Source organism: Aedes aegypti, chromosome 2 (assembly GCF_002204515.2).
Source record: "Aedes aegypti strain LVP_AGWG chromosome 2, AaegL5.0 Primary Assembly, whole genome shotgun sequence".
In the NCBI taxonomy this organism is placed as follows: Eukaryota; Metazoa; Arthropoda; class Insecta; order Diptera; family Culicidae; genus Aedes; species Aedes aegypti.
The window spans coordinates 275,754,048-275,882,634 of NC_035108.1; the positions used below are offsets into that span (position 1 = coordinate 275,754,048).

General features: G+C 38.0%; 3 protein-coding genes across 8 annotated transcripts; 2 read left to right on the forward strand and 1 right to left on the reverse strand.

Moving 5' to 3' along the window:
- Positions 1–550: 550 nt before the first annotated feature.
- Positions 551–2,330, reverse strand: LOC5572654 (glycerate kinase). Of its 2 annotated transcripts, none has more exons than XM_021845131.1 (2): positions 2,220–2,330; positions 551–2,159 (listed from the first exon to the last, which is right to left on the reverse strand). In XM_021845131.1, exon 2 carries the CDS (start codon positions 2,108–2,110, stop codon positions 575–577), a length of 1,536 nt encoding a protein of 511 aa, XP_021700823.1. In that variant the 5' UTR covers positions 2,111–2,159; positions 2,220–2,330; the 3' UTR covers positions 551–574. The 2 variants fall into 2 exon arrangements, with proteins under 2 accessions (XP_021700823.1, XP_001654154.1); XM_001654104.2 differs by having other exon boundaries at positions 551–2,067; positions 2,220–2,329.
- An 18,055-nt stretch (positions 2,331–20,385) lies between these two features.
- LOC5572655 (pancreatic lipase-related protein 2) lies at positions 20,386–38,293 on the forward strand. Its single transcript, XM_021845132.1, has 3 exons — positions 20,386–20,782; positions 27,225–27,989; positions 38,108–38,293. Exons 1-3 carry the CDS (start codon positions 20,649–20,651, stop codon positions 38,202–38,204), a joined length of 996 nt encoding a protein of 331 aa, XP_021700824.1. The 5' UTR covers positions 20,386–20,648; the 3' UTR covers positions 38,205–38,293.
- An 8,217-nt stretch (positions 38,294–46,510) lies between these two features.
- Positions 46,511–114,131, forward strand: LOC5572656 (pancreatic triacylglycerol lipase). 5 transcript variants are annotated; one of them, XM_021845137.1, is made up of 5 exons: positions 46,511–46,571; positions 62,019–62,472; positions 97,936–98,640; positions 113,253–113,421; positions 113,480–114,131. In XM_021845137.1, the coding sequence occupies exons 2-5, from the start codon at positions 62,370–62,372 to the stop codon at positions 113,598–113,600; spliced, it is 1,098 nt and encodes a 365-aa protein (XP_021700829.1). In that variant the 5' UTR covers positions 46,511–46,571; positions 62,019–62,369; the 3' UTR covers positions 113,601–114,131. The 5 variants fall into 5 exon arrangements, with proteins under 5 accessions (XP_021700829.1, XP_021700827.1, XP_021700828.1 ...); XM_021845135.1 differs by having other exon boundaries at positions 46,524–46,571; positions 61,953–62,472; XM_021845136.1 differs by having other exon boundaries at positions 46,537–46,571; positions 61,975–62,472.
- The last annotated feature ends 14,456 nt before the right edge of the window (positions 114,132–128,587 follow it).

Sequence of the window (128,587 nt, forward strand, 5' to 3'; positions counted from 1 at the left end):
GAGGAGAAACAGAAAGAACAGCCTATGATCAAACGAAGGAAAAATCTCTTATGAAAATTTAAGCAAGTGCGATGCAAACAATTTTCATATTAGTCTAACTACAAACAACTGCTGATGATTTAAAGAAGGTAAAATTCCCAATTAAAATATAAGCTAAATTATTTCTCATAGTAACGAAACCAGTATAACTCGAAAGAATAGTCTTTAAGCATAGAAGGAAGAACTTCTAATGAAACCATCAAAAACTGGATCCCTATCATACCGTTGGTAGCCCCAGATGAAACAACCATGATCTTTGAGTCTTGATGCAATGAGTGGAGTTCACAACTTAGTCCTAAATTAACGGGTCAATTTTATCATTATCTTGGAGCATTTATATAGTGACAAACATGACGTCCCGTCACATCATTAAGTCAATTAATTAGGTAATCAATTATTGAGTAACCTAACCTAACTTAAAGAATCTTACACATACTTAAGTGTTGTAGTAATTTGATAATTTTTTTGCTCGTGGCTTCTGGTATGGTTTCAAATTGAAAGGCAGAAAAAGTATATTTACAAAAAAAAATTCAATTTACTTCTTATTCCATGGTATGTACAACATATGCAAATCCATTACGTTCGTGCCGGTATGTCCCGTCACGATATGATACTTTCCATTTCCTACCAATTTGTAGAAAGTGTTCGAATCATTATCTTCGATAAAGCCCAAAACGAACTTTTGACTAGCCATTGCATTAAACTGCTCCACTACTCCGGCTCCTCCAATGGCTCCAGCTGCCTCCGTTGGCCCATCGATTCCATCCGTACCGGCCGAGAGTAGTATCACGTCCTGAAGAGATGGATCCTGCTTCTGCCAGCATTCCAGACTGAATCTTAAGGCGAGTTCCTGATTCCTTCCTCCCGAGCCGTGACCTTGCACCACCACAGTGGGCTCTCCTCCGGCAACAAGTAGCAAGTCCTTTCTAGGGTTGTTCGATATTATTTCGGCCAGTTCTGTAGCTTTTGAACTGTCGTAGTGAAGTGACTTTCCTAACTGAGCTACAGTTTTTATGAAAGCATGTTTTTCTGTAGAGTTGTCCTGGAATTTTCTTATGTTAGCTGCTAATTCTGCGTAGGCTTTGCCTAGAGGTGCAACGTTTCCTTGTACACTGGATGTTAGTGGCAAAGCGACAATTCCAGTCTTTGATGCTTCACTGACGACACACTCGATTGCAATTTTGTTAGAACCAATTAAGTGTATATCGCCTGGGACCTTACTTCTCTTGGGATCCGAATGGTGGATAATTTTTACAACAGAATGTGGCATTTTATCACTCAGATGGTATTTCTCCAAGATATTCAATGCTGCTTTGTTGGTAACGTTAGCTTGAACAGTCGGACCACTTGCAATCAGCGGAATTGGATCACCAACGATGTCGGAAATTATAAAACTGAGTAATTTGTGCGAGTGCTTGGCAGCCAAAGCCAACTTTCCTCCTTTGACGTCTGATAGTAGAATTCTCACAACATTTAGTTCTTCGATAGATGCTCCCGCAGAAGCTAGTAGTTTTATAACAGAAAGTATCTCGTCTAAAGTAACAGGAGTTTTTGGCAGTGGAAGTAAGGCCGAACCTCCTCCGGACACCAGAACGCACAGGATGTCATCGTCTGTCATTCCTTCAGCAAGGCATTTGATTTTTCTGGCAGCTTCTACAGCTTTAACGTCTGGAAGATTATTCCGAGCACCCTCGATGACAACGATGTTTGTGCTTTTGCTTAGTTGAAATTCGAAGTCATCTTTGAACCGTTCAAGGGTTCCTATCGGAATGCTTATACAACCACTGGCCAATCTTTCGCCAAGTATACGGTCAATCTGAACCGCCATTCCCAAAACTGCTTTACCAAAACCCACTACATGGTAGCGTTTACCCGGAATGTGGAGTTGTTCCTTGATGGAGTCATCTCGCAGGAACGATTCAAACAGAGCCTTCGGTTTGACAGAGTTGACGGCTCCGAGGAACAACGCTTTCAGGGTATTGATGTGGGGATCCATAGCACCACTCACGTGCAAACTTCGATATCCAACTGATATCAGTTTTGAACGTTTTCGAAGCAATGATGATAACATGAATATGCGAAGAGGTTGAATAGATTATTAGGCTGTACAAATGAGCAATCTAAAATAGAACAATGCATCTTAAACATCGTATCAATAGTTTGAAAGCTCCGATACTTACCGAAATTCTTGAGATAAGATAGTGACTACTGGTGATGCCTACTTTGAATATAACTAGACTCCAATTGCTGGTAATATAAACACCGATAAGATATTCTAAGCAAAACATTGTATTTCATTTGCGGGTATCGTGAGCCCATGCAGCAAAATCATATCATTCTCAACCGAACGAAGAGAGAAATGAACAAAATTAGCTACAACTTTCGGGCTTTGGCGTAAGCTTGAAAGAGCGCCATCTCTCGTTGATTTTCGATGGACAAATTCGAATTGGAAATTGGGTTTGAAAATCTCATTAGATATTTGTTTTCGGGAAAAGGAGAAGTAATGCAGAACTTTTAACTGAACATGCTTTTAAGGTGAAGATGAATCGAAGCCAAAGTTAAAATTTTCAAGAGCACGGATCTGGAGAATCAAACACCCGTTTGAGCTGAAAACTTAATCGATTGGTCACCACCAGCTAGAGACCAATCGATTAAGTTTTCAGCTTAAACGGATGTTTGGTTCTCCAGATCCGTACTCTTGAAAATTTTAGCTTTGGATTCGATTCATCTACACCTTAAGAATAACTTTTAATTATCAATACTTCCAAAACAATTGGACTAGGAGGAATTTCTTTGAGGACAGCATGTCGCACAGTGCTTCGTGCCTTGGACAAAAGTCAAAAAATCAACTTTCATCTTCGATCGAATCAAGTAGGCCATGATGTTAACACATGTTTTGAGCGTGTAGTACAGATACTAAAGAGTTCGTGCGCTTTTCAAAACAAACCAAAACACCACGTGTTGACAAGTTGTTTTATCATTATATATTATTCATTGTTTTCGTGTCGATCTAATCCCTCTTCAATTCGCTTTATTCTCATTCTAATTATTTTTTTAAAGTGAAAACCGTTATGGACCGTGTTGAAACAAGTAAGTAGGAGTCATTCCATTTAATTGTCTGGGATGTATTCTAACAGTTGTAGAAAAAGATGCTTCTGAGCTATAAGCTCTTTAATACAGAAGAAAATTAAAACACTAAATCTTATTTTTGCCCATACAAAAAAGTACCTCAAAGTACCTTTCTGAAATCCAATTTTACAGGAAAAATCATAAATGAGTTATATTTTGGATTCACACATTAAAAATTTTGGATTTGGTGGTGGATCCGGATTTAGGTCTGAATTTGTTAGGGTAGCTAAAGTATTTCAAAATGAGAATAAAGAGAGAAAAGCAAACAACCTCATCAAAAACTTTCAAAAACCAATGGAACATTGATCTTTTTGATAAAATATATCACGGGTGTATGTTTGGACACTATCGTGGACATTTTGGGAACATGTTCACCGGAAATCGGTTCCGGTAGGGACCCTAATCGAACACTTTCAGAATATCATCCATTGATATCTCTCGAAGATTCAAATTCATGATTTTTCAACTAGAATTGAGTGAATATCATGTCATAAATTATAAAGTCTCGCATAATTTCTGATCCTGCCCTAAAAGCCATTGGTAATCAAGTATGTAGCTCGTTGTTACTGAGCAAACGAATGGATTTACAAGTTATTGCACAATGCTACTATGAAAAGAAGATGCCCATTGGTGATAGTTTGAATTTTGGTCCATTCCTTTGCTTAATAACAACGAGCTACACACATGGTTACCAATGGCTTTGAGGGCGAGATCACAAATTGTGTGAGATGTGGTTCTGACCATTTTCCAACCTAGTGACAGGTTCCGATAAGGCTCTTAATGGCCGATTTAAAAACTTCTTCTACCGGTGTCGTATGATGGCTTGAATTTAATAATTTTTCAGAAGAGAATTGACATCATCTCATATCCTTACCCTTCTTTCTGGCGTAACGTAACAAATCAGAGCCTATTTCTTAGATTACTGTTTCGTGAGCACTTTCCCATTATTGACCTCAGAACTTTCTTCAACAATTGTCATTTTTTTGCATTTGTATACAACACTCTCCTAACTGAAACAAGTAATACATTCCGTCAAATATACAAATTTACAATGAATTTTCAAAATGTTCGATAAAGTTTTTTGCATACCCCCATCATTTCAATTTAGAAGTAGCCTAGGTACCCCAACTAAATCAGACCTAAATTTAAAACCGTCACCGAACTCAAAGTTCTTAATGCATGCTTCAAATATAACTCATTTGTGTTTTCACCAGTGAATAAATTGTCACCCAACACGCAGCAACAAAGACATTGTCATCTCCTATTCTTGTTGCAACAATTTTATTTCGCAACATCAGTTTATCATCACTTGAACAGAATATGACAAAGATCGATCACCACGTGCGCAGCGATTTTCTGGACTTCGCATTGCAATTTTCTAGAACTTTTCCTGTGTTGGTAAACATTGGCACATTATCGAACAGCATGCATACAACAAATTTGGTTTTATGTTTGAAATAACTGATTATTCGCAAGTTGAAAAGGTTGCAACAATGTTGTGCGCTGTGATTTTCATGACAATTTTGCTTTTGATTGTATCCCTATCCGCAAAAGTATGGATAAACAGGTTGTGAGCAAGCTTGCTTTGTTGTTTGTTTTTCGTCTCTTTTGATGACAATTTGATTCACTGGTTTTCACCGAAAATTTCATCAAAATCGATCAAACGACGACTAACTATAAATTTCGAAGTTGGCACCCAGCATTGTAAGGTTTAATTTGATTGGCGATTCTTTCGAGTTTCAGCGTGAATTCAGAATGATCAAATGTTCCATCTTTTTATTGCTCACCGTACTTTCTGGTTCACCACCCTGAAGACATTTCTTGCACCTTTCTGAACTGCATCACCTTTCGGTAAAAAGTGTCATTCGTGGAACTTGCGTATGAAAAAAAGTATCCAAATCAACAAAGTAATGTTACTCATTACATTACATTACATTGGCATTGTGTTGGGGGCCTATTATAATTCGGAATAATACGTGATTACTTTTTTTAAAGTTTGTTTCATCGTCAAATTTAGGGTTTCCAATTATCCTGGAAATGGACTGTAAGGAAAATGAGAAACAATTTCCATTTCGCGGAAATACCCGGCAAACTGGGAAATTGTCAAAAAAGTTATTTAAAAAAATCAAGCAAATCTGATGCATTTTTAATATAAATGAAGTTTCCTTATTGTATTCATTCATTTATTTAGTTAACATCTACACAGATAACACTGAATCAACAATTTCACGCCACAATACTCGGTTCGTGGCCGCATCTCTCCATCCTCGGTTCTGCCCCACGCTCGCCAAATCGATACGCACTTGATCCGCCCACCTAGCTCGCTGCGCTCCACGCCTTCTTGTACCAACCGGATCCGAAGCGAACACCATCTTTGCAGGGTTGCTGTCCGGCATTCTTGCAACATGCCCTGCCCATCGTATCCTTCCAGCTTTGGCCACCTTCTGGATACTGGGTTCGCCGTAGAGTTGGGCGAGCTCGTGGTTCATCCTTCGCCGCCACACACCGTTCTCCTGCACACCGCCGAAGATCGTCCTAAGCACCCGACGTTCGAAGACTCCAAGTGCTTGCAGGTCCTCCTCGAGCATCGTCCACGTTTCATGCCCGTAGAGGACTACCGGCCTTATGAGCGTTTTGTACATGGTACATTTGGTGCGGGCGTGAATCTTCTTTGACCGCAGCTTCTTCTGGAGGGCATAGTAGGCCCGACTTCCACTGATGATGCGCCTCCGTATTTCACGGCTAACGTTATTGTCAGCCGTCAGCAAGGATCCAAGGTAGACGAACTCGTCGACCACCTCGAACGTATCCCCGTCTATCGTAACACTGCTACCTAGGCGAGCCCTGTCGCGCTCGGCCCCACCAGCTAGCATGTACTTTGTCTTGGCCGCATTCACCACCAGTCCAACTTTTGCTGCCTCGCGTTTCAGGTGGGTGTACAGGTCTGCCACCTTTTCAAATGTTCGGCCGACGATGTCCATATCATCCGCGAAGCAAACAAATTGACTGGATCTCGTAAAAATCGTACCCCGGCTGTTAAGCCCGGCTCTCCGCATAACACCTTCTAGCGCAATATTGAACAACAGGCACGAAAGTCCATCACCTTGTCGTAGTCCCCGGTGGAATCCAAACGAACTGGAGTGTTCGCCTGAAACCTTCACACAATTTTGCACACCTTCTATCGTCGCTCTTATCAGTCTCGTGAGCTTCCCGGGAAAGCTGTTCTCGTCCATGATTTTCCATAGCTCTACGCGGTCGATACTGTCGCATGCCGCCTTGAAATCGATGAAAAGGTGATGCGTTGGGACCTGGTATTCACGACATTTTTGGAGGATTTGCCGTACAGTAAAGATCTGGTCCGTTGTCGATCGGCCGTCAACAAAGCTGGCTTGATAACTTCTCACGAACTCGTTTACTACGGGTGACAAACGACGGAAGATGATCTGGGATAGTACTTTGTAGGCCGCATTCAGAATGGTGATCGCTCGAAAGTTCTCAAGTCTAACTTGTCGCCTTTCTTGTAGATGGGGCAGATTACCCCTTCCTTCCACTCCTCCGGTAGCTGTTCTGTTTCCCAGATTGTGCCTATCAGCCGGTGCAGACAAATGGCCAGCCTTTCCGGACCCATCTTTATGAGTTTAGCTCCGATACCATCCTTACCAGCAGCTTTATTGTTCTTGAGCTGGTGAATGGCATCCTTAACCTCCCTCAAAGTGGGGGCTGGTTGGTTTCCATCTTCCGCAGTACTGACGAAGGCATTTCCTCCGTTGTCCCGTCCTTCATTGCCTGTGCTCTCAGCACCATTCAAGTGTTCGTCGAAGTGCTGCTTCCACCTTTCGATCACCTCACGCTCGTCCGTCAGAATGCTCCCATCCTTATCCCTGCACATCTCGGCTCGCGGCACGAAGCCGTTGCGGGATGCGTTGAGCTTCTGATAGAACCTAGGCGTTTCCTGAGACCGGCACAGCTGTTCCATCTCCTCGCACTCCGTCTCCTCCAGGCGGCGTTTTTTCTCCCGAAAGAGGCGGGTCTGCTGTTGCCGTTTCCGTTTATAGCGTTCCACGTTCTGCCGGGTCCCTTGCTGCAGCATGACCGACCGCGCTGCATTCTTCTCCTCCAAAACCTCCTGGCACTCCACGTCGAACCAATCGTTCCGTCGACACCGTCCCACGTACCCAACGTTACTCTCAGTTGCATCGTTGATGGCTGCTTTTACTGTTCTCGAGCAGTTCTCAAGAGGGGCTTCGTCCAGCTCACCCTCTTCCGGTAATGCAGCCTCGAGTTGCTGCGCGTATGCCGCTGCGACATCCGGTTGCTTGAGCCGCTTTAGGTCATACCGGGGCGGCCGTCGGTACCGTACGTTGTTAACGACGGAGAGTTTTGGGCGCAGTTTGACCATCACCAGATAGTGGTCAGAGTCGATGTTAACGCCACGATAGGTCCTGACGTCGATAATGTCGGAGAAGTGCCGACCATCAATCAGAACGTGGTCGATTTGCGATTCTGTTTGCTGTGGTGATCTCCAGGTGTATCGATACGGAAGGCTGTGCTGGAAGTAGGTGCTACGAATGGCCATATTCTTGGAGGCGGCAAAATCAATTAGTCGTAGGCCGTTTTCGTTCGTCAGCCGGTGGGCGCTGAACTTTCCAATCGTCGGTCTGAATTCCTCCTCCTGGCCAACCTGAGCGTTTAGATCTCCTATGATGATTTTGACGTCGTGGCTTGGGCAACTGTCGTACTCGCGTTCAAGCTGCGCGTAAAAAGCGTCTTTATCATCATCAGTGCTTCCGGAGTGAGGGCTGTGCACGTTTATTATGCTGAAGTTGAAGAACCGGCCTTTGATCCTCAACTTGCACATTCTCTCATTGATCGGCCACCACCCGATCACGCGCCTCTGCATATCACCCATCACTATAAAAGCTGTTCCCAGCTCATGTGTATTGCCGCAGCTCTGGTAGATGGTATGGTTACCTCTAAACGTTCGCACCATTGATCCCTTCCAACACACTTCCTGCAACGCTACGATGCCGAATCCACGGTCCTTCAGCACGTCGGCGAGTATGCGTGTGCTCCCGATGAAGTTGAGAGATTTACAGTTCCACGTACCGAGCTTCCAATCGCTAGTCCCTTTACGTCGCTGTGGTCTTCGCCGATTGTCCCGGTTCGTATTCTCTCGTTGATTATTCGTTGCTTGATTTTTTTACGGCTGGCTTGCAGGGCCTGACACCAACCCCCTAGATTTCCGGAGGACCATTCCCCCTAAATGTTCGGAGGACCATAGTGCGCAGTTTAGCTTAGAGTCCTTCTCTGGCACTCGGACGATGATCAGCCGCCCCTGACATGGGGAACAGACGCTGTTGTGAGCCGCTCCTAACATGGAGTACAAACGCTCAAGGTTTGCAGAAGCAAAAGCAAAAGCAAACCCCCCCTTCCCTGTCAGCATACGACCAAAGTTCCCACCGGGGGTTGGTTACCCGATCTTCCCTAAGGTTACTCGTACCCCGGCCAGTACCGCGAGGAGGTAGGGATAGGAGTTGCTGGGCAAGAGGCTAAGGACCTCACAAAGGGGTCTATTTTATTCCTTCAGGTACGCGAGGTACCAATGGTACGCCATGCCCAGCCATTTACCAACCATTCAAACTTTAAAGTCTCCACTAAATCAACGCGATTATTTTCGGCGACAGCTACAAATAATCGCCGTGATTTTGCTGATGCTTTGCTGCATGCACAGTTCGATGAGCGTGACTAAGCCACAGCGACGCGATTCCGCTACGAATTTCGTCGCGACAGTCTAGATGATTCCATTTTAGAGTGCTTGCAGCGACATAACAACAAAACCGCGGAGATTATTTGTTGCTGTCGCTGGAAAAGAAATCGCATTGATTTGGGGGAGCCTTAACTCTTCATTTACCAAGGGAGTGAAAAATTACGCCAACTACCAAGGTCCAAAAAAGTAGGAAGTGCAACTTTGAACATGCATATCTCTGTCGTTTTTCAAGCGATTAAAAAAAAAAATCAACAATGGAACCGGACACTATTCAAAATTGATATTCATTTTTTGAAATAGATGCATCTACCAAAAAATATTAAGCAAAAGGCACTTCCTAGTTTAAAAAACCGCAATTTTTCCACAAATTCGACAATTAAACAAAATTTAAAGCGATGACATGTAGTTTTTTCGACATGACATTGATTGTGAAAGTCAAGTGAACATGCTCGAGTAAAAAAACACAACCACACAAAAAACGTATTTCTTGAGCTTTTTTGTCTGAAAATTAAAATTAAAGGCTATGACACTTAGTTTTTTCGGCATGAATTATTTTTTGGAAGTCAAGTGAACATTTTTGAGCAGAATGAAATTTGTGATAACAGTTAAAATTTCTTTCACCCACAATACTACGAAAAACCCAATTTTTTTGCCCTTTTTGCCTGTTACTCAATATTCAACGTCAAGTGAACATGATTTAGTAAAAAAAAAAATGAAATTCCGATAACACTCAAAATTTATTTTACCCAGAAAACTACACAAAACGTAATTCCTGAGCTTTTTTGTCTGTAAATCCAAACTGAAGACTATGATATGTAGTTTTCTCGGCATAAATCTATTTGCAGAAGTCAAGTAAATGTGTTAGAGTAGAAAAAAAATGTCTTGACTCAAAATTGTTTTTAACCTAGAAAACAACCCAAAATCCTGAGTTTGTTCGTCTGTAATTAAAAACTCAAGGCCTTGACGTGAAGTTTTTTTCGGCAATCAACATCTTTTAGAAGCCACGTGAATATGTTTGAGCAGAAATTGACATTTTTGATTACACTCAAATTTTCCTACAATGTTGATTTACCGTTTTTGTGTTGTTGGGTAAAATAAATTTTGAGTGTAATCGGATATTTATTGTTTTAATCAAACATGTGCGCTTGACTTGACTTGACAATCAATTTAACAGCGAAAAACCTAAATGTCATCACATTGAATTTTTAGTTACAGGCAAACGGCTCCATAAAATAGGGGGTTTCCTTATATTTCAGGTAAAAAATGTTTTGAGTGTAATCAAAAATTTAAATTTCTGCTCAAAAATGTTCACTTGACTTTTACATGTTAATTTATGCCGAGAAAACTACATGTTTTTATTTACAGACGAACAAACTCGGGGAATAAGTTGCCTATGTTGTTTACTGCCCATACTCGCAATACAGTCCCATTTGGAAAATCATCATGTCGAGAAAAACGCATCTGAACCTTATTGCAAAATTTTTCGTAACGCCGCTGGTGGCGACATAAAATTCTGGTGGCATTACTAAGCACATTATCATTACAGTATAAGAAAATGGTCAACGAATAAAATATTGTTGATGCAATGATTTAACTGTATAAATCCAAGATAAAAGCAGGTGGGACTCGTTATCCGAGTACTTTTCTCATCAAATGCAAATATACCCGCATACCAGTCCCATTACTTGGGACTCGCTTACTTTGTTATCGCGCACATTGACACATTTGTTGGCAAGTTTACTACATCTTCCAAAGCACTTTTCCTTTTGCTATAATTAGTGCTATCATCTTTTAATTGCAATATTTCCTTTAAAATAATCAACTATACGGTGGAGGTGGTGACAGTGTTCAGTTCGACCAGTCGACGATACCAGTGGTGATGTGCGTATGCCCATGTAGGCCCAAAAAGCTTTCCCCTCCATGTCGTTTGAAGATTAACCTACCGGAGGCGGAGATTTCGTTACTAATTGACCAGAGGACGAGAGATGTGACAGGTATAGCTTTGACTTGGAGGAAAGCTATTTATTTTATGTTTTGTTTAGACTTTCTTAAGAATTAAAAACTTACAATGTTTCAATCATCAATATCACCAGAAGCATTCTGGAAAAAAATGAAGTCATGTAAAGCAAAAACAAAAACTACATTTTCATGGAATAAAGTTGACTTACAATACTCAAATTAGTAGTATTTCTTTTTCTTTTGAAATGAAAACTACGACGCAAGATTACAGGAATCATAACAGGAAAGAGTTGGCTTGAATTTCATCGTAATCTACTAGTGGGACTGTTATGCGGGTACTTTCAATGTGGGACGCACATAGTTTGGTATTTTTTTCGCATTTTGTCCATACAAAGATACAATTTTAGATATGCTACCAAGAAGTACACTAATAATAAGTACGATTCATGAAGAAAACTGAAAAATGATGAAAATTCAAATGGGACTGTTATGCGAGTATGGGCAGTTTAGTAGGTAAACACAATTTTGAGTGTAGTCAAAAAATTATTTTTTTCTAGTCTACAGATTTCACTTGTGTCGAAAAAACTACATGTCATGCCAGCAATTAAAATTTACGACAAAAAAGCTCAAGAAATACGTTTTTTTGTGTAGTTTTCTGGGTAAAATAAGATCTGAGTGTTATCGGAAATTATTTTATTTCACTCAAACATGTTCACTTGACTTTCACAATCAATTTCATGTTGAAAAAAGTATATGTCATCGCTTTGAATTTTAAGTTACAGGCAAACGGATCAAACAAATTTCGTAATGTTTATTGTTTGATTTGAAGAGTTCTAACTTTGGATTTGATCTAAACAGATGCGAGTTAGTGTCGAGGTAAGATACAAGACTTGCATTTTAAATATTGAGGGCTCAAATCTGGGTCAGGCGGAATCGCTTATTTTAACTTTTTTTTTATTTCATATAAAAACATGCAAATCAAACATGTAGTGCCAATCCAAGTGCAAAACTATTGATAGCATCGTGCTTATTTTTTACCGTGCCAAAATGAACATCAATCTTGAATAGTGTTCGATTCCATTGTTGAAAATTGTTTGAAAATCGCTTCGAAAACTAGAAAGATATGTACGGTCAAAGTTGCACTTCAGACTCTCTGAGGGGGGTTGGGAGTACAGGTGTTAAATGAGCATCGCGAATTAACCATGATTTCATTTGTCAATGAATTTAGAATATAATGGTTTAAGGACAAAAGGTCAAAAGACAAAAGGTCGAGAGGACAAAAGGTCGAAAAGACAAAAGGTCGAAAGTGATTTGCTTGGTGGGAAATTTCTCCTTCTTTGAAAAAAGATTTTCGACCTTTTGTTCCTTCTTATTTGTTCTTCGACCTTTTGTCCTTTCGACCTTTTGTCTTTCGACTTGTTGTCTTTCGACCTATTATCATGGATTCAGATATAATACAACAAAGAATCAAGCAAACATGTAGTCTGCTATTGATTGATGAAATAGAAAAACAAAACAAAAAGGAAGACTAGCTTATTGGGATTCGAATGCGTCATAGAGTGTTTCAATAGGGTAACCACTGTTTATTTTGTTCTCAAACGCTAACAGTTGACGCCAGCGGCAAAAATTACAGACAACAACCTTTCGAACATTCAGTTTCTCTTACCGGCCGCCAAGCGGCGACACTGATGTTTGTATTCTACTCACTGTTCGCGCTACGCTGGATTCTAAAATTTCTCAAACTTTCAGCACAAGCGCATGGAAGAATGGTAGTCGGAGAACTGTCAAAACGTATGGAAAATAATGAAAATCGTTAATTGCTTGCAATTAGGAAACTGAATAAAAAAAGTAGTGATTAGAAATCAAGTGTGAAGTGAATACATAACTTTTTGTGTATAGTTCATCTTCCGTGGTGCTTTCTTTGCTTCAGGATTTTGTTTTTACTACCATTGCAAAAGAGCCATCTATTGCCTTTTCAGTTTTGATTATCGCCCTATTGGACGTGTAATCATAGAGATATGGACAAAACTCTTTTGTATGTTTTTAAGGGGCTGAACTCAAACTTTTGCACGGGAGTGTATATTGCAAAACAAATGTTATTTGGTCAAGTTTGTAACTCTGTTCAGTTCTCGAGTGGCAAACATGAACAAACAAGAGATTGTTGTATGTTTGTCCATCGTGTACTGACTTTTGGCAAATAAATGACAAACGGCAAACATTGACCAAACGTCTGAAACGTCAAATACCCAAATATTTGTACACTTGGCTGATAGATTTAGCAATAGCTTCCAAAGGAAAAAATCAAATAAAACCAATATACCAAAACTTCAATTTTTTAATCCTTATTTTGCATTTAATATTAATATTTATAATGAGCTCCTATACATGCCATAAATTCTTTTGTTCTTTCGACTTTAACTATGTGCCGTGTATTGGTGCTGTCGCGCTAAAAGTCAAACGTTTTATAGCATGCATAGGCTTTTATTCATGTATAGGAGAACTCAGGGTAATTTGCCCAAAATCGCTAAAAACGTATAAAAACGTTAATTATATAATTGGGCCATTCGCAAGCTTTTAGAATATTTACAATACTTAAAGTGAGTAAAATTACTCACGAGTGAGTTAGTGGTAGTCAAAAACTCACTCACGAGTATGAGTTGCAAAGCTAAAACTCACGTTTGAGAGTTCAAGCTGTACAACGCATTCTCGCGAATGAGTTTTCAGAGATTACTCACGAGTTTCCCAACACTGCAGGTGAGTTGACATTTTGAGAAAGCTGATTTCTTACTCTAAGATGCATATCTAGAGGGTGCCAGTTGATTTTTTTTTTGTTTAACCCCTCTACCGGCAGCTTCATTTTTTACTGCAAAAAATATATTCAAATCGCAATAACTTATTTGTTTCTTGATACTTTTGCACCAATTTTTCACAAGTTTTCAAAAAACTCTTCTATTTTGAGAATTCATGTCTATATTGTTCATTGGTGATTTTGTTTTGAAGATATTCCAATGTTCTTTGGGGGACCTACCCTCTCCATACAAAATATCTTTGGCGGCAATTTTGTTGTACGTTAATTTATTAAAATAATAAAATGTGGGCTTTACAATGCCTGGTAATAAGGAGCTTCTCTGAATAAATCATACAAATCGGTTCAGTATTCTTGGAGAAATCTGAAAATTATGATATGAGGTTTTTTGAAGTTTTCAAGATCTTTATTTGGCCAGCGCGGTACCAGAAACATAAATGCTCATTATTCAAAGGCGGCTGCCCCAAATTGCTTCATTTATTCACAACATCCGAATACGATAAAAATCTGTAGTCTGAGAAATTTACATGGGTTATGGCTACGCATCGGTCCCCTAGGATTTTTGGAATATCTCCAGATCCAGATGACTAAAAATCAATAACGACACATATTCTTAAACTAGAGAGTTTTTTTAGAGCTTGTGAAAAATGGTGCAAAAATATCAAGAAACAAAAAAGTTATCGCGATTTGCGGTAAAAAATGAAGCTGCTGGTATACTGCCTATAACTGCAAACGACAAAAGTAGTCATTGAGTAAATGGAATACCAAGTGTGCATTTTATGGCAGTATGGGAGGAAACTAAAATTTCTAGAAATTACCAGGAACTCCAAAGTGCTTATTTGAGACTGATATTTTGTACAACTCATATCGCATACTAGGTGAATAGTCAGAAAATAGTTCTGATAGAAATTTCATTTATACACAAGAGGTTTTTGACATCGAAAACAGCAATCTACACCAGTGTGCTACGTTGGCAACGGTGCACAGTGGCGCATGGCCGGACAAAACCTCAAAAATTCATGTTCTCAAAATCACTCGTCAATATTTTTTATAGACTTCTATACTATTGAGCGACAATTTCTCAAAATTTGAGATTGATCTGTTCTGTTTTCGATTTTTGGCAGCATCGTTAGTGTGGGAAAGTCAGCTAAGTTGGACTGCTCGAAATTCATCAACTATGATTCACCTAGCAAACTTCAAACAGCTGTATCTCAACGAAATCATAACCGTTTGAGGCTCAATAGGTTCCATTTGAAAGCGTAGTTATAAGCCTTAGTTTTGGCTATAATTATATAAATTTTAACATATCAAGTTGTTATTTGTAGCAAAAAAAGTTTCAAACAATCTTTCTCCAAAATTTTGTTAAATTTTCAAAACTTCGTACGTTTTATGTGAAGTGTTTCGGAAAAATGAGTCACTCACTATGAAGCAGCTAATCATCCATACTTTCAAACGTGCAATAGTTTTTCTTGCCCCTCTTTGCCCCTAGAGGTGAAAATTCCATTTTTATTTTATATTATAATTTATCGATTTCATCATTCAAATCTATATTATTTTTCATAATTCGTTTGAAACTTTAGTGGAATTACTAAAAGGAAGTTAAATTTGTATCTCTAGTTTGGGTTTATCCACAAATTTCTGCATTACAACAAAAAAAATTGTAGTAATAGCCTTTTTATACGATTAGATGAAAAAAAAAAATATTTGGACCAATTTCACAAGAAAATCGAATTTTCAATTTGACTGTTATTTCCAACGGGATGACATCAGGTATGCAAGATAATTATTAGATTACCATTATCAAGCATTTTGAGACGTATTTGAGGTTTTGTCCAACCTTTGTATGAAGGACCGCCACTGTGCGGTGGTTAGTCATAAAGTCATTTAGCATAACGGTCGTTTGGCATAATGAGTCTAAAACCAAGGATTACATAAGGTGACACTATTTTTTCATTTCTTTCATCACGTCTATAGAAGTAGCCATTTTTGAATTATATCAAATTTAATGTTAAAAATATTAATTCACAGATAAAATAGGCCATTTTTTATTAGTTATTCGCGATTAATAAATCGATAAATCACGAATTATGGACGTCTAAATATTTCATAGTTTTTCACTATAATTTGTATATACCTTCAAAAGCACAAGAATTACAAACTTGCAATGTTACGCAAAAATGTGTATAATTACTTCCTCTACAACTCTTCTGAAGAACACACTCATGAAAATCTGAAAACAAAAATGTTAGATCAATATATACTTATTTTCTATTGTCCACAATAAGTTACAATTTTCAGAACCATTTACTTAGCTCAAATAAGGAGTTGGATCAAAAGTGGCTTCAACAACTGAAGGTATCGAACGTATAAAATCGACGCTAACATGTCGATTTTTTCCTGCTAACATGTCGATTCGGACCATTGTGCAAGGTTTCAACAAATATGGAAAATGAATATGAAACATAAATTTTAGTCAGTATTCTATTTGAACATAATTTTTATCTGTTACTTTCTTTTTACTAGAGACGAATTGGAAGCATACTAAGCTAATTTACCGTGCCGTCACCATTTCAATATCTTTCTGATGAAAGATTTTCAATCGTCGACGATATGGATAAATTCTTCAAACGCCTTGTCTCGAACATTTGCCTATGTCAAATGATAAAATGGATTTATTCCTAAAGCGTTGGAGTCTTAAACATATTCTAGTGTAAGCGGCTCATTCTTGAGAGGGCTTCATCCCATTACCCCGAACGCCACTACCCCGAATGGGTCACTACTCCGAAAGCCATAACCCCGAATGGGCCATTACTCCGAATGGGCCATTACCCCGAACGCCACTACCCCGAATGAGCCATTACCCCGAATAGTATGAGATACAGCGCAACATCTTGTTTTGCGGGCAAAAATGCGTCTCTAATGAAAATTGGTAATTAATGGCGAGTGAAATTCGTAAGTAATATTTTTTTCTTTATTAACGAGATTTTTAGCCCTGGGCTTGTTCATCTCGGAACCAACGGCTTTACTTCTCTTACGAAGGAAGTCGTCACTACAATTTTTTTGTCAGTGACTATCTAGGGGATGGGATTCGATCCCAGGTCCTCGGCGTGAGAGGCGTGTGTTCTAACCGCTACACCAGGTCCGACCCCTCGTAAGTAAAATGTTCATCATGTATTTTCCCTTCTTTTAAATGTCAGCTATTTTTTTCCACATATCTTGTTGGCAACTATATTCTTCTCATTCTTTCTGTGACAGTGCCTGTTTATCAGCTCAGTGGGTACTTTCGCAGTTCAAGGGTTCATTCACAAACTTCATTACACCAAATATTGCCGTTTTGGACACCTACCCACCCCCTCGTATCATTTTTGTATGGAAATTTTACATATTGTGTATGGGCTATAGCATTTTGAGGACAATCAACAATGTTTGCCCCCTTCAGCGTTACGAAATTTGCGAATGGGCTTTTAATAAAATAAGCCTTTTATTGATTGAGACCTTTCCTTGTCAATTTACCATTCTTGTACATGTGCCTCTAGGCCCAGGGATGTCAAGGAAATGTTCAATGCATAAGTTCCGCCACCGGAAGAATTCGAACCTACAACCCTCAATATGGTCTTGGTGAACAGCTGCGTGATCACCGATATTTGGACTTCTTGCTGGTGTTCATATTTCAATTTTGTTTTTTAACAAATATTTTCCTTACTTTGTCATAGCATCACGTTGTTATAGTGATAATTTACGTCATAGCTGCAAACATTGCACTAGAATTTTGCCCTCCTTTCTTAAATTGGCAGTTCTTTAAGGTTTTCATTGAATAAGCTAATCACTAATACTTCCAAATAGAACAGTTTTTTTTAAAGGAATATATCATGATATATTTACTAAAGTGAATCCTGTTATAATTCTAATAAGAATTTTTTCCTTTCCTTTATCTTCTTGTATTAAAATAGACAGGTCTCTTATGGATTTGCTCACCACACCAAAAATGTGGTTGTATCATTGAAATTCAAATTAATGATCTCTCAATCCAACGAAAGGTTTCACTGTAGCGGTTAGAGGCCGCCGTTTTTCTAGCATGTACAAGTGTATTAACGTTTCCTTGCTATAGCGGAACGGTTGTCTATAAGATTGATCGTTAAGCGGGTTTCATAGAACAACACTTGCAGCAACTACCTCAGGGTGATCTTCCATTACCATCGTCTACGGAACAGGTCCTTACGCACCATTTGTTCATCGATTTCAAGGCGGCATACCATAGTATCGACCGCGTAGAGCTATGGAAAATCATGGACGAGAACAGCTTTCCCGGGAAGCTCACAAGATTGATCAGAGCAACGATGAACGGTGTGCAAAACTGCGTGAAGATCTCGGGCGAACACTCCAGTTCGTTCGAGTCTCGGCGGGGACTACGGCAGGGCGATGGACTTTCGTGCCTGTTGTTCAATATTGCGCTTGAAGGTGTTATGCGCAGAGCCGGACTTAACAGTCGAGGCACGATTTTCACGAGATCCGGACAATTTGTTTGCTTCGCGGACGACATGGATATTATTGGGAGAAAATCTGAAACGGTGGCAGATTTGTTCACCCGCCTAAAACGCGAAGCAACAAGAGTCGGGCTAATGGTGAATGCGTCGAAAACAAAGTACATGCTGGTTGGCGGAACTGAGCGCGACAGGACCCGCCTAGGAAGCAGTGTTACGATAGACGGATATATCTTCGAGGTGGTGGACGAGTTCGTCTACCTCGGATCCTTGTTGACTGCCATACGATACGTGAATGCGAAAATGGCCACTTTGGTAACGAAAGCTCCTAGTTAATAACTGTGGAAATGTTCATAAGACCATTAAGCTGAGAAGCAGGCTCTTTCCCAGTGAGGACGTAATGCCAAGAAGAAGAAGAAGTTGGTATTGATCTAAGTTGTCTCTTACTAAAGAAACCAACTTCTTCTTCAGAATATTCTTATAGATCACTGTGTATATTTTGTATTAAACTTTTACAAGGAAAAAGGAACATACAACTTTTTTAAGATCTCCTCCACCCTCTGATACAAAACAAATTAACACTTTAAACGATTGAAGGGAGAAGAGTATCGTCAGAGTATGCGACGATCAAACGCTTTTTTGTTGACCTTTAGGCAGCAACACCTTTAACTAGTCTTGCTTTAGTACATTATTTAGGCTAGTGAAAATATATATGTTAACAAATTTTTTGCTTTTATGTTTGTGTGGTATGTCATTTTCAGAAAGTGACCCGTTAGCTTTCGTCAATAGGTCCAAGAAAAATCGAAGACAGGGGTCCACACAAGGATCGACATGGTACCAATAAGTTTAAAAGCCGCACTGAGAAGTACTATTCCATTGTTTCAGGTAGCTTCAAAACTTCCATCAGCGTAAAGGATTTGTGGACACACAGCATGAGAGTACGATGCGCACCTTATTGTTTTTATTATTACAGTTAACTTTCCATAAATCGATATTAAAGGGACATTGAGTAAGGAACATATCGAGGTAAAACACAATTTTGGCTCAAGGGTTCATTAAGGTAGCTATGAAAAACAACTTTTACGATTGATCTATAACTCAATTTCAAGATACGGAACATCGATTTTTGAAGAGTTGACTGTTGCATCAAAGGGTTTATAATCTATAAAGCCGAACATTTTTAAGCAGCTTATTATCCTTATCTTTAATTAAATAAATCTCTTCAAAACACATTTTGCGATGGTACCACTATCTCCAACTATCATTGAAACAATTCATCCTCTGCCATGTGTTTGAAGAGCGTGTGGAGGTTTTTTAAAGGAAAATATCACTTTGATAAGAGTAGCCGGCAGAAGACAAAACGGTTCACAAATCGTCCAGATACTTATTCAATTAAACCACCGATAATGACACCGCAAAGCAAACTAGTTCCTGTCCACGATAAATTTTAATTAGAAAATAAAGTAATCAAACTACTGTCACACTTTCAGTACGCAAATAATTAGCATTATTTGACTAAGACATGGAGGGTGGGAGCTGCTCCGAACCAGTTAACTATTCTGATGCCTTACAATATAGTTTGTCTAGCGCATACTATATACTTCTGAACTACCCGGTCAACGACTGCTCCATTGTTTACATAGAGCTGTAGACTAGCAATTATATCCCAACCTGATCCAGGGTAGGGTCAAGTTCAAAGCCCAGATTCAAACCAAATGCCGGCATCAATTCGGTCTCAGCTGACAGCACCTACTGATAATGCCTTTGCCCTAACGGTAGTTATCTTGTTCCTGGCGACAAATTCGCCGGATTACCAGACAACGCCAATATGCTGCTGAAACGGTAAAGATCACTTCAACGAAAAAGGAGGAAGGGTTCGGCAAGTGCTTGCCAAATTATCGCCAGTATTTACGTTCGGCGAGCCTCATTTGCATAAAAAACTAATTAAAGCCCTGCATCGGATCCGATTGGACCGATCCACCCAGCAGAATTCAGCTCCCTCATCGTGCGTTGAGCCACTTGGCAGTACGTGGAGTTCTACGCGGAACTTATTAGCGTCGACGATGGAAAGAAGCTTTTGGCACTTGATCCTCATTATTGTGTTTTCCGACTAACTACCCATGTTCGACACACGCCTTTCGGCCTTTGCGACAGAGTTGATAAGAAAATGAGTTATTGCTTACTTGGGGGTGTACGCTGTAGTGATAGCGCCACTCGGTGGAGACTCCAGAAGAGAGGCTCTTGGCAGTTTGCGTTCGACGGCTTTTCGATATATAAGACTGCTCGATGGTGGAAAGTGGTTTTCAGAATGTTCTAAATACTTTTCTTGGAGGTTTACTTTCAAGATTCGCGTACCAAACCAACCGATATCGCGAAATGAAGTACTTCGATAAGATGAAATTTAAACGGTTATGACGAATTGACTTTGGCAACTTCAAGGTGGATTGTGATAAGTGCTGAGAGCAAGATGATGAAAAACTGGATACTAGGAATACTTACCGGAATAATTTCGCTTAGTGTTGCAGATTGGAACTTCTTCAAATGTTTTGAAACGGAAAAGAGATGTCCAAACGAAAATGTTACTTTTTGGCTTTACACCAGGTGCGTTAAAAGAACAACAGGAAGAACTTGTGTAGCAAAAATATATACCGGAATAGTGAGATTTTTGTGTTTCGGATTGGCCTGTATTTAGACTTTTCATGTTCAGTGGTTCTGGCGAAGAAAAGCAAAACAAATTGCTAATTTGGTTTTTAGTGACCTGATAAATGCATAATGAAGGCGTAAAAAATCCAAGGTGTTCAAAATCTACTAGTTTTTTTTATATGTGACACACAGGAAAACATATAGAATAAACGGAAATGGCTTAGTGCATCGATTTTAAAACAATTGTGAGATTATAATATAATGCTGCAGCAGAAGAAGAATAAAGAAAAAGTATAAAAAAGAAGAAAAAGATGGATACTGTGTATTAAAGTACTACTAGAGACTAGCTCCCGATCCACGACGTACTTTATCTAAAATAAAATAATTCACAATGCCATATTAAAGATTTGTTTCGTTTCCTCCTAATAAAATTCACGTTTTACTGCCATTCGAAGTGCTAACAGTAACTATACAATATTTGCTAGGTATTACCATGATAGTTATTTTTATTTGTTCAAAGTTCGAGCTATTTTATGGTAACCCGTGTTGAAAAGTTGGTTGAAAAATGGGGGTGGTGTAAAATGACCGAATTGGTAGGGTGGGACGCTTTAGTTTGGAGAGCAGGTGTTCAATTCTGAGAAAATTGATAAGATGTCTCACTTACCGCCTCCTGTAACAATCATGATCCGCAACACGTCACGAGAGTCTGCTTATCATCTATTGTAACTGCTCTAATTTGGTTGGTGAGATAACAGTGTACGATAAAACTCATCTAAACAAGCTACAATCTGGGCACTACTGCTATAGGAGGTTTCGGGATTATTTATCACGCCTGTAAAATAAAACCCATACCCCCAATGGTAACTAAGCGAGAGAAATGAGTTTTTCTCATCGCTCTATCCTTGGGGCTTCTTGGGGCCGATCATGGACCGATACAGATGGGATGTTTTTCTTCGTCTGATTAGATCGTGCTTCGAATTTTAATAAGAGCGAATTCTGCAATGCCTGATGGAGAAAAAAGAGTCAGCCACTTAGCTTCTCCATGAGTTTGCTCTATAGCATGGAAACGCTTATTGGTTGAACGAAGCTTAAGCTAGGGCGCTCCTTTAAAAATGAAATTGATCTAAGTCAGTTAAATTGTATCTAAATCAAAACTAAAGTAGATACCAAACCTCTAGCATAAATATCCAGAACACTAGGGGTATAGGATTCCAAAATCAGCGTGCCCAAATGTGCCTCGTTAGAGTTGTTCAAAGTCGGTTCTATGCCATTTCCCGGAAAGATATTTCGCGTAATAACCCATTTCCCCGAAAGATATTCAAGAATAATTAAAATAATCAACGTCAAAGAAAACTTTTAAACAAATGATGTTCCTTAGTTAAGGGTAACATTGGGCCAAAATGGTAACTTTGGACCACTATTTTTACGGCAAAATAATATCAGAATTTTGGAAAAATTGGAAAGTTTCAAGAATCCTTTCCAAAAAAATTCAAAAGTTTCAAGAATCCTTTCCAAAAAATTCCAATTTTAGCGTTACGTAATAAATGGACGCTGCCTTACGAAAAGATCCTGGACCGACCGGGATTCGAACCCAGACACCTTCAGCAAGGCTTTGCTTTGTAGCCGCGGACTCTAACCTAACCTCTTGGCTAGAATAATGATAGTCCTTGAGCTACTGAACAACTTTGCCAAAGATGCCATCTTTCTAAGTGGTCAGGATCCTGAGATATTCGCAAAACAAAAGTTGCATGCACACTGCCTGTGGCATAATTTCACTTAAGCAGTGCTGCCAGATACGACAAAATTTTTAACCCTTAATGAAAAACTGGATTACAGTTGAAGAGTATTGCTATATTGCTAAGCATTCTATTTTTATGTTCCGCTCAAGTGTTATGGATTTGATCTTTTCTTTATTCTTCTTAAACAGTGTTGCCAGCCACATAAACATTTGTGATTCAGCCGACTGTATGGCACGCAACACTTCCTTCAACTTTGGTGAACATTCGGTATCGTTATCCTTGATTATTTTTGGTATTTGCATATCACACCCCCATAAAATCGAGCAGTGTTGCCATCTGTTACCAAAATATTAAAAATTTGAACGGCTATTTTTGAAAGTTCTCAACCCATGCTTCAACTTTGCCGAATATCTCGAAGCAGTATTTCCGCATCTAGACGTTGCATTTTTCAAAAACATAATTAAATTCCTGATTTTTTTACGGCCGATTTATTTTACGACCCCCCGATAACGGTCGTAAAAAGAGGTTGGGGTGTCATTGGTATATTTTACTGAATATGTGAATAAACGTTTTTAGCTCATGCGTTAACTATTGAGGCAATTCAGAACATTACGATAGGTAAGACATTTCTGAGATATTTCAGCCATTATTGCATAATAGAGCGAAAGATTGTTAACCTGTCAACTATACCTCCGTAACAAGTTAGCGGCATGCAATCTTATATTCAGCCGTTCCATGAAAAACCGATCTAGTGGGTCAGCGAATTCCGTGAAAATTTGCTATTTTGTTCCTTATCCAAAATAAGAATACACGTGTTTTTGGATTTTTTGATTAGGGTGACCATTTCCGAAATAGAGTGACCAGAAAAATCGCGATTTTGCAAAATTTTTATTTTTAAAAAAAATTATAACTTTTGAACCGTTCGACCGATTTTCAATCTTTTTGGACGAAATGAAAGCTAAATATTTTGACTTTTCAGGAAACATATGAAACTTTACTAAAATAAAAAAAATCTTATGCATGCATTCTATAAAAAAAGATTGAAAATCGGTTGAACTGTTCAAAAGTTATGATTATTTTGAAAATAAAAAATCTAATGCGCTAAGATCTACAGTGTGTGCCGATGGAAAATGACTGTTTTTTTTTTTATTTTCAAAAAAATATATGTCAATAACTAAAAAATATACATCGCTGAAAATTTGACAGTAAACGTAAAACTTTCTGAACTTTCAAGAAAAAATGAGAACAGCAATAGCCTCTTTGGTCCCGAGGTCTTCAAAACACGAAAAAACGGAAATCAATGATTTTTTTCCATGTAAAAAAAAATTTTTTGTGAAGTTTCTTATTTTTCTTGAAAAGTTAAAATCAATGGCTTTCATTTCGTCCAAAAAGATTAAAAATTGGTCGAACGGTTCAATAGTTATATTTTTTCTTTAAATAAAAATGAAGCTTAATCAAACAAGTAATCAAACAATCCAAAAACACGTGTATCCTTATTTTGGATAAGGAACAAAATAACAAATTTTCACGGAATACGGTGTCCCACTAGATCGGTTTTTCATGGAATGGCTGTATTAGTGTTTTCAGTGGAAAAAAGTTGCGGAAAATAATTTTCTGTACCACTTCTAATTTGTCCCCTCTAACAGTTTCAAACTGCAATAAATAAAGGTTAGGAATAAATTCGAAGTAGACCTAATAATAACTAAATTGAAACACCGTCAATTTTCTAATCACGTGGGGCAAGTGAAAAGATTTTCATTAGAGATTGAATTAGTGTTTTCTCTCTAGGTATCTATAAGTAAACAAGGTTTGCAATTATCATAGTGCAACAGAACGTGCTGATAATTCTAGAAGCACTATACTCAAAGCGTTTGAAACTATTATCATGGCTATATCATGAAGCTTCTCTAAAAGAAGTTGCCAAACTTTACGATATTAATATTTCTACTTCGGACAGTCGAACAAAAGGAATACATTGATTGAAAAGTTTCAATGTAAGAGAACGCACGGATATCTCGTGGAATGTCTATATAAAGCTAGTTCAAAACATTAAAATGGAGTATAGGTCTATCCACATAAAAAAATCTAAATACTTTATAGAAGGATTCCGTTTGATTTCTCTGAAGAGTTATCCGACGTCATATCCGACTTTCTTAAAAAAAAAATAAGGAGCGGTGGAAATTCTACAGAGCAGAAATGTAATTGCTGTCCCTTGATGTAAGAATTAACATTGAAAATGTTGCAGTTATTATGTTCTCGAATCGTTTCAAGTAACATAGCTGAACAGAAGAAAGTTTAAGTTACAAGAATATTTCTTTTTGTTTACATGATACTTTTGTTATTGTTTATTGGGATGCTCTAACAAATGTTTAAGGTAATAGAAATCGTGAATATAACTGTTTGTTTTTGAATTTATTGTTCAAAGCCATAAACTTTAAAAGTAAGAAGACTTGTTTCAAGAACTTTCTCTGTATTTTTTTCTTTAATTTTACCTACATAAAAATTAATTTCAGCATACAGCTTATATTTGGTGGGAGTCAACTATACGAAATTCATTACCCACTTGCCCCACTGTTCCTTATTTCAAGAAGCCCTAAAAGTAGGAACTTTTGAACAGAAAATTATGAAACATTTTGGGTGCAATATTTTTTCCCTTACCAAGTAGAATGTCTGGAATTCGAATCAGAACGGTACTTTTAAAAAGTATGGGATTGGTGTTTAGTTTAGTCCTCACTTTTACCCCAACTTATGGATACATTTTCTTTTCATTTTATTTTTCTAAGATAACTTTTTGATTAAGCTTTACACTCAAAAACATAAAAAAGTGTTCTGCCCATATATCTGTGATTACATGTTCAATTGAAACTCTTTAAGCCGCATTCGAAAGGCAAAGAGTTCTTCGTATGTAGGGGGATTAGGGGCATAATGAACATACGGGGCGAAATGGACACCCTCTCAATATCTGATAATACGCATATTTCATCAAAAGTTCATTCACTGCATGAAATCTGTAATGCATTTGAAATGTTTGACGGAATAAAAGTTTATTTTTTGCTTTAATTGTTCTTCAAAATTTGACTTAAAATGTTTTTCAGTTTCAAATTGGCATATAAGCAAGACCGTGGAAGAATCTAATTTTTGAGCAAAGTAACGAACCCAGAAAGGTTTTTTTAGCTATTATGATTGAGGGAGAGCCCTTTTGCATATCGGAGTGATTGACAGTCATTGAATATATTGGAATAACTAAATTTCATGCAGGTGTTCATTTCGCCCCGATACCTTTTTACCAGCCTTGTTTTCGACCCAATTTTCTATCTCGCTTTTCTGACATATGATATGATTTTTATCACTATGAATGAATGTGGCACGTCGTACTAACATCAAATTTGAAAACTAGCCGGGGGTAAATTAAAAACATTGCCATTTAATGGTCTTAAAACGAACATTTGCTTAACGTGTCCATTATGCCCCTAATTTCCCTATTTTTCCAAAAACATTGTTTGAATTTTGTACACCTAATTTTATCTTAAGGTTGTGACATTTAAAAACAAACACTGAAATCATATCTAATTTCCTCAGCATTGGATCGACCAAAATTTCAAATCAAAGTGTCATTAGAATCGTAATCTTATATTCTTTGAAGAGACCCTACGAATTGGCGGAAAAATCTGAAAAGTATTCCAAATCAATGAAACAGTCAGTCAAGTCATCATGCAAGAGTTTGGGTTCACCCCTCAGTATGATGCGAATCGTGCATAAGTTTGGGTTCACCTGAGCCGCACGCCAAGCATATTTGTCAATATTTCTGCCATTTTTCAACCGATTTTAATAGTTTAAAGCTTTTTCGAACGCAAATAACGGCTCGTACATGATTGGTTTGAGATTTCACAGATTTTTCGTGTTTTAAGTAAGTTCAGGTGAACCCAAACTTTTGCACGATACACTATGCTGAGGAGTGAACCCAAACTTTTGCACGATGACTTGATGACTGTTTCATTGATTTTAAACACTTTACAGATTTTACCGCCAAAATTTCGTGGGGTCTCTTCAAACAATATAAGATTACGATTCTAATAACACCTTGTTTTAAAATTTTGGTCGATCCAAGGCTGAAGAAATTAGCTATGTTTTTCAGTGCGTTTTTTGAAAAATGTCTCAACTTTAAGAAAAAAATTAGTATACAAAGTTCGAAGAATATTTTTGGAAAAATACATACGAAGTAAGAATAACTCTTTGCCTTTCGAATGCGGCTTAGAGAGTTTCACTTGGACGTGTAGTCACAGAGATATGTACAGAACACTTTTGTATGTTTTTCAGGTGTGTGAACCAAAACTTTTGCACGGGAGTGTATATCAGTGTATAAATATCTGAATGAAATATTGCGATTACGTGGTATGATTTGTCTCAATGTATTCTTTGTGCTTGCATTAAATTCGTGATTTTTCTCAATAACACTAACTTTGATATACTATATCATTGCAATTACAAAAGATCTCGTTCTAATATTCCAAGAATATCTTAATGGAGATGTTTACTATGGAATGGTGTACAAGAAAAACCTATCGGAACAAGTCATTTTTTTTTCGATTATTGGCCACGTGATCGCCCATAGTTTCTATAAAGTACACAGAATAAGATCATTTTGTTTTTCACCATTCCAGGGAAACCGAAAACAACCCAACACAGCTTAGCATGTTCACTCCAGATACGATAAGACAAGCTCCATTCGTACCGAACCGCCCCTTAATCGTTTTAATCCATGGTTACACGGGTCACCGTGATTACGCACCCAACACATCGATTCGCCCCGCCTATTTGGCCTACGACGAGTTCAACATTATTTCACTGGACTACAATCCGCTGGTGCTGGAACCCTGCTACTACCAAGGGGTACGGAACCTCCCAACGGTGGCCAACTGTACGGCCCAGCTGCTGGATTTCCTCATTGGCGAGCGAATGTTCTCGTTGGATGACATTCACGTGGTGGGCTTCAGTCTCGGAGGTCAGACTTCCGGCATGATTGCCAATTACCTCAAGTCGGGAAAACTGCGACGCATAACCGGCTTGGACCCAGCGAAACCACTCTTCATCACGGCGCCCAGCCAATTCAAGTTGGACCAAACCGATGCGGAATTTGTTCAGGTGATTCATACGGACGTGTTCGCAAGAGGAATTCTGCATCCCAGTGGACACACGGACTTCTACGTCAACGGCGGAGTGGAGCAGCCAGGATGCAATGCCCAGTCGATGATGACCACCGGAGAGTGCAATCACAACCGGGCGCCGGAATACTATGCGGAATCGATCGCCACGGAAGTCGGCTTCTATGGGTACAGGTGCGCCCATTGGTATCTGTATATGCTGGGCTTGTGCATGGCCAACGAAGACAGCATGGTCGAGATAATGGGAGCACATACGCCGAACACGTAAGTCCGCTGTGCAAACTGCATTTGTATGATGCTTGTTTTCGTTTTTCCTTTTATTGGGCGCAGTCACATTAGCAGTGCTGCAATTGATGATGATGTTAATGTTGCGATGGGTATGGTTGATGCGTTGGAAAATTGTGGCGGTCATTGGCTGAGCCAGAAAAGGCACGTGCAGGGGCTTTCGGTGTTTGTAGTTCATGTTTTGGTGTTTTCGGCAATTACAACATGTTTAAAAAGCTTAGAAAAAATAATTTGTCATCTTGATCTTGACAACTACCTCAAAGACAATGTAGTTGCTTTTTGATGGCAGAATTTAATGAATCGATCACATTGACCTGCGGAAAGCATTTGAAGGTATTTGCTTAATTTGGACGGGTGACAATAATTTTGTTTGTATGCGTTTCCGTAGATTTGCTGACTTTTGAAACGACTATGAAATTATCTTGAAATATTAGAATAAATAACTTGTGGAGCAATAATAATGACTGATTGAAAATCTTTATACCTGCATGAGCCATTGCGATTCTTTTGCTGCTTTATTCCATTAATTCATTATCCATACAAAGACTCATAATAAGGTTCTCCAATTTACAAATAAGTTTAAAATTTAAGTATCTACATAGTCCACAACATTGTAAACTTTCGATTCTTCCCTGAAAGAAGAGACGAACCAGCCAAGGGCTGAAAGTCTCTCTAATAAAGAAAATTCATTCATTCAACTTCCGATTCTTTGATTACCCAGAGCCACAAAAAATGTTCTTTCATAAAGCGCATGCATGTTATAACACTGTTCAATAAAATTTTCAATCACAAAAAGTAGGGGGAGATCCCCCAGTACCGGACACTTAAGCCACTAAATTCATAAGTCGAAAGATATTGGTTTTATGTGCTCGTGTTACCCATTTATGATAAATTTTATCATTTTTATAGTATACAAAAACAAATTCGAAAACATAAATATGAATTTTGACATTCGATTTTGTTGATGTATATTAGTACCAAATTGATCGATCTTGAAAGGTGGCACCCAATACCGGACACGATCTGGAAATGCCTCGAATTCTGTAAATTTGAGCATCATTGAATGTTTTTACTATAGGAATATTATATAATTGCCAATTCAATGCATTTGCAACATTTACAAGAACAATTTGAGTTTTTCTTAATTTGCAAGATGTCCATCAAAAAACTTCTTTCATATATGATGAAAAATTGCACATTTTACGATGTTGTTCTGATTGTTTATTCTTCTTAATTTTATTGCATGTTTGATGCCATGATCGATGAAATCCATGAAAAATGAATGTATTTAGAGACACTGGTGCAATAATTACAAAGATATCATAAAACAAATCAAGCAGTCCGAAACTGGGGGACAGGAGGCGCTTAACAAAAATTTCAATTTGTCCATATTTTGTTCAATTATGGTACAAAATACATTCATACTATCAAATTAGGATTATGTTCGATCATGCTTGCGTGATCCAAAGTATTTTTTCATATTTGAAATAATTACTAAATAGGCTCAAAATTAAGGCGATACGTAATTTTTTTTAAGATTTTCAAACTTTTCTACTTTTCAAAAAAGGCATACATATTTCAAGGTTATGTTATTCTACGCAAACATTAGTCTCAATTATAGCTTTCTTTCCTTCTAATACACCATCTTGATTGGACCATGATTTCTCAATTTTTCGACTTTGTCCGGTATTGGGTGCTGTCCGGTACTGGGGGATCTCCCCCTACGTTAAGCAAATTATCAATATTTTTTTAATTCAATTATTCAACCATTGAATTTGTCAAATCAATATTTTTCAGCTCTGGATGCCTTCAGGGAAACGTGCACCATTTCAGAAGAATATTTGCTTCAATTTCATATTGCTGTGTGCATTTGAAATGCAAATATCAAATGCGGGAACACCAAATGCGGTAAGATCTTTCATAGCTTTTCTTTGCTAGGTTGGCGGTGTTATGGATCACGGTTGCTAGGTATCCTTTGATTAGTTTGTGTTACCGCGTTTGGAACGCATTTGAACAAGATTTGCACGTCAAACGCAAACAGCAATATATGAATTTGAAATGTTAGCGATCATTAAACTAACATGCGAAGATGTGCACCAAATAAAAAAAAACTTTTTATTTATTTCACACATCTGCTTCATTATATAATAATTATTATAGGTTTGAAAAGACGCTTGATAACGATTTGATCCTTTGATCCATCAGAAGCAATTAGAAATATAATCCAGTAACATTTTTCAATGATAAGGATACGACTATGGAAAATTTATGTATCTGTCATGTTTATATGGGTGGGTTGATCTAAAAAAACTCTCAGCAGTAATACAAAATTTCCATAGGTTAGACACTGATATGTAAGTGGTCTTACTTGGGATAGCTGGTTTATCAGAAGGAGATGGCGAAGTATGTAAAAAATGTGATAATATTGTTATTTGCGATTTCTTAATTTATTTATAGGTACCGTAATCTGGGGTATCATTGATCAGCGGGGTAACATTGATCGGAATGACTCAGCTCGTAATAAGTTGGTATCGTCATTTGTTGATGAAACATTTCCAAAGCATAAAATTTAAGATTTTTGCAAAAATTGTGTTAACTTCATGCGTAAATTTGTCAAGTTTGCGAAGCAATGATTTCAATGGTCAAGGATGACACTACCAAAGATTCATGTCTCACATATGTTCTGCAAGCGATATGAGCAAGGAATATGCGGTTCCCACTAAAAATGGCACCGCCAAAACCGATTCCGCTGTCAAAACTTTTATAAGTATGTTCAAATTGGCAACATTAACGAATTACTGTTAAGAATGTAGAATTCCCTTAGGAAATTGTCAACCTCTAGGCGTTCGAGGTGTTTTTAATTTTGAAATAACTCAAAAAGTAAATGAGATGTAAGCGTTTGGACATCATATTTGGCTTCAGGAGCCATGATTTATGTAAGTAACGACATTTTCAATATTACCAAACGTTGTTTACATGGATAATCAATGTTATCCCATATCAGCTAAATGAAAAAATCACAAAAAACATTTTTGTAAACATCCCTAAATCATTCAAAAAACAAAATACAGTATACAGTCACGAGCCGTCGGTGACAGTACTTGTTTTAAAAATATAAAACCCACAACATTTACATTTTTGGATGAAATATTCAAGAAATATCTTATAAAATGATAAATATTACCCCGGATTACGGTACTCTTCAAGAATAGATTACCTTTCGTGAAAACTATTTTTTTAATCAGAATATCCGTAGAAAAATTTCAGACTCACTTGAAATAGCAACAAATAATTCAGTAGGGTCGATGTACCAATAGCCGCATAGTCATTATTTTTTTCATCATCTGAAAGCTTTTTATCTTGGTTTTGTAGGAAAAATATGAAAACTACGAAAACTCAAATATTGGCATTTATTATCGCGTGTGCCACTATAGGAATACATGTGCCTATAGTAGCACTATTTCTAATTTCTGTTCCTATAGTAGCACTAGCATCACGGCGTTGGCGAAATACTTATCAAAACCGTATGTTTACAAAATTTTTATATTTTTCCTACAAAGTGTGGATCAAAAGCTTTCGTTTGATGTAAAAAAAAGTTCTTAATTCATCAATTATTTTGTAAAATAAAAAATAGTTTCTCTCAGTAGTGCTACTATAGGAACAATAGGTTTACTATAGGCGCAAGGGAACTCAAATTTGAAGCAAAACTAATTATTTCGATCATTTTTTGAACAAAATCAAGCTGTGTATCAATGGTACTTAGAAAATAGCTCCTGATCTTCATGTCAAAAAATGTTTTGAAAAGGTTTATAGCAAAACGGCCGTAAAAAGCCACTAGTGCGACTATAGGGGATTGTCCACTAAGGGAACACCGACCCTAATCAATATTTTCACATTTCCAAGTCTGCCACTGTTTCAAATATTCTTCCAATAATATCCATTTCGTCCGCGAAGCAGACAAATTGTCTAGATCTCGCGAAAATCGTGCCTCGACTGTTAAGTCCGGCTCTCCGCATGACACTTTCAATCGCAATATTGAACAACCGACAAGAAAATCCATCACCCTGCCTTAGTCGCCGAAGAGACTCAAACAAACTGGAGTGTTCGCCCGAGGTCTTCACGCAGTTTTACACACTGTCCATCATTGCTCTAATCAATCTTGTGAGCTTCCCAGGAAAGCTGTTCTCGTACATGATGTTCCACAGCTCTACAGGTCAATTCTGGGGTATTTGACGCACGGAAAAAATCTGGTCCGTTGTCGAGCGGCAGTCGATGAAGCCTGCTGGATAACTTCACACGAAGACGTTTGCTTTAGGTGATAGTCGACTGAAAAAAATTTGAGATAGCACTTTGTAGGCGGCGTTCAAGATAGTGATTGTACGATAGATTTCTCTAGAGTTTTCAATTTTCCCGGGATTTGGCTTCCCGAGAAACGGGAAATAAAATTTTCATTTCCCGGGAATTCCCGGGATCCCGGGAAAACCTTAAAAACCTGTAAATTAAGCTAATTTGATGGAGTTCTATGATTATTTTTATATTTAATGTTGTTGTTGTTGTTATTTGATTTGAGAGGGACTTTAACCCGAAGTTCATTCGTCCCTTTTTATATTTAATGTATATAATATTTTATAACAGTAAATTGTCACGATTATTTCTCTTATTTGTGAGTTTATCTAAAAATATCTGTTGGTTTCGTTTTTTTGATAGTTAAAGCCTTCATCAGGTCATGCTGGACAAATCATCTTAAAATCAAATAATACTTGTCAACATTTAGGAGTCTATTTTGTAAATCGAACCATTTTATGTGACTCGTCTGCAGTCACTGCCGAACACAGAAGGAATTCTTATTTCAGAAGTCACCCATCGACTACCATATCAATCCTGTCACATAGAGTGACAACTGTCGAATAATTCGAGTGTCAGAGTCATGTTGAGCTAAATTTTTGGTCGACAGTGACTCCAGTCGAGTCGTTTTTGATCAACTCGACTTATAAAATAGACCCCTTAATCAATCATTTCGAACACTATAATAAAAACCAACTAGAGTGTTTTGTTAAAAATTGTGACTGTTACATTTAATAGAAACCGTAAGCGAGATGGATCAACGAGGTCCGAGCTCGTATAGAAAGCAACAAAAATATAGAACTCATAAAAAGTATATAAACCTACTCAAATCATGGAATAAATCCCTCGAATGTTCCTTTATATTGTATTGCATATGAACTTTCTTGGAAAAACATATCGTCAAAAATATATGCATTCATTAATAACTATTCGATTACAAAAAAAAAACACCAATAAACATCAAACATCAAAATATAATTAGTAATCTAGTGAGGACATTTGTTGGTATGATATGAAATGTAAATTGTGCGATAGTTTACTTGAATATAGATACTCAATTCTTCATTGAGACAGATCTTCCCGGGAAATACGGGAATACCGGGAAACAGAAAATCATTTCCCGGGAAACGGGAATCCCGGGAAATCTCATTTCCCGGGAAATGTTCCCGGGATTGAAAACCCTAGATTTCTCATTCCAGTTTGTCGTTCTTTTTGTAGATAGGGCATATAAAGCCTTGCTTTCACTCGTCCGGTAGTTGTTCCGTCTCCCATATTCTGACCATCAGCCAATGCAAACAAGCGGCCAACCTCTCCGGGCCCGTTACCTGTTAACTTGAACTGTTAAATGGCGTCCTTTTGCTATCTTGACCTTCTATGCTTGTGTTTTTTGCGGCATTCAGGTGTTCATCGTAGTGCTGCTTCCACATTTCGATCATCTCGCGTCCGTCCGTCGAAATGCTCCCATACCTGGGCATGCGGGAATTTCAAAATCATATCTCAAACGAACAAATTTTGATCTCATATCTCAATCTGATATTGAAAAGTTCTTCGAAAATTTGTTAAAACTCAATGCGGTAGCTCAACATCTGAAAATGTGTACACAAGATCAAAATAAGTTGTTTGACATGAAACAAAACATATGTCTCTTAAAAATTGCCGGATTGAACAATTTGACGACCATCGAGAGCAATAAGAGTCTCAGACAGAGAAGAACTTCGGTTTCCAAGGGTTTGGCAAGCATGGTCGTAACCAGAGGGGAGCAGTGTGAGGGCTGTTGCCCCCCTCCCCCCCTGGTCGACAGAAAAATAAATCAACTAGTTCGATACAGAGGTAAATATTCTGTATGACTTTTAAAAATGATATCTTAAATATTCATGTTCATGTAAAAAAATACGTTTTGATACATTGAAAACAAAATCCTTGGAGTACAACTAAAAATTAGACTGCTTCATCTGAACAGGAATTATTTGAAGGTTTTATCAACAGTTCGCAATAGATCTTGCAAGAAACCGGCCAACAATCTGTTATGAAACTCAAAAGATCTTTGCGAAGCATCCGTTAAGTTATCTTCAAAATGAATTCATCTAGGAATTCGTCAAGGAATCAGATAGCGAATAACTTCAGAAATGCCTTTGAAAATCCTTCTGAGATGACTCTTTATTTTCCACTATATACATTTTTTAAGTTCTCGAAGAAATTTATTAATAATTTTTCCAGTATTTTTTCAGAAATCGTTCCTGAGAGTAGCTCGATTTTCACTTGTCTTAAGCAACTTGTACTCAGCAGATGTGCCTCCTAATTTTTTTTCCAGATGTTAGTCCTTGACTTCGTCAGAGAATTTCTATGAATCTTTCAACAAAATTTCACATTGAGTTCGTCTCAAAGCAACTCCAATCGATTAAGTTTTTCTAGCAAAAAACAATATGGAAAGTTAGTAAGAATTCCTTCCAAGTGTTAGCCCAAAATGCCACCTTCGCCAAGTTGTTTTCCTTCGGATATCTTCAGTAATCCCTCAAGTTTTTTTTAAATTAATTCCTTCAACGGTCCCTATAAAAATCTACCTCCTTATAATTTTATTTGGAAATCCTTGTTAAAATACAACCTGTGACTTATCAAAAAGTATGTTGAGAGAAACCTTTAAGAACTCATCCAAAAACTCTTTCAGTAATTCTACCAGAAATTCCATTTCTTGTCTGAAATTAATACACAATTTACACTATTACAATTTTGCTATCATAAACCGCTTTACAATCTATGAACAAGTGATGCGTTGGGACTTGGTATTCACAGCACACAGATAAAAATATTTAAATTTCAATATATTTCGGCTCGCGGCACGAAGCCTTTTCTTTCTGGATGCGTTAAGCTTCTCGTAGAACTCTCGCATTTCTTGTGAACGATGCAGCTGTTCCATTTATTCACATTCCGCTTCTTCCAGGCGGTGCTTTTTGTCCCGGAATAGGCGGGTTTACTGCTTTAGTTTCATTCTTTAACGCTCCACGTTTTGTCGCGTTCCATGCTGCAGCATTGCAGCCCGCGCTGCATCCTTCTCCTCCAAAACATGCTTGCATTCTTCGTCGAACCAATCGTTTCTTGAACTCCATTCCACGTACCTCGGCTACGTTTTTTATGGCCTCTTTTATGTTGCTCTAGTAGTCCTCAAGAGGGGCTTCGTCAAACTCACCCTCTTCCGAAAACGCTACCTCGAGATGCTGCGCGTATGCGGTGGCGACGTTCGGTTGGGCCAGTCGCGCTAAGTTATACCAAGGCGGGCGTCGATACCCGAGCAAAGTCGAATAACAACCGCATAACATAGTGATAACAAGATGTACATCATGATTTCATTCTGTTATTTTTTGTTATCAATACGAAGACTCTTGTTATCAACGGGTTTGAACTGTCAGCTCGAGGATGCCACCGACGGGTGAATGACGTCAAATGTTTGTTATCATAATTCGATCTTTATAACTAATTGATAACATAATGAGTTATCGATGAGGGAAATTGGATGGATAACAAAAGTTGTTATCAATGTGTTTCAAATGATAACATAATGAGATATTTATATGATATCTTTAGTATAAACTTTTGTTATCACGTTTGTTATGTTGCCTGCTTATTCAACCAAAATGAAAACAAACTATGCTATCAAATGCTAGTTATCACAACTTGTTATCATTTTGTTACCCAACTTTGCTCGGGTACCGTTCATTGTTGATGACAGATAGTTTTGAGCGCAGTTTCACCATCACTAGATAGTGATCAGAGTCGATGTTAGCGGCACGATAGGTTCTGACGTCGGTTATATCGGAGAAGTGCCGTCCATCGATCACTTCGTGGTCGATTTGTGATTCCATCTGCTGTGGTGATCTCCAGGTGTACTAGTGGCCTGTGCTGGAAGTAGGTGCTGCGAATGGCCATGTTCTTGGAGGCGGCAAAATCTATTAGTCGTAGGCCGTTCTCGTTCGTCCGCCGGTGGGCGCTGAACTTTCCAATCGTCGGTCTGAGCTCCTCCTCCTGGCCAACCTGAGCGTTCAAGTCTCCTATAATGAGCTTTAAGTCGTGGCTTGGGCAGCGGTCGTACTCGCGTTCGAGCTGCGCGTAAAATGCGTCCTTGTCATCATCAGTGCTTCCGGAGTGAGGGCTATGCACGTTTATGATGCTAAAGTTGAAGAACCGGCCTTTGAGCCTCAACCCAATCACGCGCCTTTGCATATCACCCATCACTATAAAAGCTGTTCCCAGCTCAGGTGTGTTGCCGCAGCTCTGGTAGATGGTATGATTACCTCTAAACGTTCGCACCATCGAACCTGTCCAGCACGGTTGTGCTACTTTTCCCCGAGTGTCAGTTCCCCGAAATCCATTTCCCCCGAATGCCAGTTCCCCGAATATCCCGTTTCCCCGAATAGCTCGAAAAAATTTTGTTACTAATATTTATCATATCTTTATACATTTCAGGGTGGTGAACGTACTGGTCATCTGATATGCACCCTTCTTTATTTGATTGGCGATTCACCGTTCTCAGCATTTTTGGCAACATGTGTATTGTCGAGAATGACCAAATACCTCCTTCTTTTGATTGCTTATCGTTCCTTCTAATTCACCATCTTGCCACTGAAAACTATTCTAGCACATATTTGAACTGCAGCCACTTTTCGGGGAAACGGTTCATTCGGGGAAATGGCATTTGGGGAAACGGGTTATTCGGGGAACTGGTATTCGGGGAAAAGTAGCACAATCGTCCAGAACTCCTCCTGCAGCGCTACGATATCGAAACCGCGGATCTTCAGTACATCGGAGAGTATGCGTGTGCTTCCGCTGAAGTTGAGAGATTTGCAGTTCCACGTACCGAGTTTCCAATCGCTGTGGTCGCTGTGGTCTATGCCGGTTGTTCTGGTCCGTATTCTCTCGTTGACGTTCCTGTGCTGGTGCTCGTACCCCGGCCAGTACCACGAGGAGTAAGGTATATGAGTTGCTGGGCAAGAGGCTAAGGACCACACAATGGGTCTGTTTTATTCTTTGAGATATCAATGGTACGCCATTCCCAGCATTTTGTCTGGATATCCAAAAATATGACCACGTAGTTTATACACAACCCCACACTGGTGAATACTGTATCGCTGTCCAAAACCTGAAATCTGGATTTCCGAAACGGGAAAACCTCCCACCACGGGATTTTTTTATTGGACAATGAAAAATGTTAAAAGTATAATGGTGACACCTGAACATCTTACTCCCCTGTTTACACCGCTGTTTGCATTAGTTCAGGTCTGTAGCATCAGTTTAATACAAACAGTCTCGTTTATATCCATCACATTGTATTCATCACATTAGCCTACAACAGTATTTCCTAGACCCTTTCACATTCATTGAGGAATCAACAGGTAAACGCTGTGCAAGCAGAGCAAATTATGTAACCTAGGAGAGTGACATAGAAGTGAAAAGCCCATCATTAGAATTGCCATGGTGTAATGGAGACTTACGGCCGTTCATGATAATTTCTGCGACTTCATAGGAAAGATTTTCTGAAAGAGACTGTATTTGATTTCCGGTCTGCTAATATCTTTACGTAATGGAAACGTTTTGATTTTGAAAATGACAACTCTGACATAATTGACAGAAATCTGTAAAAGTGCTCATTTAACAGTTAACTACATTATATCGCTTCATCAACAGTTTTCAGCATACATTCAATTTAATTTATCTTTTATTATATATTTTTATCATATTTTTATATTATTCTTCTCTTATAGAACCCGAGGCCTCTACTTCCTGAATGCCAACATGAACCCACCATACGCCCAGGGTAGAAACTTCTCGCTCAGAGATGAATATCCCATTCCAGGGTGAAGACTGCCAGATGATCGCGCGAAAGTATCGAATATATAAAACAATAAAAACCGAGCAAACCTATTCAACCTTCGCAGCTGATGCAACAACCAACGCCTTGTTATTTGCTGATCACACCTCCCGAAGTCGAACTGGTTCGTACTTACCTAGGCTAAACTCTGCCTCTAACTTAAGATATTTCTTTTTCGGAGCTAATGCTTGCTGAATGCAAACATTCGGATGGTCTCTAACTTGAATTGAACCATGAACGTTGTAATGAATGAACGTTTTTTTTCCTTGGCGCTTGATGCGTGTGTTGGGTGCGTTGCAGTACGAGTGTGACCAACGTAATTTTAATTATAGAGTAAGGTGGGGTTAAATTTTTTCTTTTGATTTCTAGCTAAATTCAAAACAAATGTTATGAATTTCATAATGGTCTGATAACTATTCAAGTGAGATAATTTAGAGAAATCTATCTAAATTTGGACAAGTTATGGGTATTTGTTGTTTTTAGACGTGAATAGTAATTTTCGATCGAACAGTCATTGTATGGAACAAAATAAAAATAATATAATGTACGATTTTTTATGTACGGGTGTAGCTAGGCCTATCGCAAAAATAGGTTAATATTTTGTCAAAAAATAGTTCAGCACAATTTCAAACAATATGTCGAAGGTCCACTGATTGGTATTTATTCTATTCAACTGTTATAGTTTTTTTCTGCAAAAAACATGGTGATTGTTCCCTTAAGGTCGAACTTTTGCCCCATCTTACGCTAAGCCACATCCAGCGGAACTTACCGGCGTTGGATGGAACGAGATCAAGGCAAGTGGCTCGGAGCTACGATTAGCTTCATGTTGAAGCTACATTACTTTTTGAGCAAGTGTAAAGTAAAGCTGTCGCATTTTTGTTTTTGCCACTATTCTTGTTCTGTGTCAGGTCAGATGGAAGGTGCTTAACCTCTTCCTTGTTCTATGTGCACTTAGGTGTAATGAGGAAGTTATTTATTTTGACCGACAATCAACTGAATGTTAAAAGTCGTGTTAATGAGGTACAGGTGATGATGAATTTAAGTTGATAATTAAGTTAAGGAGTAAGTGAGTATGATTAGGCCTCACGTGGATGGAAGATTAGAAAGGAAAAGGTAGAATATTTCCTCTTTTACCCACGCTCGCTTGAGGGAAAGTATTACTGACTAAGTATCAAACGTCCACCAAAGGACGAAGCCTGCGTGATATCTATAGTGGATTGCAAAAAAAAGTTTGGATAGTTTTATTTCAAACTTGCAAAAATGGAAGATTTCTCCTAATGCTTCCAAAACTCAACTAATAATATTCCCACATAAACCAAAAGCTCTTTATTTGAAACCTTCAAGTAGACATGTTGTCACGATGAGGGGGGTTCCAATAAATTGGTCAGATGAAGTTAAGTATCTAGGGCTCATGCTAGATAAGAATTTAACTTTCAAAAATCACATTGAGGGCATTCAAGCCAAATGTAACATATATGTTACATGTCTGTAACCACTTATTAACAGAAAATATAAACTTTGTCTTTAGAAGAAGCTTTTGATGATAATAAATCTTCGAGCTGTTTACCTATAAGTAGATGAAAACCTGAACCTTTGACCGATACGCGTATTTCGACCTCAACTGTAAGGCTGTCTTCAGTGTCGTGTACTAGACTCGACTTGAAGAAAACCATCGTACAATCATTATTCCCTATCCATTTTTTAGAAACTTAAAATTTAAGATCTATTAGGTACATCCCTTCCCCCTTTTGTAGACACTTTCAATTTAAGGTGAAGATGAATCGAAGCCAATTTTCAAATTTTCAAGAGCACAAATCTGAAGAACCGAACACCCGTTTGAGCTGAAAACTTAATTGATTGGTCACCACCAGCTAGTGGTTTCCGTGATGTCTGTTGACTAGCGTCGTAGGTACCTGTTTGCAAATTTCTAGACTCTCCGCCACATGCAATTTCCAAGGTGAAGAAACATTTCGCAAAGTTTTGATGTCCGCCGCTGTAATTGTATGGCCCTCTGAAAAGACATGTTCTGCCACCTTAGATTCGAAATCGTATGTCATTCCCTTGTCTATCGTCTTCTGAACTTTTCCTATTTCCGCTAAAGATCTAATCTCGAGAGACCACTTTGTTTGACCAACGTAGACCTTGTTGCAGTGAGGAAAACTGATTTTATAAACACCTATCTTGTTCAGTGTGTTTACCGGATCTTTGGTAGAGTCTTATGAAGTCTTAAGTTGGTTGTACCTGTTGGAAAACATCAAATCGATCCCAAAATTCTTCAATTTTGAGCGGAGCTCTATGGGATGAAGACTCCCTTCATGGTTTCGGTGATAGGGGTGAGTGTCGTCAAAGCACTTCGAATATGCTACTAAAATAGTACTTTTAAGTGCTATTTTTTCTACTATTGATCCCTTTACAATTCTTGTTTGGACCCGTGCCTTCGATTTTTCGTTGGACCCGTTGGCGAAAGCTAGCGGTGGTAATCCTTCTTGGACACCGTCTTGGGAAAAGAACCTCTTAGGAGGTCTCGTCTTCTTTCGTTTATTCACTAAACATGGTTGCAACTACAAACAAAAGGAAGGGTGAATCTCTGAATTCACAACTTCCTTCTAAAAAAGTTGGATTTAAAACTGTCATTCAACGTGGCAAGAATGGAAGAACGGACCTTTCTCCGGAATCCGAACTTTCTTCCAAAGATGCAATGGATAATGTTGATAATTGCATCGAAATGAGCAATCAGTTCGACGCTCTAGACAAATTTTCCGAACACCAAATCGAAGCAGCCTCTAGCCCAGGCTCTTCAATTCAAGTAAGGAAGCATAGCGTGCCGCCTATCGTGGTCAGTTGTTACGAATTTGCGGGATTTAGGCAGGGCATCTTGAACTCCATTAGGGGAATAAAGGTCTCCTTCCAAATAGCAAAGAAAGGAGACTGTCGCGTTTTGCCGGAAACTCGTAAAGATCGCGAACTTCTTCTCAAACATCTTGAAGAGAAGAAGCACATTTTTTTTACCTATGACGACAAAACTGAACGTTTGTTCAAAGTCGTCTTGAAAGGTCTCTCAAGTGACTATATGGCACCTGAAGAGATCGAAAATGGAATAAATGATTTACTTGGATTTTCCCCAGTCCAAGTAATCATTATGAAAAAGAGAACCCAATCTGGCATTATTCGGAAAGAGTTTTCGCAAGAATATTATTTACTTCACTTTAACAAAAAAAAAAAGATTTAAATAATATTTAAGCTTTAGAAAAAGTTAGACTTATTTTCGATGTCCGTGTGACATGGGAACATTTCCAGAAACCTGGAGGAAATTACCAGAACCCCACTCAGTGCCGTCGGTGCCAAAAGTGGGGTCATGGTACAAAAAATTGTCGCATGGATGCTAAATGCATGATTTGCGGAGGTTCTTCTTACGCTAAGGACGTCTGTCCTGTGAAAGAAGATACCAGAAAGTTTGAATGCGCCAATTGCAAGGGCCCTCGTAAAGCTAACTTTTGGGAATGCCCTTCACGCAAGAGAGTCGTTGAGGCTCGTGCCAGGCAGATGAAGGATAATATCCGTTACGATAACGGTCGTTTCCGGAATTTGCCTGGTAGAGTATCGAACAATGCTCATTTTCAGTTAACGATCGCTTGATCATGAATCATACCCATCAGGAAGATCATAATCATGCTCATTCACAAACTAATTTCAATCCGTCAGGTAGCCGTTCGAATCTTTTAATTTCGAATGTATCTACCCAAGGAAAATCCGATATCGTAGCAGGTAATTTGAACTCCTTCCCTTTTCATACTACGAGTACCCGTTCTTGTTGCTTCAAATCAAATGAAAAAAAAACCCTACCGCCACAGGTAACATCTTCGTCTACTAAAAATTATAACGGAAAATCATCAAATATACCCACTTCAAGTGATATATCTGCCTCTGATTTTAGTTTTCTAACTGAACAATTGAATCTAATGATTGATGCAATGTTCAAAGCCACCACTATGACAGAAGCAGTCCAAGTAGGTGTAAAATTTACTAATCAAATTGTTATTGGATTACTTTTTTCTAATGGATCCAATAAATAAAAATTTAAATATTTTAAATTGGAATGCTCGTTCCTTGAATGGTAAAGAGGACGAGCTGTTTAATTTTCTTACAGCTAATTACGTACATATAGCAGTTACTACTGAAACATATTTAAAACCTAGATCCAAACTTAAAAAAGATCCTAACTGGGGGAGTTGTAATCATTGTTCAGTTGAAACACAGCTTGGTAAATATATTTTCATAGCTGCCTATTTGCCTTTTCAATGCTCTGGACAGCAAGATAATGTGCTCCAAACTGACTTGTGAAAATTGACGTCAAAACTAATGATAAACATCGGTCATGGAATAATTCTCAAAGTAATTCCAAAGGCAGAACTTTATTCGATGAATGCTCTTCAGGATATTTCTCAATTCAATACCCTGAGAGCCCTACGTTTTCTTCCTCTTCTAGAAATCCTTCTACTATTGATTTGGTCTTAACCGACTCTAGTCATATATGTAGCCAATTATTTACTCATGCTGATTGTGATTCTGATTATGTCCCAGTTACTATCAGCTCCACTTTAAATTATTTTCGAGCCGACTGGAATACATATGAAACATACCTTGACTCTAATCTTGATGTTAATATTTCTTTACAAACAAAACTTGATATTGACAATGCTCTTGAAACTTCAACAAATTCCATTGTTGAAGCCAGGAGCATTGCTATTCCAAAATGTGAAGTAAAATTTGAATCCGTGATTATAGACGATGATCTTAAACTCTTGATCTGCCATAAAAACGTGAGGAGAAGGCAATTTCAACGCACTCGCGATCCTGCTATAAAAATCATATGGCAGGATTTGCAGAAAGAAATCAAGAATGGTTTTGCACAATTAAGCGAAGTATGCACTTCAACAGAAAAGTAATCGCCTATCTCGATGCGTGGGAAATTTCTTGCAAGAAATGTTCAAGAAAAGCATTTTTCTTCAATCGCAGTACGCAGTTGAAAAGAAATGTCAATTCAAATGGAGCTTACTGTAGGAAATTTCTTGAGCATTTCTCGGGCAAACATTTTTACTTTTCTTGAGCGGAACAGCATACTTAGCTTTAGGAAACAAAAATTTTGAAAATAAAATTTCTCAATTGGACCCTGGCCTTATGCCCTTTTGGAAATTATCTAAAATATTGAATACCTGCATTGAAAGAGGAAAACAAATTATTACTAATTGCGAAAAACTTGCTATGCACTTTAAAAGCGCGCACAATTTTAATTTAGGACCTACTAGTCCAATAGAAAATCAAGTTACTCAGGACTTCGAAAATTTTCTCAATCAAGAGATCGTTTTCGACAATTCTTGGAAGACTGATTTGGAAGTAGAGAGAACTATTATTTAAAAAATCAAAAATATGGAAGCTCCTGGCGATGATGGAATTTTCTACATCCTCATCAAGAAACTTCCAGAAAGTAGCTTACATTCTTAGTTGAGATATTTAACTAATGTTTTCAGTTGACATATTTTCCTGACAAATGGAAAAATGCCAAGGCTGTACCAATTTTAAAACCAGACAAAAATCCTGCAGAAGCTTCTAGCTATCATCCAATCAGTTTGCTTTCCTCCATCAGTATACTTTTTGAAAAGGTCATTTCGAACAGAATGATGGTCCACATCAACGAAAATTCAATTTTTGCCAATGAACAGTTCGGATTCCGCCATGAACATTCGACTACTCATCAACTTTTACGTGTAACAAATTTGATCCGTTCCAACAAATCTGAAGGCTATTCTACTGGACTTGCTCTTCTAGACATAGAAAAAGCATTCGACAGTGTTTGGCATGATTGTAAAATTTAAGAACTTTAATTTTCCAACATACATTGTTAGAATAACTCAAAGTTATCTGTCAAATCGTACACTTCAGGATAATTATCAGAACTCCAGGTCTGAAAGACTTCCTGTAAGAGCTGATGTTCCTCAAGGCAGCATTTTAGGACCAATATTATACACTATTTTCACATCTGACTTACCTGAGTTACCTGAGTCAAAAATCCTTGTTTGCGGATGTCATCTGTAGTAGATTGCAAAAATGTTTGAATGTATTTTCTTCATGCTGGCAAAAATGGAAGATTTCTCCTAATGCTAATAATATTCCCACATAAACTAAAAGCTCTTTACCTAAAACCTTCAAGTAGACATGTTGTCACGATGAGAGGGGTTCCAATAAATTGGTCAGATGAAGATTAGTATCTAGGGCTCATGCTAGATAAGAGTTTAACTTTCAATAATCACATTGAGGGCATTCAAGCCAAATGTTAAATAAAATGCCTCTATTCCCTTCTTGATAGAAAATCAAAACTTTGTCATTTAAGAACAAGCTTTTGATATTCAAACAAATTTTCAGGCCAGCCATGTTTTATGCTGTACCAATATGGACTAGCTGTTGTAATACCAGGAAGAAAGCTCTGCAGAGAATTCAAAATAAATTTTTTTAAATGATTCTGAATCTTTCTCCCTGGTATAGTACCAATGAGTTACATAGAATATTCAATGTTGAAACATTGGAACAAATGTCAAATAAAATAATTAATAATTTCAAGCAAAAATCGTTACAATCTTCTATTGCCCCGAATATTGCGTTATATATTTAGGCTAAGTAAATTGAAAACGTGTTTTTTCTCTTATAAGCAGGTGAATTAAATAACCTGTAAACAATCTGAACTGCTACGGCAAATGAAATGTAATATGTTGTTAACAAAATAAACAAAATCTTAAATTTGCTTTACGAAATTAGGATGAAAGTGTTGTCTAATAACACAGAATACCTAAGTATAAGAAATCAATGTAATGTTTGAAATAATACTAATAGAGAAATTAAAAAAAAGGCATCGAAGTGAAATGTAATCTAATTTTACACTCGTTTCCAACAAAGTCCAACTGCCATTCAATTCACTTTTCGGATTTGTTCCTTGCGGCATAGTTACCTTTCCGAGGGCACCGCAATTTACGGCCGCGTCAATAATGTAGGTACAACAAATCTCGAAACCGCATTCTTTTTGCCGTTTTAGCCCAACTTCCATAGAAAAGCAAATCAAAACAAAACACTGTTTGCAACCATTCATATTGAGCAATGCATCCACAAGGCGTCCGTCGGAGTTCCGTCCGAATGCACAAACCACTCTCACTCTCTATGCTACTGAATTCCCACATCTTCTACCTAGCACAGTGGCACGCCTTCAAGCAAAGGTTGGGCAAAGCCTCACCATAAATCGATTGACATATATGGGCACATTCACAAATTTCATAACGCTGAAGGGGGTGGGTGGGTATCTTTCAGATGTTACTGCTCATAGAAAAATTAAAATATTTTCTTACAAAAAGCGTTACGCTGGAAGTTGTTTTCTAATTGAAATCTTGATTTTGTAGAGAAAATTTTTCCAGGTTGAATAGTGTTTGGTTAATCAATTCTCGCATAATCTGAGATAACGCCCTAAAAGCCCTTGGTAACCACGTGTGTAGCTTGTTGTTTCTAGGCAAATGAATGCTTATTCATTCATACCAACACTACTGGCAGGTAGAGAATGATCCTTTCTTCACCGTAGCGTTGTCAAATAACGTGTAAATTCATTCAAATGCTCAGAAACAACGCGCTACACACATGGTTACCAATCGCTTTTATGGCGAGATCATAAGTTATGCGAGAATTGTGATGCTTGCTCCAGTGGTAGCGAGCGATGGGACCGGAAGCACACTAGTTTGGCATGCAATGCATAATCGAGTCGTATTGGGAATCCGGTAAGGCATGAATGTATCCTGGATCGCATCACCATTATCACCACCTTATTCCACTAACCAAATATCACTTCCATGACAACTGTGGAGATGCAGAGGTATACTCAGTCTCTAGTAACAATGATTGTCTAACTAACTTTCCTTGCCTTCCCCGATGGGCGTGGCCGGCACCATTATTGACTTTGAAACTTCGAAGCTCTTGATTTGCATACTTTAAGAATTGGTAGCTAATTACAAGTCTCATTCAATAAATCTCTGGGCAACCGAAGTTATTATTTTGATCAATCACGGAGTAGCAACTACAAAGCGGTCATCCATGTTTTAACCGATCATGCGCCACTGTGCCTCGCCTCAACGCAACAGCGACGACCAACGACATCAGTCTGCATCATAAGCCGACGACGCCATACGTCTCAGCGAGCAACTCCGACAGCCGACAGCCTCTCACTGCATATCGCGATCACCACGCGGTCCCCAAGCAAAAGCGCGTTGCGTCCGATCAGTTTTTCTTCAACCGTCGTCGCGATCGGAATCACCCAACTCAAAACGGTCAGTTACTCAACTAGTAGTTAGCCAGCGAACTGTGCGCGGTTCGGTTTCTCTCCGAGCTCTGCGAAGTGATCGCGTAACATCAATCACGGAGTCGTCCCCCAGACGTGCAAAACAGTTTACCCCAAATGTAGTTCAGTGATAGCAAGTTTATCGGATCGAGTTTTGTTGTTTGGCTCATTTGCGGGGAGTGAAAGACCTCGCGGAAAATCGAATTCGGCAGCGAAACTTGAAGGCGTATGTGAGGAAGGTCGAAACCTTTCCCAACGGGCGGTCAAATGTGATAAATTATCATTCATTATTCACTGTGAAATACGCGGTATTTCCATTTTTGGGACAATTTCAAAATTGGCGCGTTTTTGGAATTGCAAGCGCGTGAGGAAAAGTGAGCGACAGTCACGCAACGACGGCTTCTTTTTGGGTTCGCTGCAACAGTGTCACGGTGTGTCTGAAACCCGTTATTTATGAAAAAGTGACAATTATTTTGCTCCCACAATTCGAAAACTATGCTATCCTGAAGGAGAATGTTCGTGAGTTCGAAAATGTTTCATCGAGGGAAACGAAAGTTATAGTGATTTGATGTTGAGGGTCACTTATTTTCGGCATATATTTATTTTTGAGAAAATTCTCGTACAATCCTATATATCTTATCTTCTTTACAATTTTTATAATAAAAACAGTGTTCTGTGAAATGTTCAGCATTTTCCTTAATAAAGGGTGACCTTACTTCATTGTTTATATGGAAGTTATAATAAAATACTGATGAAAATTGTTCATATTGTTCTAAAAGCATAATAAACGATGTTGCTGAAGAGAGCAATTGAATCCGTCGAAGGGAGTAAGAGATATCTATCAAATTGATTTGTCTTGATTAGCTATGTATAGATAACATTCATTCACGTTTTTCAGGTTGGGGAAGTAAGGTTCTATAACTTTATTGGCGTCAACAAGGATATGGTAGTTTAACCGGTGCAAGAAGTATTATATTACTTAATTCGTATAAATTTCCTTATAAACCTTCAAAGTCTTTGGGTCACCTTTAAACCTTCTTAAAAATAGCTGAATATTTGACAGACTATTAAATCTACAAAATTGAGAAAAATACATGGGAGAAGGATTTTTTGAAATTTGAACCGTCCTAGTGCATCATTCACCATTTACAAACAAATCAATTAATTACACAACGTAACAAAATTAACACTTTTGCGTGTCTCAAGGATCAGATTAGGTGTCTTATGTGTTTCTCGTAGACTTGAAGTCGCTGAATTTGATGCTGTTTTCAGAAATCTCCCAGCACGTCACAATTTTTAGCTACAGGTCGCAAAAGTTGTATAAAACACTGTTTTCAATGTTGTTTACGTGAAATTTAAAGTATGATTTATCAAACATTTTTGTCATCTAACCCACCAAGCATGCATAATAGGACTTTAACTTTCATTTCAGATATAATTGATGGTTGAAATTGCACGATAAAATTTAGATTAAATCGATTTTTTTAGCATGCTTGCAGTCTCCATACAAAACTCTTCGTTTCTCTTATATGACAAAATACAATACTTTTCTAAATCACCAAAAAATAATTTTTGAGCATCGGAAATATTTTGAACTTAGTTGATATATGTTGTTATACAAATAAAGTTTGAATTCTGTGGCAAATTAAGCAAGTAAATTGCCATACAAGCTGACAAACTTGCATGCAAGTTGACTGTTTCAGCGAATTTTGCATTTTCCACAGCTAATATCTAAAAAACTAGACGTGCTATGATATTTTTGAAAACGGCAATGGATTCAGCAAACCTTAAATAAGTAAATAGCGGTACAGGTCGGACTCTATTATCCGGAGTATCTTTTTTTTTCACTCCGGATAATCGAATCACTAAGAAAAAAATGATATCTTTGATAAAATAACGTAAATATTATCTTTTTTCGTTATTTTATTTATATGATACGGTGGCGTAGCCAGAAATGTTTTCTAGGAACAGTAGGGTATTCACAAAAAAAAAACAAAATTTTTGACCAGTATACACAAAAAAAACTGTTTTAAACCCCCCCTTTTCTTAAATACGTTCTAAACTGCAAAACCATTCATATTTTATATTGCAATACCAAATTATCTCAGATTTATGCATAAAAAATGAAAAACAAGAACATCAAAAAACAAATTCCGGATAATCGAATCCCGGATAATCGAGTCCCCGGATAATCGAGTCTCTGGATAATCGAGTCCGACCTGTATTTTGATGCTTGAGACAAAAACGTGTTCCGCAGTGTTATCAGGTTGATATTCAACATAATGTAAATAATATGATATCCAAGTATCTTTCCGGGGAACTTGAAGGTATCGGCCATATGAAATGCACCAAATCTGTTATCTACTAAAATATGGTCAACTTCAGAGAGCTATATCTCCGCTATATATTATTGAAAACAGCTGTTTGAAAACTATTGATTCAAAAGATACAGATATGTTGAATTTTGTAGATGTTGCAGAAAAACTACGCGTCGAATTATCTAGGTATCTGCGCTGACGCATTTGTTCTTTGAGTGATAAGAATCAAATGTGCTGAAGACACCAAAAATGATATGACGTGTAGCTTATCCTACATCACTTTTTGTCTAGGTGCATTTTTTTTTTCAAAATTCAGCTAACCAAAATAACATTTGTGCGTGTCTCAAGGATCAAATTATGTGTCTTTAGAAGATTTTTTGTTGCTGAATTTAATGCCGTTCTCAGAAATGTTTCAGCACATCACAATTTTTAGTTACAGGTCGCCAAACCCAAGTAGCACAGTTTGTTTCAACTCAAGATCTCTTGAAACTAATCAGAGTTGTCAATTGTTGAAAATATGAATTACAATTGTACTGAATAGTAACACAAAAAGCGCAAGAGGCGGACTCTGTTTGCAATATATTAACGTTATATCGAAATTGCTTACTTGTTGCAAAATACTTAAAAGAAAAAATGAAAACAAAAACATGAACGAGAATCGAACTACCGACCTCAAGATCACCAATCTTCTCCTCTACTCACTACTCCACCAGCTCTTCGAACAATTCGAACAACTATAAAAGCGACCACATGGCCCATTAATCAATGCTTGTTGCTTATAACGTTACTGCACCCTTCGGAATACAAGTTCATTACTTGCGAAATAAGGCCACGCCTGAAATAATCTTAACTTTTCGCAAAAACTTCCCCGCAACACATGTTTTCGTTGTTAGATTATACGTAAGGTGCAACTCAACCATATTGCAACTGGATTGAAACAAACAAACTTCTAGCTGTCATACACGTAGTTTGGTGCAACTTTTTCGCAACTGGGATGAATCTTCTTGAGTTGTGGGTATGGGAACGAAAATTGAATGCAAGTTGCGAATGCTTTGAAAGAAAGTAATTTGAAACATAACATTAAAACCGGCATTTTGGGAGAAGTTTCAAGAGTTTGTTTGAAAAGTTGCTGAAAACATCTTGATAAACTTGACTTCATTGCTATTTGCAAAGGAAATTTACAGTAAATCGTGTCGTTTCAAAAATGTTGAACGTCAAACAAGGAGTGAAATGCATGTTCATTGGAACGGTAATGAAACTTTATTAGCCTTGATTTTGTTATGCAACCGAACAACAACCAGGTAGGTTACAGATGCTTTTATTGATACGCGATTGAAACCATTTTTGAAAAGCATCTCTTTGGAAGATGTTTCGCGTGCTTGGGAAGTTGTATGAAACACTGGTTTAATTGATGTTTACATGAAATTTAAATTATGATTTATCAAACTTTATTGTGATTTAATCCACAAAGCATGCAGAATAGGACTTAAACATTCAATTTAGATATAAATTGATTGTAAGTTTTACGATTAAATTTGGTTTAAATCGATTTTTCCAACATGCTTGCAGCCTTCATATAATTCTTCGTTTCTCTTGTATGGCATAGTACAATACTGTTCAAAACTTCAAAAAAATAACTGTTCACCATTGAAAGTATGATGCACTTTGTTGAAAAGTATTGTTTTACACATGAAGTTTGAGTTATATGGCAAGTTAAGCAAATAAATTGCCATACAAGTTGGAAAACTTGCATGCAAGTTGGCTGAAAAAGTAAAATGTTGCGTTTTCAAAAGACAATGGGCGGTATGAATAAAAAGCGTTGAACTTTACTACATGTAGCATCTACTCAAAAACAAAATCCACAATCCTACTACTTTCGAACATGAGCAGTAACTGATGCTGCACATTAATAAGATTCCATTCAGAGTGACACTTTAAATCAATAAAATCATGCATATATGCCAAATTTATCGCTTATTCACACGACAAATCATGTGAAAATATGAATATTACTACATTCCCGCTATGCATCGCGTAATCGATCATGAACACAAATTAATGTAGGTTATGTAACTTTACAGGATTTGAAGTGTAAATTTGCGATAACTATACCCTTTATGTGCATGTGAGTTTTATAATGATTTGACAAGGATTTTTTTGAGAATTTTGGAATTTTAGCTAGAAATCTGTATCCTATGAAGGAATCTTGAGATTACAGCAATTGTGAAATTATCCAGTTTTTTACGATTTTAATGGCTGCCGCAAATAGGGCGCTTTCTGATAGGGAACATACGATTTGACGTTTGGCTTGGGTCCGTTCAATAGAAAGTGAGCCTGTATGCGGCAGCCATTAGCGCTTTTAAAGACCTGGATAAAGTTCCTAACATTTTCAAGATTCCAATACTGAGAATTTGATGAAATAGCGGTAGAATTTGAGCTTCCTCTGTGAATAAAAAAAACAGTATTTCTGTGGTATTCTCGTTATTCCGGTAGGTTTTCTGTTAGTATCCCTGGAATTCTTAGAAATAAAAATAAATTCTCACAATAGTGGATGATATAAGGATTTTATTTCACATTTTTACATTCAGACATTCAAAGGTTTATACTTTATTTACAAGAATTCCAAAGATTCGGACCAGAGTTTGCAGGAATCTCACTGAAATCTCAGAGATTCTTACAGAAATACCGTTTTGAAGATACCCGAATAATTGGGCTAATTGAGAATTAGGCTCTGTCCCAGTTGGAACGTAACGCTGGAAAGAATACAAGATCTTTCAAATAAATTCAAAATTCATTACCGGAATCTCAAAATACCTTTCGGAACATCAAAGCTGACAACGTTTCCCATGATATTTACTCAAATTATGAATATTCCATTCATTTCAACAATCTCAAAGCATATGTAGCAACCTCTGAAGCTAACTACCAGTAGTTTTGTAGTAAATGCTACCTTTATTCATAGCAACGCGTTGTTTGTAGTATGTTCGAAAGGTGTAGAAAGAGAAATGACACAAACATGTTCCACTCGTGTTCCACATATAGCGTTTACTACCGATAATGTAGTAAACTCAACTTTACTACATTTTATTCATGCTGTCCAATATATCAAAAACTAGACGTGCTATTATATTTTTGAAAACAGCAATGGATTCAGCAAACCCTAATTGAGTAAAGAACGGTGTTTTGGTGCTTGAAACAAAAACGTGTTCCGCAGTGTAACTTTTGAATCAACAGTATTCACACAACTTTTTCTCTACTTATCAAAAATTAAGGTAATTTGTAGTGCGTCACATAAAAACGAAAATAATCGATTCGAAAACGGCGGTGTTATAACTCTCTGAAGTTGATTATTTCTTGTGGGAAAATGGCTTTGGTGCATTTTATATGTCCGTACTATATTTCATTGATGCACTCAATTGACAAAGACACAAATGTCTATTATCATGGAATTTTACGTTCAAAGGATACATAGTATTTGAAAATTTGACAGTATTTAATTGAAAATAAACCAAACATGATATGAAATTTCAAATCTCGTTCATTGTGTTTTTTTGGCTACATTTTTGAAAATTTAAATTTTGTTTTTTTTTTTTATCATGTGATCCCGGCATCGTCTTGCTATCAAATGGGCTGTTGAAAAATGTCATGTCGAGTGAAACAGTTATATAAATATTCAACTTCAGGAAATTTTCAAGGGAATTTTTCTGGTTTAAGAGATAAAACCGATTTTGAGCAGTTCCAGGATTTAGGTGGCCACATGCACTTGATTTTCGATCCATGAGACAAGTTGATCCTGGAAATGGTACTCCGTAGGGCCAAAACTGGCCGGGAGTTGCAGATATACATTTTTGAACTATATGAATCAGACGTGTTGAATCTACCAGAGATTGAGCAAACAGTCATGCTGAAGAATGTCTCATTATAATATTTAAAAAATCCTCTATTTTTGACGTGCTTTCACAAACCTGCTGTTTGAAATTGAAGGAATCTTTAGAGAAGCCATTGTGCAAAAATGTGACATCATCTTCACGTGGTTTGCCATTTTCATAGGTTGTGCACATGACATCGATGTCATCGGAACATTTCTATCATTTTTCTGAGTAATTTCTACAACGATTTTTCTGGAATATACAAAATTTTCTTATAATAGCTCTTTCCAAGGTATCGCCAGTAGTTTTATCAAAAACATAAGTATTTAGAGATGGTTCTACAATTTTTCTTACATTTATTTTATTTTATTTGGTTTACTGAAGCATTTCTTCTTTATTGATTTCTCTAGAAAGAATCTCTGATGAGATTTTTTTTTGAAATTACTTCGAACCCTCGAGGTATTTTTCAACGAATTTTTCCCTTTCAGCAAGAGAAATGATTGCTCTAATACTACAAGATTTCATTTGTTTTTTTTGGAAGAAATAAGAAAAAAATCCTGTGATAACTGCGCATTTATCGCTACGGCTAGATCAGTGTTTCTCAAGCTTTTTTAGCTTTCGCCCCCCTTGAGGCATTTTTTTTCTTTTGGAATTGCCCCCCCCTGATATGTGATTCAAACGGTTTCAGGTCATTTGGCCGAATGCCGTTTGGTCGAAAAAAAAACTACAATAATGAAAAACTATGCTGCCGTTGTACACATAATTGTCCCATGTTCCAAAATATAAAGCCGAGAAAAATGCGATCAAAGATTTTGGCACATTTATGCTCCGTATTGATAGAGGTTATGATAAATTTGAAAAATTTCTTCACAATACCATGAGGAAATGGGTGTTCTTCAGAGTCAAGAGTTGGTTTTAACGAAAAAATATGAATTTTGCTATGAAATTAAAAATGGGACGGTTATACCTGGAAAAAGCGAGTTTTGAGGGAATATTTACTCATAAGAGTCCCACTAACTGTAGCAGACCGATTTTGACCGACGGTAACTTTGACATGATTTTACCAAATAGTGGAAGACGTGTATTGTGAAGCATTTAGCAAAGTGGAGCTGTATGAGGGTATGTATATGAATGTGGTTAGAACGGCGCTTGAATGCTAAGTTGTGGAAAATTCGTATGTAACAAGGAGAAAAAGTGCGAATATGGATCGAGTGAATTCAATAGTTTTACGTTTGAGCGGTGCTAAATTCACTCAAGAGAAAAGGGTCTGATGTCAAGGGTAATGGCTGTGCAATGCACCACTTACAGTACATGGGCTTGTTTTAGAGGTGGTGCAGCCTCTTTAGCCAGCATAACTGGAACCTACTATAGAATGAAGTGCATTTAATGGTTCTCCTGGAAGCATATTCTTAAAGTATGCTGCTCAATAACTATGGTTTCGGATGATATATACATGATTAATGGCCTTCCTTAGCCGAGTGGATAGAGTCCGCGGCTACAAAGCAAAGCCATGCTGAAGGTGTCTGGGTTCGAATCTCGGTCGGTCCAGGATCTTTTCGTAAATAAAATTTCCTTGACTTCCTCGAGCATAGAGTATAATCGTACCTGCCGCACGATATACGAATGCGAAAATGGCAACTTAGGCAAAGAAAGCTCTCAGTTAATAACTGTGGAAGTGCTCAGAAGAACACTAAGCTGAGAAGCAGGCTCTGTCCCAGTGAGGACGTAACGCCAAGAAAAAGATACATGATTAAATTTGGAAAAACAAACGTGACTGATCATATTTTCCGAATCCGTTTTACGGAAATAGCATTATTTCGGAAGATTTCAAGCGAACCTTAGTGCATCCACCGGCATTCAATTTTCAATAAGTTTAAGTTTCTAGGAAAATCGTCAACATGAAGACACCGATACTTCACACCGCATAAAAATACAAGTGACAGGAGTAATGTGATTTAGGCATAAACTCGGAAACCCGGAGCATGGCAAGTATGTTATCAAATAATGCTTTCGGATGCATTCAATTTAATAAATTTTAAAGAAAAAGTTATAAAATTCGAATTTATTCAAAAATTTGCCTATCTTATTGATTTTGCATATCCTCTGAATAGTACCATGGTGTTCTTTATGGTGGGAAACAGCCTAATAAAGCTTATGAATTTCACTCCTTATTTGAAATTGAAGCAGAAAAACACATAGTGGGACATGTATGCGTAGAAGTTCAATAGCGAGACAGTTATGCGTAGATAATCAACAGTGGGACAAATTGACTTCGTATGCGTTTCATAGAGTCTTCGAACAAAGTATATTTTTTGAAATTGTTTTCTAATAATATATGTTTAAATAGACTATTTGGCTACAAAAACTCGAAAATGACCAAAAGTAACATGGGACAATTATGCGTAAAACGGGGAATACTTGCGTAGAATATGATAATATTTTCATCCGAGACTTTTCTTTTTCTTTTACTGAAAAGGGCATTCTTTCAATTTATGCACTATCAGCACTGATTATTTTTGATTATTTATTGACTTCAATGACAGAACTTATATTTATTCATGGCTCTAGATGAACGTATTACAATTTTTCAATGTCAACAATTATGAGAAAACTCAGATTTAAAAGAACAGCCTCTGGTAAAAAGAAGTAAAAATCGCTTATGAAAATGTAGTCAAGTGCAATAAAAAGTAATGGTTACCGTAATTTCGGGTGAAATTGTTCATTTTTCACGGTTCTTCTAGTCTGTTTTCTATAATGTTAACAATGCCAAGCAACTAAATGCAGGAAAACAAGTACGAAGGTGAGCCTCATCGACTTATGTACCGAAATTTTCTAACAAATGTCATTTTAGTATTAACAAATACCTCTAAAATAAAAAATCAGAGGAACTCATTTCGGGGTGAAATTGATCACTTGCAATACCATTATTTTTAGTTTCCAAAGCAACTCTATATGATAAACTTGAGCTCCCTGGATCCGAATATGCTTATAAAATTCTTAACAATGCAATATTTATGTATATAACGAATAGTTAAATTTCTAGAATAACGCGAAAAACGCCTAAATGTATGCAATTTCCTAAGGAATTCAATGCTATCTAACAGAAATTCAATTATTTCAACCATATGAGCAAATTGGTACGAGTTTTGGTGATGAAATCTGGTTTGGGGATATATCTCAAGCATCCTCACAAACTTTCAGGTTTATACCATGTTCAAATCCTTGCTTATTAATAGAAGTTCATAGGTGTTTGTCAATACTGCGCCGTGCATGATTTTGAAATTTTACGTTATTTTCATAGTAATAAACATTCTTTAACGCAGAAAACTTCACAACACACAATTCGACAATAGTTACGACGAGCAACGTTCATTTACTGCAACTTACATTGATATTTGTGCTCCATTACGAATAAATAAAATCGTTGGATACAATGATCAATTTCACCCGATTTTACGGTACATCAGTATACTCAGTATAATGGTTACATCAGTATAGCTACAAAGAGCTGTCAATAACTTAAAGAAGATAATATACCTAATTGAAATATAAGCGAGATTTTGTCAATATCTAGTAATTGAACCAGTGAAACTCGAAAGAATAGCCTAAGATTAAAAGAAGGAAAAATTTCTGTTGAAATCATTGAGCATCAACTTCAGCACAAAGTTGATAACCCAAAAATGAACCTGTCATCAGCTAAGAATCTCGAAACCATGTGCGGAATTCAAAGATTCATCTCAAATTAACAAATTGGTTTATTCTTTCTCTTAAAGCTCTATACAGTGACAAACATGACGTCCAGTAACATAATAAAAATCTACAAACTTTAAAGCTGATAAGTCATTGGGCCGCACTCATAAATACACATTTCATTAATTTTTAGTTCCTAATTCGGCCAAACGACCCTTTCGGCTATATGGGGTTCGACCAAACGGCATTCAGCCAAATAGCCGGACACCGATTCAACATTTGAAGTGAGCGTCATAATGTGCTCCAAATGTTTATGTTGTTTTATATCAAGTTGATTGATTTGACTTTATTAACGAGATTTTTAGCCCTGGGCTAGTTTATCTCGGGACCAACGGCTTTACTTCCCTTCCGAAGGAAGTCGTCACTATAACTTTTTACGTCATAAGTGACTATGTCGGGGATGGGATTCGATCCCAGGTCCTTGGCGTGAGAGGCGAGTGTTCTAACCACTACACCAGGTCCGTCCCCGTATATCAAGTTATAATTGTTGGAAATATCAAATATATGTGCATTTGAAACACATATGTCAGAGTCTGTACACAGAGAGATGTGCGAAGAGACTTCTTTGAATGATTGTTGTTCTTCGTCTTAGAAAATAGCCCCTATCTGTTTGTCAGTTCGATAGGTACATTTAGTTTCACTCTTCGCGCAACTCTTTATTTACAAACTCCAACATTTGTGTGTGTGTGTGTGTGTGTGTGTACAATCCATCTCCCACTGACCGGCAGTGCTTTTATGGAAGAAAATTGTATGCATGTATTTTTGATACCCTTCGATATCTTTATATCTGCAGACAATTTTAGCCCGGGAGATGAAAGGTGATAGCTCTACTGAAATTCCAACGACCCATTTCAAGAATGGCAGTAAATACACACACATTCTGAGGTCATTTTCATATACAGTAAGCCCCGCATAAAAACACCCAGATATCAAATGGATATATGAAATGTTTTTACACTTCCCGAATCGAAAATTAAATTTTCGACCCTGGCACGTATTTAGTTTCAAATGGTAATAGGTGAGTAAATAATAATAATGAACGATTTTACCTGGATGTAATGCTCTTTTTTTTCGTCGCCACACTGAGCTATACACTAATGCTATACGCCAAATACTATACACTTTTTCACTGCACTGCGCGCATAACATGATCGCTTCACCCCCTGCAGGAGCAAGCGTCACGGTCAAAGGATCACACACTACTCTATTTACAAACTCCAACATTTGTATGCCAAAAATTATCCTCGATTTGCAATCCTTAAATGTCAATTATCTACAATGGTTATAAAACGATTTACTGGACAGTATTTCATATAATCGACTCTCCACATCTCGATAATTCTTCGATCCTTTCATTCTGCGTATAATTTTCCTCTCTATACCTCGATATCTCCATGTATCTATGTGGTCTTGTACATTTTTCATTCCCGATTTTCTTCCTGTATGTCGATATGCCAATTATCAAATGATACTAGATTGAATTTTCGTGATTCAAAATCTGATTGTTTATTATATTCCTTACCATCGAGCTGGTTAATATTCATTAAAGATATGTTCTTTACCTCGATCTTTCCTTATCTCGATATTTCCTTCGTTATGGAATCGAAAAGACTCGACTGTAATAGTAATTTAAATATCACTGTAGTTTTTTTTTCCTTTCAAATCCGGATGCCCGCCAAAGAAATATCAGCTATCTAATCTTAAAGTTCACATGAAAAAAGTTGCTGATGTACAATATTGAGCAAAACTAAACATTACATATATTTTGCAATTGGATTAAATGAACAAATTGATGTGATGTTTTGCGAAAAAGTTAAACGTCTTCTCGGTGAGAATCGAACTCACAACTCCCTGATCTCTAGTTAGAGATTCTGTTTATACAACCTTTTTTCATCTGAATAAGCTGTTATTCAGCTTACTGGATAAAAATCAGATCCCCAAATTGGTTAAGTCACAAATCATAATTCCAGTAGTGTGTAATCATGATTCCTCATAAGCGTAACATCGAGTGTGACAACACTAAGCGGCGCACTTTGCTTCAATCGATCACTCTTAATTCATGATGACGAAGTGGTTGAGTGGTAGAGCGCGTGGCTTACAATCGGAAGGTTCTTGGGTCGAATATCAGTGTATGCTATTTTAAAGTTTTTTTTTTATTTTGTCGATCATAAACGGATGCGCGACTCTGCATTTTTGGCATTTGAATCATGATTCCGAGAAATCAGCATCAAAAACCTAACGCGTGTGTTGCGTTACGGCAATCTGATTCATGATATCATGAGTCCGAATCATGGTGTATTTTCATAAGATGAAAACACACTGGAATTATGAAATAATGAGTCTACTCTTGTTTTTGGATTCTGATTTCTACCCGTGTACCAAATTTCCATTACGAAAAGATCCTGGACCGACCAGGAATCGAACCCAGACACCTTCAGCATGGCTTTGCTTTGTAGCCGCGGACTCTCACCATTCGGCTAAGGATGGCCCCATATACTAGGATATCATATCTTTCAAATAGTGGATGCTGAGTTGATTTTCATTTTTTCGATTAATAACGAATTCAGACACATCGTGCGTGTAACTTCTGCAAACTATGTAACCGGTCACGTCGAAGACCTAAACAAACGCCGCACTCTTCTAGATCCTACTCATAGTGAGACCACTCAATCAGGAGAAGGCAACGCATGGAAGTGATCCGTGTCGCCTCATCGTCGTCTTTGCAAAGACAGTGATTGCGATGAAGTAATAAGTGAGGAGCGTGAACAGGAAAAACGAAACGATAGCCTAATGCCAGTCTTTTTGGATTCGCTGGTCGGTCGAGTGCAGACAAAGAGTGCGCGAAAAACCTTTTGTTTTCAATTCGGTTTAGGAGCAAGGCAATAATACTAATTGTGTGTGCGACCGAACGCGAGTAGTGAATGCACCCCGACTATGTTGCGCTGTTACATGAATGGATGAATAATAGTCGGTTTATGAACTTATATGAATGTGCTCGACGGTGAACGTGAGCTGCGTTTTGGGCCGGCAAAAATAAACGGTGGTTTGTGAATGTTAGTTTTTTTTCTGTAATAGCATAACTATCACACCGCTATACTGTTGGTCATGCATCATTTGAATATCAAAAGAAGGTTTTATTAATAGGACGTCCAACTAACAAATCTTTGATTGACTGCAACTAACCTAAAAATTACTATTAGAGCCATGTACATTCATATATGTTTATATAATGAGCTATAAACAGAACAAATCGTTGTTGAAGTTTAGGGTATTTAATGCACATGAAGAAAAAAATTTTCCACAAGTAATCTAAAACAAAATTTTGTGTATAAAATACCCTAGGGTAAGTGGGACATTCCGTCATAGTTCATATAAGAAAAGTTATTCAAGGGGGTATTCTTCTAGAAAGTTGAAGTTACAATGATATGGAATGAATTTGGACCAACAATTAATGTAATTTTTATTAATATGCGCTCCATGTAACAGTTGCCAATTCAGCGTCATTTTCAACTTGCACGATAAATTGTGACATGTTTCCCGTCTTGCATTGGCTTGCAAAAAATAATTGTGTTATTAATCAAATAACCATCAGTAAGCTACAGTTTTAGGTATAATTACAAGCTGTTTAAATTTGCTATGGTCTAATTTACCCCAAAATATCGTTATACCCGGGGTAAATGGGACCTACCAAACAAGCACCAGAATCACAACTTTGTCTACACGTTCTTCTTCTTCTTGGCATTCAAGTCCCCACTGGGACAGAGCAGGCTACTCAGCGTAGTGTTCTTATGAGCACTTCCACAGTTCTTAACTGAGAGCTTCCTTTGCCAAAATTGCCATTTTCGCATTCGTATATCGTGTGGCAGGTACGATGATACTCTATGCCCAGGGAATTTAAGGAAATTTCCATTACGAAAAGATCCTGGACCGACCGGGAATCGAATCCAGACACCTCCAGCATGGCTTTGCTTTGTAGCCGCGGACTCTAACCAGTCGGCTAAGGAAGGCCCCATTGATGAAATCATATTTTGGATTAATTGACGTCGGTGTCCGGGATTCGAAGCTTCGGAAAATTCGAATCAATTCAGCATGTACATTTTTTGACGACAATAAAACTAAATAACCAAATTAATATATTTCCACCCATTATAAACGTATTATATCGATTCTGGGGAATGTTGTTCTGGGGTTTGACTTTCTGGGAAATATCTTACAACCCTTTTTGGCATCTTTCTTCTCGTCCTTAGCCTAATGAAATCATGCATTTTGCTGTGAAACTGTTACGAAAACAACTAATGATTCTATAATTCAAACATATAATTTCGTGATGTAAAATAAAATATATTTTCAGTAGATGAAAAAACCGAATTTAGTACTATACCATTTAATTCCACTAGAGTTTGTATCCCTTGACAGATACGCGTATTTCGACCTCAACTGTAAGGCCGTCTTCAGTGTCGTGTACTAGAATTAAATGGTATAGTACTAAATTTGGTTTTTTCATCTACTTATAGGTATTCTATTAAACAGCTCGATGATTTATTATCATATTCTCAGTGTTGAATTAAAATAAAATTATTGCATCAATCATTCTATGTTCACCAAAAGAGAGGACAATAGTGTTCATTCTGAAGGTTTAAACAATATCTGTTAGCTGCCAGTTCTAAAAAAAAAAACAAATGTATAAAACAACAAAACTGCCTTTTATTTGATTTTCAAATTGCAAAACGTTGCACACGAATGCCTGAATTAACAACGAATTCAGAGTGACAAACCACCGTTCATATCTTGTGCACTAAATCCACCTTGCAGAGCACTCGAAATCAACTGGCTGCCTAATCAAACTTGAGTGATTTACTCCTTACCACTGATTATGCGCGCTTTGATAGGCTTAAAGCAGTGTTGTAAACATTTGACATTTCTCGTGACGTTCGTTTCGTTCCCATGATCAGCAATCAGTTGATTATTCTACATTAATTCACAACCGTCATCTCTTACACAAACGTGATCGGTAGAATGAAAATCGAAAAACGTAAAAACACGTGAAAAGAGTGTCGTTTGACACGATAACAATTTCATATATCATAAATTTCGTATAGATTTCAAAGATGTGTGATAATAAATAACAAAATTAGATTATTCTTGTTCGTTATGTTTAATGTGACACTTATACAGTTGATATATCGTACCACAATAAAAGATAAAAACAAACTAAATTATATCGTGATTCGTACGTTCGTATAATTGCTCGTGTAGTGAATATTAAAGGCAAGGGCTGCCGAACATCAACGAACAAGTCGCGATTGACGTGATTGCTTACAACACTGGACTAAAATCACAAAATCAGGTTACTCATCAGTTGCACCAGGGGGACGACCTGAACGATTGCTGCCTTTCCTACCAACCTCGAACCAAAAATCGTCGCGAGTGAAGTGTGCTTTTGCGCGTTTTGTAGATCGGCCGAAGAGCTGGTGACACATTGTACCTACCTATCTGTAGTTCCAACGAAAGTGAAAGACTGTGCGAAGACCTGTTTCTGGTCTGTGGTGGCCCCCTTTTTCGTGACTGCCAATCACGGCTACTACGAAGACGTCGACGACGACGGTTCAGAAGGTATTACTCAACCGAGTTGTGATATTGGGTGTTTTAGGAGTGGCGTCGACGATGACTGAACGGGTTTGACTTCCGAGGCTGCTTGCTGGACTGTAATCACCCCGGGTGTTTATTTTGAATCAAGTGGCACATATCGACTGAGGAGTAGGAAATCGAGTTGAGAGACTCATTTCCTCGAAAATTAAACAGGTGTAACACGATACGTCATAATTGCTGCTCGAGAGGACCCGGTACAAGATGAGGCTTCCTGGCGTGGCATCCGCCCTATCATGTGCACCGGCGGCGATCGTAATTGGATTGATTTGCCTCACCCTGGGACTGTTTGTGGAACCAATTCAAGGTAAGTGTGTCGGACGGTGGATGGAGATTTTTTTCGTTAGGTGATCGGTTGGAAATTTTTGGATGCTGGTGGACGTGACTTTGAAATTCGAGAAAACAAAATTAGGAAGGTTGTTGGGTTGATTTTGACAGTTTAGCACGGTCATGACATTGCATCTTGAAACATGTGTGATCATAGTGATTTAGTGTGCGTTAAGATGGACCAGTTTTAAGTTAAAACGGTGGGCATGTCTAGTAAAACTCTAAATTTCAAAGTTATTTTACATGTTCATCACTTCCTACACCCAACCACGGACTGCAATATTTTAATACCATTTTGCATGAAAACCATATATATATATTATAACTGTAATATCGTTGCAATTGCAGAAATTCCAAAGCTCTAATACAATATTTGCATTAAAATGTTACATGTTATAAAAAAAACTTGCATTTGCTGTATTTGCAATGACATTATACCGTTTTTGTATTAGGTCTTAGCTGCCCTTATACGCATATTTGTCCCATGTTACTTTTTGTCAGCCAAATAGTATATTTTAACTATTTGAAAACAATTGAAAAAAACATACCTTGTTCAAAGACTCCATGAAAGACATACAAAGTCAATATGTCCAACTTAGTGAATTTGTTTTAGCATATCTATCCAACTATGTATCACTCTACCTACACCAATATCAAATAAAGTACAAAATTTATAGGATTAATAAGGCTGCGTAAAATTGTTTTAAAAATTCTTGGGCTGAGTGAATTCAGTTTACCGGTGGATAAGACCAATGCATAAGTTCATTAATTTGACGTTTGAGCAGTGCGATGCCAAGTCCACTTGTTTCCATGGACACGTAAGTGACACGGCACCGCTAAAATTTCAATGAATGAACTCGGTGCATAGCAAAATGCTAAATGAAGAACTTTGAAATAGTCTTTTCCTTTCCCCGTTTTCTCTCTCGCTCTCTTCCTACTTCCTACTTTTTCTCCTTCTTACGCACGACTTTTCTCACAATTTTGCACCTGTACTTTCTTTCTAATCAAATTCATAGACATACTCTTATACGGATCCACTTTGCTAAATGCCACATGAGCCTTCGTACGGACCCTTTACATAGGCTTTACATTGCACATTTTCCACTTTCGGTATAAAAGTCAAAGCTACCATCAAGAGCAGTGTGCTTGGCCAAATCGTCTGCTGGGGTCAAATTGACCCCAAAATCAAATCGTAATAAATTAGTCAAATTTGAACGGATTGACGATTTTTCTGCAGTTTTGGTGTGAGGGGTTATTGTAAAAAAGGTATAACCCTGGGTTTGAAACTTTGGACGCTTATGTATCAGAAGAAGTTCTATATAAAATTATATTTTCTTCAGGGAGAGGGTTAATTGGGAATTTCACCGCATGATGGCGCTAGTCTGATTCCCCTTATCGACTATGAAATTATGTAACTTGATCTTAAGAAAGCAATTCTCGCTGAAACCAGGCCGCCATCGGACGCCAGCTAGCTACGAAGCATTCATGTTTTACGTAACGCTAAAATTGAAATATTTTTATCCCCACCCGCTATCCGTTACGCTTTTTGTATAAAAAATTTAAAAATTTTGTATGAGCCGTACACTTGAACACACTACCCTCATTCACCTAGACGTAATTTAGGGAAGATTGCTAAACGGTTTGCAAAAAAGCCCTTTTTTATAAATCTTAGGTGTTTCTTCGCGCGATATGTCTCATATTTCCCTTGTAACACATGGCAAACTGAGTGGCATCCTAAAGAAAAAAACATATGGTATTCATTTGAAACAAAAAAACTAATTGGCAGCCATCTTGCATTCTATTCCGTTAGAAAAATCGTTTTTTCACTAGAAGCGTATTGAATTCTGAGATCACCATCAGAAAACTGGGAAAAAACTGAGTGAGAAAGGCTACAAAAACAAGGTGAGCAATGGTATTTACCCTATGAAATGAACGATTTTCCGAATCATGTTCTACGATGTTGACGTATATGGCGAGTGCAATCAATACAAACATCATTTTTTTGTACAACAAAGAAACAAGTTTCAATTGTTGGTGTTTTAGTCGAGTCAAGTAAAGAATATGAGTATTATTTGAGTAAAAATCTGACGGATATCTTGAACTTTGACGCCACTTTGGGTTTAAGTAGTATGTTTTTTACCTTGTTAGCACTCAACATGTTGAACTTTACTGCTCCCGTTACGTTTACTCTTCTTCTTGTTCTTCTTTTCCCTGGCGCTACGTCTCAACTGGAACAGAGCCTGCCTGATAGAAATGAACAATCAGTTTTACATCTGAGATAAAAAAGAAAGAATTTATGAGGCATTTAATATGATAAGCGCTGAGATGATAAAAAAATTCATTCAACTGCCATTCATTCAAACCATGATGGCATTACGTACACATTAAGACAAAACCTGTTTCTTATCTGTTCAATTTCACTATTTTTCGCATGTATGTTGGGCGATAGTTTAAACGATACTTTAGGGCTCAAGAAATCAAGGACTTGTTTTGGCCAAAAAGTTAAAATTTCCGCTCTAAATAAATGTGGAGCCCAGATAGCCGTAGCGGTAAACGCACATCTATTCAGCATGACCAAGCTGAGGGTCGTGGGTTCGAATCCCACCGGTCGAGGATCTTTTCGGGTTGGAAATTTTCTCGACTTCCCAGGGCATAGAGTATCTTCGTACCTGCCACACGATATACGCATGCAAAATGGTCATTGGCATAGTAAGCTCTCAGTGAATAACTGTGGAAGTGCTCATAAGAACACTAAGTGAGAAGCAGGCTCTGTCCCAGTGGGGACGTAACGCCAGAGAGAAGAAGAAATAAATGTACTTTAGGAAATATTTTTCATCAAAACTTCAGATACCAGCACAAGACATACCAATGTCCTAACGCGAAATCTGTAAACTTCATTCAATGCACAACAATGCTTGTTGTTAAACAAATGTTTGTTTATTACAATCAATGATTTTAGACGGTTTTTATTAATGAGTTGCTTTATTTATCATTCCTGAATGATTCCTGATAGTTGGCGTTTTTGGCAAAGTTACTTGTTAGATTTATGACCATGTGCTGCATGTTTGGTAGGTTCGAAATTCTATAACTAGGAGGCGCTAGTGAGCATTGGAAATTTAAAATTTAAATATTGGTCCATGTCATTGGCTTTTGTTTTTTGGTAAAGTTGTACGTTAGATCAACGGCTATATACTGCATGTTTAAAATGTTAAACATTCTACCGCTAGGAGGTGCTAGTGAGTAGAATTGTTTGTTTGGTTCAGAACTATTTGTTATTACTAATAACAAATAGTTCTGAACCAGGGATTGAATCCTGAGAAAATTGAGAGAATCTCTCACGTATCGCTCTCTGTAACTATCATAACATGCTGCACATTATGAGAGACTGTTTATCGTATACTGCTACAACTTTGATCAGATTGAGGGGATAGTAGTGCATGATAAACCCCTCTAAACATGCTTCAAGCCTGGGGGACACTATTACTATTGGAAGTTCGTGGATTGTTTATCGTGCCAGTAAAGAAAAACTCCTATCCCCAACGGTAAACAAGCGAGAAAAAAGGATTTTATCATCGCTCTCTCTTTGGGGCTCTCGCTCGCTGCATCCATTTATCAGACTTGTTACACCTTGCGATACAATAACGATCGTGGACCGAAACAGATGGGATGTTTTTCTTTGCTTGCTTTGATCGTGCTTCATACTCAAAAGAGAACGAATTCTGCAATGCCTGGTTATTACGTTATTCTGTCACATAGTCCTGAACCCAACAAGGTATGAGTGCTAGTGAGCATTACAATCAGAAAAAAAATCTCAATCAAATCTGGTTCAATGTTGGTTTGTGTAGTGATTTGTTACTTCTAGGTGGAGTTTTGAATGAGAACATTAGCAGAATATGGAGTTACTCCCTTTTCGAAGTGTAACCATTAAAAACACTAATTTGTAAAAAAATTATGCATTATAATTCCGTGAAGCTTGTTTTTCAATGATACATTCCCAAGTAGCACGCGAAACATCTTTCATAACGATGCTTTCTAAAAATGGTTTCAAAGATATTGATACATCTTGTATCTTGTAATTATTCTAGTTCTGGTTCCGTAGCATATTAATATCAAAAACATATATTTTCATTATCGTTCCAATAAACTTGCATTTCACCCCGTGTTCGACGTGATTTGCTGAAAATGTTCTCTGAATGCAGCAATGAAGTCAAGTTTATCAAGATGTAATCAGTAACTTTTCAAACAAACTCTTGCAACTTCTTACAAATGCCTATTTTAATGTTATGTTTCAAATTATTTTCATGTAAGGCATCCGCAACTTCTGTTCATTGCATTCAAGTTGTGTTTCGAAGCCCACCACTCAAGAAGATTCATCCCAGTTGCGCGAATCTACGTGTTTGACAGATTAAAATTTGTTGCAACAACAAAAACATGTTCTATGAACAGTTTGTCTGTTTAAATCAGTGATTCCCAAACTTTTTAAATTTCGCCCCCTTGAGACCAATAGTTATCTGAAATCGCCCACCTGAAATGTGAATTCAATATTTTAATTTAAATTAAATTAAATATGTACATTTTAAAATACTTTCTTCAGTGGCGATAATCCCCAATCATTAGGAATAATTTACTGGACTGCAATTTATAATAGCAATTTTCGCAATATTTTGCGTGCATTACAGGCTACTGAATCAGTTTTCGATACAAGTTCGGCCCAGTTTAAACAATTTTAATGTAATACATGCAAATGCACCAACTTGTGGCGTAGTTGGGGGATGATTCGTTAATTGTGATTTCATACTGATTCATCCGCTATTCCTAAAATTACTGCTATAATGTTTGATACTTCTGGGAACGCTGTTTTAAGTAATCAAAAAAGTACTTAAAAAGTATATGGAAATCCAGATTGTTTTTCAACTTATTAAAATGATGTTTTTTTTTTTAACACATAGAAAACTCGTTTTTTTTGGACATAGGAAAAGTGTACCTGTTATGGCCATAGTGGTTCCCTATTCAATATTTGGATAACTTTTACATTTTTAACCTTTTTGAATGTTTAAACATCAAGATTTATCCTTTATTTTACTGGTAAAACACAAAAAAAATTCAAAATGTGAAGGCATTCAAGATATCAGGTATGGCGAAATAGGGAACCACTATGGTCATAACTGGTACACCTACCCTACTGAAGGTTCAAATCAAACGCATCTTTGATATTTTTTCAAATTTATTTTTAAATAGAGTGTTTTTCGCCTTCTTTATCAAACGGTTTTGTCGTTGGAACCCGGTTTTTGTCTGCTAAATTTTTCAAAATTTGTCTCTAAAATGATTTGTACCATAAGAAATGATAAGAATTAGTGCAACCGAAACTTCAAAAGGGGTACTGTAGATTTTATTTTCCGGTGAAAGATGGATGCCAATAAAAGATATATTAGCTCCTTAACCTCAAAGTTCTCACACAAAAAAAAATACTTGTATGAAAAATTGGGCATTTGCAAAAAGTTCTAAAAATTCTCAGATATATGTTTTGTACATCTAAAATTGTGTTTTTAATGTTATCTGTGACTTATCATCCGACCTTGTGAAAATCTCAAATACCGACCATCCGAAAATTCACATGATATTATAAAACATAGATATTTGTGTTTGACAATTATCAAATGTTGCCTATCATAATTTTAAAATGATTATTATTAGAGATATATCGATCTAAGGTAAAATATTCCTGGAATAAGTTAGGTTTGGAATTGATTAACCTTCAAATGTGTGTCCTTCAAAGGTTATGCGTAATTATTTTCAAATGATCCAGTGTTAGCTTTTTCGCCCCTTTCTGGATTTTTCGATCCGCATCCGCAAGATCCGCATTATAAGTTTATGTTCTCACTTGTCAATATATGTGACTACGTCTTTCAGCTTTTGATGTGATAATTATGTTGTTATTGGCTTGCATTTGCTGAAAAATTGAAAAACCTTCTACGCTTTCACCGTTTTTACAATGAATACGGAATGTAGAAACTGTGCCGCAAACATCGACATGATGAAAGAACTATACACCGTTTGCGAAGGAAGATGTGCGAGAAGATTCCATGCATCGTGTGTTGGTGATAGTGAGGCCGATTTGTGTGCACTCTCCAAAACATTATTTGGATTTGTGATGAATGTATGGCCGAATTTTGCAAAGCAAGGGATGCAATGTCTGAATCGCCCAGATCTAGTTCAACGTCATCAATTGTAGTTGAGCTGGATAAATTGAAGTCCGAAGTTGGAAGAATCAACGAGCTGAACTTACTTACTTACTTATTTGGCTTTACATCAATTATCTTGATATAGCCTCGCCAACAATATTTCGCCAATTCACTCGGTTCATGACCGCTTCTCTCCATCCTCGACTGTGACCCACGCTCTCCAGGTCCTGATGTACCTGGTCAATCCACCTAGCTCGCTGCGCCCCACGCCTTCTTGTTCCGACCTGATTCATAGCGAACACCATCTTTACAGGGTTGTTGTCCGGCATTCTTGCAACATGCCCTGCCCAGCGTATCCTTCCAGCTTTAGCTACCTTCACGATACTGGGTTCGCCGTAGAGTTGAGCGAGCTCGTGGTTCATCTCTCGCCGCCACACGCCGTTTTCCGGCACACCGCCGAAGATCGTCCTTAGCACTCGGCGTTCGAAAACCCCAAGAGCTTGCAAGTCTTCCTCGAGCATCGTCCACGTTTCATGCCCGTAGAGGACTACCGGCTTTATGAGCGTTTTGTACATTATGCATTTGGTGCGGGGGTGAATCTTTCTTGACTGTAATTTCTTCTGGAACCCATAGTAGGCACGACTTCCGCTGATGATGCGCCTTCGTATTTCCCGACTAACATTGTTGTCAGCCGTCAACAAGGATCCGAGGTAGACGAACTCGTCTACGATAGCTGAAATCAACGATAAAATGATTGCGCCAGATCGCATACTACATCATTCAACTCCAGTTACTACGCCAATGCTGTCGAACAACACCAACGTTTCAATTCCCAGCCCCTCCAAAAAATAACCCGTCCAGCCACCAGAAGATACCGCACGGAGGACCGTGCATAGGGGAGCACATCCATCCTCTGTCAGTATCAGATGGTGACTGAGACAAGCTGACCCACTTCGCAGGCAGCTAGCCTCAAACGACTCAGGAACACGGCAAAACGAACCACCGCAAGAGCAATGGACTATGGCTTATGGAAATCGATTGGACCAACAGCAGAGCACTCTCCTACCTGCTCGGTGTGAGAGCAAAAGAGCAGAAGAGAGTGAAAGCAGATGTAAATATAGATTAGTTAAAAATAGAACTGTATCGGTAAGGAAGATACAGATACAACTGATTCCGGCACAGTAGTGGCCACGAGCACGGAGTGCCTAAAAAAAAAAAAAAAAAAACACCAACGTTCGAACGTATAGCAGTGATAGCCATCGTGTGTGTGTGTGGTTCTAGACTGTGAGGACTCGTTTTCAATTGTTCTGTCTAACATCGATAGCAGCGTAACCGAAAATGACATCGTTCGTTTTGTTTCTCGTTCACTTTGTGCATCAGAGCCCGAGAGCTTGAATGTCACAAAATTAGTACCGTAAAACGGGGTACCTTTGATAATGCGGGTAACTTTGATAGTGCGTAACCCATCACATACTAAACGAAATATCATAATTTCTGTTAATCAGTTAAACAAAACGAATGCAAAACTAAATAATATTAGTATGACACTTCATGTAAGAGTGGTTTTCATTTGAATCGAGAACATTTGAGGCTTTTTATACGAATATTAAAAATTGACACCATTTTAGCATTTTCGAAACGCTTACAAACAATCTGTTATACGATCACTATCTGGTGTAGTTTTGAATAGTTGGCTACTTATTTTTGACAGCCTAGTTATCATAGAACTTGAATACGGTTTCAAATCTCTTAGCGAAAAGCATTTTCACAAACTGGGTGCATTTTTGTAATCTAAGTCAAAAATTTCCATATAGCGTTAAACGCCTTGAGGTATGCAATGCCCTACAAATGTTCGTTATTCATTCAATTTTGTTCGACTCATACTCCATTATCAAAGTTACCCCAAAACAGAAAACCAACTTTCGATTATATGAAAAATTATATCATCCATTCAAAATAAATCTTTTTGCAATCTATCGACTGCAATCGATAGATAGGATGCCAGTACTTGTTTTAAAAATATAAATTTTAATTCTTTGAAATAGCTTGCATAAATATTGAAGTTTTCTTCGAAAAAACTATCAAAGTTACCCCGTTTTACGGTACCCAGTTGGAAAAGTTGGAAAAATTTTGATAACATACATTCAAAATTGTTTTGAATAAGCGTTGGGAAGAATCAGCAATGAACGCTATGACTTGGCCGAGTAAATTGATAAACAGATTAAATTGTTCCTGGAAATCGGAAAACGTTGACCTCACTTAGTAACGATTTATTGAGTTATTTTATGATACGCGTAGCTATTGATGAAAATATGTAATTTGTGTAAGTTTGTGTAATTGATGATGAGAGACGGTAAAACTTTGCAAGTGGTGTATTTATAATGTTTGATAAGTATCGTTGTTATGAATAAGATGATGTTAGAACTAGTTTTTTAATATGTTGTTGAACTTGATTGTTAATCTGTATATGGTCAATGCTTATTTGTGTAACAATGCTTGAATTTTGTATTAGTTTAAGTAATTCAATGAGACCCAAGAAGGTCAGTTGGAGTACCGTAAAACGGGGTAACTTTGATAGTTTTTTCGAAGAAAACTTCAATATTTATGCATGCTGATGCAAAGAATTACAATTTTTATTTTTAAAACAAGTACTGCCATCCTAGCTATCGATTGCACTTGATAGATTGCTAAAATATTAATTCTGAATAGATATATTATTTTTCATATAATCGAAAGTCGGATTTCTGTTTTGGGGTAACTTTGATAATGGAGTATAAATCGAACAAAATTGAATGGATTCCGGAACATTTATAGGGCGTTACATACCTCTAGGCGTTTAACGCTATATGGAAATTTCTGACTTAGATTACAAAAATGGTCCTTGTTTGTAAAAATGGCTTTCGATAAGAGATTTGAGGCAGAATTCATGTTCTACTATAACTAGGCTGTCAAGGATAAGCGACGAACTCATTATGACTCCATCAATTAGTGATCGTAGAACAGATTGTTTGTAAGCGTTGCAAAAATGGTAAAATCTGGTAAATTTTTAATATTTGCATAAAAATCCTCAAATGCACTTGATTCCAACGAAAATATCTTTGACATTAAGTGTCATACTAATACTCTTTACTTCTGCATTCGTTTTGCTTAACCGATTTACAGAAACTTCGTTATTTCGTTTAATCTATTATGGGTCTCGCACTATCAAAGTTACCCGCATTATCAAAGTTACCCCGTTTTACGGTATCTGAAATAAACAAATAAACAAATAAACAATTTTTTTTCGTTTGTCTCTCCTGATTATAGCAGGTGGTGAGTCTTAACTTCACAGGTACAATTTGTGATCGAAATAAATGAAAGTTTACAGAGAAATCTTGAGAACTTGAGATAAACCGAACCAAGTTCTTCTAAGTAATAGGATAATGTGGAGCTCATACATTTGGTATGACGTTCTATATCTCAAGTTACTGAGGATTTGGAAGAATGATTACGTCAGCAAAGTTGCTCATTGAATCAAGAGCTAGAAGCTGCATATCTGATTAACTCAAAACTGCCGCTAGGAGGCGCTGGTGAGCTTCAAATATTTCAAACTTATATATCTCAAGTTTGAGTTATGTCAGAAGGCTAGTGACTTTGGCAATGTTGTTCATTTGTCCGACGACTACAAAATGCTTGTTCAGTTGGTTCCATATGTTACGAGAATATGATTTCATGCAATGTAACTGTCAAATATTTTTTTCAGCAGTACTATTATTTATAGCCAACTATTAGTTTTAACTTAAATCGATACATTTCGTTCATTGGCAGAATTGGCGTTCGTTCAAACAATTTCCATAGAGAAGCTATGTTGGCATAGATCAGAGAAGTCGTGAGAAAATAGGAGCATAACATTAACACTCCGTCATACTGATACTTTGTTAGATGGAAATCCCCATTAGTTCATACACCAGCCATTTTGGCAAAAGTAAGTAGTACTAAACAATGTCATAACAGTTCGACCTTGACCAGTGCAAAGCATCTTTCGTGGCAATAAAAATGTTTCTCTTCGACATCTCAGTCGTGCCCGAGACAAGAAAAAAACTTAACTCTTATGGCATGTTTCGTATGAGCAACACCGAAAACGTTTATGACTGAATCGGCGCGACTAAGAGGAAGTTCATGTATTACCGTGCTCTTAATGTGTAGGGTGCCGGTACCAATTGTTGTAATGTACCAGTAGATTGTACTATGGAATAAAACGTACATTTTTCAGTAAAAACAACATGTGCTATTTTTGGTGGATAGATCGCCTCTAGTTTAGTCGATTTGCCAAATTTCAGCTTTTAATTTTATTAAAAAGTCATATAAATAATTAGGTTTACACAAAAAATTTGCTCCCTTTCACCAATAGTTGCCGTCGTGTTCCAGTAGTGGATTAACGGATGGGTGCAGTTTTTAAAATGGATGAATAAAAATGAAGAAAAGTCGCAGAGATGATCTTTATGATTCATTCGAAAGAAATTAGTTGCTGTTCCGAGAAAAAAATACTAATCCTATGTAAAAATTTACCATTTCGTTTAAAATTCCTTGTGTCATTCCCGAACGTCTACTACTGGAGCACTAGCGCAACTACTGGAACACGTGTACCAATAGTGGCTCATGCGATTTTATGTTAAAAAAATAATAATAAATCTTCTAGCTGTTTAGTAGAATACCTATAAGTAGATGAAAAAAAACCGAATTTAGTACTATACCATTTAATTCCACTAGAGTTTGTATCCTTTGACAGATACGCGTATTTCGACCTCAACTGTAAGGCCGTCTTCAGTGTCGTGTACTAGTACTAAATTCGGTTTTTTCATCTACTTAAAAAAAATAGTTTTATCACTGTTTCTATATTTTTCCCATATAGTAGAGGTTGTAATCTTTTTGTTGACGGCAAAAGATCTCTGTTAAGGCTTTTCATTATTTTGTTATGATTTTTATAGCTTAATTAGTCCACTAATGTCACCGGCACCCTACATAGCTATTTAAAAAAAAAAAAAGGCAATCCACCGGTCCGGCAAGAGTCAAAATCCCCAACGAAATTTCAATGACAACTGGCTTACACCACGGAATCCGGATACGATCTCTTTTGGTAGCCAGTAGAGTAGTCTCGAGAAGCCAAGTGTACGACTCATCAATGAGCGCATTTAAAACGTGCAGTGAAAGATAAAATTTATGATTTCTAGAGCTTTGTGCTGCACGTGTGTAGTTGAGCGGCACGAATAGCAGCATAGCATGGGTGTTTCTCGAACATACGTACAATATGTTGGGTGGGACAAACCCACTGCAGTTACAGACAGAAGTGGCGGCGGCGGTACACGAGTGTGAAGTGGATTTGCGGCTTTACATGTGATGTAACAAGATGTTTTTGCACAGTTGACTGAGCCGAATGCTTTTTAGAATTGCACCTTAAAACAACGGTCACATCGACTCTCGGCTATCGATACCTGGTGCAGTAAAACAATAATCATAGTGGATTAAACGACGACAGTGGCGTTCATCAACGTTTAGCGACCGGCGCCGATGGAGGCAGTGAAACGTCGAGAAGTTTGTGAGAATGTGCAATACTGTAAGACATAGCTAAAGAGGCCGATTGCAAAGATAACCTTGTTTCAATCTGATGAGTATTGGCTTATCTTCATTTGTTTCATTACTTTAGTGATTGCATTTTGGGCTTATCTGGAAGGATTTAGATTTCAATTTATTTATTTGGTCAAGCATTACCACATACATTGCTATTCTGGCTCCAATAAAAATCGACAAAAGTATGCAGTCACAGTGCACCAAGTGCTTTTCCCGATTACATCGAAGACGATCTGTGCGCCGAGGAATTCGAGAAATTGCAATATATTTTAAGTGATTTGTCAGATTTTTCGGCATGGATTGATCATTATCGTATTTGGATGGGTGATGGGAGATTCCAACTATTTCTGTGCATACAGAGTGGACCAAAGGTTGAAATGAAAATAAATGATTGATTGTTGCATTTTTTCAAGTCGATTCTAGTGTAAGATAAAATTATTTCATGGAAAACATTTACCCTAGGAATTGCTCCTAAAACTCGTCATGAATTTATCCGAAAAAATATATTTAATACTCTACCAGGAATTTCTCATCAAATGTGACCTGGGATTCCTCATGAAGCTCCTTCAGAATTTTCTCTAAAGATGTCTCCAACATTTCATGCATAATTACTCTTACAGTTCTTCCTAACAATTTCTCGAGTATTCTCTCAAGTTAAATCTTCATGGTTTCTTCAAAAGCTCATCTGAGGTTTCACATGAGCTTATACTACAGTTGAATCTAGAAATTCAACTATCTAAGCAATTTACTTACAAAATCCTGCAAGACTCTTTCTATGTGAGAGTTAATCAATGGTTACTTTCAAAGTTAATCAAGTTGAATATGATATTACTTTGGGATTTCCTTCTGAAATAATTCCCGCATTTACGATAAATTTCACCAATAATTTCTGAAAAAAGATAGTTTTTTTAATATATTCCTGGGCTAATGACTATGAAAATTATTTGAAGACATCTTTGGGAAATTTATCTAAAAACTTCTAGAATAATTCCTGAAGGAATCTTAGACACAATCTCTGGAGATATTCCTGAAGGAAATCTCTGGAGGAAATTTGAACGCTAATTTTGAAGGAAGTTCTATAAAATTCCTGGAGAAAATACTAGTTGTAATCTTAAAAATGTTGTGAATGGGAATCTTGTTGGGAGTTTAAAGAAAATGATGGTTATATCATTTATTTATTAATTTATTTATTGATCACCTTGCAACGTAAGGTAGACATCTTTTATATTTTTACAGTTAAGATTGCAATTGATGAAAAAAATGACTCTAACGTACATAATTGAATTTTGTTGTTCTCTTTATATCATTAGATACATTCCTTATGATTTTCTTGGGAAAAAATACTGAAACGAAAGTAGCAAACCCGCCTATTCCGGGACAAAAACCGTCACCTGGAAGAAGCGGAATGTGAAGAAATGGAACAGCTGCATTGTTCACAAGAAACGCGAAAGTTGTACGAGAAGCTTAACGCATCCCGAAAAGACTTCGTGCTGCGAGCCGAAATGTGTAGGGATAAGGATGGAAGCATCTTGACGGATGGACGTGAGGTGATTGAAAGGTGGAAGCAGCACTACGATGAACACCTGAATGTCGCGGAGAACACAGGCGCCGAGGGTCACGACAGCGGAGGAAGTGACTACGTCAGCACGGCGGATAAAGGAAACCAACTTGCCCCCACATTTAGGGAAGTTAAGGATGACATCAACCAGCTCAAGAACAACAAGGCCGCTGGTAAGGATGGTATTGGAGCTGAATTCATCAAAATGGGCCCAGAGAGGTTGGCCGCCTGTCTGCACCGGCTGATTGTCAGAATCTGGGATACGGAACAGCTGCCGGAGGAGTGGAAGCAAGGGGTCATATGCCCCATCTACAAGAAGGGTGACAAACTGGAATGTGAAAACCATCGTGCGATCACTATCCTGAATGCCGCCAACAAAGTGCTGTCCCAGATTATCTTCCGTCGTCTATCACCAATAACAAATGAGTTTGTGGGAAGTTATCAAGCTGGTTTCATCAACGGCCGCTCAACAACGGACCAAATCTTCACTGCACGCAAATATATCCGTTCCGATATACGTGAACAAAATGTCATAGGAAACGGAACGGACTACGTATGCCGATTCGTGATTTAGTTCCCGTAAGCGTGATTTAGCACATCTCATTTCCATGAACTTTTTCACTGGTTTGAGAACAAACATCTTGGCTCCAAACTGGCATCTTCGGATTGTAATGGAAGCGTGATTCTGAAATCACGATATTGAAAACCTCTAAATTCATATTTGTGATTTGGTTCCAGCCTGTTCCAGCTAGCGCGAACTCTGTTCACGCGCGCTGTCAATAATAGTAACGCATGCGTAGTAGCACGCAACAAAACAGACTCGAGAGTGAAGATGCCATTAATTTTCTGGCAAAATCTTTTTGTTTTCCAGTAGATTGTTTAGTTGCAAGTGAATTTTAATTGAATTGATCGCCTATCCCGACGTTGCTTCTGCAAAAAATGAAGCCTGCTGCTTAAATGGACTGAATATGCAACTGATAGCCGATATTTTTCCTCGAGAGCGTGAAGCAGCTACAACGAGGCGAACGATGGGAGTTTTTCTTTTGCAACTCAAACAAATTTTGCTGTTTTCGGGGAGGTTTTCAGATGTGCAACTTGTGAATTCACTACTATGTTGCCTTGTTGAAAACATACAATAGCTTCTCTTATTTCGGAAGAAAATTGCACAAAACTTTTCTTGAGAAAGTGGGCCAAATGATGGGGTTTTTAAAGTTGTCATTATAATCACAGATATACAGAACGCGATCCAGAACAGTGTTCTTGTATACGTGAAAGGAGTTCTCGTTAACCAGAACAAATATCACGTTTCCACGATTTCTCTGAGCTGTCAGTGATCAGTGAGCAGGCGTTACGCACGATTTGTGGAACTTAGTTCCCGGATTCGTGATTTCTATTCATGGTGTATTTTCGTAAAGCGAAAATCAGCTTGTTCCAGAGTTCATGACTGATAGTGCTCGTTTTTAGGAACGGTTTTATTTGCGTGTGTACGGCAAATCCTCCAGAAATGCCGTGAATACCAAGTCCCAACGCATCACCTGTTCATCGATTTCAAAGCGGCTAATGATAGTATCGACCGCGAAGAGCTATGGAAAATCATGGACGAGTACAGCTTTCCCGGGAAGCTCACAAGACTAATAAGAGCAACGATGGACGGTGTGCAGAATAGCGTGAAGATTTCGGGCGAACATTCCAGTTCGTTCGAATGCCACCGGGGACTTCGACAGACTGATGGACTTTCGTGCCTACTGTTCAACATCGCGCTAGAAGGTGTCATGCGGAGAGTAGTACATGCTGATAGGCGGAACTGAGCGTGACAGAGCCCGCCTGGGAAGCAGTGTTACGATAGACGGGGATACTTTTGAGGTTGTTGATGAGTTCGTCTACCTCGGATCCTTGTTAACGGCTGATAACAACGTTAGTCGTGAAATACGGAGACGCATCATCAGTGGAAGTCGCACCTACTATGGGCTCCAGAAGAAGCTGCGGTCGAGAAAGATCCACCCCCGCACCAAATGTACCATGTACAAAACGCTAATAAGACCGGTGGTCCTCTATGGACATGAAGCATGGACCATGCTGGAAGAGGACCTGCAAGCACTTGGAGTGTTCGAACGAAGGGTGCTTAGGACGATCTTTGGCGGAGTGGAGGAGAACGGTGTGTGGCGGCGGAGAATGAACCACGAGCTCGCTAGGCTCTCCGGCGAACCCAGTATCCAGAAGGTTGCGAAAGCCGGAAGGGTGCGCTGGGCAGGGCATGTTGCAAGACTACCGGACAACAATCCTGCAAAGATGGTGTTCGCGTCGAATCCGGTTGGTATAAGAAGGCGGGGAGCACAGCGAACGAGGTTGTTTGATCAGGTGCAACAAGATCTGGAGAACGTGGGCCAAAATCGAAGTTGGAGAGACACAGCCATGAACCGAGTAAATTGGCGTAACATCGTTAACGAGGTTTTATAAAATTCATTGATGCAACACCAATTAAATACGATTGTTGTGCTCAGCACAATTTTATGTATCGCTTGTGGTGGCTATTAAGACGACTGCTCTAAGGGTTATGGAGGCTAGAGATTATTAATATGTCCGGTACCACTTTCGTATTCGTATGTCGCGTGCTAAGCAGAAAGTTTGAAGTTCAAAAACTTCCAAACCAGAAAAGATTATCGACCAGGCTGTGATTTGATAATAAGCTTTGTCTTGTTTTACAGCTACGTGATCACCAACTGAGTGTTCAAAGAAGACGTTGTGAATAATTGCAAATTAAACTCAACTCCGAAACGCAGGAGTGAACAATCATATGTCAACGTTTAATAATTTATTCTCAATGATAAAACCTTTTGAACTTGACCATCAATTACATATGCTAACACAAGCAAACAATTACATCAAATATTACTCGCTTTCTACCTCGCATGCTTTTTCTAATCATTCACCGTAATATTTCACCTCAACAAACACAACCCGCAAAATGCAACCGCCAAACAGCGGATCGAACACTTTTTTTTCGCTTGCACCAATCTTGACAATGAAAACTGATTGTTTATTCTCAATGCGAACTGCTAAGTAGCAGATCACCGGCGTTTGCTCGAGGCTACAAACACGGAACAAGCAATTCGCCTTAGCACTTCGGGTCAACGAATGATCAACAGCTTGAAACGTTTCAGCATACTATAGCTGGGCTTTCAGTGTATGGTGCAATCAATCAGCTGAAATTCGACATGTGGTCACAATTTTGGACTTTTGGGGTCACTGTTGACAGGCTTTCGTAACCTCAAAGCCTGATTTAGCTAAAGTTTGTTTACTTCACTTCAAGCACTACAAACAGGTAGATTTGATAAGCTGTTAAATATTCATATCGTTGCTTGGTTGAACTATTAACAGACTCTGAAACGAGAGCAAAACCGGTTCCCTTTAGCGCAAAAATGCAGTTTAACCAAACAGTGACCATGGATGATTTAAAGTTCCGAGCGCTACTTCTACCGCTTCTAGCTTTCCAGCTTTTCAAGGTCGATTGGATCCGCTCGATTTGGATGCAAAAGTTGGCAATGAAATTGGGCGGTTTCTTTTCTGTTACGAGATTGGTTTCTGTTGTGGTAAAGCAGGAGTTCGAACTGGAGCGAGTATCTATTTTTTATTCAAGTGGAATAATTTATAATTTTTGAGTTATGATTTGTTGGATTTAAGCAAGTAAAATAATAATGCAAGTAATAATGAATTAGTTTGTAATAAACACATCCGGTGTCTTGGAATTTACCGTTTTGCTTCAAATTACCCGACATTTGGAAACAGCTACTGGGGTATTTGGAAATATACCTAGGTATGAGTCAAATATACAGTCGAATTTCGAAGCAAGACACATCTCAAATTTTTGAATATTTAAACATGTTCTGCATAATTTTTCGATATTTTTGTTACACCATGCTAAATATTTGAGCTTAATTTCAGAATATATCACAGTACTTTATGAAAATAGATATAATCAATGATGTTTGAAGTGTATCCGGATCCGGATTTCGAGTCAAAACGGCAATTTGCCAAACATCAAAGAATAGTATATTATCAGAAACGATCTGAGTAGTGTGGTACTTCTGATAGATGTGTTGTCTTACTACTAGAAAATAGTAAGGAAACACTACAGTTTTATTTATCCTCATGCTTATTGATGATGCTTTTACAGGTGAGTTGATTTCAACTGCTTATTATAGAGAAATATTTAATTTCGCTTTCAATTTACTTAACCTAACTTAATCTAGATATATAACGCATTTATCGTGGCAATAGAAGATTGCAACGATTTTTGTTTAAAATTATTATTTTTTTTATTCGTCATTCGTTCCAATGTTTCAATAATGGATATTCTATGTAACTCATTGATACTATACCAGGGAGGAAGCTTTAGAATCATTTTCAAAATTTTATTTTCAATCCTCTACAGAAAACGCTTCCTGGTAATACAGCAGCTAGTACAAATTGGTACAGTATAAAAATGGCTGGCTTGAAAATTTATTAGAATATCAAAAGTTTGTTCTTAAGACAAACTTTCTTTGGCTTGAATGCCCTCAGTGTGATTTTTGAAATTTGATTTTTTATCAAGCATGAGCCCTAGATACTTAACTTCATCTGACAAAATAATTGGGACCCCTCTCATTGTGACAACATGTCTACTTGAAGGTTTCAAATAAAGTGCTTTTGGTGTATGTGGGAAAAAATAGTTGAGTTTTGCAAGGAATATGAAAAATCTTTCATTTTTGCAAGTATGAAGAAAAATATCCAAATCTACTAAGGATGACACGCATGCTTCGTCCTTTGGCGGATAGGCCTGTGCCATTCGTAAACAACGATTATTGACACCCCTAAGGTAACTCAGGTGCGTCAGATGTAAAAGTATTGTATAATCTTCTTCTTTCTGGCGTTACGTCCCAACTGGGACAAAGCCTGCTTCTCAGATTAGTGTTCTTATGAGCACTTCCACAGTTATTAACTGAGAGCTTTCTTTGCCGATTGACCATTTTTGCATGTGTATATCGTGTGGCAGGTACGAAGATACTCTATGCCCTGGGAATCGAGAAAATTTCCTTTACGAAAAGATCCTCGACCAGCGGGATTCGAACCCACGACCCTCAGCATGGTCATGCTGAATAGCTGCGCGTCTACCGCTACGGCTATCTGGGCCCCGCAAGTATTGTATAATATTGGCCCCAAAATGCTGCCTTGAGGAACACCAGCTCTTACAGAGAGTCTTTCAAAGTTTTGATACTTAACCTGAAGTGTACGATTTGACAGATAACTTTGAATTATTCTAACAATGTATGTTGGAAAATTAAAGTTTTTTTAATTTTACAATCAAACCTTCATACCAAACACTGTCGAATGCTTTTTCTATGTCTAGAAGAGCAAGACCAGTAGAATAGCCTTCAGATTTGTTGAAATGGATCAAATTTGTTACACGTAAAAGTTGATGAGTGGTCGAATGTCCATGATGGAATGAATAAACTGTTCGTTGGCAAAAATTGAATTTTCGTTGATGTTGGAAAAAGTTTACTGATGGTGAAAACCAAGCTGATTGGATGATCGCTGGAAGTTTCTGCAGAATTTTTGTCCGGGTTTTAAATGGGACTACCTTGGCATTTTTCTATTTATCAGGAAATATGCCAACTGTGAACATTTTCAAATATATCAACCAAAAATGATAAGCTACTCTCTGGAAGTTTCTTGATGAAAATGTATAAAATTTCATCGTCTCCAAGGGCTGTCATATTTATGAATTTATTTATTTATTTATTTAAAACCTTCTCTTGATTGAGAATTATTCGCAATAAGTTAGGGGCGATCCATTTAATACGTAAGACAATTTTGACGGTTTTCCAACCTCCCCTCCTCCCATGGTAAGATTTTTTGTATGAAAATCAAGAGTTTCAAGAGCATTGATAATATCAAGTTTTGTTTGTAAAGAAATGTTACCATCAAGATATTTATAGATATATCGTCCCTTTAATGCAACAACTAGATAACTGAACTTTGAATTGTTTACTTTGAATCATAGGCGTGATCTGACAGATTTAATTAAGATTTATGTATCTTAAATGTGGCAGATATTCACAGATCATAGACGTGTGATTCAAAGTAAACAAGTCAAAGATCTGTGATTATCCATCAACTTGTGAAACGGTCAAACTTTCAATATTGAATAGTTCGAAGTTTGGATTTTCGAGTTATATATTTGTAGCATCAAGGGGACGATATGTTTCGTATGTATTCCAGTCGACTCGAAAATAATTGGAAATGGAGCTGATAGGATTGAGAATCGCTTCATGCGATATTTGAAATGTAACGGAGAAATGATCAGAATCAAAATCAACATGAGTGACCAGTTGGCTACAAAAGTGACTAGAGTCGGTTAAGACCAAATCAATAGTAGATGGATTTCTAGAAGAGGAAAACATGTAGGGCAATCAGGGTATTGCATTGAGAAATATCTCGAAGAGCATTCATCAAGTAAAATTCTGCCGTTGGAATTACTTTGTGAATTATTCCATGACCGATGTTTGGCATTGAAGTCACCAATGACAAAAAATTTTGACTTATTGCGAGTCAATTATCGCAAGTCAGTTTGGAGCAAACTAACTTGCTGTCCGGAGCATTGAAAAGGCAAATATGCAGCTATGAAAGTATATTTACCAAGTTGTGTTTCAATTGAAACACCTCAAGTTTCAAGAACTTTAGTTACAAATGACGAAAAAAGTTGATGTTTTATACCCCTCTGAATGATGATTGCTACTCCCCCACATGCCCCATCAAGTCGACCTTTTCGATAAACAAAAAAGTTAGGATCTTTTTTAAGTTTGGATCCAGGTTTTAAATACGTTTCAGTAATAACTGCTATATGTACGTTATTAGCTGTAAGAAAATTAAACAGCTCGCCCTCTTTACCATTCACAGAACGAGCATTCAATTTAAAATATTTAAATTATTATTTATTGGATCCATATGAAAAACGTAATCCAATAACAATTTGATTACAGTCACCTCTCCGCATCTCGATATCGAAGGGACCTGGGAGGGAGGCACCGATACTACACACGAAATATAAGACAACGTTATTTTGAACTGCAAGATAACTCCAGTATGCCAATAACAATCAAGGCAGGCTTCGAGAAAATCGGTAGTTTCCTTTTGTTGTGCACCTTCGATCTTTTCTGACAAACATGAAAACAGGGCCACAGTTTTCTATGCACTAAATATTCATTTTCATTGGAAAAAGTAGAACGATGCGTTTTTCAATGCTTTATGTTCAATCAGATTAAATGGTGCTCACGTGACATTACTTGCATTATGTGCATGAATTGATTTTTATTCGATTTTTATCACTTTTAAAGAAATACGAAAATGTGTTTTAATCAGTTACGCGCTTTTTTCATGTTAGTCCAATGTTTGAGATCTGGGCTCACAGTGACAGTTCGTGACAGCAGAATCTCGGCTCACTATGACGTACAGAAATTTTGTATTGGTTTCTCCCTCCCAGGAAGGGACCATCGAGATAGGGAGAGATCGAGACAAAGAACAAATTTTTGATGAATACTAGATTGAAAAGCTCTCCGTTGATAAGAAAGTAATACACAAACAGACGTCATTTTGCGCTCCTAATTTGTTCTGAATCCCAAAACTTTGGTCTAGTAACCTTCGATATTGGTCATATCGACATACGGAGAGAAATTTGAGAACAAACAATCAACAGAAACACATCGAGATATGGAGATATCGAGATAAGGAGGAAATCGAGATATGGAGAGTGAAAATGTATGCAGACTGAAGGGACTTATGAAATCATCGACATAGGGAGAGATATCGAGATGTAGAACATCGAGATGTGGAGAGTCGACTGTAGTAAATTTTACACCGACTTGGACTGCTTCAGTCATAGTGGCTGAAATTGTTCAGTTAGAAAATTAAAATCTGAGGCAGACATATCACTTGAAGTGGGTACATTATGATTTTCCGTTAGAATTAGACGAAGAGGCGAAGTAGAAGTTTCCTGTGGCGGCGGATTTTTTTTTTGCATTTGATTTGAAAAAATTAGAATGGGTACTCATAGTATGAATAGGGGAGGAGTTCAAATTACCTGCTACGATATCGGCAAAGGATTTTCCGTGCGTAGATACATTCGAAATTAAAAGATTCGAACGGCTACCCGACGGATTAAAATAAGTTTGTGAATGAGCATGATTATAATCTTCCTGATGGGTATGATTCCTAATCAAGCGATCGTTATCTGAAAAATGAGCATTGTTCGATACTTCTGCAGGGAAATTCCGGAAACCACCGTTATCGTAACGGACATTACTGTTCATCTACCTGGCACGAGCCTCGACGACTCGCCTACGCGAAGGGCAAGCACAAAAATTTTACCTATGATTGCCCCCGCGATTGGCGCATATAAACTTATCGGTACCTTCCTTCTCTGGACAGACGTCCTTGGCGTGAGAAGAATCTCCGCAAATTATGCATTTAACATCCATGCGACAATTTTTTGTACCATGGCCCCACTTTTGGCACCGACTGCACTGAGTGGGGTTCTGGTAATTTCCTCCCGGTTTCTGGAAATGTTCCCATGTCACACGAACATCGAACATAAGTCTTGCTTTTTCTTAAGCTTTAATATTATTTAGTTCTTTTTTGTTAAAGTGAACTAAATAATATTCTTGAGAAAGCCCTTTCCAATGCCAGATTGGGTTCTCTTTTTCATAATGATTACTTGGACTGGGGAAAATCCGAGTAAATCATTTATTCCATTTTTGATCTTTTCAGGTGATTTATAGTCACTTGAGACACCTTTCAAGACAACTTTGAACAAACGTTCAGTTTTGTCGTCATAAGTAAAAAATTTGTGCTTCTTCTCTTCAAGATGTTTGAGAAGAAGTTCTCGATCTTTAAGAGTTGCCGGCGAAACGCGACAGTCTCCTTTCTTTGCGATTTGGAAGGAAACCTTGATTCCCCTAATGGAGTTCAAGATCTCCTGCCTAAATCCCCCAAATTCGGAACAACTGACCACGATAGGCGGCACTCTTTGCTTCCTCACTTGAATCACAGAGCCTGGGCTAGAGGCTGCTTCGATAAGGTGTTCGGAAAATTTGTCTAGAGCATCGAACTGATTGCTCATTTCGATACAATTATTCATTTCACCCTTGGAAGAAAGTTCGCAAACGTCCTTTCTTCCATTCTTGCCACGTGTAGTGACAATTTTAAAACCCACTTTTTTGAAAGGAAGTAGTGAATTCAGAGGTTCACCCTTCCTTTTGTTTGTAGTTGCAGCCAAGTTTAGTGCATAAGCGAAAGAAGACGTGACCTTCGAGAGGTTTTTTTTCCCAAGACGGTGTCCAAGTCCACTGCTAGCTTGCGGTCACGGTTCCAACGAAAAATCGAAAGCACGGGTCCAAACAAGGATCGTAAAGGGAACAATAGTAGAAAATAGTATTGAAAACTATCCGCCATGGACATTCGACCACTCATCAACTTTAACGTGCAACAAATTTGATCCGTTCTAACAAATCTGAAGGCTATTTCACTGGTCTTGCTCTTCTAGACATATAGGGTAAATTATGTATTTTGGACAGGCTAAGGATATGTCTGGAAAGTGCGATCGATTAACTGCCTTAGATACTAATATTTTGTTACGTTATGATACTTATATGCTTGATGTCTCATTATAATTTGAGTTTCTGGGGAGAAAAAGCTTACAAACTGTAGCATTAGCTGCCAAAATAACGTTTTTCAGGGGCCTGTCTGTTTCGGACATCAAATAGTTTCTCAATAGAAAGGTCATATCATAATGTTTTAAGAGGTTGCATGTGACTTATGCATTTTTTCGCTTATTGGATGTGTATGTTCGTGATAATCAATCATTTCATTTAACACGCTACGTACCGACATGGGCAAAAAATGTGGACGGTAACCTTCGCACGACGATATCTCAGCTGATAATCAATCAATTTTCATAATTTTTTCACCATTGCAACCGTTTACTATCCTGGATGCGTTTAGTGAAGACCGATTGAAATTTTATGCCACCATGGCTGAGAATTGGCCGGATCAAAAAGTTCCAAATTTTTTGCCCACCTTACAAGCTGGTTGCTGGTTGTATACAAGCGTTGCATGCAAGTTGGTTATTCCGGAACTAGTTTTGCGGCCGGATATTTCAAAATTTTGACCAGCTAGAAGGGTTCTGTCTTCGGGAGAGTTGTACAGGGCAGTGCTCGCTTCCTCATGGTATATGTAATGATACAAAATTTCACCACTACGTGGCGCTAGTGTACATAAACACTTCCGGTATACTGCTATTCAGCGATATCTCGGAACCTAAACGAGATAGAAAATTCCAAATATATAGATATAGAATATATAGATAGTTCCAAATTCATCCGCTACGTGGCGCTAGTGTACATAAACACTTCCGGTTTACTGCTATTGAGGGATATCTCGGAACCTAAACAAGATAGAAAATTCCTGTCTTCGAGAAAGTTGTTCAGAGTGAGCCAAGCTTTCCCGAGGGACCTAGCATAGTTCCAAATTCCACCACTACGTGGCGCTAGTGTACATAAACACTTCCGGTTTACTGCTATTGAGGGATATCTCGGAACCTAAACGAGATAGAAAATTTCTGTCTTCGAGAAAGTTGTTCGGAGTGAGCCAAGCTTCCTCGAGGGACCTAGCATAGTTCCAATTTCATCCGCTACGTGGCGCTAGTGTACATGAACACTTCCGGTTTACTGGTATTGAAGAATATCTCGGAACATAAACGAGATAGAAAATTCCTGTCTTCGAGAAAGTTGTTCAGAGTGAGCCAAGCTTCCCCGAGGGACCTAGCATAGTTCCAATTTCATCCACTACGTGGCGCTAGTGTACATAAGTAGATGAATTTGGATTTTCGTTGGTTCCTTCGGGGAAGCTTGGCTCACTCTGAAAAAACTTTCTCGAAGACAGGAATTTTCTATCTCGTTTAGGTTCCGAGATATCCTTCTATAGCAGTAAACTGGAAGTGTTTATGTACACTAGCGCCACGTAGCGGATGAATTTAGAACTATGCTAGGTCCCTCGGGGAAGCTTGGCTCACTCTGAACAACTTTCTCGAAGACCGGAATTTTCTATCTCGTTTATGTTCCGAGATATCCTTCAATAGCAGTAAACCGGAAGTGTTTATGTACACTAACGCTACGTAGCGGATGAAGAGTTCTGTTTGATCTTTCGACCTTGACGCTTGCTTCTGCGGGAGCGAGTGACGAGGGCAGGATCAAACATGCCTCGCGTCGGTCGAGTGAAGTGAAAAAGTTCCGCGATCGGTTAGTTCTGTTTGATCTTCGACCTTGACGATTGCTCCTTGGCAGTGCGTCAAGAAAGCCCGAGCAGTCGTCAGTTGTTTTCCCTCTCGGGTCGTGCGCCTATTTTCTCTGAGTGCTTTTATATAGCCGAGCAAACGAGTTAAGCTGAATGTGGATTGTTGCTGCTCAGTCAAGGATGACGGATCAATTATTGAGCTCGTTTCATGCTACTATTTCTAATCTATAAAATATGTATGACTGCACATTTAATCGATACAACGGTAGGACGTAAATATGATTTTTAAACAAACTATGAAAGGTTCGTAACTGTGAGTGTCGACATAAACTCTAATTCATGAATTATTTATGTTTAACATTTTTTTGTTTTCAAAACACCCCTTTCTTTTTATCTTTATTTTTGTAATTATAAAAAAAAACTTTGAATGGTTCTACACTACAAGTGTAGACTTGCGAAAGGTTCACTTTATTCAACAAACTTTGGATGGTTCGCCACTGTAAGTGTCGGCATAAGAATAAGAGTGTTCTATGATGTTCCAGCCAATCGAGTTTTTGTTTCTTTTCAAATAAGTAAAATATAATAACACATGCTTTCGTCCTGACAGCTGTAGGAGTGTTACATTTAGATATTAGTTCAACAAACTTTGAATGGTTCGTCACCTCAAGTGTCGGCATAATTTTCATTTACATAGAAATTGTTCATATCAAATGAAAATATTATATTTCCATAAAAGCATATTTATATTTGACAAAAAACTATTTATCATGGTCTAATCACTTATCAAAGTGAATCCTTTGACCCAACATCAGTCTAAGCTAAGCTAAGCTAAGCTAACGCCACGTAGCGGATGAACTTGGAACTATGCTAGGTCTCTCGGGGAAGCTTTGCTCACTCTGAACAACTTTCTCGAAGACAGAAATTTTCTATCTCGTTTAGGTTCCGAGATATCCCTCAATAGCAGTAAACCGGAAGTGTTTATGTACACTAGCGCCACGTACAGTGGATCCACGTAGTGGAGGAATTTGGAACTATGCTAGGTCCCTCGGGGAAGCTTGACTGACACTGAACAACTTTCTCGAAGACAGGAATTTTCTATATCGTTTAGGTTCCGAGATATCCTTCAATAGCAGTAAACCGGAAGTGTTTATGTACACTAGCGCCACGTAGTGGATGAATTTGTAACTATGCTAGGTCCCTTGGGGGAGCTTGGCTTACTCTGAACAACTTTCTCGAAGACCGGAATTTTCTATCTCGTTTAGGTTCCGAGATATTCTTCAATACCAGTAAACCGGAAGTGTTTATGTACACTAGCGCCACGTAGTGGATGAATTTGGAACTATGCTAGGTCCCTTGGGGGAGCTTGGCTTACTCTGAACAACTTTCTCGAAGACCGGAATTTTGTATCTCGTTTAGGTTCCGAGATATCCTTCAATAGCAGTAAACCGGAAGTGTTTATGTACACTAGCGCCACGTAGCGGATGAATTTGGAACTATGCTAGGTCCGTCGGGGGGAAGCTTGGCTCACTCTGAACAACTTTCTTGAAGACAGTAATTTTCTATCTCGTTTAGGTTCCGAGATATCCTTCAATAGCAGTAAACCGGAAGTGTTTATGTACACTAGCGCCACGTAGTGGATGAATTTGGAACTATGCTAGGTCCCTTGGGGGAGCTTGGCTTACTCTGAACAACTTTCTCGAAGACCGGAATTTTCTATCTCGTTTAGGTTCCGAGATATTCTTCAATACCAGTAAACCGGAAGTGTTTATGTACACTAGCGCCACGTAGTGGATGAATTTGGAACTATGCTAGGTCCCTTGGGGGAGCTTGGCTTACTCTGAACAACTTTCTCGAAGACCGGAATTTTCTATCTCGTTTAGGTTCCGAGATATCCTTCAATAGCAGTAAACCGGAAGTGTTTATGTACACTAGCGCCACGTAGCGGATGAATTTGGAACTATGCTAGGTCCGTCGGGGGGAAGCTTGGCTCACTCTGAACAACTTTTTTGAAGACAGTAATTTTCTATCTCGTTTAGGTTCCGAGATATCCTTCAATAGCAGTAAACCGGAAGTGATTATGCACACTAGCGCCACGTAGTGGATGAATTTGGAACTATGTTAGGTCCCTCGGGGGAGCTTGGTTGACTCTGAACAACTTTCTCGAAGACCGGAATTTTCTATCTCGTTTAGGTTCCGAGATATTCTTCAATACCAGTAAACCGGAAGTGTTTATGTACACTAGCGCCACGTAGCGGATGAATTTGGAGCTATGCTAGGTCCGTCGGTGGGAAGCTTGGCTTACTCTGAACAACTTTCTTGAAGACAGTAATTTTCTATCTCGTTTAGGTTCCGAGATATCCTTCAATAGCAGTAAACCGGAAGTGATTATGCACACTAGCGCCACGTAGTGGATGAATTTGGAACTATGTTAGGTCCCTCGGGGGAGCTTGGTTGACTCTGAACAACTTTCTCGAAGACCGGAATTTTCTATCTCGTTTAGGTTCCGAGATATTCTTCAATACCAGTAAACCGGAAGTGTTTATGTACACTAGCGCCACGTAGCGGATGAATTTGGAACTATGCTAGGTCCGTCGGGGGGAAGCTTGGCTCACTCTGAACAACTTTCTTGAAGACAGTAATTTTCTATCTCGTTTAGGTTCCGAGATATCCTTCAATAGCAGTAAACCGGAAGTGATTATGCACACTAGCGCCACGTAGTGGATGAATTTGGAACTATGTTAGGTCCCTCGGGGAAGCTTGGTTGACGCTGAAAAACTTTCTCGGAGACAGGAATATTCTATATCGCTTATGTTCCGAGATATCCCTCAATAGTAGTAAACCGGAAGTGTTTATGTACACTAGCGCCACGTAGTGGATAAATTTGGAACTATGCTAGGTCCCTCGGGGGAGCTTGACTTACTCTGAACAACTTTCTCGAAGACAGGAATTTTATATCTCGTTTAGGTTCCGAGATATCCTTCAATACCAGTAAACCGGAAGTGTTTATGTACACTAGCGCCACGTAGTGGACGAATTTGTAACTATGCTAGGTCCCTTTGGGGAGCTTGACTGACACTGAACAACTTTCTCGAAGACAGGAATTTTCTATCTCGTTTAGGTTCCGAGATATCCTTCAATAGCAGTAAACCGGAAGTAATTATGCACACTAGCGCCACGTAGTGGATGAATTTGGAACTATGTTAGGTCCGTCGGGGAAGCTTGGCTCACTCTGAACAACTTTCTCGAAGACAGGAATTTTCTATCTCGTTTAGGTTCCGAGATATTCTTCAATACCAGTAAACCGGAAGTGATTATGTACACTAGCGCCACGTAGTGGTGGTATTTTGTATCATTACATATACCATGAGGAAGCGAGCACTGTCCTGTACAACTTTCTCGAAGACAGAACCCTTGTAGCAGGTCAAAATTTTGAAATATCCGGCCACAAACCTAGTTCCGGAATAACCAACTTGCATGCAACGCTTGTATACAAGCAGCGGGAGGTGGGCAAAAAATGTGGAACTTTTTGATCCGGCCAATTCTCAGCCATGGTGGCATAAAATTTCAGTCGGTCTTCACTAAACGCATCCAGGAGAGTAAACGGTTGCAATGGTGAAAAAATTATGGAAATTGATTGATTATCAGCTGAGATATCGTCGTGCAAAGTTTACCGTTCCACATTTTTTGACCCGTCGGTACTTTACGTTACAAAAACCGTCGTCGGTATAAGCAGTGTTAAGGTGAAACAGTTTTGAATCAACTTCTAAGATTGCACTAAAACTTCAAAGGCACAAATCTCGCAAAGAAAGCATCCAACAACCGTGCACTTTTTATTTTGGCTTTGTGCACGAGCAGAAAGCTTGAAATAAGATAATCAGAAAAGTTTGCCAACTATTTCTCCAGTTTTGTGCCTTTGAAATCGTGAGTAGGGGCACAAGTCGGCCATTGTGGCGGCCATCTTTGGATTCTGAGATGTTTCACCTTAATGCAAGCAAATATCATCAGATTCACGAAATACGCCTGCAAGTATGCATCCATGCGACATTCCAGTGTGTTTCATCAGATGGCCAAATTATATCAACTGAACAAAAACTGCAATCTATTTTGGACACCACCTGATTTATGGCTTATATACTGATGTTGAGATATTAGATTAACTTAGCTTCAATTTTAGACATATTTTATCATATTGCACCCTTTAAACTTTTTATAGTGCCAATTGTGAGCGCTATTATTGCGTTTAATGTATGTTCTTGAATTGTTAATGTACATCCTCTTGCATTCGTAGGTTTCACAGATGTTCTGTTGATACAATTAACTATTTGGTATTTTTGAAGCCAATTTGTAATTGTTATAAAAATAGTCATCATCAATTAGTAGCATAGTGTATTAATAATGCAATACATGATTTTCCGTACATAAAGTGCTTTTCATCTCATTGTAAATGAGCATAGAACGACCAGCCTGTCCAAATTATATGCATGTCCAAGTTATATACGTTACCCTAAAATGCATTCGACAGTGTTTGGCATGAAGGTTTGATCGTAAAATTCAAAAACTTTAGTTTTCCAACATACATTGTTAGATTAATTCAAAGTTATCTGTCAAATCGTACACTTTAGGTTAATTATCAGAACTCCAGATCTAAAAGACTTCCTGTAAGAGCTGGTGTTTCCCAAGGCAGCATTTTGGGACCAATATTTTCGCATCTGACTTACCTGAGTTACCTCAGGGATGTCAAAAATCTTTGTTTGCGGATGACACTAGCCTCCCCACCAAAGGACGAAGCCTGCGTGTCATCTGTAGTCGATTGCAACAAGGTTTGGATATGTTTTCTTCATACTTGTAAAAATGGCAGATTTTTCCTAACTCAACTATTAATATTCCCACATAAACCAAAAGCTTTTTATTTGAAACCTTCAAGTAGACATGTTGCCACGATGATAGGGGTCCAATAAATTGGTCAGATGAAGTTAAGTATCTAGGGCTCATGCTAGATAAGAATTTAACTTTCAAAAATCACATTGAGGGCAATCAACCCTGGTATAGTACCAATGAGTTACATAGAATATTCAATGTTGAAACATTGGCACAAATGTCAAATAAAATAATTTATAATATCAAACAAAAATCGTTATAATCTTCTATTGCCACGATTAATGCGTTATATATTTAGGTTAAGTTAGGTTAAGTATATAGAATTTTTTTCTCTTTTAAGCAGGTGAAATCAACTCACTTGTAAAAAATCTGAACTGCTGAAATGTAATATGTTGTTAATAGAATCTGAAATTTTTTTACCAAATTAAGATGATAGTGTTGTCTAATAACATAGAACACCTTGATAAATTCTGTCCACGTTAAATTTCGGACACCCAAATAATGGCAGCAAAAAAAAGTTACTCATAATTCAACAAAAACAATTGTTTATTTCAGAATAAAAGAGTTATATCTACAAAATAAACAGTTGACAAGGATGTTAATCCTTCTTTCTGTAAAATTCTCGATTTTTCTGTGGTACACCCACCATCCGTGTCCGAAATTTATCGTGGACAGGCTTTATAAGAAATGAATGTAATGTTTGGAATGATACTAATAAAGAAATAAAAAAACGGCATTGAAAAGTATTGTTCTTGTAGAAAGGTGAAAGGTGCTATTTTTGTAGCACTGGGAAGAAGCTTTTTAAATATCTTCCAAAACCTCCTGATACCCTCCGTCGAACCAAACAGTTTCTTGAGCTTCGCTTCACGTATTGCCATCATCCAGCAAAACTTTTAGTTGCGCTATATTGTACCAAAGCGGTCATCAGTACAACACATCGTTGGTGACGGATAGTTTTTGGTGCAGTAAAGTCAGGTATGAATAGTATGATCTTACTAAAGAACATTTTAAAACTCTCAGCATAATGACTAGTTATATTTCACTGTTCTGTGTCAATGATAGCGCTGATGAATGTCGTATGTGCTCGAACGTCTTCGGCACAAGCATCGCGTTTGATGACAAACGTTTTTGAGGCCCCTCAATTAGCCTAAATATCTTTAACCTTCTGTGCCACGTAGCTCTGTCACATCGAAGGTACGTTCTAATTGTCCATAATTTGTTTCAATAATACCCATTAATGCGCACTCTGCATGTCCTCGTTGTCGGCATTGTTTTCCAATAAATTTCTTTATGAAGGGCCGGTGGCTCCATACTGAAGGTCTCTACGCTGTATTACACGCTGGTTTTCCGACCGCTATTGAACCGAAAAAACGCACGCTGCATGATTAATGATAGACCGGCGCCTGGACGGTTTGCTGCGGCGCAGTTGGAATGATACTATATTGGAATAGGTGCTTATTAAACAGTCATTTTCTTCCAAGTTACAGGAAAAATGATTTACTGGTTTGGATTGCGAACACGTCGCCCAGTTACACTCGACAGTTGTCGCTGCGATCGCTGTTTGTTGATGATATAACTTTGGGAGTTTAAAATGTATAGCACTTTGCGATCTCGTTAGTCGATGCGACGCAATGCAAGGCGCCAGATCGTTGATGGAAAATTTGATGCATCATGTTCATTATTTATAATCGTGCGGTTTCGTAAGGTATGCACAGAGAGATAGATCATAAAGCATTTATAAGCTATGGTAACGAATCTTAATTCGACAGTTATAGTTACATGCATGTATTGCTTTATTAAAATTAGACTACGTGATGCAATAATTTATAATTCCATTCAATTTTGTTCCTAAGACTAGACATACCCAGTGAATCAATTGTCAGCAAACACAAATAGAGTAATGTGGGGCAAAAGTTCGAGTGGGGTAAGAGTTTCTTTTTTAGATTTCTAGCTCAATTCAAAGCAAAACTTATAAATGTTATGCTGGTTCGAATGCTATTCAAGTAAGAGATTTTCACCCCAAATTTTATGAAAATCGGTTGAGATTTGGAAAAGTTATGGCTATTTTTTGTTTTTCGACGTGAATATTGTAATTTTTGGTCAAACTTTCGTTGCATGGAACCAATTGAGGATAGAATCTTTTTCAACATTTTATGTCAGGGCGTTTCTAGGCCTATCATAAGGTTGCTTTGAGGTGTATTAGTTTTTGCATAAATGCTTGAAAACAATTTTTGGCCCATAGTGGGGCAAAAGTTCGAATCAGCGGGGCAAAAGTTCGACCCATGTATAAAATCACGGAAAAATGTGCAAATTGCCTAAAATCCACATATTATCTTCAAATTTAGTTAAATTTGTCTGATCGTGTGAAAACTGTCACCAAAATTTTACATTTCCACTTAGTTTTGCGAAAACTGCTATTTTTGAGTATATTTCAATTAACCCGGTTTTGGGCATTTTTTGATGAAAATTTTAGTGTGTATTTTTCGTCAAACTTAAGTTTACGGTGGTGCAAAGTATGCCTGTCATAAAAGTATCGATTTTTTGTGTTTTTGTCAGCAAACTTTTGCCCAACACTAGATTCGAACTCTTGCCCCACCGGTGGGGCAAAAGTTCGAATAAGACAATTAATTTTGAAACTGTTATAACTAAAAATGGGTAAATATTTTGACACAAGTTTGTTCAACAAAATAATAGCCAATATGTTGAAGGTTCATTGTATGGTATTTGTTTTGTTTTAACTGCTATTATTTTCCTGGAAACTTTGATTATACCACTAAGGTCGAACTTTTGCCCCACCTTACTCTATACATAGTCCTCTCCTATTCTTGTTGCAACGATATTATTCCGCAACATCAGTTTATCATAACTTGAACAGAATATGCCATTGATCACTCATCTCGTACGGAACGATTTAATAAACTTTGCGTTGAAGTTTTTTAGATCTTTCTTCGAGTTGATAAACATCGGTACAACATCAAATATCAACCATAAAACAAATCTGATCTATTGTTTAAAATAATTATTCACGAGTTGAAAAGGTTGCCACAATGTTGCACCCCGTGTTTGTCATTTCTTTCTTGTCATTTTTCTTGAGAGTGTATCCCAATCCGCCAAATTTGGGACAAAAAATTTTGAGCGCGTTTATTTGTTTTGCGTCTGTTTCAATGACAACTTGATTCGCTGATAAACTTCACTCTCCCTCCTTTTCAAACGATCATGGTTCATCAATAAAATATTTTTCTACTTGTTCGTTTTGATCATCAATGAATCAAAATCCGTGTTATAACAGATTTTGTTTCACTGTAAAGGGCAAACACGAAATTATTGCGACATCGAAAATGTCATGCCAATTTTCTTATAATGTTTAGAATCAAACCAAAATATTAGGGTAGTTATTAACATACACGTCAACGCTGATCTACTCAAATCTGAGTTGTTTCAACGCAAGAATACCGATAGGTTTTGGGTTGAGAGAATAATCGATATACTTAATTTTGGGTAAAGTCAACGCAAAAAATAGGTTAAATATTTTTTCCGTGTATATTTACTTCAAAAATCAAAATAAAAATTAAACGATGGAGCCTTGAGTGTAAAATTGAAAATTTCGCTTGATGCCCTCCATCAAAGTATTTACAGTGTCATCCGCAGTGATGTAAATATTCGACACTTTGCGCGACGTTCGTTTCGTTGCCATGATCAGCAGTCACAGTACGAGCTGTAGAATGAACGTCGACAAACACAAAAAAATATCATTTGAATGTCGTCTTACACGATGACATTTGCATAAATCATAAGTTTTGCATATAATTCAGACATCGGATCAAAAACAACATGAATAGTTTGATCTGACCTGTTATGTCGAATGTGACACACATACAGTGAAAGCAGAACAGAATCAGACAAAACCGTTATGTTTCCTAGCGAAGCTATCACGGTAATTTTGACATTTTTCTTTTCGACATTCGTTTGATAGCTCGTGTTGTGCATGTTTAAGGGAAGCGCTGCAGAATATCAGCGAAAACGTGTCGACTACCGTGATTGCTTACAACACTGGTCATCCGGTACCAGTTTCTCAGTTTTTTTTTTTCCATTTTCTTAACATGTTCTTCTCGTCTTTGGCTGTCTTCTTGCTCTTCCGAAGTTCCAGCTTCATTATTGCTCAGTACTGCTCCACCGGGCGCAGCTCCGGACAGTTTGGCGGATTCATGTCCTTTGGAACAAAATGGACAGAATTGGCCTCATAACACTCCAGTACACTTTTAGAATAGTGGCATGATGCCGAATCTGGCCAAAATAGCAGTGAAAAACTCCAACCCCGGAATTTGCTTAAAATCGGCTTCTATATACGTTTCGTCGTACATCACACAGCAGCCATATTTTGTCAGCATCTTCTCGTAGAGCTTCCGTGTCCGAGTTTTAGCCGTCGATTGCTGCCGCTCATTGCGGTTTGGGAAGTTCTGTACCTTGTATGTATGTAGTCCAGGGCCCAGATAGCCGTAGCGGTAAACGCGCAGCTATTCAGCAAGACAAGCTGAGGGTCGTGGGTTCGAATCCTACCGGTCGAGGATGTTTTCGAGTTGGAAATTTTCTCGACTTCCCAGGGCATAGAGTATCTTCGTACCTGCCACACAATATACGCATGCAAAAATGGTCATTGGTATAGTAAGCTCTCAGTTAATAACTGTGGAAGTGTTCATAAGAACACTAAGCTGAGAAGCAGGCTCTGTCCCAATAGGGACGTAACGCCAGAAAGAAGAAGCTCTGCGACATGCCGATCTTTTTAGCCAAATCACGGCTTGAGACGTTGGGATTTGCTTTAATCATCCGCTTCACCTTTCTCTCCGTCTTTTTGTTCTTCGGTCTCGGTTTTCTTCCAGCTCCTTTGCCGTGGTCCAACATCAAACGCTCCTGGAACTGCTTCAACACTCTGGAGACGGTTAAATGATGAATGTTAAACTTTTTTCCCAACTGCCGATGCGACAGGTCAGGAAATTCCAGGTGTTTGCAAAGAATTTATTCTCTCGACTCGCGTTGATTCACCTCCATTTTCATTGAATCGAAAAACACATGACAGCATGTAAACAATACACATCAATGAAAAAGTGTGCAAAATTTGGTGTTCTGATCTATAATAAGGACCCTCCTGTTCCACTGATCCACATCTGTGGGATGGACAACGTTTGAAATTTCTTTCAAAATCGACACTTTTTCGTAAGCAACCGCGATTTTTTTAAACAACTATATTCGACATTGCCAGGCGGGTAATTTTGTTTTGTACAAGGTCACCATGATTTGCAATCATATTTTATTCTAAAAAATGACCCTTAGCTGATCCATAACTGTGGGATGACTGTATCTATGGAAAATGCTTATGAAAACGAACCTGGAAAGTGAGAACTTTTGAGTGGCAAAAATTAAAACATTTCGTGTGAAATGTTTCCCATACAAAGATGAGTATCCGGAATTTGAAGCTGTCCGTAATATGAATCAAAATGGTATACTTCACAGGGGCCTCAAGTGTCTGTAATGTGATTCAAAACGGTAAATGATTTGATGGCGTTGCACGGATGTGACAAATATGCAATCATCAACAATACAAGCGTGAATTTTCATCCTATTGTCAGTTCATTTCCATCAGCACTTCACTATAAATAGGTAAAGCCAGTATAACCCAATCTGCTGAATGCACTTGCATCTTAAAACAACAACTAAAATTCCATCATGGCCCATTGCACATACATACCATTTTATGATTATTGTCTCTTGAGCTCACGTAACGTAATAACATGCACTTTGCATCCACGAAGACAGCATTAAAATCTTCAATTAATAGCCATTTAATCGTTACTTAACCTCTACCTTATTTTTTGCTTTCCTTTACTCTCCTACGCAGCACAAAACCAGCAAGACACCAGCAATGTGTTCAACACCAGTTCGTGCCTGGAGAAACCCTACCGCTGTCCTCATCCGCGAATAAAGTTCTACCTTTACACCAAACGCACCCAGCAAAATCCGGAACTGATCGACGTCCTGGACCAGGAATCCCTCTACAACACCCATTGGAACCCGAAGCACCCAGTGAAAATAGTCATCCACGGGTTCGGTGGGGGTCGCAACCTTTCTCCAAGTCCCGATATGCGAAAGGCTTACTTCATCCGGGGCAATTACAACATCATCATCGTCGATTACGGTTCTGCGGTGACGGAGCCATGTCTGAGTCAGATTGAGTGGGCACCTCGCTTCGGGAGCCTCTGCGTGTCACAACTAGTCAAATATTTGGCCAAGCATCCTCGGGGGGTTCCTCCGGATAGTATGCATCTGATCGGGTACAGTGTGGGGGCGCACATCGCCGGATTGGTGGCAAACTATCTGACGCCGGAAGAGGGCAAGCTGGGCAGAATTACCGGGCTGGATCCAACCATTTTCTTCTACGCTGGAACGAACAATTCGAGGGATTTGGACACGAGTGATGCACATTTTGTGGACATTATCCATACTGGAGCGGGAATTCTGGGCCAATGGAGCGCGAGTGGCCATGCGGATTTTTATGTCAATGGTGGAACTAGTCAGCCGGGGTGTGCGAGCACTACAATATTTCGTGAGTAAATGAAAGTGATATACACTGTAACCTCAATTTCGATTCACTGTAACCACAATCGAGGTTCGCAAATTCAATTGGTTCATAAGTTGAATCAGTTCATAAAGCGAGGGAGTTTAGTTATTAAAGCGAGGTTTTGCTTTTTGTAATCCAGGTACCGTAAAACGTGGTAACTTTGATAGTTTTTTTCCAAAAATAACTTGAATATTAATGCAATTAAAGAATTATAATTTATATTTTTAAAACAAGTACTGGCATCCTTAGCTATCTATTGCAGTTGATAGATTGCCAAAAGATTTATTTCGGATAGATATATATTTTTCATATAATCGAAAGTCGGTTTTCTGTTTTGGGGTAACTTTGATAATGCGGCATCCACAAATTACGTAACGCTCTAGGGGGAGGGGAGGAGTAGGCTCAAGCGTTACGGCTCATACAAAAATTTAATATTTTTCATACAAAAAGCGTTAAGGAGGGGGGGAGGGGGTCCAAAATTTCCAATTTTAGCGTTACGTAATAAATGGACGCTGCCTAATGGAGTATTAATCGATCAAAGATGAATGAATTACGTAACATTTGTAAGGCATTGCATACCTCTGAGCGTTTAACGTTATATGGAAATTCCTGACTTAGATTACAAAAATTGTCCCAGTTTGTGAAAATGCTAATCGCTAAGAGATTCCATATTCTAGTTCTATGATAACAAGGCTGTCAAAGATGAGTGACCATAAAAAAAGAAGATAAGTGACCAACTATTCAAAACTACATGAAATAGTGATCGTAGAACAGATTGTTTGTAATCGTTTCGAAAATGCTAAAATCGCATCAGTTTTTAATATTCGTAAATAAAACCTCAAATGTTCTTGATTCAAATGAAAACAGCTCTGACATTAAGTGTCACACTAATATTCATTAGTTTTGAATACGTTTTGCTTAACCGATTAACAGAAGTTTTGATATATTGTTTAGTATGTGGTGGGAAACGCACTATCAAAGTTACCCGCATTATCAAAGATACCCCGTTTTACGGTACTTAAAAACAAATCATTGCAAATATTACAAAACAATATGCCTTTTTAGTATGCTAAAAATATTAATGTACCAGCAGTTCCATTTCTTACCGCAAAAAAATATCCCAAATCGCGATAATTTTTTTGTTTCTCAATATTTTTGCACCATTTTTTCACAAGTTATCAAAAAACTCTTCTTATGTAAGAATCCCTGTCGATTTCGATGTTCCTTGGGGGACCGACATTCTCCATGGAATGTTTTTTAGGCGGTAATTTTGTTTCTGGTACATTTATCAAAAAAAAATATATATATAAAATGTGGGCTATACAATGCCAGGTAATAAGGAGTTACTCTTAAGAAATCATTAAAATCGGTTTAGTATTCTTGGATGTTTTTTTATGTATTCAAGATATTTTTGGCCAGTATTATACCAAAACCCTAAATGATGATTACTCATAGACGGCTGCACCAAATTGCTTCATTTTTTTTTTCAATACATACTCTCATGCATTGTTCCGAAGAGTTAATATCCGAATACTATAAAGAAATCTGTAGCCTGAGAAATTTACGTGGGTTATGGCTACGCGTCGGTCCCCAAGGATTTTTGAATATCTTCGAATCCATATGACCAATGATCAAAATCGATACACATTCTTAGAATAGAAGAGTTTTTTGAAATTTGTGAAAAAATGGTGCTGAAACATTCAGAAGCAAAGAAATTATCGTGATATGAGTATACTTTTGTGGTGGAAAAAAGACTGCCGGTAGAGGGGTTAATTACTTGCATGGTTCTTAATCATTCTAAATTATGTTCAAGTCAAGATCTTAGAAAAAAAAACTTGGAGTTCAGGCTTATGATACTTCGTTAGTACATCATTTCTAAGAACAAGAATATCCCACAACTCTAGTCAATAAAGGTTGTTACATTTTTCAACATTGTTTATTTCGACAAGATTCCCGTTTTGGTAACTTGGTGAGAACAATAAGTATTCTACTTCACCCAAAAACTTCTTGAAATAAAAACTATCAATCTACCTATGTAAAAAGTTATCTTATAATTATAATGGTGTTTTGATATGGCACCGACCCCCAACTATTCATAAAAACTACCGAAAAACTAAGCATTACATATACTTTGCATTTGGATAAAATGAACAAATTGATATGAAAAATTGCGAAAAAACAGACTTGTATGTTGCCTCGGCTTCACGTAGGGCGATTTTGTCGCCTTCAGACTTCGAGAGGAAGAAGTGTTGTCGTGCTTTCCTCAGTAAATTACGGAGACAACGCAGCTCGGAAGTCCACCACGGTTTGCTGGAAGGTGAGTTAATCGTACGTCGTTTGCGCGGGACCAAAGCGTCACAAATTTCGAGAAGCTTGTTGTAAAACGCTGCAGACAATTCGTCGACCGTACCGGTTTGCTCGAGAATACTCCAGTCAACGTTGAAGTCATACTCCACTCTGTCAGCATCGTCATCGAGTGTGGCTGGAATACTAACACTCACGTCGAGAAGTAAAATGAATGGCGCATGGTGGTTGTCAATGGGTAATAGTGGGGCGGGAGGTTGAACTAGATCCAGTAGCTCTGGCAGACTTACGAAAACAAGATCAAGGAGTCGATTGTTGATGTTCTCGAAATTGTTCACTTGTCGCAGGCCTGTAGCGAAAAGGGTTTCAATGAGAGATTTCTCTTGTTCCGAAGAAGCATTCGAGGGAATGTATCCGTTCAGCTCGTCGTCCATCTGCCATCGCAAATTTGGGAGGTTGAAGTCCCCCACGGAGAGAACAATATCATCTGCTGAAACACTGTTTACGAGGCCCTGTACTGCATTTGCGTGGGCAGAATATCGGTCGGCGGACGAGTTAGGAGCGAGGAGTAGAGTGAGCGATTGTCCAACTTCATTCGAACCGCAACCTGCTCTAATTGATCGCAATCCGACAGTGGGAACATTTCACAACGAAGATGATGCTTAACGGCAATCAGCACGCCACCACCACGTGCATGCTGACTGTTTACTCTACTGCGGTCGCAACGGAAGAACGTGTAGTCGGGAGAAATTTCTGTACTATCTATGTCATCACGGAGCCAGGTTTCAGTGAAAACAAGCACGTCATAATCACAACTAGACAGTATCAAACGGAGACGAGAAATCTTGGTGCGCATTCCTCGTACGTTTTGGTAGTATACTGCTATGCTGGATCTCGGTGAAATGTCGCTCGATGGTGGTGTGCTTGGAGCGTGACGATCAATGCGTTGAGCTTGGCTGCTGGAATCAGTAGAAATTACTGGGAGGTAGTTGTTCTCGATGCTAGAATACTTGCCTGCGAGGACGGGTTGGGAGACCCCCTCTTCGATTTCGTACGCAGGACCGGGATGGCTGCAGGACGCTGGCAGGAGAGGCTCGACTGCGACGAAGGAATTGGGGTCTCCCATAAGGCTTGCAGGCATGCATCCCGGGGACGACGATGGAAGCGTTGATTGAGATGAAAGTTGGGCTAATGATGGTTGGCTTGATGTCAGAGATCTGATGCTGTCGATTGTTGAGGTTACGATACACTTTGATGAGTTACTGCCATAACCAATGTGAGGTAGACTGCCAAAGGTGGTGCGAATTACTGACGGAGAAGTGTTTTTAACGTGATTGTACTTGCCTGCGAGAACGGGTTGGAAGGGAGTATCCACATTCGTACGCAGGACCGGGATGGCTGCTGGACGCTGGCAGGAGTGGCTCGACTGCGACGAAGGGATTGGGAGCTTCTATGAGGCTTGCAGGCGCGCATCCCGGGGATTGAAGTTGTGCTGAAGAAAATTTGCTCAATGATGATGAAACGTTGCAACCTTTCGAAGAAGTTCTAAGTTCGTTCGTTGATGAAGAAATATTTCGCCAATTCGAGGAAAATTCGATCCATTCAGAAGACGGATTGGGGGCAGTGTGCGTAGGGCTGTCAAAAGTGGTGCAAATTACTGGACGAGAAGCGTTTTTAGGATGGGAGTACTTGCCTGCTGGAGCGAGTTGGGAGACCTCTTCTCCACACTCATACGCAGGGCCGGGATGACTGCTGGACGCTGGCAGGAGTGGCTCGACTGCGACGAGGGGATTGAGGGCTCCCATAAGGCTTGCAGGCGTGCATCCCGGAGCTGAAGATGACGAGTGTTGACTTGATGAATCTAGCTCAGATCCATTACGGGGGTGGCAGGTGATGAAGCAGCTTGAGGAGTTAACAGTGAAGGCGTTGTCGTCAGCGGGAACCGAAATTTTGGGGCTCCGTAGTCTTCAAATTCTCGAAACAGTAGTCCCTCTGGCCATGTCTCAGGATCAAGCGCAATTTGTTGTAAGGAAGGATCCAAACCAATTTTAAACGAGACGAAGGAAAGAGATTCGATTGTTCTTCCCTTCGGTACAAGCTTGACGATGGGTGGATCTGCGTCAATATTGAGGTTTGCTTTAACCATGGCACTCACAGCTTCCACAGTGACGTCAGGGCGAATCTTTGAGAGGTACAACCAAAACCGTTGAATATCTTCTTTCTTGCAGATAGGGATCGATGGGTCATTTTCTTGAGGTTTTTTACTGCCTACTTGACAGGTTTCAGATGCACGTGCCACAGGCTCGGCCATGCGTGGGCGCTTTGAACCTCTTCGTTGGTTAATAATAGGCCATTGTACACTTGAAGCTGGAGTCGAACCCGGGTGGGGCTTTGAATTCAGTTGTTTTATTTCCGTGCGAAGCTCAGTTATTGCAGACGTCAGAGATGCAAGAGGTGAAGTCTCATCGGCTTGGCACGAAATGGCACGGAAGTGGGAATTCTCAAACAGGTCGGCACATTTGTCGCTCATCCAGAAAAGATTCTTCTTGTGCGTCGTGAAATACGATAACATCGCTCTTGTAGCACCCGAGCATTCGTTAATGTGGAACGTAGCACCACAATAACCACGGCAAACTACAAATTCAATGCCATTTATGGCCTTCGCGCATTTTCCACAATTTTTAACCATCTTGACAACTCGTTTAGATCGCCAATAAGCCGGTTTACTTTTTCCAAATGTAGATGGCGCGTATGTGTGGAAACGCTGCTCAAATGTACAATTGTCACGAAAGTGGAATAAGAGTACAGCGGGTTGTAGCTATTGTTGAAATAATGAAACACTATACGGTAGATTTTTCGCAATATTCACGCTGACCACTCGAAAACCTCGATAACACAGCGGTACACAAAACGATAATCACAAGAGCAACACAAAAAGTGACTAAAAAAGATCGATTTTACCCGATTAAAAACGCAAGTAATTGCCGGTATGAAACGTAAACAGATCAGTGCGAATTAAGGGTATAATATCATATTGCTCTGTTGTTTACTTATTAAAACATTTAAATTATGTGAATCTGTTTTGTTTTTCTTTGCATTCTTTTCGAATTTTGAATATAATTTTTGACGGAAGGCGTCTAAAGTCAGTATTTTAACAAAAATGGTATTTTTTTCTCAATCTGATTGCAGTGAATTCTGCTGTCAAATTTCAAGGTTTCTAGAGAAAACTGCAAAGACTATTACGCGTCTTTTACACTGGTTCTTAAGAAATTTCTTCTCAGATTCCTCCAACAGTTTAGAATTCTTTAGAGATTTTTTTCCAGCATATTTACAGGGGCTGCTTCAGAGATTTCTTTTCAGATTCATTTACCAATTCTCCAAATCTTCCATTGGCGTTTTAGGGATGCTTAGTGGGATCGCCTTAGAATTTGATTCAGGAGATTTTTGAACAATCCGATGCTTCAGTAATTACTATAATTATGGTGAAAGTAATTCTCAGTAATTTATCTAGATATTCATCGACTAACTCTTTCATAGATTGTCCCAGTTGTTACTTTAGGAGATTTTCCAAAGATTCCTACCAGATTTTTTCCCAATAAAAATCCAGATAGGTTCATTCCAGAGTTTTAAAAGAGTTATCCTTGAAAAAACAACGGAAAAATAATTTGCATATTTGGGAAACTTCTAAAATGTTTCCTGGATGAATTCCTGAAAGAAACTTATAGAAATCTTCAACGACAATTTTGTGTAAATCCTAGAAAATGCCTGGAGAAACTACTTGTTAAAGTCTTATAAATGTCCTTAAAGAGAAACCAGCATGAGCATGATCTAGAGAAAAGAGTCATTGGATAAATTCTTGATGACTTAAGACTTTCTTGAAAAAAAATGAAAGAATCTTTGAAGAAATTCCTGATAAAATCATTGACGTAGTTTTTGTAATTAACCTCAGTAGATTTCCTGATTTCCTAAAAATAAACTGGTGGAAGGATTCCTTTGGAAAGCCGAAAAGAACTTCTGAAGGAATCTTTGGAAGAAACTCTCTGGACAAACACCTGAATCAATTCCTGGATAAAATAATGTAGAAATTCATACAAAAATACTATCAGTTATACTTGTCGTAGTGTCATGAAGAATTCCCAAAAAAAAAATCTATCAAAAATTTTAAGAGAAATGTCAGGTAAGAATAAATTAAAGAATTATTATCCCTTTACGATCTCTGGTTGATTCTTGTCTGGTCTCTATATGTTTTTTTTTTTCAGGCGAGATCCTATTTTCAAGACACTAAGTAACTACCAGCCCTGTTAAGCAAGTGATTAATAATTTATGTACTGTCGTGAATCGCAAGTCAGCGCATTATGTAAAAAATAGGCATTGATTAATGGTACTGAGAATTTTCTGCGCGTTTTTGTCTATTTTAATAAAAAATATCATCGAATCTAAAAACTTTCGGGCTGATTGCACTTAACAAGATTGAGTCTCTTTGTAAATGATTCAACAAACAGAAACTCCTTCAAGTATTTCGCTGGAATTTCTATAACAATTCTGCTAGCACTTTTAGTGTTACTTTATTTTTTAGGGACCGTAGCAGTAAACACGAAGCTTACCATGAGAAATCAAAAGCATTATCAGCAATCGCCAGCAGCACAACGCTAGTTCTGTGTATAACAAGTGAGCTTTGCTTAAGATGCGTATACTCAGTACACGATACTACCGGTCTTGGATTAATCCATGTATTGTTCCAACTTTCAATTGTTGTATTTAGGAGATTTTTGATTTCCATGCAATACAGTAATTTGTCAATAAAAACTTCCAAAAATGCTAATGGCAATTTATCCAAGAAGATCTACATCTTCGATTGTCCTACCCAGGTATTTTTGTGCGTTGGACTTGTCCTACCCACTTCCTGCGCCACTGAGTGAAGGTATCTACCGATGAAACCATACACTCTTAAAAATAATGGAAATTACTGTGGACGTAATTCTTAGTATGACTGAATGACACATGATGTAAATGATAAAACGACACAAAAACGTGTTCTTTAAGATGTAATGAACAAAAAATTTAATTTTACACGTTAAAGGACACGAAAACGTTGTAACTATGATCGGCATTTCCCGAATCAGACGCTATGATATTTGAAATGTGACATAAACTCACGTCATACGGCTCGTTACTTTTATGTGCATCCAAAAGACGTAAAATCACATGATTTTTTCGGAGTATGTAGATCTTTCGCACATGTTTTTATGAGCCTAAACTAGTATAAATATTGTTAATAAATTTACGAAGAATCGCTGGTAACGCTTGTAGATCTGAAGGCCTGTACTCGAAGCAGCTCGAACAACTTTGAAAGATCGATTACCTCAAAACTTGTCGGAGCTTGTGTTCCTGAGACTATTTTTGAATAAAAGTTTTTCATATGCCTTGGAGAAATCAGTAGTTATTCTCATAGATCTGAAGATCTGAACTCAAAGGAGTTTTAGGATAACCTCCAATAGTCGCTGAACTCAAAACATGATAGACCTAACATTATTAACTAGTGTGGACATTCTCCTAGTTAGCAAGGTTCTGAAAAATAACTTGTTGCGTTTGAAAATCAGTTGACCTGTATCTAAATAGTTCATGGATAACTCTAAAGTATTTGTTTTCGTTGAGTTCACTTTTACCTACACAAAAATAGATGTTCGAAAGAAAATCAACCTATTCTGTAACTCTTTTAAAATCTCATAAAACCTCAAGATTGTTTTATTTGATGGGAGCAAAAGACCGTTATCATAAGACTTACAGCAATTATAACTTTGAAACTCGAAGTTTTCAATACAAACTTTTAAGGAACAACAAATAGTGAAAGAATATGGCTATTTGTAGCACCTACTTGCAGCACAGCCTTCCATACCGATACACCTGGAGATCACCCCAGCAGACAGAATCACAAATCGACCACGTTCTGATTGATGGACGGCACTTCTCCGACATTATCGACGTGAGGACCTATCGTGGCGCTAACATCGACTCTTGTCACTATCTAGTAATAGTTAAACTGCGCCCAAAACTCTCCATCGTTAACAACTCACGATACCGACGGCCGCCCCGGTATGACCTAGAGCGGCTTAAGCAACAGGATGTCGCAACTGCGTACGCGCAGCACCTCGAGGCTGCATTACCGGAAGAGGGTGAGCTGGACGACGCCCCTCTTGAGGACTGCTGGAGATCAGTGAAAGCAGCTATCAACAATGCAGCTGAGAGCAACGTCGGAACGGAGTCAACGTGGCGTTTTGTTCGACTAGGAATATAGGTAGATTCTGAAGAAGATGAATGAAGCGCGGTAGGCCATGTTGCAGAAAGGGACCTGACAGAACGGTAATGGCAACAGCAGACCCGCCTCTTTCGGGAGAAAAGACATTGCCTGGAGGAGCTGAGACAGCTGTGCCGATCTCAAGAAACACGTAAGTTCTATCAGAAGCTCAACGCATCCCGCAACGACATCTAGCTGCGAGCCGAGATGTATAGGGACAAGGATGGGAGCATTTTGACGGATGAGCGTGAGGTTATCGAAAAGTGGCATTTCGACGAACACCTGAAAGGCGCTGAGAGTACACGCAATGAAGGATGGGACTACGGACAAAATGCCTTCGTCAGTACTGCAGGCGATGGAAACCTACCAGCTCTCACTTTAAGGGAGGTTAAAGATGCTATTCATTAAGAACAATAAAGCTGTTGGTTAGGATGGTATCGGAGCTGAACTCATAAAGATGGGCCCGGAAAGGCTGGCCATTTGTCTGCACCGATAGGCACAATCTGGAAACAGAACAGCTACCGGAAGAGTGGAAGGAAGGGGTAATACCTCATCCACAAGAAAGGCGACAAGTTAGATTGTGAGAACTTTCGAGCGATCACTATTCTAAATGCGGCCTACAAAGTATTATCCCAGATCATCTTCCGTCGTCTGTCACCTGTAGTGAACGAGTTCTTGGGAAGTCGTCAAGCCGGCTTCGTTGACGGCCGATTAACAACGGACCAGATTTTTGCTGTACGGCAAATCCTCCAAAAATGTCGTGAATACCAGGTCCCAACGCATCACCTTTTCATTCAATTTCAAGGCGGCATACGACAGTATCGACCACGTAGAGCTATGGAAAATCATGGACGAGAACAGCTTTCCCGGGAAGCTCACAAGACTGATAAGATCGAAGGTGTGCAAAATTGTGTGAAGGTTTAAGGCGAACACTCCAGTTCGTTTGGATCCCGCCGGGGACTACGACAAGGTGATGGACTTTCGTGCCTGTTGTTCAATATTGCGCTAGAAGGTGTTATGCGGAGAGCCGGGCTTAACAGCCGGGGTACGATTTTTACGAGATCCAGTCAATTTGTTTGCTTCGCGGATGATATGGACATCGTCGGCCGAACATTTGAAAAGGTGGCAGACCTGTACACCCGCCTGAAACGCGAGGCAGCAAAAGTTGGGCTGGTGGTGAATGCGACCAAGACAAAGTGCATGCTAGCTGGTAGGGCCGAGCGCGACAGGGCTCGCCTAGGTAGCAGTGTTACGATAGGCGGGGATACGTTCGAGGTGGTCGACAAGTTCGTCTACCTTGGATCCTTGCTGACGGCTGACAATAACGTTAGCCGTGAAATACGGAGGCGCATCATCAGTGGAAGTCGGGCCTACTATGGCCTCCAGAAGAAGCTGCGGTCAAGAAAGATTCACGCCCGCACCAAATGTACCATGTACAAAACGCTCATAAGGCCGGTAGTCCTCTACGGGCACGAAACGTGGACGATGCTCGAGGAGGACCTGCAAGCACTTGGAGTCTTCGAACGTCGGGTGCTTAGGACGATCTTCGGCGGTGTGCAGGAGAACGGTGTGTGGCGGAGAAGGATGAACCACGAGCTCGCCCAACTCTACGGCGAACCCAGTATCCAGAAGGTGGCCAAATCTGGAAGGATACGATGGGCAGGGCATGTTGCTAGAATGCCGGACAGCAACCCTGCAAAGATGGTGTTCGCTTCGGATCCGGTTGGTACAAGAAGGCGAGGAGCGCAGCGAGCTAGGTGGGCGGATCAAGAGCGTATCGATTTGGCGAGCGTGGGGCAGAACCGAGTATGGAGAGATGCAGCCACGAACCGAGTATTGTGGCGTGAAATTGTTGATTCAGTGTTATCTATGTAGACTAAATAAATGAATGAATTTGAACAAAAATGTTATTCATTATGTTATCAAAAAAAAAATCATTTCGTGATTTTTCATAGCTAAATTATAACAACATTTGTTATTAGCAATTGCGCTCATATTTTTGTAATAAATTGTGTTATAAATTAAAACATTTTTTGTTATTATAACTGATTTTTGTTACATTCCTCCATCAACTCAAAATGCTTCTAACCCAAATGAAACAAAATTTGTTATTTTTAACAAATCTTGATATATTTGTGCTACAATTTAGTTGTAATCCACGGGTTTTCTATGCGATTATTGTTAGTTTTGAAAACAAATCTACTTATCTCCCTGAATCAGAATATGATGCCAAATCCTCAACAATGCAATAAATATGGAAATATTGAATTTCGAGAATATCACTTAAAACGCCTGAATGTAGGCAATTTTCAAAGATATTTCAAACTTTCTAACAGAAATATATTTGTTTAAAAAAAAATAACGAATTGGTGGGAATTTTGATGATAACATCTGGTTTGAAGATTATTATTTAACTTTATTTGAGTGGCTTTTCGCCCTTGGCGATCTGTTTTGGAGATATATTTTCAACATGCTAACAAACATTTAGGCTGACACCATGTTGATACCTTTGTTAAGAATAAGAAGTTTATTGATGTATGTCAATACCACAATGAACATGATTTTACGTTGTTACATTAGGGATGGTCCATTAATTACGTAAGGGATTATGGGGGGAGAAGGGGTTTGAGATTTCTTACGCGTCATACAAATTATTTTCAATTTTCATACAATAAATCTTATCATAGGGGGAGGGGGGGTCTAAAAACTGCAAAAATTGTCTTACGTAATTAATGGACCGCCCCTTACTTTCAAAGAAATAAACACTCTTTTACACCAAAAACTTCCCAACACACAGTTTGATAATAGCTAAGACAAACCACATTCATTTGCTACAGGTTACATTGATATTGGTGCTCTATTAGTAAGAAATAAAATCGAGTGTGATGGTGATCAATTTCACCCGCATTTGCGGTAGTGTATTTACAAGGTTAAAATTTCGTCTAGTCCGGTCTTTCTGACATGGCCTGATTCGCTACTCAAGACATAGTAACGCACATGCGCTAGCGTCTGTACACAAAAACTCGCTAAAAGGTAACGCGAAAAATATTTGTATGTCGAAATGAATCTGACGGTATAATTCTAAAAATTGGGAACATTTTTTGAAAAAATATTTTGTACCGGTTGTACGTAATGATAATGACTACCACGGCTACCAAATATGTTTTTGATCAATGCACAGTGGTTTAAAACCCAAAAAACACGATCATCAGCTTTTTCAGTATCAAAGTGTGAAAATATTGCCATACTATTTTCCGCAAAGTTACTGCATATGTGAAGCAGCAACTTTTGACATTCACAAATTTTTGATTAATTTACTCATAAGTGATATAAAATTTTTATTTTCTCTGTTTGTCGTTAAAAGCAATTGGTGTCTTCGACAAAGTTGTTGGAATTGTTAAAAGAAAAAAAAGTTGTCGAAGACACTGTAACTTCTTCTTCTTTCTGGCGTTACGTCCCCACTGGGAGAGAGCCTGCTTCTCAGTGTTCTTATGAGCACTTCCACAGTTATTAACTGAGAGCTTACTATGCCATGACTATTTTTGCATGCGTATATCGTGTGGCAGGTACGACGATACTCTATGCCCTGGGAAGTCGAGAAAATTTCCAACCCGAAAAGATCCTCGACCGGTGGGATTCGAACCCACCACCCTCAGCTTGGTCTTGCTGGATAGCTGCGCGTTTACCGCTACGGCTATCTGGGCCCCTTTAACTTTAACACTTTAACTCTATCTATTAAAATAAAGGATTTATAGTAATTTTCATATAAAAACCACTTCAAAAGTACAACTACTCACTGAACTTTTTTCGCAGCGATTTTCATGGCTTACAATGTTCTAGGACTGTTTCGTTGGGCCCAGATAGCCGTAGCGGTAAACGCGTAGCTATTCAGCATGACCATGCTGAGGGTCGTGGGTTCGAATCCCACTGGTCGAGGATCTTTTCGTAAAGGAAATTTTCTCGATTCCCAGGGCATAGAGTATCATCGTACCTGCCACACGATATACACATGCAAAAATGGTCAATCGGCAAAGATAGCTCTCAGTCAATAACTGTGGAAGTGCTCATAAGAACACTAATCTGAGAAGCAGGCATTGTCCCAGTTGGGACGTAACGCCAGAAAGAAGAAGAATGTTCTAGGACTATGTATATATTATCAAAATACAAAACTTTGCTGAACATACCAAGACAATATCTTCATTTTTTCGATGAGTTCTAAGCATTTTATTGTGGAAAATTCACGTTTTTACACTAAAATATCTCGAAAAGTTGCAAAAAGGTGCAAACAAAATTACATACATTAGAAAGAGTAACATATCTACTATGTTTTCCAGGTGGACTCATTCGTGTCTTCGGATGCCTTTGCCACTTTTCTGCCAGTTGAAAACTTGAATATTTTTACTTATATGTATTGATTATGCGTGTGTGAGCACTATTTATAACTACGCATAACTGAGATGATGTCAATACTGAAACACCAGAAATTAAAAAAAAGTTATCTACTATCTATTAGCATTTTCTTACGATGTGGAACCATCTACACCGTTTAGTTTCTTTGGAGTAGTTCCACTAACATGCTTTTTCAATTCATAACTCGAGCTTATGAAAAGTGAGATTTAAGCCTTCTCAGCTATTAGTATCGAACAAAGCCATACATGCAGAAACTTAATTATTCAGGTGAGGAGGGAACTGAGTGAACCAAATTTGGATGTTTCTATTTAGTACACTTGAGATAAGAATAATTAATTGAATAAAATTTGTTTCGCCCATTGTATAGTACACGTATACACGTAAAAAAGTTGTATGGTAAGAACTACCATTTCAGGGAGATCACTTGAGCACTCACACCGGCTCATCAGACCAGAAATGCGCTTGATTTTACCATGTCTGTAGTCGAAATCAGATTGATGAAATTTATTTCTGTAAATGTCAGTTTATTATTAACGTAGTAAATTGTTCTGAAACATCAGGGTTTTCCAGTGTACATATGTAACAAATTAATTATTAAGATAAACAAGAGAATGACTTTTCGCTCGAAAACTTCAAACTTAAAGCTTTCAATGATAGTTATCTCAATTATGCGTAGTTATAATGAGTTATAAATAGTGCTCAGATACGCATAATCAATACTTATAAGTAAAAACATTCAATTTTTCAACTGTCAGAAAAGTGGCAAAGACACGCGAAGACATGGATGAGCTCACCTGGAAAACAGTAGAGACACGTAGAGATGTTGGTCTTTCTATTGCATGCAATTTTGTTTGCAACGTACGTGCAAACGTAAATTTTCCACAATAAAATGCTTAGAACTCATAGAAAAAATGAAGATATTGTCTTGGTATGTTCATCAATGTTTTGTATTCTGAAAATATATACATAGTCCTAGAACATTGTAAGCCATGAAAATCGCTGCGAAAAAAGTTAAGTGAGTATTTGTTCTTTTGAAGTGGTTTTTATATGAAAATCGCTATAAATCCTTTATTTTGATAGATAGAGCTAAAGTGTCTGCAACAACTTTTCTTCATTTAACAATTCCAACTTTGTCGAAGACACCAATTGCTTTTAACGACAAACAGAGAAAATAAAAATTTTATATCACTTATGAGTAAATCAATCAAAAATTTGTGAATGTCAAAAGTTGCTGCTTAATATAAACAGTAACTTTGCCGATTATAGTATGGCAATATTTTCACTCTTTGATACTGAAAAAGCTGATGATCGTGTTTTTTGGGTTTCAAACCACTGTGCAATGCTTTCATTTACGAGAAATTTGAAGTTAGATGCCTTTCCACATACGAAATTAAACGAGAAAACATCTGCTGACCAACTGTGAACAAAAGCAAAGCAGGTGATCCATTAAATTTTTAATAAGGATAGTAGAATGAGAAAAAATGTTGTTTATTAAATGGAATGGATCAATGCCACCCCGTTGTCCAATGATATTCTGTTTTACTATTTCAAAATCGTTCAACCTCGTCTTCCATATTTCCATTTTCAGAAACGCTCGCCTGTGACCACACCAAAGTAACGCCGTACTTTATAGAATCGATCAACAGTGAACGTGGCTTCTGGGCTGGCCCCTGTTCCACGTTGGTGTCCTATCTGCTGGGCTGGTGCGAACCCAAGGATTCCGATTACGTCCTGATGGGGGAACACGTTTCCCATAGGTGAGTGAAGTGGTTCAATTGAAATGTAGAAAACTTACAACATTTTCGTTGTTTTTAGGGCCCGAGGAGTGTACTACGTAACGACGAACGCGAAACCACCCTACGCCAGAGGTTTTCCGGGGAAAAATCGACGCACGGCCAAAAACAGCGAATACAGTGGCGTTCGACGGCGGAAGTGATCCTGATCGACTTCCGATTAGTCCAGTCATCGAAAGCAAAATGGTTGTGATACAAGTATGCAATTGCATCTAGCAGCATAGAGCAACGGAAATCAAACGCCGAAATCAGTGACATAAAAGCCGTATTTGTAGTAAATTGTATTTAATGAGTAGGAGATAGGAGTGTAGAACAGAGCTCAGACAGAGTGTAGAAACTAACATGGGGAAAGTTCAAATGCGCAGCAGATTAACACTTAAGCAGTAAGAAGGTAGGCACGTAGGAGGGAAACGTCGAATAATTTATGCACTTTGGCTAGAAGTGACCAGATTGTAAGTGAAATAAATGCTTCAAATAGATTAAACTAGCAACTCGCCAAATAGATTTAAGATTACAGGAGAAATGGTACGTGGAGTGCCAAACGAAACAAGTGTTACCGGTTCTGAGGAATGTCACCTCGTAGAAATGTAGCAGTGGTGATCAAATTAACGTGTGCTAACCTAAGGACTTGCAAATAAAGTGTTCATTTATACCGCAGGATTGCGAATGAAAAACGTCTTTGATTCTCAACAGTTTAATATATACGTATCTTTATTGTTGCCTCATAGTTTTAAATGATTTATTATAGTTGCTGTTTTTTCTTGTTTAGGTTTTATCTTCGATTGCTGTTGTAGCCATTGTACCGCACTTCTCATTTGATTCCTAAGGGTCAGCAATTGATTACCTTTTGATTTTCTCATTTTCAACACATTTATTTTAGAGCCTACATTCGCTCGCGAACACGATGAAGAAACGTATTTTTCCATATAGTTGTTTTACATACGATGAATGCTATATCATAGGAATGGTTGGTATTTGATTCGCTTTTTACATGGGAGACTAGTGTAATCGAACTCGAAACTAATGGTTCTTAATTATATTATTTCATTTATTTTAATATCTTATCACTTGTTGAAAACAATTATATTGATAATGATGTGTAATGTTTTTCTGTATATTCTTGTTTGTCAGTTACCTGAATACTGCTTTGCCTCTCGATCTAGTGGGGACCATTTCATTATAAGTTCGGTGAAGGTCCCGTTTTCACTGTCCTTAAATGGTTGTTAAACATTTTCAAATTCAACAACAATCAGTAATACGAAACTTAAACAATTCAGAAAACGATTTAGCTTTCAACGATCAAAATGGATAGGCTCTCGTTGTCAGCTAGTTTAGATTGAGTATATATTGAGTTGATTATACTTTAGAATTCTTGGGAAGGATGTGCTACCGGAAAGGGAGGATGGCATTCATGCTTGAGGAGATGTTGCCATCCTAGTGGATTTATTAGGTCTATCAAACTTATTGGTTATAGAATGTACAGTGGTGTTTAGGTAATTAGAACTAAATTTGATCAACAAAACGACTTTGGATAGGATAAAACCACACTTGGGGGTTATATTTTTTGTGGTACCCAATTGTATAGAATCTTAATCGCAATACCCGTTGTTGAGGAAACATATCAACAAATATTAGCTAACGAAAAATTAATCAATCAGTCAGCTGTTTTTTTTTACAATAATATCCATTTAATTTCTAATTCTATAAATATTGTTTGCTAAACTCTCAACAACACTAATTATGTACATTGATGCGCTTGAATTCCAAATGGTTTTGCCTATTCAGTTCATTAAATGTCCATTTGTTTCCAATAAGCTTGCGTTTAGCATAAATGTATTTGCTCGCAGGCGTACAATTATGCGCTACTTCCTATAATCAGCTGCTACTTTACACAATTTCTTCTGTATTTCCGCCTTACAAACTATGTTTTTATTGTATTTGTCACATTCGCAATTTGTTTGGTTTTGCTCTTCAGTTTGCTTACATGCTAAAGATTGTTAACGGAAGTTTAATCAGAGAAACTTAACGAGATTGGAAAATTTAAAACAGGAGATTTTTTTTTTATTATCGGACGATTTGGGCCGGAGGTTCTCCGATTTGAATGAAATTTTCACCAGAGGTAGATCTCGTGGATACATGACCAAAAGTGAAATTCAAAAAAATTATAGTGGCCTATTTTCTCGGAAAACTCTAGATGAATTTTCACGATTTCCCTATATACCTTAAACTTTGAAAATTCATATCTCCTGAACTATGCATCGTAGAACAAAAGTCTTTTAGTAAAATCGAAAGGAAATTTCCTCAGCAATCTATTAAAAATATAAAAAAAAAAACATTTCCCAGAAAATTTTTCACAATGGAGAAAATTGTCGGAAAAATAGCGGAAAAACTATCGTCTGTATCATGAAAAATTTTCAAAAAAATATTTTTTGTTTCATCAATCCATACTCTAACTTTCGTCCATAGACGCCAAAGTGGTATCTTTTACCGTTTAGGCGACAGAACTGAAAAACCGATGACCACCCGCACGCTTCCCATAGGAAAATGTGTTCTATTGTGAGCCTCATAACCGTGCGCTAACAGCGGCAGTAATTTACACGCATTGTAAGTGTAACGCAGTAAACCATCCTTCCCTTTCCAGTCAGAAGAAGCTCTTTGTCAATCGGAGCACTCTCCATTGGTCTGTTGGGTGTTTTGTGTGCCCTTTATCAGCAACGTTATTTAGTATTAAAGCTAACAGCTTCTATGGGAGCCGCACGGGAAGTTCTTGTTACAATCAATCGTTATGCTAACGTTTAAAGGATCAAATCTAAAGATCCACTCTCTTTGAAAACTTATCAATATATTGTATGTATACTGTATATTGTATAATTTATTGTAAATATATTGTTTCGGCCAGGACGTCTTTCCTACATTGTGTCTTTTACGATACAACGGACGACAAATCAAACGAACGACTTTCACTTTAATAGATTTATTGCCACTGAGAGGCAGCATGCCTACTCGGTGGAAAAACGAGAGAAAATACATTCTTACAAGTTAATTGGCGCACAATGGGGACTGACAAAACATACAATAACTATTCATTACGCGCGTTCGCTTCTCAATAAAGTTAGGCGCACTGTTGGGTTGGCGCCAACTGTAGAGGCTGCACGCTGACTGACAGTGGAATATTCCACAACAGCCATCAATGGAACAATAGATGGCGTCCCTGAATGTTATACGGTTGATTGATATTATATACATGCACATATATTCTTCCAAGCAACAATCAGAATTTATATCAAACATATCATTTTGTATAGAAAACAAAACTGAAAATTTATTCGCGCGCTTTTAGTTCATTATCTAATCATTCGATAAATTGTACAAAATTTGAAAAAGCAAGTAAATTACAAATAGCACTTTATGTTTGCATAATTATCCCTTTTTCTTGGCAACTATATGATACTGAGGATCAGTACCTATTACCTATATCATTACCAATATTATTAAATGTTAGGATCGTTTTCAATTAAAGACTGTTAGTATCAATAGTAAAGGTTACGTATAAAGGACATACAAAACACCCAACAGACCAATGGAGAGTGCTCCGATTGAAGAAAAGCTTCTTCTGACTGGAAAGGGAAGGATGGTTTACTGCGTTACACTTACAATGCGTGTAAATTACTGCCGCCGTTAGCGCACGGTTATGCGGCCCACAATAGAACACATTTTCCTATGGGAAGCGTGCGGGTGGTCATCGGTTTTTCAGTTCTGTCGCCTAAACGGTAAAAGATACCACTTTGGCGTCTATGGACGAAAGTTAGAGTATGGATTGATGAAACAAAAAATATTTTTTTGAAAATTTTTCATGATACAGACGATAGTTTTCCGCATTTTTTCCGACAATTTTCTCCATGGTGAAAAATTTTCTGGGAAATGTTTTTCTTTTTATATTTTTAATAGATTGCTGAGAAAATTTCCTTTCGATTTCGCTAAAAAACTTTTGTTCTTCGATGCATAGTTCAGGAGATATGAATTTTCAAAGTTTAAGGTATATAGGGAAATCGTGAAAATTCATCTAGAGTTTTCCGAGAAAATAGGCCACTATAATTTTTTTGAATTTCACTTTTGGTCATGTATCCACGAGATCTACCTCTGGTGAAAATTTCATGCAAATCGGAGAACCTCCGGCCCAAACCTGTCCGATAATTTAAAAAATGCCCAACAGTAAATGGAGAATTAATTTTAATAAAAGATGTAACAGAACACTTAACACGTAATCTTAGGTTTCTTACGTGCTAGGATTTTATTGTCAACACAGCCTTTGAGAGTGAGAACATCTCAAATTGGTTTATTGGTTTTTAGACTATTTTATTACTATTTTCCTAAAATTACTTATATATTTTAGCGTCGCTCATTCACTCAGTCCGCAGTCAATCTTAACAAGCATAATGATTGATAGAAAAAGAAAAGAAAACTTTAAAATCTAATTGTTTAAAATCAAATTATTTAAAATAAATCAAATCTTTGAAATTCTCTGCACAGAGAAAAATTGCTAATTACAAACTCTTCAAAACCAATTCTTCATATGAAACTAATTATTCTACTTTATATCTGGTGCTTCTCAACTTAGTCCTCCAACAGCACATCTCCAGTTATCAACTTTAGTATTAACTGATATTGGACTTTGATTATACACGTCTATGAAAAGTCGAGAACAGATGCCACAATTTCTTTGAGCTTCTTTGGCTTGTGGTTTAGGAATTAAGCTCAATTTTTGGCTTTTGTTACTGAAATTGGGCTGTATGGCTGCTATACATGGCTGGCTTTATCAGGTTATGCAAGAGTGAAACAGAGTGTAACCCAAGTAACCATAATGCTTACATGCATTATAATAGCACCACAAATGCTTACACACCTTATAACAGCACTTCCGCTGCATAGAAACCCTATTACAGCATCATTAATGCTTCTATGCCTGATGCATACAGGCATTAAATAAGCACTATATTGGCTTTATAATCGAATACAGGGATTGTTTAAATGCCATCCAGTGTTTTGACAGATATACCACGTTCTTTGTATTTGCATATAGTGGTAAGAGGGAGTCAAACATAAATCTTCTCACTACTACAATTGCAGGTTTTATGACGGGGAAAAGTGATGGTTTAAATTGGTTAATTTTCTTTCCAATGCTATTCATCTTATGTGGCTGTAGGAGCAAAGGAGCAGGACAACAACTCAACAATTCGGGTGTCGCAGGTTCGAGATGCAAAATGAGGAATTTCATCATCATAACGAGGATCAAAATGTGGCAATTGCAAGTCCTCAAAAGGATGAAAACCACCAACACGAATATGTCTGATACGGAGAAGGTACTATCTGCATCATTTTATTACATTTTTTGCATACTATTAGAGGTTTTCGTTTTCATTCATTCATTTATTTACCTCGTGTACCAGTTGCTTGGCCGCATACGCGAAAGCTCTCTGGCTGCGTACGCGAAAGCACAAAATATTCGCCCTAAAAACCTGGCAAAACAACTGACGTTTCTCACGTGGTCTTATATCAGCATTAGTGGTGCAGAGAAGCACGGTTATATCTTGGCACTATAATGGCACGCTAATGCGTGTATAAAACTGACATGCATCAAATTATTACCCTATATGCGCATATAATGCTGTTACCGTGCCGCATTATCGTGCTTACTGGTTACTTGGGAAGTTATGTGTGCATAGCCCTATTCAAGAATGGCAACAGATTTTTAGTGTTTTCAAAGTGTTCTTAATTAAAACTTGGATGACCAATTTTGACATGATTACCTCGGAACACTTCTTTTGATGCACAGGAAAACCGTTGAAACAAGTTTTGAAAGTGTCGGGAAACTCTAATATAACCTCTTTGGAATATTTGGAAGCTTGAACATTTGGAAACCTTAGAGCTCATAGTAACTATCTGGATACATTTGAGGAATTACTAGGACCGTTTAAAAAACTTAATGAAACTTGAAAACCTTGAATGTATCGGAGGAATTTATGTGGCAGAAATCACATGGACATCATTAGGAACTCCTGAGAACCTTTGAAAACACCAAGACTTAGTTTTGGATGAAAATCCCTACAGCTCTTGGAAACTTATATCAACCCTTTGTAAACTCCTGGAAAACTACCTGGGACACCCAGAAAATCTCTTTGGTACTCCTGTGAACCCATTGAAGGAAGGCTTTGGGAAATTTAACGATCACTGACACAAGACTCGTACTACACGGAGCCACAAATCAACCTAACTTGTTTTATTCTTCTTGGCATTTACGTCCTCACTGGGACAAAGCCTGCTTCTCAGCATAGTGATCTTATGAGCACTTCCACAGTTATTAACTGAGAACTTTCTTTGCCAAAGTTGCCATTTTCGCATTCATATATCGTGTGGCAGGTACGATGATACTCTATGCCCACGGAAGTCAAGAAAATTTCCGTTACGCAAAAAATTCTGGACCGACCGGGATTCGAACCCAGACACCTTCAGCATGGCTTTGCTTTGTAGCCGCGTACTTTAACCACTCGGCTAAGGAAGGCCCCTAATCAACCTAACATTGACTTACATATAGCTCTCAGTAGGTAGTTTTCGTTTGACAACAGCGAAAAAATCAACTCAGTGCCAAAAAAAATCTTCCCAGCGTTAGCTTTCGCAGTATGTAGTGGGTTAAAACAACTTGAATTTAGGTGAACTCGAAAAGCCTAAACTTGGCTTATTTCACAGACATTCGATGCTGGGTCAGTGAGTCTCTCTCTGTTTTTGACAACATTGCAGTTGCGGGAGAAGCAAAACAACCCAACCGTGGGTAAAAACCAAATGCAGGTTACTCAAATTTGAGTTTAAAGAACTCATTTTTTGGGTAGTCTGATTTCACCGTGTATATCATACAACAAGACACTATAAGTAGAAATTAATTAGCGTGGATTTCAACTGTTTTCTGTCTGTCTGTTTTGTGCCATCGTTCTCAACCTTGGATGCAACCGAGGAGTTGTACCAAAAATTTAGACCGGATTGCACTCGAGCTGCAAAAGGATCGGTGTTTGAACCGATGTTCACCTCACACATGTTAAGGTTTGGGTTCAGGATCGAGTGTTTCGGTTTGAACACGGGAACAGTGTACGAAGCGAGCTCGAAACCCCCAACGTGTTCGATGTTCATTTGGGAAGAGTGCGCACTAGCCATAATTTTATCCGTTGTGTGCGCCCGCATTCACACAACACGCATGACTTTCATCGTTCGTGGAAGTCACGAAAGAGAAGCAAAAGACACACACCATCCTTTGTTTGGACTGGGTGTGATTTGCCAATGTTAAGGAAAACAGCGATTTTAAATGTGAAAAACGTTATTTTATGTTCTTGTGTAATTATGGTCGGATAAACAAAAATGTTTTCTATGAAATAGTAGAAACAGCTATCTATTTTATCTGATTTATAATTGATAATCAATTTAAAAAAATGCTTGCTTAGCTACACATGATTGTTTTTTTTTTTTTTTTTTTTTTGCGGAGTAAAACGCCCCGCTTGAGTTCAGCATTACTCGTGCTGTAAACGTAAGCACACAATCACGCTTGCTTATATGTTTCATACATCCGGGCGTTTGTTCAGATGTTAAGCCCCAAGCACAATGTTTGCGGCAGCGCGGTACAACGGCAAAACGGCAAGCCCATCTTGAGCTACACTCTACTTGTCAAGTCAATGTTGAAAAGGATTTAGTGAAGTAATTTGTAGTTCGTCACAGAAAAAAATGAGACGAATCGGTTGAGAAACGGTGGAGATATAACTTTCTGAAGTTGACCATTTTGTATGGGAAAACGGCTTTGGTGCATTTATATGTCCAATACTGTACCGTAATTCGGGGTGTAGTTGATCAGTGGGGAGAAGTTGATCATTCACGTACCCACATGTATAAACTGTCAATAGAGCTATGATTTGATTTCAATTAGCACAATTCCTGTGACGTCGTATTACCTGATGGCTGCTCTTGATGTTCCTAAGTTCGGTTTGACTTTCAAGATAATTATATCATGAAAAAACAGATTTTTTATGAAATGTCTGATGAACGGTTGAAGGGTTCTTCTCCAAACAATCGACTATTGACAAGGCTATATAAAGACACCATTTAAATAAACTATTTCTTACATTGCAGGTATGTTCTGTAAATCCAGTTTTAAATTTGCATTGTGGATAAACAATCATTTTCTGAGTAAAAATGTATGTTTTTGTGCGCGAGTTGCTAATTTCAAGAAAAATTGCATACCTTTAGGCGTTTAATGTGGTGTGTTCTGAAATTCCCAGCATTCAAATTCAAAATTGACCGATACATCATTAAGTTGTAAGATTTTTGGGACTTGTTCCAGATTCAGTGACTTCAAATTTAGTGAATAGCATATCTCTTTATGTTAGGAAACTTATCGCAATAATTGATCAACTTCACCCCGGAATCAAAAATTTCACTTTTTGATTTAAAATAAATGGTTTTGCAATTAAGTGAACATTTCGTCAAAATTTCATTTGTATAATTCGATAGATATCCAACCAGTACATGTTTTTAAAATATTTGGATAATAATACATGAATTCTACTAGGAGTTGTAGAACAGAATTGCTCGAAAGTGATCAACTTCACCCCATTTTACGGTACTCTTAAAATTCCATAGAACAGATTGAAGATTTCAAGAATGCTTTGAAATAAGGGATGTTTTCATTGAAGTATTGGAAAACTTCATCATAATGAATCGAATCTAAAAATCGAATTAAGAAAATCATTCACTCGATTTTAAATGATTTGGGTATCGATTTTTCGGAATAAAACAATCAATTTCCGAAACATCGATCGCCCAACGCTACTTGGAATAATTAGTTGAAACCCATGGAAATGATGGAGGTGATTAATGACGCTCTGTGAATCACTTAAAATCTTTTAAAACCTCACAAATATTTTTGAGGATCTTATGAAAACCACAGCAAACTCTTTAAAAATTACTTGGACTCCATGGGGCACCCAATAACATCGTGGATCTTGTGAATCTCACGGAACTCTTTGGAATATCTGCAAATTTTTTTTTATTTATCCGGTTGGAACATTTTGAACCATTCCGATCTTTTTTGTAAGTTTACGTAATAAATAAGTTTCGGAGAATGATTTGATTTTGTTTCCAGAACTAAGCTCAAAATTTTGCAATTTTCGATTTTATTTATTGCCGCAAAATTTTAGAGGTTTTTTTCAGTTTGACGAAACCAAAGCACGTTGTAAGACACAAATTTCGTCTCATTGGATTCTGTACAGTTTCGGGTAATTTTGCCGCATATAGTGTTTGATGGAATCATTCCAAATATCGCAAATCTTCACTTCTGAAAGCTTGATTAATAACCAAATTTCAGTCCCACTACAAATTTCGTGTAACACAATAATGAACTATGTTTTAACATAACATTTTACTGACGACCAAATCGTGAAAGTTTCGTTTGACTCAAACATATGCCAATTTATGAAATGTTTATAGAATAGAAAAAAGTATAGAAAACGAGTTTTTAATACTTGTCAAACAAACACACTGTGTCTTCTGATTACAAGTTTCCAAAACTATGTTTCGTACATACTAGCAAATCTGGTATATGCCAGTAAAGGGCAAACATTCATTAATGTATCCCGAGTTGTAAGGGTATGCGAAATACCGAATGATTCCGTCAAATACGCTTCGAAACGAAATTCCGCGGAATTCCACGGAACTCGCACAGGCGAAATTTGTATTTTGCTATTTCGTTTCGTTTCGCCAAATTGTTAAAATATTTCCACGGAAAATTGAAAACAAACGGAATAAAACGGAATTTCGCGAAATTCGAGTTTAATTTCGAACAAAAATAAGGCAAAGCGTTCGCGTCGACTCCTAGCTACAGTCAAAAATGGGTCCGTATTACGGATCAAATCGGCTCATATCATGGATCAGAACACTATAACAGCAAATTATCTGCGAGGCAAACGAATGGTGTGCTAGTGAAAGCATACGTTTTGGCGTTTCTTTAGGAATCGTATTATCTTATGACGTTTTCGTTTTTAGGAACTGGGTCGGTGATCAACACATAAACAAACTAACGTCAAGTAAATTGTAGTTCGGTCGAACCTGAATCGGGTTAGGATTGAAACTGTAATTCAGAAAGGGTTGCGCCAGTTCCAAACTAGGTTCAAAAACGAATTCGACATTAGATTCATAACTGGTCGGTGTTCAGACAGACTGAACCAAGTGTTTTTTCATGGTTCCAGAAAAACGTTTCCCAGGCATGCGAAATATCCAAATATTTGTGTTATTTGCTGTAATAATGGAACTTATCTATTTGATGATACATCTGTATAAAAATAGTATAGGAAAAATCACATTAGATTGAGTCCTTAACGTATCTTTAGAACGCCAAAATATCATCTAGTCCGGACTGTCTGAACACCGACCAACTGTGGTATGGGTTCCAATGCCCCAAAAATATGAATCGACGCTTCTAGGCATACAGTCAGTGACATAAGTTAGTAACCAAATCCTAATTTTCCATACAAAATGCTCAAGTTTGATATGCTGTATCTCAGCTTCTGGTCGTCAGAATTGGCTGGAATTTGGATGACGAACTACAAATAACTTGAAATTTTGCTTGTTTTAGGAATTATTACATTGTAGTCATTTTCCATAGGGTTTCAGAGGGTTGTTCAAAGACAAAAGTAAGTAACCGAGAGACTTTACAATTTAATTTGAAAACGGTAAATTGTGGGTTGTTGGTCTTTTTCACAAAGTTGTTCAATTTCAGAAGTCACACAAATTTGCAGAACACACCAACTTCCCAAGACTTACCGTTTTCGAATTAAATTGAAAAGTCTTTCGGCTACTTACTTTTGTCTTTGAACAACCCTCTGAAACTCTATGGAAATTGACTAAAATGTAATAATTACTTAAACAGGCAAAACTTCAAGTTATTTGTAGTTCGTCATCCTAATTTCAGCCAATTCGGACTACCAGAAGCTGAGATACAGCACCCCAAACTTGAGCATTTTGTATGGAAAAACAGCATTTGGTTACTAACTTATATCACTGACTGTATGTATGAAATTTTATATCCTACGTATGGAACAAAAGTGTTTAAGCATGTTATTGTTGATTGCGATACTGTATAGATTTATGGTTCGCGTAGGTAAAATAGGTTCTGCGGAATTGCTACTCTATTTGATGAGATATTCTCCGTTTAATCCAACTTTGATCCATATCTGTGTGCTATCCATAACTGTTGGATGACTGTAGTATTGACTTGTCCGCAGGATATGATAAACTGCATTGCCGTTGTAAAGTTTCCAAAAACGCCAATTTTTCCTCGCGGCGAATAGCCCAGGAAAGGATCAACAGCGTTTGATGAACTTCCGCAATATTATCTTCCATAAGAATGAAGAGAGCAAAACCACGGTTTCCTCCGGGAAACATCGCGTGTCCTGTTGAGCAAATCCGTTAATATGTCGCAAAAACTGTTTGTACACAAATGTAAAAAAAAGCTGCAGAGCGTGAGTCCCTGATGTTCAGGATTTGCTCAGGTGGTGCAGATTATTGATGCGCACGCATTAGTTCTCTCTCTTGCTTTCCCGCTATGACGTCACTTTTAACACAGCATAAGAACAGCTCTCCCAAATCAACGTGATTTTTTCCGCAATGGCGACAAAAAATCGCCGCGATTTCGTTGTTGTGTCATAAAACTCTATATGTAGCAGCGAAATCGCAGCGATTGTTTGTCGCTGTTGCCGTAAAAAATCGCGTTGATTTGGGTGGTCCAAAGCCACACCTCAAATCTTCAAGAGCACAAATCTAAAGAACCAGACGTCCATTCAAGCTGAAAACTCTATCGATTGGTTACTCGATGGCCAATCGATCAAGTGTTCAGCTTGAACGGCTGTCGAGTTCGTTAGATTTGTGCTCTTGAAATTCAGAGGTATGCCTTCGATTTATATTCACCTTAAACAAGGAAGATGCATACATTATTTTTTTTATCGAAAAGTGAGTCTAGGTTTATTCACGCTGTACCACACCACCAACTCCTCTCTCCTCTTATAACGTGACATAATTTCCTCACGACCCCCAATTAAAAAAAAAATGCGCATATTGATAATATATCATTACAAGTATTAGAAGCCAAATGCCGCAAGGCAAAAGTCTTAACCTTTTCAATACCGACATCAAGTTTCAAAATTCTCTAGTTTCGCCAAATCAGTTATAAATTTGATTCATGCATTGCATGCACCATCAAAATTGGTTCCGGATATAGATTCAAGTTTGGTGGGGTACCTAGGGTATTTCACAATGGAAAAGCGCAACATTTTTTTTTCGATTTTCGGACATCTAAATCCCGAGAAAAAAAAAAATAAGCCAAACATTAAATTTAGCTCTTAGAAAGACGGATTGTCTGAACGAACATGGGTGAACTTGTCAGCCTTATTTGCGGTTCCTCTATGCTATGTAGTCCAGGTTCAAAACTTTTTTTTCAAAATTTTCAAATATTTAAAATACTCTCGAGGCTCAAAATTTAGTGAAAATGTGATTTTGTAGTCAGTTTCAAACAAAGAATCTGCAAATGAGATAATATCAAAAATCCTTAATTCTTCCAGAAATCGTCCACAAATTCCTTCACAGATTTTGGAATAGGATCATTTCTCCAGTATTTGCTCTTCAAAATAATAGAAATACCTTCAGAATTTTCTACAAGGAAAAAAGAAAAATGGGGCCCACATAGCCGTAGCGGTAAACGCGCAGCTATTCAGCATGACCATGCTGAGGGTCGTGGGTTCGAATCCCGCTGGTCGAGGATCTTTTCGTAAAGGAAATTTTCTCGATTCCCAGGGCATAGAGTATCTTCGTACCTGCCACACGATATACACATGCAAAAATGGTCAATCGGCAAAGAAAGCTCTCAGTTAATAACTGTGGAAGTGCTCATAAGAACACTAATCTGAGAAGCAAGCTCTGTCCCAGTTGGGACGTAATGCCAGAAAGAAGAAGAAGAATTTTCTACAAGGTTTACTCTAAAAGTTTGCTTTCGTAAAAATTTTATCCCTCCAAGAATTAATTCACAGTTTATTCAAGGCTTTTCCAGAAAATTTATTAGGAACTTCTAAATTAACACCAACAGGCAATTCTGGCTAAGTTGCTGCCGCAATATCTCTTGGAGTTCATTACTTTTGCAGTTCTTTTAAATTTATCTTGATTGATTTCTTAGGTATGTGTTGATGGATTCTTTTAAATTTAATTTAATTCAATACTCCAGCAAATACTAAAGCAAATATTCCAGTGATTTCTCTGTTCTACTTATTTTTCTTCTTCTTTCTGGCGTTATGTTCCAACTGGGACAGAGTCTGCTTCTCAGTTTAGTGTTTTCATGATCACTTATCGACTTGTGTTCCCTATCTCATTCATTCATACCACAAAGCATACAGTACAGTAAAAAATGAATATCATTATTCCATGTTTTATGGTATATATTAGCAAAACATCACAACCACATGATTAAAAAAAATGTAAGGCATTTCTAAAAATCAAATTAATTTTGGGCTCCTCTCAATGTTTTTGAGATTGTTTTTAATGTTTGTAACTGCTTTTCGACCCACTTCTAAGTTGTAACATTTAAATTAAACCCACTCATTGCCTTGTGTGAATGTCAGATAAGTTGGAATAAAACCTTATAAAGTTATTAAGAAAATTTCAAACAAACAGAAAAGAGTCTTACCAAAACATGTAGAGTAAAGTGGGGCAAAAGTTCGAGTGGGGTAAGAGTTTCTTTTTAAGATTTCTAGCTCAATTCAAAACAAATCTTATAAATGTCATGGTGGTTCGAATGCTATTCAAGTAAGGGACTTTCAATCCAAATATCATAAAAATAGATTTGGAAAAATTATGGCTATTTGTTGTTTTTCGACGTGAATATTGTAACTTTTGGTCAAACTTTCGTTGCATGGAACCAATTGAAGATAAAATCTTTTTCAATATTTTATGTAAGGGCGTTTCTAGGCCTATCATAAGGTTGCTTTGAGGTGTACTAGCTTTTGCATAAATGCTTGAAAACAATTTTTGGCCCATAGTGGGGAAAAAGTTCGAATCAGCGGGGCAAAAGTTCGACCCATGTATAAAATCACGGAAAAATTGCCTAAAATCCATATATTATCTTCAAATTCAGTTAAATTTGTCTGATCGTGTGAAAACAGTCACCAAAGTTTTGCGAAAAACTGCTATTTTTGAGTATATTACAATTAACCCGGTTTTGGGCAATTTTTGATGAAAATTTAGTGTGTATTTTTCGTTAAACTTAAGTTTACGGCTGGTGTAAAGTATGCCTGTCATAAAAGGATCGATATTTTGTGTTTTAGCCAGCGAACTTTTGCCCCACACTAGATTCGAACTCTTGCCCCACCGGTGGGGCAAAAGTTCGAAAAAGACAATCAATTTTGAAACAGTTATAAATAAAAATGGGTAAATATTTTGACACAAGTTTGTTCAGCAAAATTATAGCCAATTTGTTGAAGGTTCACTGTATGGTATTTGTTTTGTTTTAACTGCTATTGTTTTCCTGGAAACTTTGATTATACCACTAAGGTCGAACTTTTGCCCCACCTTACTCTAAGGATTCCGCTGAGCAACACTAAGGTTTCCATATGGTAGAGGATTTAAAAATACGTTTTTTATGCCTATGGTCAAATCTCCAGCTTTTTTTTTTTAAGGCACTCCGTGCTCGTGGCCAATACTGTGCCGGAATCAGGTGATCTGTAGCTTCTTTACCGATACAGATCTATTGTTAACTTATTTATATTTACATCAACTTTCACTGTCTCCTACTCTTTTACTCTCACACCGAGCAGGTAGAAGAGAGCTCTGTTGTTAGTGAGGCTAGCTGCCTGCGAAGAGGGTCAGTTTGTGTCAGTCACCATCTGATACTGACGGAGGATGAATGTGCTCCCCAAAGCACGGTCCTCCGTGAGGCGTCTTCTGGTGGCTGGACGGGTTTTTTGTGGAGGGGCTGGGAATCGAACCCATGACCTTCCGCTTATGAAGCGAAAGCGTAACCTCAAGGCTACAGACCCCCCTCTCTCTCCAGCTTTTG

Bases quoted from the DNA above. Each gene is read 5' to 3' on its own strand.
- LOC5572656 (XM_021845137.1), top strand. From the start codon at position 62,370: ATGAGGCTTCCTGGCGTGGCATCCGCCCTATCATGTGCACCGGCGGCG. The intron at 62,473-97,935 runs GTAAGTGTGTCG...TCTCCTACGCAG, and splicing joins GTTTGTGGAACCAATTCAAG to CACAAAACCAGCAAGACACC. The intron at 98,641-113,252 runs GTGAGTAAATGA...TTCCATTTTCAG, and splicing joins TGCGAGCACTACAATATTTC to AAACGCTCGCCTGTGACCAC.
- LOC5572654 (XM_021845131.1), bottom strand. From the start codon at position 2,110: ATGTTATCATCATTGCTTCGAAAACGTTCAAAACTGATATCAGTTGGA.
- LOC5572655 (XM_021845132.1), top strand. From the start codon at position 20,649: ATGATGAAAAACTGGATACTAGGAATACTTACCGGAATAATTTCGCTT. The intron at 20,783-27,224 runs GTGCGTTAAAAG...TCACCATTCCAG, and splicing joins ACTTTTTGGCTTTACACCAG to GGAAACCGAAAACAACCCAA. The intron at 27,990-38,107 runs GTAAGTCCGCTG...CTTCTCTTATAG, and splicing joins GGAGCACATACGCCGAACAC to AACCCGAGGCCTCTACTTCC.